Below are 121,896 nucleotides of genomic sequence, written 5' to 3' on the forward strand. Positions count from 1 at the left end.
GGAGCCTTTAGAAGTCCATTTCAAGTCCTTGCTAAAACAAGTTTAGCAGTCTACAAACAAGAATGCTTTTAACGTTGCAGCACCCACAGCCATTTTATAGGTCTTGTGGCTTGGATCTCATTCTTGGTGGGGGTTGCTCTTTATTTCTTATCCAGAGTGTTTACATCTTTGTGGTGTCGGCAATACAGACCCATCTTTATAAGAGCAGCAAGGAAAAAAACAGCAATAAATCTCTGCAATGTGTTTTCAGTATGTCTATAAATCTGAAATATTTAAATGTAAAACAGTCCCTTTCTTTGAAAACTGTGGATTGAAACTCAGAAAAGGATTGATTACAATATTTTTATTCAAGATGATGTGAACAAAGATGAGGCTAATATCTTTCTTTGAATGTACTCTTTAAATTAAGAGGCACTGAGAAAAAAAACTCACAGTATTTTATTAAAGGTATTGTTGGTGGTTTGTCACAATGGGAGTGAAGCCAAAACTGTTCTTACAGAAAGAAATACAGTTCACTGACAAAATTGTATAACCTGTGTGTTAAAAAGAGACGGTAAAAAGTTCAGCTGTTTAGGTGAAAAAGCAAAACAGGCACTGATAGATTTCTCTTCTATGTCTATATTAATAATTTTAAATGTAGTGTTATTCAGACAGGTGAATACAGATTCCCATAAGTAATCTCTAAGTAGCTGGGGAGATTTTGTATACCCAGACATCTGTGCTGGTTTTTTTGATGAAATAGAAGTTTCAATCTCCTCTTTTGACAAATGATAATATTTTCATAACAATGTGATCCCCAAAGGATCAAAGATTCACTTTGTTAAGTGCCTTTAGAGTATTCAGCATTTTCTAGAGTCAAAAATAGTTTCTGCCCAACAGAGACTCGATGCCTGGGACCTGAGACAGAGTGATAAATAGATAACTGAGGTTTGAAAGGCAGAAGAGAGACAGACCCAGACAAAGAAAACTACACAGCGAGGTATATTTGAATAAATCAACAGGTTCTGTCTTCAACAATGTCCAGTGACCAGAGAAGAGGTAGGATTACATGGCTTGTCATTCTCTTATCAACAAAGTGCTGAACCTCACAAAGCTGAAAGAGACTTAATAAGGAGATTGGAGGAAATAAAAGAGATTTTGATAAAAACAGAGTCCTTCAAAAGACTCAAGGTCAAAATGTGTGTTTGGGGAGACTCACCCCACAGTAAAGCCATTCTAACACAGCTCTGCTTCATATCATCCTTTCAGGAATGAGAAATACATTACCTCAGCCCTTCCCCAAGGCATATAGCTTAGTGTGTGTACCCACCTTCCAAGGGATAGTTATATGCCAAGATTCTAGTAAAAAACCACTCTGTATTCAGCTATCTCCTCTGAACACCAGCGTATTTTTACCTCAGCTGCTTCACACAGTCACTGTTCTGCCAACACACAGTCCTTGGCCCTGCTCCTGAGAGCACCTGGTGGGGTTTTGGCAAGAAAAGAGGGCACGGAGCACTGAACCTGGGGCAGGCACATCACAGGCAGGAGCTGGGGCTGCAGCATGTCCATAGGCTGCCCACGGGGATAATGCACAGGCATTTCTGAGGTCAAGTCAGCCCACTGAAGCTCTGGATTACGGCCACCTTTGGTGTTCCAGTTTTCAAGAATTTTTACAGCAACAGCTTCAAAATATCAGTGCAGAATTTATAAGCTGCACATAGACAGATTCCACAAATAGTCACACAAGGCCAACCCACACACCCAAATGGATATTTCCCAGCTGCTGGAGCCAGTGGGGTTCCCTGCTGCGATCTCTGTCCATCTTAGCATCTGGGAAGGAGCTTCCTGCTGCTGCAGGGGCACGTGGTCCTTTTTTCCACTTCTAGAATGGAAAGAATGGAGAACTCCTAGAGCAATCCCTGTATCTGGGAAGAATCCTTCACCACCAAAACTGCAAGAAGGGAGTGGGTCTTGCTTATGGGTGAAAAACCATCAATGACTTTGTGTTACATTGTGCTGCTTTGATTTGATTTAATGGGGATGAGAAAAGAAAGAAGGGAAAAAGAATTCATATTAAGCATAAGAACTGATGGTACAGAAGAGGAGCTAGCATCGAAATTCAAGCATCCTAATAAATGGAGTGAGTTGAATAAACAATTTTAGCGACTATCATGGGTCAAATCCTGGAAAAACATTAGCAGATATGTTTATGCCAGCATAAACATTTAAGTAAATCACTGTGTGTTATTACAATAACATTGTATTTGAACTGAAGTTGTTAGAAATCCCCTTTCAGAAATTAACCCAGTTGTTCTTAATAGCAATTATGGCTTTTTACTACCACATTTGCATTCATCATCGGAAGAAACTGAAATATGTCTAATTAGCAAAATGGCAATAAAATGAAAAGAGTTTGTGTATTAGGTTAATGGCTGAAAGAGTGTTTTTCTCTCAGCTCTGAGCTGTGTTGCTCCATTAGCTTTCAGAATGATTGCACATAGAAGTTTGCCAGGAGATTTGCTCTATGTAAAGTTGTACAAGTGCTTCTGTACTCTAGAAAACAAGAAATGACAGGAATATGTTGTAAAAATGTATCCTCTCTGTTGGGAGGTTTTTTATTACACATGCATTTAGTCCAAATAATTTTAAACTTACATTTCCACCAAGGCTCATCTTTGCTTTAACAAGTGTTTTTTATTAACTGGAATGATGGGTTTTTCATTTTGAACCGAAATCTCCTTTTTGTGTTTTCAGAAGGGCATATATCTGAAGGCTTATTTTTAAAGCTGAAATGCAATATGTTGAAAAAGCATTTGTGAACTCTTTTTCTGTAATTGAAAAAAGACATGAGTTAGACTTTAAAGTGTGAAGAATGATACAGCTACTATCTGTGCTGACTCAGGCCAACTTGCTTCCATGCTGGTATGACCTTCAAAAGGAGTTAGAAAAATCACTTGAGGAGAAGAGAATTTCTGTCTAAAAATGTGAATCAAAATTTTTCATCGCTGCATGCAAAATATCAAGTGTAATGCATGTTATAATTTTGATCCTAACATAGCTTTTTTCATTGTATTGGCAATATGGTCTGGCTAGATTGAGATCCTAAAAGAACACTGTTATTTTATAGTTGGAAATGTTGCAGTAATAAATTTTGTTTCTCAAAAATGTAATGAGAAGCAAGTGTCATCGCAGCCATGTTTCTGTAACACTGCATTTTTTATTGTATCTGGCTTGATGTTATTAATACCCAGATCCAAATGTTTTAGTTTGATTTGGTTTTTTTTTTCCCCATAGATTCTCTAAATAGTACTTAGAGATCAGAAAGGCCATAATAATCTGAATGATCATAAGAATAAGTAAAACATTTTTCTTGGTCAGGTAAGAACTTTGCTCAGTTTTTAAAGGTTCATAATCCACACTGATTATGTTCAAAGAATTAATATGGCTTTATGTTCCCAGAACTGTCCCTGCAGGTCCCCATATCAGCCAAGAATAATATCTAGACAGATTTACCAGCCTGAAAAGTTTTTAAGTGAACTTCATACCCATGCTCAATGTAGCTTGATTTAACTTGGTCAAAGTCAACCCTTTCACTAATGTGCAGTTTGCAGAAGGAATGTGAACCACAGCATGGAGGGATTTTCTGCTCCCCATCCACCTCCCCCATGAGGAGGCTGGGGATGCATTAGAAGTTGGAAGGAGACAGAACCAGGCCAGGTGACCTTTACTGACCAAATGTTATACATGGTTTCACATTTCACCTAAGGTTTAAAGTGATTATTATTTTTCACTGAGCACTCTTCATGTATTTCCTTGCACCACTGGCCTCAAGTGCTACCACCTGATTAATACAATTTACCTCTGCCATGCCTGTGTGTACCTGTTTTTTCTTTAGGGAGTCAAGAAAGCCCCAGAAGGTCTGGAACAGGGACTGCAATTATCCCACTTGCCGTTTGCACTCTCCTAGTTTTCATTATTATTATTTTACACAGATGTCTTATATTTATGTGCTGGGAAAAGGAGTTATGGAAATTCTTTCCTGGGCACTTCAGTACCAGTGTCCATTGTTGAACCTTACCAGTTCCAAAGAAGGAAAACCAAAAAGGGTAACATTGCATGTGTAGCCCAGAAACCACAGCAACTTAGACATTTCTGTGACCAGCACCCCAGCCTGTTCCTCAAGTAAGAATTATATCAATACCATCATCATCATCATCATCACCATCATCATCATCATCACCATCATCATCATCATCATCATGCTGTAGCCAAGTCCACTCAGTTGTTTCCTCAGAATCACACACCATAATCTAATGCTCAAAATCAATGTACATTAGGATTTTGCTGTAGTGGCAGCACACCTGAAGGGGTGGCAGAATGCATCCCTACCAAACTCCTTTCCTGAAGTCAAACATTTTGTTTTGTAGCACTTTTTATTATTTTGACTGCTGTTTTCTGATCATAATAGAGAATTGACAAAGTAGTGCTGTTGTGTTTTGTAACTGGAGTTCTGCAAGCAGTAAACACTTAATTTTGTGAAAAGGAGCAAAAATCTTTTTTTTTCCACAGTCCATTCCTATTGAAATGTTCCTGCAACTGTCTTATATCTACCCAATTGTTTCAGCCTGGCCCCTCTCATATCTCACACTGGGCAACTTCCTTCCTTGGGCTTCTTCTTCCCCATGGGAGGAACATTACAAAAACTGCCTAGGGCAGGCTGGGAGCAGAGTCCTTCATAACCTCATGATGTGGGATCTCCATGATTACCTGGTGCTGCTGCTCAGTGACCAGCGCAGCCCTCTGTAGGAGGTGGGGGTGCAGCTCCCACGCTGAAGCACTCTATTGTTCCAATGTTGTTGCTCCATGGGAGTCAGAGGCGCAGAGGATGTTGAGACCTGCCGTGGTTGTGCCTTGCAACCTCCCAGGACACCCTGGGATTTAAGCCAGTGAGGAGCTCAGCACACTTGATCAAAAAGAATAGCAACTCTTGAACATTCTCTTTTTGACCTAACCATCCTTATCCATAATTTGGGCTGGGAGCACTGGTTGGCAGTAATCTGTGCAGAGCATACAGGTGTCTTTTCTTTCCTCAGCTCAGATGAACAATCTAAAACTGCCTGAGGTTGGTAGCACAGAAGCCACAGCGCAAACTTTGGGGTTGCACACGACTCTGATGGCTGCTTACATAAACAGAGAGTGTCTCCAGGATCTGTGTAGTTTCAGATCAGAACTAGTTTTATTAGTAAATGCTGGCTTGCCAGACAAGAAGAGGTGATTCACTTGGATGGGGGGAGAACTGCAGTTCATCTGTAATGAATTCATTATTAACACAGTGAGAGACAGAACCAGGCAGTTTCAAATTCACAAATCATCTGTCTTTTTACTAATATCTGTGTTTTTTGGCACCCCAAGAGCAGTCTCTGTTCCCCTGGAGAGGCTCTTTCATAATGCTCAACAATGTATCTGTTATTATGAGAAGGATGTTGAGAGTTTAGAACACAGCAGCTCAGCTGAAGCAGCTGTTGCTTCAGAGACAGCAAAAGCAGAAAAAAAGACATTTAAAATTTTTAAATGTATGCTCCCATGTGGTCTATTTCTCAGCCCAAAAAGGGGCCTTTGCATTGCAGCTGCCACCTGTCTGCAAAGGGGGAAGCTTTAGAAAGGATTTTCCTGGAGCTGCTCTTGGCGGCCCATTCCAGGCCCCAGCCAAAGCCAACTTTTAAGAACCATTGTAAAGAGTGAATTCAGCTATTCCTCTCTGCTTAGATTTCTCATGACCCTGATCTTCCACAGGGGCCTGCAGTTGTGGAGAGTGACATGGTAATTCTTGGCCAATGAGCAGCCCAGCAATCTCCAGAAATTAATATCATTACCTGGCTGGTTCGGATCCTGTAGGTGATCCAAAGTGCCACAGGAAGCAGCAATTACAATTTCCCAGGAAAATGGAGTGTTGGTAGGCACAGCAGAGGCCTGTGCATCAGCCAGGCAGAGACCCTTGGAGCAGAGAGCTGCTGTGGGCATCCCTCAGGGCTCTGACCAGCACAGCCTAGGGAACAACTTCCTTGAGAGGATGCCAGGAGCAAATCCCATGGATAAGCTGTGCATGCCTTCTGAAGGCTGTACCTTATTGTGTACAAGCAAGCTGCCCCACTGTGTGCCTTCCACAGCTTTTCTTTCCTGAATGGCAGAGATTTGCTGTGGTTGAGATTCTGCCTCGCCCTTGGAGCCACTTTCTCCTGTGGAGTAACCCCACACTCCTTGGTGAATACAGCTCGCTCAGCTGTGACTGCTAAAGAGCAGGGAAAATCAGCCCTGTAGCAAGCTTTGTTTTTAAAGCTGTTTCATATAAGATTTTATATCTACCTTATTTAAGTGTGGAGTGGAAAAACTGAACTGTAATTCATGCAGTAGTTCCCTTTCTCTGTGTTTTGAAAGTGTTAAATCAAAAGTAAGATTTATACAAATAAAATCCAGCAAGCGCCCGTTAACGCGCAGAGTGTTGGAATTCTGGATTTGCCACACTGATGTGTAGAGACCAATGGGAGTCATATATATTTTAATGCATTTCTAGTCATTTCTAAAATTCAAGAAGTATCCTGTCCCTATTGCATATTGTTTTGTTTATCTTCCTTGACTTTGCCAATTAACACGCATGGCCATGCTTGAAGTTATGGGTTTTACAGACCCTTGTGGCTTTATGCTGACACAAATTGCTGCTCAAAAGAAAAGTAAGGCAAAGAAAAATTTATAGTTCAGCCCAACACTGTATGCCAAAATCTAAAAATGGTTTAAGACAGCTTCTTAAATAATCACACTTCAAACAGCATGCTCAAGCTCTTAGGCCAGAAATGTCAGGCATTTTTGTACTTCCCCAAATTCTGTGGAAATAAATTCGTTGGTTTTTTTTTTTTTTTTTAATTATACAATTATTGAAGGAAGTGCTGGACAATTTTCATCCAGACTCAGAGCTGCCAGTTCTCACAAAACTGGGATTTTAAAAAATAATTCCAGTTCCTATACCATGAATTACAATAGTTTTCTAGTTCTTGTTTTATTTTTTAAAGGTACCTTCCTTGTTTTACTAACCGTGGAAAGAAAAACACAACTGTCAACCCTTAAGGCTAAAGCAAATTTCATAGTGCTATTCTAAAATTATGATGGACAGTGTTCATTTTGGAGACCTAACTGATGATATTACAGCTGTGCCAATACTTCTAATTTAAGATAATAGGTACTCTTCTGGCATCAACACAGCTAAACTGCATACTGTAAGGTTCATGTTTTATACAAAAATAATGCCCAAACTTAAGTGTTTTTACTGCAGATTCTAATGGCATGTATGAGCAGAAAACTGCACATGTATAATTCCTTATGGCCTACATAAAATGTCCTGTGATTGCCTCAAAATACTATTTTAAAAAATCCTCTAAACAGCTCAGATAATTATTGTTCCAGAAGATACTGGGGGGGAAGAAAGAAAATTGATGATGATTTGAGCCCTTGTGCCCATTGAAAGTGCTGGAATTGGATTTCTGACCTAGCCTGCTGTGCAGTAGAGACAAACACACAGTGTTAAAGGACGTGGTCAGTCTGTGGCTCAGGTGAGCTGTAAACTACAATTATAGTAGCAGGAGGAACTCATCTAAGGACCTGCTGTAGATTATTTCACTGCCATTACTAGTTTAGATTAGCTAAGCAAATTTTCAGCACTATTAACTATGGAAGAAATGTATTAGCTGTGAAGGAGATGTATATTTGGAATTTCTCTGGAGTCAGCAGAGTTGCCCGGGCTGTGTTCCAGGCACATTGGTAGCTTCCAGAACAAAGTGATCTCTGAAAGGTCACCTAGACACCAAGGACATAATTTGGTCACACCTATGCTTAGGTATGGCACAACCACAGTGACATGGACAGAGCTTATTTTAACAGTGCAAACCAACAATGAAGCATATGGAACCATTAGAATATCCTACAAAAATGAAATACGGACTGATGGTGACTGATGGCGATATTTGGGCATTAATTTCTTCATATATTATTATATTACATTACATGACATTAATAATAATCTAGCTAGTATGCAAATGATTATAAAGAATTATAAATTATATAAACGATTATATTTATTATACATTATAAACATATTAAATTATAACATATTATATTATATATTTACATCATTGACACAGAGAAGAGAGTGGGGCTGAGTAATATCCCATAATTGCTGGGGAAGTATTCAAATTTTTAGCTATTTATTCATCATTGCTAATCTCAAATCTTTCATGATAATGCTCTGTTTCTTTTTCTTCCTAATCCCTTCTAAAATTAATCTATGTTAATACCCTGCATTTATGTGTTTGAAGCATGGATTCTAGGGTGTTGTACAGCTATGGCTCTCCACTTACTCTGCTTCTTATTACATTTATTTTTATATATGTGTATGTAAACATGTATATACACACAGATATACATCTAAATATTTATGATGCATAAATATGTATAAATATGTGTGTATTTGGCATTTAATTTCTGTGTGACTAAGTCAGAAGTACGTGGATACATACCTATATAGTTTTTGCCTTTTGCATATACATTTTTCCTTAAAAAGGTATTATGTTATGACAGATGTTGCTGCATGCAGAAACACCAAGAGTTGCACAAAATCGAGCAGCATCAGTTTAAAAATAAAGTGTAGATCAGTGCTGTCCTAAATATTTTTGGGTAAAGTATAAATACATTTGTGCAAAAAACTATTGTTCCATTGCTGTAGAGATTTATGCAGGGGCTTAAGTCAATAAACTGTGGATAATCTCATTATGATCAGTGGATTGCTACCAGGGTTTAGTTAAATATGAACATAAGTCTTTCTAGAATTATAAATATATAAATTAAATTATAAAGAGCAGACATTTATATGGATGGTTGCACGTCATGCTGAGAACATTTGATCACACTGTAGCAAATGTTGATCCTTTTTCTTGGTGGCATTTAAATCCATTGGAAAACTGCCTTATAGTTGAAACCCTGATGTAACTCTGATATGTTGTTAAAACTGAGGGTTGGGAGGGTTGTTTTGTTTTGCTTTTTGCCCTAAGGATTGTCAGGGCCTTAATCAGACTTGCTAGTTTATTTCCATATCAAAGTTAAGTAGGAAATATTTTATTAACAGATGTCTACATCAAAACCTTCCATTTGGATGTGAGCCCTCAGTACCAGGACTGACTGCAGGATCAAACAGTTCCTGCTCTGCAATTAGAGTTGTCATTGTTCTCAGACAGGAACCCACCAGTGCCCCACTAATGAATGTCTTTACATATTTCCTCTAAGGAATAATTGCAAAAAAATCAGAGCACATCTAGATGGGGCTAAGAGCTGAAAACTTAAAAATTACTTTAATGAACATTTTCCATCAGTGTAATTATTTCACAGGGATCCTAAGTTGTAATCATCCCTAAGCGGAACTGATACTCAAAATTATGGAAAAGAAACAAGCACTTTCAGATGAGTTGATTAAATGTGCTGAAGGAGAATATACCAAAGATAATCCCTCACATATTGCAGAATAGGATTTTACAAACCCACATGTGGAAGAGCTGTTTATGTTTCAGAGAAATCTGAAACTGAGGTAGAAGTTCAGTTACATGTTACTAATAAACTTGGTTTTATAGTGGTCATTTTGGTAGGGAGTACAGGGCCCAGCAGACCTGTGACACTCTGGGATAGTTTCTTTTACTGATTTTTCAGCCTTACTGCACCACAGCATGCATGTACACTGGAGTACAGCAGTGATTTGGGGACTGTCTAAATTGAGATTGCAGATTCATTCCTTTTTGAAAGTGTTTTTTCTCTCTCAAAACAAATGTATAGAGTGAAGCAGCATCCCCATAAGAGAAGAAAACCCATGGAGTCCCCTCAGTTAGAGACTGCAATGGCCAGTTAAGTAATTTATTGCATGCTCCTGAATAGAAGCTGATTCCATTCTCTGTGAATGGAGATTGACTCAATATAATTATCCTCTCTAGAGCTTTAAACACACCAGCTTTAAATATTTTAAGTGATGTGGCTTTTATCACTTCCTTTGGACAATATTTTCATTGTCTAATAGATCTCACTTTGAATTTTCTTCTGATATCCTGCCTAAATAGCTTAACCACATGTCATTATCTCTTATTCTACTTAGCTAAAATTCCTTACAACAAGCCCTGTCAATTACTGTTCCCAGGAGCTGCTGCTTCAAATGCTTTAGTAGTGATCATATAGCTAAAATCCTTCATCAAAGAAGGCATTCTCGTTGGTATTAAAACATTTGGCATTAAAAACTATGTATATTACCTAGATCACTTCAGTTTCAAAGCCTATAAAATAATCTTTAAGTTCAGTTATGGGAACCCTATCCTTTACAATTCATGCAGAGTTGAAGATTGATCAAATGCTAAGGAAGATATTCCCCTCTGGGAGCCCTGTGGGTTGGGATGGGCAGTGGGAAATCCTGCTGCCAGTATTGAAGCACTTGGCACAAGGCGCCCTGGTTTGTCTACAAACACTGCCCACCTCCTGCAGCTGTGGGCACGAGCAGGCTCCCTCTGCTCTGGAGAGCACCAAGGGTCAGGGCTGCTCTGTCTGAAGGCTGTGGGATGTTGGAAAAGCAATCCTGCTGCCCTGGTGGCAGGGGCAAAGAAGCCAGGCAGCCTGGCTGTGGGGAAGGGAGGGAGCTGGGCAAGGGCAGGGCTGGGCTCAGGCAGGAGGGGCTGGGTCTTGTCTGTATTGGCCAAGTTAGATGCAAAGGGGATGCTGATGAGAGCTCAGTGGCAGTGGCTACAGAGCTTTTCCAGGGCAGTTTTGATATCCAGGGCTGCTGATTAACTCAGGGCAGCCTGGCCAAAGCCATGGCTGTGATGGGCACATCCCCCCTGACAGCCTCTGGTTACAGGGGCTCTCCTGAGACACACCACAGCCTGAGCCCCCTGAACCTCAGCAACCACAGAATCTGCATTTTTGTCAAGTTCAATTGACAGTAAATGTTGGCATCAGCTCACTGTCTCCAGTCTTCATCCAGTGGGTCCCACCATGTGTAAGGCATCAGCCCAGTGCTTGGCTTCTGCTCTCAGCAGAAGATGCTGTGCGGGCCCAAGCTGGTGCCAGGCACAAAGCTGCTTCACACCCAGCAACCAGGTGTTGGGCACTTACATTAGACCTTCAAATTCAACTCCCTGCAAATTTTGGCTGCCCCTTGGCTTACAGGACATGCTCTGGGAAATCCTGCATGCAAAGCAATCTGCTGCCAGGTACAGATGCAGTGGTTGCAGTAAATGCTGGGCAATGTGCCAGGAGCTTTTTGATGCTGCATGTTTGGCACAACTAATGGCTGCAGTGTACCCTCAAGCTGTTGGTGAGACATGCATTTAGAAGTTTGTACCATATTCATATGAGATGGGAAAAGAATTCCTGACATATTTTCCTTCTCATGGGATGGCAACATCTGCAGTAGAAGTTTTCAAGTGAGTTTCACTCATGATTTATACAAATTCTTCCTTTATGGAAAAAAAATAATTGTCCAAAATGTGAGATGATTTTTATTTATTTCTCTCCTCTCTCAAGCCAGTAGGATATTTGTAAAGAAGAAATGGAAATTACCTGAGATAAAGACCAGTTTGAAGACAAAAATCTTATCAGATCTGTCCTGCCATGTGCTGAAGTGATGAAAAGGGAAGATAGCAGAACCATGAGTGTGGTCTGGGAAAAGGATCTAATTTGAGATATTCTCTATGCATACAGAATAGACTGAACTGAATCACTCAGCCACACATATATGAGCAAACTTGCATCTCTTCCTTTTATTCAGCTCTGATAACTCCTGCAATGCCTTGTTGCTGAACACTTCCTTATGAACACTTTACTGTTAAACTAAATCAGTTGCCTGTTCAAGATATTATCTATGTTATCTTGAGGATATGTGACTAAAATGGTTAAATTGATTACTGTAAGAAATGATGGATTTTCCAAGGACTGAACAGTCCATAGAGTTGGAGGGTAGGAGCCATATGGCTGAGGAGATCTGTGTGAGAAAATACACCTCTAGGACAGGATTTAAGGAGCCATGACATAGAAGCAGCCCCTTCATTTCTGGGCAGTTTCACCAACTCACTTAAAGGGAATGAGTTAAGGTCAATCCTTTTTTAATCTATTAAGCATAATAGATATAATAATGTAAATATCCTCAGTTAACAGACAATAAAAAAGTAATATTTTGAAGATATTTGTTAGCTACTGAGAAAATAAGAGACCACACTAATAGTTTAAGGCTTAGTTTCCTAATTTAATAAAACAATCTATCTGTAATATGTACCACTGCGGCAATTCATATGATTTGTCACATGTTCCTTGAAACTCAAGGTCCTTCAGCTTTAAAGCTTCACATCTATTTCTAGGTCTTACTGTATTTTAACTAAACCTCAGAATCTGTGTTTGCCTTGGGGAAAGCTTTCTGATGATGTGAGTGAAGAATCTCCAATATGCCTGAAAAGAATAGCAGAGTGTAAGTGATTTGTATTTCTACCTTCCATAGCTGGAGATCAGAAGTCAGAGGACAGAGAGAGCTCCATGTATCATCTCTAAAAGCCCAGTCTGATGGTCCTGGGCTTGGCTCAGGCTGGCTTTGGCAGCTGAGGTTGGCAGAGATATCAGCATGGGCACTGTGCCCTCCAGTGCCAGCTCCTCTTGACATCTCCTGGCTGGGCAGCTGCTCCTGTGACTGCTTCAACCACTGCAGGCACACGAGGAAGGCTCACTGCAGGACACTGTGAGGTGTAAAACCAGGTCCAGATACTCCCATTTTATATATTCCCAGGGGAGAGCATAAACAAATGAACATTTTGTGTTCTAGAACAGCCAAGGAGAGGAGAGGGGCAGCCTGAGCTCATGCTGTGCTGCGGTCCCAACCAACAGGCAAGTCAGCTGGGGCAGGGCACACACAAAGCCTTTCTTCAGTTGTTTGGGGGCTTTCTCATTGTAATACACCCCACAATCTGTCCCAGACCTTGTGCTCCTGTCCAATGAATAGACTAACTCTATATTAGCAATTTAAACCAGATAGGCACAGCAAGCAGTTTAGAATAGATAAAAGACTGCTGAAAGAAATGTCAAAATGATACAGTCCTCATGCAAAAACCACCGACTTTGTGGGCCAGGTCTAACATCCTTTAACAATAAATAGAATAAACAACAGAATTGTAAATAACTGCCTGAAAGGACAAAGCTGACTGCACATAAAGTTACGGGAATAAAAGGGAGACTACAATAATTCTTCCTCCTGACTGTTTTTAACCCACTGTGCCTCATGGAAGGGGAATTAATGTATACTCACCCTCCACATTGCTCCAGCACTGCACTTCCATACACAAAGCAGCTGAAAAGCAGGTTGTATATATTTTGTTTCTGCTGGCAGCTCCTCCCATCCCCTCAAAAGCTAATAAGGCATTTTGGATGCTTCATCTCATTTGTTATCTTCCTGATGGCATTATCATTCCAGTCAGAAAGGCACTGAGATTTCCATCCCTTATGGCCATGCCAGCAGGGAAAGCACATCCAGAATTACAATCCCCTGCAAGTTCTTCCTCCTGTTACTGTCACCACAGACATGCACACCCTCAGAGACTGTGTCCCCCATGTTTTTAATGAAAAAGTCCACAAGAACTGACAGGGCAGCTCTTTTTCCTGCCCAGCCCTTGCTGTAGGGGCCTTAGCACACTGCAGAGCACTCACTGGGTTATTTACATGCTGCACACACACCCTGTTAGGTTGGCTTCAGCTGGCAGCATGAAAACACTTGGATTTGCACATTGCTAATGCTCCACTACAGTACATGAGCCTCCTCCTCTGGTAACTTCTGCACAGAGTGCCCTGGAAGGGAAGAGCACACTGTGACCACTCACAGCTGAAGCTGCCCACTGGAGATTGGCCATGCCAAGATTCAGGCTGTTCTTTGGCAGCACTGGCATCCAGCCTAACTGCACAGCAGGCTTCAAATTGGTGTAGAAGCCAGTACCAGTCTTCCTAAGATGCCATAACCCTGAGATTATTTATTGAAAGATTTATATCTTATTAATAATGATCTCAGAACCACCCACGGGTGTTTTGCTGTAAAATCTGTTTTTGTAAATTGATGATTAAGAAGTAACACCCAAGGGATTTGTTCCAGTGGAGCAGTATTTTCTCCTTAATTAAGACAGGAATTTCAGGGGAAGACATTCTTATCTCTGTCTCCTTAAAGGGAGAGGGAAACTTCATCCCAGCATCACTAAAGCCTAAAACACAAGCACTGCTTTACATGCAGGTGGGTAGTCTCAAGTAGTTGGTCACTGGGATATTTGCTCCTTGTCCTCAAAGGAGGCAGTGAGCTTCACAGATTTGGATGAAATAGAGCTCGAGGGCCAAAAAAAAGAAGTCTGAGCAAAGGAAAATAAAAAGTTTGTGAGAGTGAGACTCTCTAGTGGACCAGCTCAGTGCAACGCTGCTTTTATGGGAATGCTCCTTGTTGGACAGGGAACTGTCAATTATGTCTCAAGGCTGATTAGGGAACAACAGGAGGAGATCATTGCTCAGTGGATCTTTCTGGAAGATAAGGACATGATCATTAAGCATCATTCACATCCTGAAACAAGAGCATGGCAGGGAGGAAAATGCAGGTCACAGGAGTCAACTGTACTAGAAAAATCCTAGATCAATGGTGATTTAGGAAAGATCAGCCTCTGGTTAGCAAAGGGAACTGCTATGCATTTTTTCTTGTAGATATTTGTGAGCAATTAATTTAATTGGGTACTGCAGTGAATTTTATTTCTGAGGCTGTACATAGACCCTGCCACAGGTATGTGACATAACATGCTCTGGTCATGATTTTCCAAACTATTTGGATGAGGAACCTGGCAGGATCACACAGGGACTCCTTTTAAAGACCTTGAGCAAGACAGAAATGTGTGCCAAATTCTCCTCCCAGATAGAAATCTATTGAAAAATCTATTGGGAACAATTATCTCCAGGTGCTTAGTTTACATGGGCTAAAATAAGCTTTAGTCCTGAGGAGAAGTTGTTAAATAAGTGCCAGATCAAAGTGATCTCTGAAGAGATGTGCTGAGGCTGCAGTAAAGGGACAGAGGATTCAAGTATTGAGACAAATCAGGGTTTGTGCAGTGAAATCCATGTCTGAATGATGCCTTTGGCAACACTTCTGTGCAGCCAGTAAAGGAAGAGATTGAAACCAAGGGTTTGGAGGTGGTAATGCTGTGTTCCTCATTTTCTGGGGATCCAACTTGAGACATCTAAGCTGATGTTTCTGGTTAGCAGATGTGGCAGGACCTCTGTGGCACTGACATCTGTTCTGAGTGGAAATGTGCTCTGCATTGGAATTGCTTCACAAAGTCAAGCCCGTGCTTCTCAACACAGTGACCGAAATACGACGGCACATTTGGCAATGGTGGGAGCCTCACCTGCCTGAGGAGGGGCAGCAGGGAATGCAGGGAACAAAATAAGTTCCTCCCTGGTGGTAGTGAGCACTGCCTGTTTCTGTACAGAGAATTTGGCTGTGTAATGAGAGCCTATAGGCAGGCATGTCCCCCCTGCAGCAATTGAGGAGGAAACCTTTATTCTGGTACCTTACTTCACAAACCCTTACTTCACAAGCTTAATGTCCTTTTGTAAATAGGGTTTGGTGAGACTTGATGTCATTAATTTGCACTACAGAACTCCCCAAAGGTAGGAGTCGTTGCATTAGGCATTGTTCAAACCTTTTAAAAGGGTTTGGTCCTAAACCAAAGGGCTTCTAATTTACATTTAGCAAAATACTTTATAGGTGGGTATAAAAGGCATGTAAGACGTACTGAAAGAAAAGTTTGTCTCAGATATATTTCAGTGATCTCTCCAGTCCCAGATCAAACCTAAAGAGCAGCAGTTAATTCATAGTGGTAGCAGATGTTCATATATTGCTGAGCCCAGTTTTGTACTGACACTGAACAAGTTAAAGACCCTTTAATCATCATAAGACATCATCCTTTTTGACAGTCCTATTTTCTTTAATAAAAAACTATTTGTATCACATTAAAGAATCAAATCACCTCCTACTAGTTCACTGGAAACAGGCAATAATGTACCATAGGGTGCCTACTACAGGAGGGCTCTGAGCCTGGAGCCACCCAAAAATTCAATAGAACTGTCCCAGTAATAGCTTTGAAACCAAAGATTCTTGAGACCTTCTTAAGTTTCCTTATGAAATCCTGTCGTGCTTTTCCTGACCAACCAAAACAACAAAGTACAAGTCCACACAAGTCAAAGAGCTGCAGGAAAACCTGGTGCAAGCTGAAAAACAGAAATTCCAATGTTGGTGGGCTTCAGGGCTGGAGGACTGTGAACTCTGTGAAAATCTAACAAAGCAACCCCCTAATGTTCACGTAGAGATGTAAACAGAGAGCCACGTCTGCAGCACTTGGACTGGGTTTTTTCTCTGGGGCTGTTACTGCTTTAACCAGACCACATGCACAACAAAATAAAATACATCTTGGTCTTTCCTTGGCCTTACTTCTTTCAGAATTAAGTGTACCATGAACAGCTTTGGGGAGGTGATGGGCAGAAATACACTCAGGCTCCTTTTTTCTATGTACTCACCTTTGTTAGCAACAGAAGAAATAAAAATTAATAGTGCTATTACTCCTTTCCCCTAATCCTTCTCACCCCAGCTTTATGTCTCTTCAGCAAAAGGTCAGTCTTTTCAAGCATGATTTAAAATGTGCGCTCATGAAAAGAAAAGAGCCAAACCACACAAATCCTGGATGTTAAAAATATACTCCTCTGTAAAGTGTGCATTCCTCTTGTGTCAAATACACACTCCCTTCTGAGGTCTGGCTGTTTTGTGGTGCTGTGAGATATGTTTGCATGGAAAGAGCTGATACAAGTGATATCAGAGGAGCCAATGAAGGAACTGAGATTCTGGTCATGCTCTTCTCTGAGACAACTCAGTAAAATGGAGCCTCAATAAAGATCCTTAGAAGAGGAGCCACACTCAAAGAGCATGACTTGGGAGGGGACAGGTTGAATATCTGCAGCTCACATGGATTTTCTAGGAAAGATCCACAGGTTTTGCTGCTGCTTCCCTGATAGTACAGAGTTACTGAGGCCTCATGCAATGTTCTCCTGCTGCTCTCCAAAGCCCACCTTTAGGATTGCACAGCCTGGTGCCATTTCAATAAACCTGGTGTGTCACAGCAGCATCTCCCAGTGACCCATGGGGGCTCAGAGCTGCCAGGAAGCACAGGGCAGACACTGGGTTACCCTGCAGGAGGAAACAGCTGGCAAAGGTGGGGGTGTCTTGGTTTAGGGCAAATTTGGGACAAAACCTCCAAAAGGAGTCCCCTCCAGAAAGCAAACCCACACAGCCCGTCCCCTCAGCCAGGTCGGGAAGGATTCCTTGGAGAGAAGTAGAAAGAACCTGTTTATTTAACAGGCAAAGAACCCCCAGCACACAAAATGAACAATACCAGGTAACACCACTCTTTCACTGCTCTGAAAAAGATGACAAATTCAGAAAGTCTCTCTGGGGTTGATCGCTCTGTTCTCAGTCCCTCCGGCGCTGGGGCAGCTGCTGCCCACAGTAGGCCCCACTAGGCCACAGGGTGCAAATTCCCGGTGTTCCCAGGTCCCAGTCTGGAGCGGGTTTGAATGGTTCCAAAAAAGGGAAAGGAAGAACAGTCCAGGGAAAATTTGGACTGCTTAGCTAAACTAACTAATGAGTAGAAGCAAAAAAGCAAGAGCAAAGCAGGAGCAATGCAGAAGCAAGAACAAGAGCAAAGCAAAAAGCAAAAGCAGCACCGTGTACTGCCCCATCTCTGTGTACCACCAGTTGTGGGGGAGCAGCTGATAACAAAACCAAACCAAAACAAAACATTTGCCTTTCAGAGGCAGTCTTGAATGCACAGAACATGATATCCAGCATAAACGGAACACACAAATGGGGATACAAGCATCATGGTGTCACCCTAGGACAGGGGCAAAGCACCACACTGGTGCCAAAGGTTCTGCAGGCTCTGGAGATGGATATGGGGTGTGGGGATTTGGGGATGTGGGGATGTGGGGATGTGGGGATGTGAGGATGTGGGGATGTGGGGATGGAGGGGTGTGGGGATTTGGGGATGTGGGGATGTGGGGATTTGGGAATATGGGGATGTGGGGATGTGGGGATTTGGGAATATGGGGATGTGGGGATGTGGGGATATGGGGTGTGGGGATGTGGGGGTTTGGGAATATGGGGATGTGGGGATATGGGGTGTGGGGATGTGGGGATGTGGGGGTGTGGGGATGTGGGGATGTGGGGATATGGGGGTGTGGGGATGTGGGGATATGGGGGTGTGGGGATGTGGGAAGCCAACCTGCCCTGCAGCTCTGGCTGGCAGGAAAGGATCTGAGCCCTGTGCTTGGGCTGGAGTTCAGGTTTACTGGCAGTGTGTAATCTACTTAGTGTGGCAGTAAAACACTCTGGTTTTCCAACGTTGCATCCACCGAGGCTTTTAAAAATCCTTTGAATTTATCTCCAGTCATTTGCAGAGACATTTTAATGGAGAAAGAGACATCATTATAGATTTCTTTACCTCAAACAACAGGGAAGCAGGGTACCCACTGGCAAAAAACAGAGCCAGAAACAAGAAAATAAATCTCTAGGGGACCAGGAAAATACAGTTCTGCCTAGAGATAGCATTTTTTATTTAAAGCTTTTATTGTCTAGATTTTCCAACTGTGGCTTCTGCTGTGTGAGAATGGGCTGTGCATTGTGTGTGTTTGGGTTTTTGCTGTTGTTTTCCCAGGGATGTTTGGCGTCCTGAAGGAATCTGTGAACTACAGATGGTGCCCAAAGCAAGGAAATGTGGAATGTGGAGTGGAACACAAATGGAGCATCTGAAAGGCTCCTTGTCTGCTCCTGCAGGCCAGGGGAGCAATGCAGAGGAGATTCTTTGCTCCTTTTCTGTTATATCAAAGTGATGGCTCCAGGACTGTTCATTTTCCTTTTCTTTCTCTCCGTCATCTGCCCCCAAAACCTAAACACTTAAAAGCCCAGTTTGAGCAGTGGAATGTGTGGCACATTCTTGCTCTGTCTGATGGGACAATGTCTGTGCCATGGGGGGTTGCTGAGGTAATTCTTTATTGAGCATTAGTAATTCTGGGAGTGCATTGTATGAAATTCCAATGAACTGTATTGTGTCAAAACCATGCTTAATTTAATATCTAATTTAATTAACTTTTGTATTCCCTGTGCTGAAGAATGCTGATATGGAAAGATATCTCCCAGGTATTGCCAGGGCATTTCATGGGTTACATGAGCTGCTCTTCAATGATTATTTTGGGTTTGGATTTAAGAGTTTTTACATACAAATAAAGGTCACTTTTAAGCAGCAAAAGCAAATTTAAAACCCCAGTGGTTTCTTATATTGCTAAAGAAAATTAAGAGTTACTGTATCATCTTGTGGATTTATTTATCTTTTACTTTTGCGTTAAGTTGTCAAAAAAATTGTTTTGTCTAAGGGAAGACATAATTATGGTAAATAAAGGGGCTGGCTCCTCTGTCTGCAATCCCAGAGTGAGGCGTCTGCCCTCTCTTCTGGGCTAAGTTCAGTGACACCAAGGCTGTGCCAAGCCAACCAAACACAGCTGATTGGAACAGAAATGCCTCATCTTCTAAAAACTATCGAGATTGCTTCGGAAAGAAAAATTGTGCCTCAAGATATAATCACAGGCTGTTAAATATTTTGAAGGCTCTAAATTCTGAAAAAGTTTTTCCAAAATTTGAAATAAAATCAAATCTTTCTTAGGTGAGGCATATCTAGATGGAACATTCAGCCACTTTCAATGGTATCTATTTCATTAAAGAGTTTGTTGGAAAGGACAAAATAATCACCTGGGTATCACCAAAACCCCCTTCAGAACCATTCTCCCCCAACACTCTCCAGCCTGGACATCACCATGCAAGATGCCAGATTATTTATCCTTCATCAGCTGCAGGGGCAGCAGTTGTGGCTAGTAAAAAGTCAAACAAGTCATGTGGTGTGGTCCGAGCAGAAATATTTTTTTTTAAATTTGTGTATTCAGAGAAAGTTGAGGCTGTACAGTGCTGCTTGTGACTGATTTAACCCCTCTGTGGTAGCAATCCACTGGAAGAGGAATGGAGTGATTTAAGTGCAGGCAGAACATGAGGTTGCTGATGTAGCAATGGCATTCACATATCTTGAAGATGTACAACTTCTGGAATACAAGTAATCAAATTTACTAGATAATTTAATTCAGATGTTTTGTGGTCACTGGAAAACAAAGACCACAAACTGAGAGAGAGGCCTAAATATCCACTAATGATTTATTAGGAAGACTTTCAGCCTACATAAGTGTTCCTATAAAATTGACTTAATAACTGAGATACAGAGCACAGTAAGACCAGACATTTTTGTCTTACAATTCAGTGTAACCATATCCTACAGCAACATTCTGAAAACTCAAGCAGATGTTGTTTAAATAAATTGTTTCATGAAAAGTGCTGCTCTTTTCTTATGAACAAATGTCCTTTTGGCCGGGCTTTAATGGAGATGCTTTACTGATACTTTACTGACTTCAGAGGACAGCAGAGAGAAAACTATAACCATATTGATTAAAGTAGACATTTTTGTTCAAATAATAATAAAAGAATTGAAGACCTTAGTGAAAGGAAAATTCACTCCTTGGTAAATCTCCATAGCTCTGACTGCAGGCATGGTAAAGTGCCCTGATCCCAAACCCCAGTGCAGGGTAAGTGTTCCCAGTGCTCATCCTGCTGCTCTTACAGAGGGGATTTGCTGGCAGAGAGCTCAGGAGAATTCTCTTGGTAGCCCACAGGCAAAGAGATGCTTTAGGGAATACCAGCACACCCTGTTCCAGCACAGGAATACAGAAAATCCTCCCCTAACAAGAGTGAGAGGGAGTGGAAAAGATGTCTCTGCTCAGTTTCTAAAACATCAATGACCTTTAAACCTACAGGAGACTGTAGCTAGGGTGAAGGGAATAATGCAGAGAGCCTTTTTATCCACATCCATTAAGGACACCTCAATTTACAGTGAGGACTTCAAGAAGAGCCTGTTGAAATACTTCATATGCTTGTAGGTTGCAGCAATAGATCCACTCAACAGCATCTCTTGCTTCCAGTGTGTTTTGAAAATCTTTTGTGGGTAGATGCTTTTCAGGCTGTGTCAGTCAACTGGGTAGGAAGTCAATTTTCAAAAGCCTTTTCTATTTATTTACTCAAAAATGAAATTGTCAAAGGCTTTATGCAAAACTCAAGGCTGCAAAGTAGCCTGGGCAAAGCTTCTGGATTTTGTTTTAAGAATCAGCTCTTCAGATCCTGAAAGATTTTACCATGCTGACATGAACAGCTATTTAGGCAATCCACCTTCTCTCAATTGATTTGTTTGCTACCGTCATCTTCAGCTCTTGAGAATGAATTTTCTGTGACAAGTCCTTTGGGAATGGACTGTTCCTGGATCCTTCAGAGCACGTGCAGTATTGTGATCAGACAGAGCAATAGATGGCAATATTAATATCAGTAAAGGATCTTCTGCTAGGCAGGAAATAGGAGGAATACTCAACTTACAAGATGACATTTGTGATTATTATCAAGCAGACCATAAATATGAATTATTCAGTGTCATGTTCTCTGTAAAACACAGGTGATATTTATCACTAAGAAAACTCACTGTGTTGATGTATATCTGGAAGTGACAGATAAGAGCTATGGTATCAGAAATGGGCTTTCCCTGCAGAGAAACAATAACTTAATCAGTGTTTCAAACATTCAGGACATCTCTCATCTCCCAGTATGTGCTGCTGTTTATTATGGCTAAGTGCACATGCCCTCAGATAAACTTCTATATCCTCCTCATGTCTGAGTCCTCTCAGCTGACAGTTCCTGCTGAAAATCTCCTTTGACCTTTGGACTGGTTTTTGTCTCTAAGTGTCCAGATTTCCATTTGATTTGAGATGTTGAAAAAGCACAAATGTGTTCAGATCTCTGACCTGTTTCCATAGAGGCTGGTATCAAATAAAGCAATAGAAAAATATTCTGCATTTCTCTGACTGAAGTGCAGTAGCTGCAGTGGCAGAGCAGCAGCCGCAGCACATGGAAATTATTTTGCCATTGCCAGTTTCCAAAGCAGGTGAAGCCCACTGTGATACAGAAGGCCATGAAACTCCTGTTCCTCTGCATGAAGCAGCTCTGGGTGGAGAGGATGGTCAGCTGCTCAGTGGGTTGTTCTAGTGTGGCACGGTAAAGCATCAGCAGTGTGGCTGAACCTGACGGGAGACCACATGCAGGGGTGTGAGAACACAGATTGGTGAAAACACAGATTAATTGGCCTTAAAATAGTGTGCAAGTGTCAAAAATAGGCTGGGTTACCATTCCCAGAGTGGTGGCACACACAAAGTCTCCCAGTGTCTCTTTCAATGTACAACCTCCAGTTTTCTATGCTTGATATATCAGTATAATATAGCTTCCCTCTGTATCCCTCTGCATGGGTGAAAACAGCTAAAACCTTTTGCCATTTAGCAAAATAACAGTGATTTTTGTTCTCTTCATAATTATTAACATTTATTGCTGCATCAGGGAAATTTTATATTTGGCAACTGAGAGATCTGATGTTCAGCTCTAGGAATCCTGCTCAGCAGCATTGCCACAGGCTTGGGATGCAGGGGCATAAACGTGGCATGAGCATGAAAACAGAGAATTGCACTGGAAACAACTGGTACTGTAGGTGTAAATGATGTCAGTAAATTGCCATCGGACACTAAGGCTGCAGGCTGCTGGAAATATGGCAAGAAAGGAGCATCTATCCAGCTCTGAATCCCAACAATGAAGGTGCTTCCTAACAGCGTTGGTATTTCCTTTGCACTTGAGAGATGAATGGAAATGACTTGCTTGAGTTCATCAGGAATGCATGTTATAAATGATGCACCAAGCACCTGCATCTGTGCTCAGTTTTGTATTCATAGATATTTTAGTGGAGCTATTCATAAATGGGGCCTTTTCTAGAAGATAAAAATTCCACAGAGGCCTTTCTTTTTTGTTAAGTAAATGCAGAAATTCAAGTGAAGAGAATTTCAAAGACACATGCAATTCTTATACCTACTATGATTGATAAATGGTAAATTTGTATTTGTTCTTTTCAAAAAATCTTACAAGAAAGAGTTCAGAAAGCTCAAAAGCCCCTAAAATTCTTTGCTCTAGAAAAAAAAAAATCAGACTGTTTGGAGGAGTTGTTTTTTTAGTCATCAGCATTAGACAACTTTTTCATGTGTTTGGCAAATTGTTACTTTTTATTTTCTTTCATTTTGATTTGATTAATTAGATCACATTGAAGACATTGGAATAAAATGGACTGGTTACTTCTTTCTTTGTTTGAAAAATAAACATTGGGTTTGAGATCACATTTTTCCACTCTTGTGCATGAGAATATTCTTTCAGGGGGCTTGATTTTTGAAGATATATTTGAAAAATATCAAATGTTTCTGTTTAGCTTGCTTTAATTGTAGTTGCAATTTTTTTTATTCATTAATATTATTTGAATCATGTTCACGTTCTTTGGAAAACACAGAGCAAATTTCAGCTACTGGAATGCTCTGGTAAAAAGATGATGAGAAAATTTTCAAATTCATGAGGAAAAAAGAAAGAAAAAGCTTACCATTTTTCCCCCAGCAGTTTTAAATCTTTCCACCTCATGATACACAACTTGTACAATCATTAAAGAGTTCTGTGACATAACCACATGAAATTATGAAAATATATGGGGTGAGAGTATTACAAAGTGACAACAGCTGAATCCTAATTTCATCATCCATTATAATTCTTGTCTTTCTGAGCAGCTTGAGATAAGATGATTTTTGTGGTTGTTGTATTCATATGTTGCTATGTTCCCTGAGACATGTGTACTCTGCAAAATATGTTAACCAGTGAAAGAGCCTGTCTGAACTAAGTAAAATAAGGATAATTTAGGACATGCTGAACCCATGTAGAATTGTTCCTGCATAAGAAATGAGCCATGAGTCAGACCAGGAAAACAAGTTTGACAGTGCTTCATTTGCAGGCCCATGGAATAACATGGAGAAAGATGGGGTGAAATAAGGAAAAAATCCAGCTGCAGACAAAAGTGTAGATTGTTTACCTATTTGTCTGTGAGTCAGACTAATTTAACGTTATGAATTAAAGAGCCAGAGAGGAAGAAAAGAAAAAGCCTCACCAGCATGCCCTGACATGGTATTTTCAGTCCTCAGTTCAGTAGCTTCTATATTTGCTGAGAGTCAAAGTAAGGTGGCTCTCCAAAGCCTCATTTCAAAGTGCTATCTGCTTGCTACATTACAGCTAATTATTGAATGATAACCCAAATACTGAAATAACAGGTGAGAGTGGGCCTGAAGTAATTTCTCCACTGTTAGCACGTTCTTCTATTTTAAGATTTTTTTAATGCATTTTATGGTATGCAGCAAGTGCCGCCACATTAACATTTAAATACTTAACTTTCTATCTCTGTACTTTAATCTTATTCTTACATCCGTCAGCCTTTCATTACATTACCATTATCTGATAAATGCACAGTTCTCTGTGTCCTTTGAAGTAGTGAATTATTATACAGTATGGACTAGATTATCCATAGATTATTTTCCATGCAGCACAGTCAGGAGATTCTCAAGAGCTGGGGCAAACACTCTGCATCAAGCTGCAAGGTCTGGCTTTGTACTTGCTCCAGGATTAGGGAACTGAATTTTCCTTGTCTGACTTTAAGGAACAGCTGCAGCCACAGGCACCTGAAGACAGTGTGTCAGCTAAAATCTTCACAACAAACAGCACTTAATTTATTTTCTCTGAAGTGTGATTTCCTAATCTAAAAGCAAAAATTTTCCCTGCTCTAAGCATAGTCATTTAGTACTAGAAGGAAGTTCCATATTCCAAAATTCTGATTTTTCAGTTCACAGTTTGATGCTTATTTTCAATTTTAATGATGGTATTAAGGAAGAGGTAAATGTCCCAACATCCTTGAAATCATCATCCTTTAACGTTTAATCTAAGAAAAGAAGTTTTCATCTTGTAGTTGTAAAAAAGAGTAAAGTCTACAGAAAACTAAAGCAAATAACCAGAGAAGTATTGATTTCTGCTGCATAAATCCTCCTGCAAACAGCAGTATGTGATAATTTAATGACTTGTACATTCCCCTCGTGATTCTTAAGACAGCTCTGATGCATCTGGTTTGACATGAAAAGCCAGAGTTGGGACTGGAATGGTGCCTTGGTCTCTGCACTCTGGTGACATGGACGTCTGGGCAGTGAGATGTGCTCTAAATCTCTGCCTGAGTAGCCCCAGGATCACACACAAGTGAAATTTCCTTGCTTTTGTGCTCAAGACTACAAAATCCAAACAATGTGAAAATTGTTGCCTATAACATCTCAGATCCAAATTTTCTAAAATAAAGGAACAAGAAGACAGAAGATATTTTGTCAGCCTAAATGAAGAAAGGTATCTGAAGCCTCATGAGGTCTGTATTTCTGTTTGTGGCTCCCATTACACTTCTTTGCTCAGAGGGCATTACAAACTCTGTGCAATTCACAGGAGTTGCAGTGAAAGTAGTTCAGAATCAAATGGCAATACATGCACTGCACTCCTCAGTTTCTGTTTGGAGAAAATATTCATCTGCACATAATTGTTTAGTAGAAGTGGATAACTCCAGAGACTGACTGAGCCATTCTTTGTGCTGGACAATTGTTTAGAAGCTTATGGTCCATGCCCAGTTCCTAATAACTTTTTCCACTCCACAGAAAGTCAAGTGGTGCCCTTAGGAAATGTGTGATTCAGTATTCCAATTCTCTTTTAATTATTAATTTCTAGTCTTCATTAATATTTCATTGTACTGCAGAAAATCTCCACTCACCACAGTGCAACTTGCATTTCTTAACAGCCTGAAGTATTTATTAAACTCATTAAGCTCTAGTCTTGGTAGCTAATTACAACAAACTTATGTTTGTGGAAGGAAATCTAGCTGTGAAGATTAAATTTAAATGAGTGCCAAAAGCTCCTTGCCTTTGGAGATTTTTGTTTTTCCTCTTTTTAATTTGTCATGCTGATTTGTAAAGCTTCCTAGTTATTCTGGTAACACTAGCACTGCTGATAACAACAGACACTGTTTGTCTTGGAGAAGTGCCAGTATTCTAAGTACATGTCTAATTTGTCCAGACAGTTTTAAAGTCTCTTGAATTAAAATTATAAGTTTATTCTGAAGAGTTACAACAGACAATTACAGATGGAAATCTGAAATGAGAAATTTTAAAATAAAATGAACTACCAGAATTCTTTGTGGTTAAAGGCACTGAAAAAGTTCAACCCCTTTAGTACAATGAATGTCACCGACCCATATATTCGAGCAGGGCTCTCAGAGGGTTCAGCATGTGGATTTGATGCTATTTAAAGGTTTCAACAGACCTTGTCTAGCTGATTTTGAGGTCACTGCTGGATTTAAACCTCTGTGTGTTCATTTACTGGGACAGACAAAGACGGTTTTTGGCTTCTTCTGAAATGTTGTTCAAGTTAAAGCTCCTTTGAAGCGCCCCTGGAGGACCATCTTCCTCTCCAGAATTGTGGATGGCTACTGGGATGAGGACTTCAGGCTTTGATAGGAGGCATTCCAGAGCAGTCTTCAATTTAGGGGGCATTCCAGAGTAGTCCTCCATCTAGAAGTCTTCCACAACAAAATCATGGAACGCTAAGGGTTGGACGGGACATTAAAGACCATCTAGTCCCAATGAACCCCATTATTTTTTCAGCAGTGTCTTCCCATGAAGTTAGAAAAGTGAGTTTAGGCAGCTGCAGCAGATGTTGTAGGTTCTTGGATATGAACTCTGACTGACTAAGAGTAATTGCCTTCACTTCTATTTGTGAGCCTTTCTGGAAACTTTCCCCAAAAGCATCACTGTGCTTTTGTACCACAGTGACTCCCCAGGAGCCACTGGAATCATCCTGTGAGCATCAGGTGTCCAAAGCTTTCTGTGAGAGCACTCTCCTCTGTCCAACAGAAGGGGAGCAAGCTGAATTTGTAATTTTTAAATAGCATCTTTCAATTTGAGAGGAGCAAGCTGAAATGGTAGTTTTTAAATAGTGTCTTTCAGTTTGAGAGTCAACAGGTGAAAGACGGAGATTTTTAAAAAGGCAAAAGGCCTCTCACACAATGACTTCTGCAAAGGAACTATTCACTCATCTTTTTAATACACAAATGTATTTCCTTCTTGATTCATATGTCAATGACTTTGTCTTCACTTTTTTTTTGTATAAATTGAAGTCAGTAAATGCCTTGGAAGGAACAACAGCAAAGTGTGTAACCTGAGGATGGGTGTGCGACTCTTGCTGCTGACATCTGCTGAGGGGAATTTCAGGTTTACTGGCAAAGGTAATTTTGTCTTGACTTGCTCCTTGGCTGCAGTGGAGTCAGAATGTAAAATGTGATGGTGGTGCAGAACAGAGACATTCCTTAATGCACACAGTAGGTGTAGCATAACCTTGGGATGCGCTGGGTCCCACCATTCCCACACCGACTGCTGTTCAGGCTGGAGCACGCACAGGGACTGCGTGGAAAAGTGCTCCTGGCTTTGTCATTGCCTGCTTCTTACCCTATGGATTTGGAAAAAAATGCTTAGCACTATTTGCACACTGTTTAAAGGAATACTTGTGGGTATGCTTTGAGTTAGGTTATTTAGACAGGCTTCAAGTTGAACAGGATGTGTTCCTCTGACAGTGTATGCTGTAACGAGGTAGACTTTTAGATAAAGTTGCCCTTTTTTTAATCCAAAGAAATAGGAGTCAGATAAGATACTGTAACTTCGTGGCCATCAGTGCACATTGGAAATTGAAATCAGATTATGTCTTAGAGTGCTTCTGTAGCTGCCAGTTGCTCAATACGTGCAGAACTTGGGTCCTGGCCCAAGAAAGAGGTGACAGAATGTGTCTGCTTGGGTTGTGCTCAGCCACCCTGGAGCTTGCTGCACAGCTGCTCCTCATCCTCTTCTTGCCTTTCCTCTACTGAAATACTAATGATACATTGCTGAGGATATAATTACTTCTTCATTCAACTTCCCAGTTTTGTGGTCCAAGACAGGGAATGTGGGGATATGCAGCAAGTGCACATTGTGGAGCTCCAAAAACTTCTGAATATGAAGGACTGTCTCTACCTGAGGACTGCAGAGCCTCTTCAAAATACAAATACTTCAAAGTGCATTTCCAAAAAGCACTGAAGTCCTTAAAATCTACAATGAAGATCAGGATTTTAGTGTATATTAACAATACATGCATATTAGGCTGGAAGGAAAATGGCTTATTAGACTTTTAATGTTTCAAGGAGGATCCCTCTGTCTTGAACAGCAGCACTTATTTCTGTCCCATTGTAAACAAGAGTTGACAATGACATATTTTTCTCATCTCACTCTGTGGACACTCAGAACAATAAAATTTCCAGTATCTGTGAATACCATTCTTTTTACAAAAATTCTGATACTAATGATATCCTCAAATGTTTCTCTAAAGATACCATTTAGCACATTAAATCAAACTTCTACCTATGCAGTTTAGCTAGGACTGCATCTGACTTTTTCCAGGAACGTTGTCCTTTTCTGCCTAGGTATTTTGTCTAGGAAAAGCCAAGGTTTAGTCACCTGATGAGCAGACCAAGGCCATTTGCAGACACCTCCATTGCACAGGGTCAGATCTGTCCTGTGGCATGTGGACAATGGATCTCCTGCATTTGGGATGCAATGGGATCTAACGTGTGTGCACTGAGTAGGTGATCTGTGTGAGTACAGTAAATCCAATTCACCCTGAGCTTACTGTATGGGTATAAATCAAGGATGCATCCCAGACACATTAGTCTCACTGCATTTCATTTTGTCTGGGAAAACCTGGACAGAAATATGGTAGCCCTAAGCTTCCCACATTCCACACTCCACACACACACATAATAGGTTCATGTCTTGAACCCTTGGTCTCTCTCGGGCTTTCCATTATTGTTGATACAACACATAAATCTCAGGTTAAGTGTTCTCCTGACTTTGCAGTTATTTTCCTTTTTCCTATAGGCCCAACAGTCTTTAAATCCTTCTGAGTTGCTTATTAAAGTTTTAGGTGGGACATAACAGACGACCCTTGGTTCAGCTCTCAGGCTGATTCAGAAGAAATCTCTTCTCTGTGTGATGCCCTGGTCTCTAACAAACCACTCCCAGTGATTTTTGCAGACATGGGCATTGTGCTCTTTGTTTCATGTTCTCTGTTGTTTTCTTAGCCAAGTTGCTTTGGTATTTATTAATTGAGAGTTGTAAGTAATTCACTTAATCTAGCACTTGATCAGCAATTTCAAATCAAGATTTGAGAGGGAACATACCCTCAGGCAGTTGTTATTTATTCTGGTCAGGTAATTCCTTTCTGGGCTGTTTAAACAGCAACATGTTTTTTGTTACAGGGAAACTGCCTAACTTAGGAAAAGAGCTTGCAAAAGTCTGCTTTTCTGTTTCTTTCAAAGTTTAACTAAGTAGACTGCTCAGTGTGATAATGATAACCAAGTACTGAGGTGGGCAGATAGTAGCATAATTAAGAATATGCAACACTGCAGTGTAAAGTCCAGGCATCTGGTAAGGATTAGATTTGCTGGTTATACAAAATCATGAAGACACAAACCATTCTGACAGATCTGATAGAAAGAAAAAAGATGAACACATTACCATCTAAGCTGCCCTTATAGCACTGAGAAATCCTGTAGTGCTGTCCACTTAAAATATTTCAACATCATAAGCTAAACATTTGACTCTCAGGGAGAAGTTGTATCACCCATTGCTAAATTTTCCCTTAAGTATTTTAAGCATTTTATTCCTCTGTGGAGGAAATATTGACTATACAACTCACATTTGGGTTTTAGGAGATTTTTCTTCTCCTTTTGGAGTTTTGGAGTATGAGTAAGCCTGACTTAGTATTCCAGAGAAGTCCAATAGTTATGAAGCTCCACAGCAGAGTTCCTTCAGGCAGCCCATAAGGAAGAAGTCAGAAGAATCTCACTGAAATGTGGAAGACTGATCTTTAATAAGAGCAATGTGATAATTCAGGGGTTAGCATCTACAAACCATATTAGTAGTTACAAGCCGTCAAGCTTTAATCATTGCAAGGAGATGGATCCCTTTAAATCTATTAAAAAGTGCTTTAAAAGTTGCACAGGCACTCAGTGACAACTTTGGCCTTACAAAAGCTATCCCTTGTCATAGTTATCAACAAGGTAAAGGCATAACTCAAGCCTCCATTCCCCCTTTCCTTCCTCCTCCCAAAAAACAACAACCAGCAGCTTCCAAAGCATTAAGTTCTATTTAGGGAATCCTTAGAGCAGGTTTGTCCTGGACCCAATAAGGCAAGTGTCTGCAGCTCCAGAATAAAGTGGGGAAACTGAAGAAAGCTTTGAATTTCAAACATCTTTCAGTGAGGAATTAGTTTTAAAAGACATACAACAATAAGCCATGAAATAAGTCCAGACACCATAATTCAGGGATAGAATATGCTATGAAACTGGCAGGCATCCAGGCCAGAGCCAGGTGCCTGTTTTGGATTAGATTCAAGTGGCCTTAGGCCACCTACAGAGCTTTCAGGTAGAATCTGGAATCCGCTCACCTCAATGTGCCCTACCTTGCTTCTATTTCAGGTACTTGTGAAGGATTCCCAGATGGCTGGCACTCATCCAGACCCATCTGCTTTCACCTCTCCTTGTCTCCATACTGTCATGAGACAGGCTGCAGAAAAAAATGTCTCTGGAAAACAGAGACTTAATAATTAACTGCCCATTTTCCTCAGTTTGCAGTGAGAAAATTTGACTCATGAGAGCTGCATTTATTTTTTGACACCCTGAGTGTGGGATTACAGATGAACAAGGCACAAGTGTGTATATATATAATCAAGGGGAAACAAAAGATACTGAAAAAAAAATAAATCTTGAACCTTAGATTCTTATAGGCCATAAAAAATAAAACTGCTTTGTCAATCTAATGAATATTTTACCTGTCACATTCTTCTGTTTACTTTTAATTCTATTTTATACTGGGCTATGAAAATAGGCCAAGATAACTCAAGTCCTGAACATGAGTTGTGGAATTCTGACTGTAAATGGTTTTTGCCTTGATGTGCTGCCTTCCATGTTTCTCTGGAAGATCCTGTGCATGTCCTGCCATGGGACTCCAGTTTCATTCCATGAGGGTGGCTGGCTGGAAGGGCAGAGCTGGAGCCAGCAAGGTTCTTTCTCTAGATTCAGTACAATTATCCTGGAAGCATGGGGGAAAACTGATCAAGCTACCCTCAAACAGACTAATCAGTCTGAGTTTCTGTTATGAAGCTCTAGCACAATGTTGCTGTGTCTGCCCTGCCAAGGAGATTTAAATCTCATTTAAATTCAAGCTAAAATACTCCTGCTCTCATTAAAAGTAAAATGACTGAAATGGCCATGAAATCACTTTTATTAATGTTACAGTCTTAAAGAGTTCACCATGGAGCAAAACAACAGCACTGTCACAGTATCTGCTATTCCTTAAAGGGGAGGAAGGGAAGGATTTTGATTATCAGGCACCTCTCAGCAAACACAAACATACCTGGAATTAGACTTGTACATAAGGGTTTGCCAAGGAGAGCCTCAACCTTCAGGACTCCAATTTACATAAATATTCTATTCCATATTTCTCTTATTGTAATAGGACTAGAAATCACCCTCACAGCTGCCTTTCATCCATGCTCCACTGCAGCACTTTTCCTAAAATGCTACTATAAAGGCCCAACTCTTGCCTTACTAAATTCAGTTTAATAAGAGCTGCTGATTTCAGTGTTACAGGCATACAACATAAAATGATCTAATTCTTTTTTTTCCCCAACATCCTGCTCTATTGAAAGCAGACAAAAATCAAACACTTTCCACTCAGTACGCACACACACACACAGAGTAAGATATTATTAAAAGTTGTCACAGCAACTGGTGCAACACTGAGTTTGTAAAACAGCTGTTTGATTCCTCAGCATGCTGAAATCACTTTGGAAATCAACACCACAGTCGGGGAATAGTTTTGTTTGCAAATTAGGAATGCAAAGAAGGCTGTGGTAAATTAAAAACAGTAAGCTGAGCTCTTGGGATAGGGACCAGTTTTCTGTTCTGCATGTGTTCGGCACCTAGCTCAAGGAATCCTCTACAGCTACTGCTACCATATTCTTCATCTGTTCTCATCATCCTTTGGCATAAAAATCAGTGGTAAAAAATAAATCTCTTTGCAGAAGAATAAAAGGTAGGTCACAAAGGCCTTGTTTTCCTGATGAAAGAGCATAAAGCAATTGGAAGGGAATTAATGTCGTTATCCAAAGCTGTGATTGCTCACTGCCATTGTGGTGCAGTGCAGTCCTCAAGTAATGAGCCCTGGTCCTCAAAAGACACCACGTTCCAGTGTCTGACACAAATCCCACCCTTGTTATGGAACAAGAGTTTATAGAGTCTTTCAGTGCACAGCAGAGTATCTGTGCAGATCTTTTAGACAACACCTTCTTTGTACAGTATTGCATGGTGCTGCAAGCCTTTCTTATAGAAGCAAATATGGAACAGCTCCATAATTCTGTGGGAGACCTTTTCCTGTTTGTTTGCCAAGCCGTAGTTAAAATTCTCCCAGGGAAGTCCAGTTCAGGTAAGAAGGACATGAAGGTGGTGGGTCTGGGCAGACACCTACCAAGGGAAGATGAACACACACTGTACCAGAAGTAAAACCACCTAATTTTCATAGGAAATGGGCTGAGACTTAATTGAGAATGGTAAAACAAAGGATTTGTGAGTACGCCCCAACTGTTCCACAGAAGGGACTGAAAAGCCTCCTGAGCTCCTTTGCAATCTGTGTTCCCAGCAAGAAGGCTGGAGAAACAAAGGCTCATTGATGTGAGAAGGGAGGGAAGTTTTTAATAGAGGAATCCCAGGAGCCAGCCAAAGAAGCATTATCTTGTATTAAAAAAATCTGCAAATAATGAAATTCAGAGAAAAGAGAAGCCCATTTTCTTTGCCTGGCTCATGAAATGAGCAGCAAATAAAAGAAACACGTTTACAAAGGACTGGAGACTAAATCTTCCCAGCAACATTCTTCTTGGGGTATGTTGCTCAAAAGCATACAGGGATCCATGTTCAGAAATGCTCAGGAGGTTCAGTTCCTCTTGAGGCCAACTGGAGCTGTGAATTCTTGTTACGGTGGAAAATTAAGTCCCAAAATTTTCATCCCAGAACTCAGACTCCCAACCTGAAACTAACTGGGTACAAGCAGGAGAATTGTAATCAGAGATGTTATCTTCAAACTGATGCCAGGACTTGTGGGAACTAGTCACATCAGCAGAAGTTACCTTTCCAGTCCAGTAATAAAATGAAAAAGCAAGATAATATTTCAGGCTTGGATGTGATGAAGCAACACTACCAGGAATGGGGGAGAAAAGCACAACTTTTAGTCTCTGCTGGATGAAACAAATATATGTTGTTTACAGACATGAAAAGAAGAACCAATAAGAAATGAATGAGGAACCATTTCATCCCAATACCATTTGTTTTGGGGGTGGAATAATCTCATACATTCCTAACATGGAAGACAGAGGTGGAAACTTCCATATGGATTTTGTTTCTTGGCCTGGTTTATCCTTTTCTGGGGTGCAGATGCTGGCTGACTGTAACAGGGACTGAGCTTTCCTTCCTGCACGTGATGCCAGAGTACGTCTGAAACCAATCCTAGCGTCTTAGAAGTAATTTGCAGGGGTTTTAACTGTGTCTTTGTGACTCTGAAGGCTACCCAGCCTTCTGAGTAGAGTGCAAATCGCTATTTATAAAAAGCATTTTCAAAGTGGATGTTTGAACCTGCTGGACTGCGCAGTTTCTCCCGTGCCATTTTTGATCCATTGTATAAATACAAATTTTGGCACGTGCACAACATTATAAACTGCATAATTGTTTTTATTAGAGTTCTGTGAGTTTGGAGGTACCTGTGCTTTAATTACCCTTGGCATGCTTCCAGGAAAACTCTTCTAAAATGTAGTGCTTGCAAAGCCTTCGTGGGGCCACCCACAATGACAGCTTTTATTTTTCCTCTATTAGTGATGGACATTTTCATTTAATTTCGGTCTGGGTGTGTGACAGAGCCCCCGTGCACTGAGCTGCAGCTTCCCCCTGTTCACTTTCCAGCCACAGAATGGTCGGGACACCGTGGCAGCCACTTGTGACGTCTGGACCCGAGCCAAGCAAATGCTGTTTGCAAAGTTTTTAGGTTGTCTGTCTTGCTTCCTTGGTCTCCCCTCCCCCTTCCAAAAATTGCTGGTGACACTAGAAATGCAAGTCAGTTAATCTGTTCTAAAATCTAAGCAGCAGCCTACAGCAGAGACGGCTGGAGAAATGCAGAACATTGCTTGGGAGGTGGGTTTAGTTCCGCTCCTGAGCCCAAATCTCCTGTGTCGCAGGACAGAGCAAGGACAATGGCAACAAGTCAGCAGGATAGCTGGAACTCCATACTACATGCCAGAAAATGGGATGTCCAACTAGCACAAATAAATGTGTAGAACTAATCAAATTAGGATGGACATGCTGTGCAATACAGAGAAATGCATGTAAGCAGAAAATTGTGTTTAATATTTGTAATCAAAAGCATTTATTTGGGCCTATAACAGCCCAGTGCTACGTGCAAATTGGGTGAGGAAAAAATGTAAACATTGGTTTTTTGATTTCACGGAGTTAGGGTGCAACAGGAATGCTGGATGGAGCTCCTTTTCCAGGGGCTGTGACTAAAAAGCTATAGGGGCTTATTGCCAGAAAATATTACTGTAAATGGTGGTGGAAACCTATTCCTCAATGATTACTCCTTATTGCAAGGTATTTGCCAGACTTTATAGGATGCAAACTGAAAACTGTGGGTTTAGGGACAAGCTGAGGTTATGACTTCCATCCTAACACCATGTTTTAAGGCAGCTGCAGAGAGCAGAATTTAATAGAGAAACTGGTGAGACAGTGGAATTTTATTCTGTGAACTTTCAGGTCCTTAAGGATCAGGAATTAATGGAGGAACTACACTAAGTTAACCAGTATGTGTTTTTGTTACTTATGAGTTTTCATGTCAGCTGAAATATAGTTACCCATAAACAGAATAACCAGTGGCATGGTATAGCCTGTGCCACGTGTCACTGAAAAATGCAATTAACCATCAGGCAAAAGCAACGCTACTCCAGTAGCTCATATGGTAAACTGAAAACTGGTTAGAAATGCAGAAACATGCTTTTGGGAACATGCTAAACTAGCATTTTCCATTCCTCAGAACACTGTAGTCAGCTTCAGATTTTGTGGAAGTAGACAAAGGAGTCCTCGGAGTTTCTATTTATGAGAGTAGGCTTTTAAAATTTGGGGTGGAGGGGGGAAGAGGACGGTGCAGGAGTGGATCTGCTGTCAGCTGCCATTCCAGTGCTCTGTGGTACTTTACAACCCTGCTCTGGGGAAGTCAGAGCAGTGCAGGAGGTGCTGCAGCTGTGGGGAAACTGAGCTGTGTCCTCAGATCATCAGTGCATCGGGATGTGCCCTCACCCCAAACCTGAGGGGCACCAACTCTCTCTGTTCACAGCCTCCTCTCTGCACGAAGGATCTTTCTGGCAGTGAGGACACAAAGATTATCTTCTCAGGTTCTCTAACCCACCCAGAGAAAGGAGCTGTGGTCAGTCATGCCAGCTGGCTAATTTGGCCTCAAATTGTACAGCATTGCATGGGTTTAGATAATGTACAGATAGACCAATGGGATTTTATACCAGCTGAGCATATCCCTGCAATTCCACTGAATCTACAGGAATCCTTCCCCAAGGTCTTTTTTAAGTTGCTCATATTTTGCTCAACCAGCCGACTCATCCTGCTACAACTGAGTAACAGCTGCTGAACTCTTTGGACAAATTATATAAATTCACAAAATGCCTTGAGGTTATTGAATGAAAAACATAATGAGAAAGAAAAGCCTCCTTAGCTGTTGTGTTGAGTGTGGAGCACAACCAACTTTGGAGCATAATTTCACTACGGGGCCTCTTCAACTTGTGACAAAGATGAAACTGATGGGTTTTAAACACTACCAGCTCATTCTAAAGAGGGTCATTTGTAAGGGGAATTCTAAGAAGACTTCTATGCAAAGAGTTTCACCCAGCATGTGGTTAATCGTCCCTCACTGGAATTGAAGGCAAAAGGCTTCTGTGCCTCACAAGAGGGAAACTTCATCGTGAGGATAAACATAGAGAGGGTAAAGATGGAGCTGGAAGAATCCTATGGAGTGCTTATATGTATCCTGAGTAACCCAACAAGTATGTAATTTGGCAAGAAATGGTCCCAGAAATGGTCAAGCAGGAATGGACAGTTGCAGAAACTGAATACTCAGTTAGCAAAAGAATATTCTGCTCTGATTCTACTTTGCATATTCACTGAATATCCAATAAAATGAGCCCTCCCTGCACCACTTCCCATCAGAAGTACTCTGCCTCCAGTCATCCAGCCATATGTGGTATAAATTATACAAATTAATTTTAAACACAAATAAATCTGGAAGATAATCTAGATTGACAGCTCTCTGTCTTCTGTGAATTGTTCACTCAGGTCAGTGCTCACAAGTGTCCCACATGATGAAGAGCTGCTCTAACCAAGATGGCAAAACAAACATGGTGGTGTTTTAGCCCAGGGCTTGTTTCTCCTGCATGCCTGTCCGTCATGTTAGCAGTAAGCACAGATCATAGAACCATGGGATGGTTTGGGTGGGAAGGGACCTCTCCTTCCAACACCCCTGCCATGGGCAGGGACACCTTCCTTCAGACAGGGTTGATTCAAGCCCCATCCAACCTGGCCTTGGGTGATTCCAGAGATGGGACAGCCACAGCTGTGTGAGATCTGTGTGCAGTTTGACTCTATCATGATGGTCATGACAGCATCATTCTTGGGGGAAAAAAATCTAGGAAAGTTTATTGGAAAAGAAGGATTCAGGATTAGAAAGAATAGACTCATGAAAAATAGTAATCAGTTTTCTATGATTTGCTCACAGGTCAAAACAAGAACATCTAACATCTTTGCATGCAGACATCAGGACAGTGGACAGACACTTAGCTTGCAGGTGTGGTCTGTCTGGACAGGGGCTGAGAACATCCTGGTGAAACTTGGGCTCTGCTCTTGGACCTCGGTGTGGGGAAAGTGAAGCAGGAACTCACTGCTGCTGTGGAGCAGCAAACTGCTCCTCTGCCTTGCAGCTCTGGGAGAAATCCTGGCCTCCCCATTGGGGCTTTGTAGCTGATCTCTTCAGGCTGGAGATCCCTCCCCAAGAAGGTTATTGCTACCTGCAGGGCAAAGCTGCTCCAGAGTGACAACCTTTGCTGGCTCTGCAGTCCCTTGCATTCCTAGGGAATAAAGGAGTTTCTCACACGGGTGAAATTAGAATTAGAATAGGTGGATGCAAACTCTTCAGGTAAAATAATGAACTTTTAAGAACCTGATAAAACTGATCAGCATAAAAAATTGGTGGGAGCATCCATCCTGGGAGTTTAGGCAGGATAGAGCCCAATGAGACTGCAGTGTGGTAATGGCTGTCTCTGAGGAAACCTGTGTGGTCATCTGAGGTGGGGCTTGCTAGGGAGAGGGGGGAGGAAAGCCCCCCTCTGACTGCATTGTTTACTCCACTGCTGGCTGAGCAGCTTTAGCTTTCTCTGATGTTTTGCATGGTGTGTTTGCACATGGAACGAGCTGCCTTGCAGGATTCTCTGATGTTTATGACCATCACGGCTGGGATCTTGATTGACTTGGGGAGCAAAGGATGATGTTGTCTGAGCATGTTAACTGATCAATGTTGCTGCCTACAGGCCAGGAAAGGTTGGGGTCCCCTGCCTAATGCCAACTCAAATTTAGATGCATGTCATTTATAGTCATGCAAAGCAGTGTCACATTTTTTCTTCTTCTTTGATCGTACCCAGAAACTATAAATCCCCAGGGTGAAATCTTAGCTCTACAGAAACCCAGAGCTAACCTCCTTTCACTGATGCACAGTTCATGGTGGAAGTTGTTTTTATTTCTTAAATGATTCTTGTAATTGCTGGAGAATTGTATTTACATCTCTCCCCTCACAGCAAATGAAATGTCAAATTGCATTGTCAAGTAGCCTACTGAAACCAGTCAGGTCTGTCTGCTCAGAGTGCGGAGGGCTGATAATAAAATTACAGCCCAGTAATTTTATATTTTTCTCCTATTATCTGCCATGCACAGCATTTTTATGTGTTCTACTCCACTGGTACCATTGTAAACCTGTGACTAGCTCTTTCATTTGAATATACTCAGTGGGAGGAGGCAGGTGCACTGTTACAAAAAGATTTTGAAACTTTATCACAATATATTCAGAAGGTGATAATGTAAAAGCTGCTGGAAAATGGAGGGAGATGAAGGAAAAATTCCACGCCTGGGAATTTATTTAATTTTTAAAGACAGGAAATGCTTTAAAAGCAAAAATATCTCAGATCTGTCTAATCCACTGCCCCAGACTAGTCATCACGATACCCCTGGTGAAGGGGGCAGGCAGAGTAGATGACCTCTGTCTCACCTCAACTTCCATAGGTGCTCTCCAGCTCCTGTGCCAACTGGGGCAAAGAGGCACCTTAAGCTGACACAATTACTGTTTATTTTCTCTGTGTGACTGTGGGACAAAGGAGATTTTGAGTGAGATTAGACTGAGACACATACTGGAAAATCTCTGGCACAAAGGAGAGATCATGAGGTGAGGGACACTTCTCCCAAGTGCCAAAATCATCAGAAACAAGCTCTGTGTTGATTTCCTGGACCAGTCCCATCCACTTCAATACTTGTTTGCTATTAGATTATTTGGATCTTTGATCCTTTCCTGAAGTCTTCTGCAGAAAGGAGAGTGCAATAGCACAACTACATTGGTTGGGACCAGAATGTGGGGCTGTGTTTGGCTCAGTTTGTGTGAACCACTGTGTGAAAATCAGCTCCTTGATGGACATCAATGTCCAGTACTGTCAACAGCTGTGTTCACTTCCCAGGCAACTTCATCTTCATGTGATTTGTTTCTTTGTTTTCAAATGATGCAGCTTTTAAAAATAATAGAAAATAACAGCACATTTGTCTCCAAGTGAGTATTGGAAGCTGCACGGCTTGTCCTGGACTGTGCTTCCTCAGCATTCTCACAGAACTCTCTTAGTAAAGAGAGGGAATCTTTGCGAAGGGCGGGGACCGCATCAATGTATGAAGACATAGTGCCAAGCACCTGAAGTGTCTGAAGGAGGAGTGACAAAGGGAAGGAGCCAGGTGGCAACTGGAGGTGCCCAGCAATGGGACAAGAGGCCCTGAGCAAAAACTGATGCCTAGGAAGTTCCACCTGGACATGAAGAAGGAATTCTTCCTTGTGCAGCGGCTGAACACTGGAAGAGATTGTCCAGAGAGGATGTGGAGTCTCCATCACTGGGGACATTCCAAAACTGCCTGGAGACAACCCTGTGCCTGGTGCTTGGGATGACTGTGATGGACCAGCTGATCCACAGCGATCCCTTCCAGCCTGACCATCCTGTGCCCGGTGCTTGGGATGACCATGGCTGGATCCACCACGATCCCATCCAGCCTGACCATCCTGTGCCTGATGCTAGGGGTGACCATGGCTGGATCCACCGTGATCCCTTCCAGCCTGACCACCCTGTGCCTGGTGCTTGGGGATGACCGTGATGGACCAGCGGATCCGCCGCGATCCCTTCCAGCCTGACCATCCTGCGCCTGGCTCTTGGGTGGACTGTGGCTGGATCCACCGTGATCCCTTCCAGCCTGACCATCCTGCGCCTGGCTCTTGGGTGGACTGTGGCTGGATCCACCGTGATCCCTTCCAGCCCGACCATCCTGTGCCCACCCCCAGCGGTCCGGCCCCCATTGTGCCCCGCTCCGCAGGTCCCCCGCTGTCTGCACATCCCCTCAGGTGCGCCCTGCCGTGCCGTGCCGTGCCGTGTGCGGCTCCCCCCGCCCGCCGCTCCGCTCCGCTCCGCCGTGCCCGGCCCCAGGTGCCTCCCGCCCGCTGTCCCGCCCGGCCCGGCCCCGCTCCGCCCCGCGGGTCCCGCCCGCCCCGCTCGCCCCCCGGGTGCGGCCGCTCCAGACGCGGCGCCGGAGGCAGCGCTGCCCCGCGGCGGCGGCGGCGGCGGCGGCGGCGGGGCTTAAAGCGCTCGGGCGGCCGGGGCCGCGCTCACCTGGGCGCCGCTCCCCGCGCTCCGCCGGCCGCCGCAGCGGCTGCGGGGCAGCGCCCAGGTGACCATGCGGGGCAGGCGGCCGCACGGCCCGGGCAGCAGGTAGCGCTCGCCAGGTGCGCGGCGGAACATGGACTGTCTCCTGCTGGCCGTCTGGACTTTACCTGCTGCGATCCTCGGCGGCAGCTCCATGCAATTCCAGACTCTCCCGTGGCTCGGAAGCGCTGTAAAGGCAGGTCGAGAGCGCTTTCTTTTGCAGTCGCCTAGTGTACTTTTATACCAGGTTACTGCGGTTTCTGGTGCCTTGTCTTTCTGCCTTGCCTTGTCAAGGAAACTTCACCCAATGCTCCTTTTCTCTCTCTCTCTTTTATTTTTTCTTTCTCTTGCAGACCCTTCAGCTGTGTTGCCTCTGTTGCATGTCTCATGCGGCAACTTTAACCAGTGACAGCATCAGTGAATTGACTCATGGTTTGTATAGCTCTTTCTGTGTCTGTATGTGAACATTTGCATGGAATTTTTTTTCTTTTTTTTCGTGGAGTGAATATTTAGAGGGGAGAAGTCAGAGTGTTTAGGGAGCATAAAGTGCAAGCAGGCTGGCTACTGCGGGATGGTGAACCATGGGCAGGGATTAACTTGTTAAGCCCTGTGTGCTAAAGCTGAAAGGAACAATATGTAGCAGCAAAGCAAATGAATGAGATGGTAAATACATCCACGTTTCCATGTGCGATTAGAAAGATGAATGTGTGTGTGTGTGTAGCCACAACAGCAAAACCTCACGTCTCTGTTGTGGAAGCAGTGAGAAAAAAGTAATGAAAAGATTTGTGTGGGGGAGCAGGAGGAGCTGTGCAATGCAGGCTAAGGGGGGAAAAGCCTGGAGCGAAAGGGCTTGTGTGAGTGGGAGCTCAGGAGCCATTTGTTCCCAGGCTGGAGTGACTAGCACGTAGATGCTGATGGCTTTGGGACTTTTGAAGTGCAGTATATGCTTTGTGTTGTGTGTGAGCAGAAACAAAGTGCGACAGAGAGCCACACCAGGGTGCAGAAAGGAAACCCCTCCTGCACCCTGTGCTCTGCTCGCTGGGGGATTCCCTCTCTCCAGCAGCTGCTTGCATTTTTTGGCCACCAGCCTGCTTAGCGCCCTCAGCTTCTGCCGTTGATTAACACCACTCGAGGAAAGTGAAAGCTCTTGATGTATTGCTTCCACTGTCTAAGGAAAGGCAACCTGTCAGTGGTTGCGTTTTCAGCCTAATGTGTGTCCAATAAAGTCTATTCAGGCGAAGAGATAGATTGGGAGATTTTGCAACATCTGTTACAACACAAAAAGGAAGGGGTTTTCTTCTTTTTTGATGGTGCTATTTCAATTTAGGAAGAGAAATTAATTGCTTGTCAAGTGCATGGACAACTCTAAGTGTCCACAGAGAAACACAGCTCACAAATTAAATTAAATGGGGTTGGGAAACAGTTTTTTCAGCATAATTTCTTAGGCTACCAGGAATGGGTGCAAATATCCTAGTTCAGGAAGCAGCTGAAACTCAGACCCTGGTTCCAGGACACAGGTAATCCCTGCATGGCTAGGTCAACACCAATGGTAATGTACTGCAAGTGAGGCACCTGCTTGTACAGCCAGCTGTATTATGGCCTCTTTCACCCTCTATTTTTTTGGGTGGTTCTGAGTAGATCAGAGTGTTCTCAAAAACAGTTTTGTAATTTTTTGCATATTTTATCCAAAACAATAAACTTCTTTGACATGCAATTAGCAATGGCTGACGAAAGGTTATTAGGTAGGATGTAATCTCTTTCTGCTGGAGGTCAGTTACAATTTGAAACCCAGTCTAATCAAGTCACTACAATGAGATGAGGTCCCACTCAGTTAAGGCATTAATAAATTAATCCTTTAATCCATTTGAAAAAGTGGTACAGTTCTGCAAGGTCTCAGTCATGGCTACCCCTACAGTGATACAACATTTGCTGCATTCTTAGGGAAGGGAAAAGCCTCTCAAACCAGAGTGGCCTTCACATTTGACAACAATTAATACAGGGGGAGGGGAAAGCCTACAGATCTGCTGGTGATGACAAATGTCTTCAGAGGAGCAGTTGTGGGAATGTTCACAGCTATGCTAGTTAGTCTGTGCCTCTCAGTGGGGCACAAAGGAAACAAACACAGGCTGAGAGCCTTTGTGACTTACGGGGGTGAATTTATGCAGGCGAGACAGCACACACAGAGCCTGCAGGCCAGCCCCAAAGTGAGGGAATGCTCCATGCCATAGGAAGTGCCTGATACTGTGTCAGAGTGCCTTGTTTGTGGGATGCCAGAGCTGATAGCCAACTCTTTATCATTACAGATTATGTGTTTGTGACACCTGTCAGAGTGGATGCCAGCGGATCGTACGTTTCACATGATGTTTTGCACAGTACGAGGAGAAAAAGATCAACTCAGAGCTCAAAGAGTTCCTTGCACTACAAATTTTCAGCATTTGGACAGGAACTTCACTTAGAGCTTAAACCTTCGACCATTTTAAGCAACAGTTTTATTGTCCAGGTACTCGGGAAAGATGGAGTGTCAAATTCTCAGAACCATGAAATTGAGCAGTGTTTCTACCAGGGATTTATAAGGAATGATAGCACCTCTTCAGTAGCAATATCTACGTGTGTAGGCTTGGTAAGTGTCTATTTCAAACAAATCAGCATTAAAAGTGTTTTTGTATGTGCAATAGTAGCTGAAAGTATGTAGTTCATATAATAGTCAAGACACCATAAACCCTTTTGTGATTTTTCTAGTTCACTTGTTGCTATTGTATTTAACAGAAGAGACCTCTTTATAGCCAATGAACAGCATCAAACCTTTGTAATTTTTGATGACAGTCTTTCAGGGAAAAAAAAAACAAGACTAGCTGGTAGTCCTAGTAATTATCCCATAGCAGTTTGTTACAGTTTGTGATAGTTTATACATTTCTGCTCACTCTTAAGTAAAAGTTCTTCTTGCCTTTGTGAACTGTGGTGAATAAAGGAAAAAGCCAGTCCAGAAGCTTGTGTAAAAACAATATTATATCTAAGTTTGTCAACTAATTTAAGGAAGGGTGAGTTTCCTAGTTTGGCAGGACTTATGAACAAATTTCCCTTTGTTTCCTTTGATAATTCAAGCATTATTTGGGTTTACAGGTCTTCATGAGTTGATCTCTTATGAGTGTGTTAAATATTATCATTGTGTATTTTCCATTTATGGCTGTCAGCCAAGTCCATGAAAAATCATTATTCACATGTGATTTTTTCAAAATACATTTGACAGTGCTCATTGCCTGCAGAGAAGGCTTTACTGATGTAATTTAGGAGAATTGTCTACAGAATTAATAGCTAAGGATGTTTTTTAAGGCTTAATCGCTTGCACTTGCAAAGCAGTCTGCTGTGGCTGCAGAGGAAGGCAGTGACATTGAGTGGGAAGTCTATGAAGTCATCTGTGTGCTTTGTGGTTGACTAAAGGTCCAGAGGATATGTTGGGTCACCCTCTAGAAATCTGTTTTGCAAAGGTACTTGTCTCTGAGGGCCATTAAACTGTGTGACGGGACCAAAGAAGGAGCACTTGAGACAGCCAGTGTTTCCTTTGAAACTGGAATCAGTGACTTGAGAAGCCTGTTCATTAGGAAGGGATGTTGATAACTGGTTGAAGTGGTCTGGGTTATATTTTGAATGCTGTGCTCTTTTTTTTTGTTTTTTTGTTTTCCCTCCCATCAAGTTAGAGGAATCTTAACAGTTCATTTGAACAGTTGCAAATGTGAGTTTGGAGCAGGTGCCAGGAACTGGGCTGAGGCTTTCTTTTGCCTTTAAAGCTGTGTTTGTGATGCTGAACTGTTAATACCAAATGTGCTCAGTTGTTTTCATGGAAGCCTTATGTTCACAACTGCCACCTTTTATCAGATTTACTCAGAAATATACCTTGTTTTCACTCATTGCAGTATTTTGTCTTTTTGCTACGGGAAGTGCTCTACCTACACACAGCAGGTACAGTTTGGGAGATCTCCCCTGTTTGCCCACGTTTTTATTTTTAACATGCTTTCTGAGCTAAGTGAAGTTGGACTTGTCGAGTCTTGTCTGGAGAAGGAAGGTTCAAGCCTGCCTCAGGTCACAGAGGAACAGAATGTGGTGATCTTAACTGAGAATGAAATGGATCTTTTACCACTGTCTCGACACAGAGGTTGTTATGACTGGTAAGCTTCACTTAGAAAAGATCCAGAAACTGATCAAAAGAGAATAAATATTGTGGTATGAACAAACTTATTATGGAAGTACCTAAATTATCAACAAATAGAATCTCTGTTTAAAATTAATTTCAAGGTTCAATAGATTTTGCCTTCAATTGTTGTTTTAAACTGGCAAATGAAGTAAACCTTTACTTACAATAATCTCCTGTAGGGTAGGTATCCCAAAGTATAATTGTTCCTTTCTCTCCCTATCCATCTATTAATTTCAGTGCACCTAATGAATCCCAGGCAAATTACCAACAGGATTCTGAGTCTTTCAGTTGACAAGGCTGTCCTCCTAAAGATGTCGTCAGCTGTCTGTAATGACACCCACGTCACTTTTCCCTGGGATCCCAATTCAGTAATCATATGTTAAGTCTGGACGCTGTGCTCTGATCAAGAGAACCTTGTGAATAGCTTCTATATCCTTTTGCCCCAACTACTTTTGTCACTTGGTTGCCCTTCTTTCCTATTTGCTTTGTTCACTGCAATTAAACCGAAAGTGGTGTTTCTTCTATATGGTTGGTAGCACTAATCTTTCCATTGTTCCTTTCATTAGCAATAGCTTCTCTACAATAAAGCTGCAGTGACCCATTCTTTCAAGCCTGGAACACCACAATGTGATTTGGAAGCAATTGCATTTCAATAGACTACGGGGACTCTTTGATCTAATTTTTTGGATGACCTAGAGTATTCAGTCATTCAGCTGTCTGTTATCTGCCAGTGCCTGCAGAGGAGACTTTGGGGAGAGGCTGTATGAAATGTCTTGTTAGGCAGGATGACCTTAACTTAACACTGGAAAGGAGCAAGAATTTGTTGCTTTGGTCTAGATCTGTTAAGAGATGTGTGTATATTACATTTTAATGGCTTAGTTGACAGGAAGGCCCCACGTTTTTATGCTGATTTGTTGATTTGAGACCAAATGTTTCCATCAGTCAACACAATTTTCTTGGTGTGTCAGAAGGCAGAACCGGATCTTTATCTGAACAAGTCTCTAATAGAGTAAGCGAGCATTTCAGGAGAATGTGCACAAGTTTACTGTGAGTACTGCCTCTTTTCATCATCAAAGTGCTTCAACTTTCAAATAGAAACTTGCTTTTTTCTGTCTTCTGCCCTTTTTCTGCTTCAGTCAGCATCCTCTGCTTGCTGGAGCATTGTTATACTGCAAAAACCCAGTGATTTTACTTGCTTTGTAAATGAAAACTCTGTTCTGAACCTTCTGTGGAGAACATGTTATATTCCTTCCACAGAAGTTATAATTTTTTTTCACATATTTTTTAATGCATTCTCACTCCCTGGGATAATTTTATCATTCTTGCAACTTTGGGACAATGAGTTTGTTTATGTTAGTAAATGCAAAGCTAGTTTCTCTCTTTAGCATCATCTTAATGTGTCCCGAATAAAAAGCAATTCAAATTTTTTTACTTTTCTTCACTGATTTTTCATGATTCATTTAATAAACCTCTTGTTTTATTCCTGCATGACTTTTTGGAGTTTCCTTCAGTGCCTTGTGCTCTCCCAGTTGGTATATCCAGGCTGCTGGTTTGTCTTGCTGTTTCATCCCGTTTTCATTCTCCAATTCAAACTGTTTGTTCTTTCCACATTCAACCTTTTTTCCCAAAATCCTGATTTGAGCTAATTCCTACTTACTGTAATTGTATTTTTGTTACTATTATTATATAGCAATTTATTATTACTTAAAATTGCCTGTAGGTGGCTCGTGGAGAGGCAGGCTATACCAAATCCACAGACTACTGTGGTTTTTCTGAAAGAGATTATGCTGGCCAGTCTTTGAATAAGAAATTGTTTTTTTAGGACCTACTCAGTATGGTTGTGTATATTCCAACTTCTTTCCCCCTTTCCCATTCTCATCCACTTTGTGCTATTTAATCTGCATTAAAAAGATCTGTTGTATGTTCACCATCTTTAACTCCACTTCCATGATGGCATCTAAAAGATTTACTGCTGCCTTCCTAGCCTGTATCACAGTGTGTTGTTTGCCTCTCTTTATAGGCCAGTTTTTGTCTCCTTACCTTAGGTTTATGCGGACAGAATCTCCTGTATAAAGTGAGTTGTTTGCAGTCACACAGTAAATCAGGGCAGAACACAAGGGAACCTCAGAGGTCTCCAGTTGTATTGTAGAGACATTCTCAAAAGTAATTTATAACCCTGGTTTTGGGAGCAGAAGTCGCGTTCCCCTTGTGAACATGAACTCTGGCAAAGTCAAACAAGTTTATAATCCAATATACAACCTAGGAATTGGTGGCCCTAATGAATGAGGGGTTTGTTATGCAGCATTTGTGGGCTGCAGGACACAGGGGAAGGGTCTAGAGCAAGTACAAAATGCGTGCCCAGAGGAAAGACCTGTTTGTCCAACATAAGGAACTGTCCTGCCATTCCATCACAGGGAAGATGTGTGTGCATTTTGGGTCAGGAAAAGGAAGTACAGTTCCTTTAAAACGGTATGACACACAGTGTTATCATCCAGGACAAATTTACCACTGCCATGGAGGCCTGAGAGGCTGCACCTGCTCACACCAGAGGTGGGTTTGGGCTGCTCTCTCCCTTTGGTTCGTGTACCTCAGTCAGAAGTAGTTGGTGCCCTCCTCTGGTTTTGGCAAGATGTGTTGGAATCTGTCATTATAAAGAGCCTCTTGTCTCAAGCTGTGTTATGTTTATTAGTGTCTAGTCAAAGGAGGAGAATGAGTGCAACATGATTCATCCCTCCCTCCTCTTTGAGCTGTCAGAGGATTCTAGACAAGGGTTATAGGCTGAGAGATAAACAGGAGATGTATTAATTCAATGGAGGGAGGTGTGTGTGTGTGTCTGAGGGCAGGGCTTTGCTCAAAGTATCAAAGAAGCCACAAAAATAAAGCTTCTTGATGCAGTCTGACCACCTAAGAGGCAAGCAGGCCAGGCAGCTCATGTACCCACTCTTTGCAGTCATTTAATTGCACCTGGTATTAGCATTATTTAAGTTGATGCTAACAGCAGCCTCCTATTCCTAGAGCTCACACTTTAAGTCCAATTAAATATGTTGAGACAAATCCCAGGGTTCTTATGCAGACAAGCTGCCGTTAAACTTATTGAGCCAGACTGCTGGTGAATGTACAGAATAATTGCTGCTTGCAATGAGAGTCCTCTAGAAATTGACAGCTGTAAAAATACAACAAAATTTGGTCCAGTGGGACCTTGAGGAGAAGATAAGTACAGAGCTGGTGGTTTTTTTCATTCTTAAAGGTGTTTTTAGTCCACCCAGGAGCCAATACACAAATCCTATATTTTCTACCATTGTACCAGCACAACAAGAACAGCTTCTTTCATGGGAGGCCTATGATTTTCTTTGCATTCACACACTATTGCATCTCCATCCTTTCTAAAACACAAACTGTGTTTTACAGGATCCTAATTTTGTCCACTATTTTGGTGAAGGTTTTTCAACTATTGTTCCATTACTCCATATTATGGTAAATATGAAAAAAAGAAAAATCTCTACAGGAAAATGAGATGACAATGGGAAAAAGTCATATTCTTAAGGATATTTTAGGTAATGTAGAAAAATAGAAGGCAGTGTTTCTGGTCTCAGCATTGACCTGACTAGTGATGAATTGTGTGATTAGGTTATTGATCAACCTTCTCCATATCTGTCTGATAAGCTTTCTGTTTAACCCTGCCTTTAGCTCTGCAAGACAAAGGCTGTGTTATCCCAGGTGCTTTGGCACTACTGATTCCTGATAGGTAAGAAGTGGAATTAAACAGGATTAATGATGAGAAAGAATCTGCTTCTGCTTGGCAGAAAACACAATAGAAGTTGTATTTCTTCCTGTTTTATGTTAAAAAACCTGGAATGTACATAGAGGAAACTGAACACAGTAGGCTGTGGTTGCCCAGCTGCTCTTGAGTGTCCACAGGAGCTGGTCCTCTGTCACTTGTGCCTGCTCTGTCATTGCTCAGCTGGCAGCAGTGTGAAAATAAATGCTTCATTGGTGTATTTCCAACCAAACTTCAGCCTTCTGTGGGCACCATTGCTTGAACTCTTTGAGTGGTTTTCCAGAAACAGAGAGCATCCATTTGTACAGAGATAGAGCCAGGATGAGCTTCTTGTTAAGGAGCAGTCTTATCATCACTTCCAAAGGAATCAGTGGTTGCTATCTATGCTTGAAACATCAGTGTTTTTCTTGCTGCAGCAAAGCCTTTCCACTAAACCCCGTTCCCACACTTTGCCAAGCCCATTACAGACAAATGTCCTTGTGAGGGTCAGGAGTGGATGACCTGCCTGCACAGATGTGACCCCTTCATAACAGGATGTCTTTGATGTCATGAGGATTTTTATTTTCAGCACCACTATTTTCATGTGGGCCAAACCATCTCTGCTACTGAGGGGCAATGTATTCTCTTCTGCACAGCTGGGAACTGCTAGAAATCACAAATAGTTCTCTTTTTGGAGGCAGATTTTAATAACTAATAGAAGCTTCTAGTCACTAATTAACCTAAACTGGGGTTTATTTCTGTCTTTCCCCTTTTCTTCCTCTGCTTTAGAAATGTATCAGGAGGATACCAGGTTGGCAGATGGGGTGTGTAAAGGCTTTGGTTTACCCAAAACACAATGACACTCTGTGAAACTGCAGCTCAAGTCCAGCTCAAGCAGCTCACTCCTGGAGATCTGTACCTGACACAAGGCACAGGAGTGGGAAGCACAGAGGTGTCTTGGTTGTGCCCTGACCCGACACAATTCACTTAATTTGAACAAATCCTGCCATCAAAGCTCTTCTTAAAAGAGTGCTGTTTTCCCAAGCTTATTTTCTGCTCACCCCTTGCAGAAGCATGGCCCTGACCATGATGACAGCTCCGTGACACACTTGCACTCCCTTGGGAGTTGACTTCAAGTCACTGCAGGCTGCTCAGCTGTAACTGCTCTGGATGCTCACTGGGGGTTCTGTCAGCAGCTCCAGAAGCCCCTCCTGTGTTTTGGCTCCTCAGATTTTTGTTTGTTACAATATTGTGCTTAGGTCCACAAGATATTTGTGATAATGTTTTCTAATTTGCAGCTTCTTAGGGAGGGGTTTGTCTTCCTGAGGTACAGCAGGTTCTTTGCTCTTTGAAAGAGAGGATCACTGGGACTGCTGTCCAGTACTGCAACAGGAGGGAAGATTGGAGGTCTAAGACCTGTGCTTTGGAAATGTGCAGCACATGGATCAAAATAAAAGCTGGAACTATGCTAAATAAAGGCATCCACGGTGGTGATGCCCATGATGTATCAGTCAGTTCCTCAAGGTCATGTTAGAGCTCTTTGCATCTGATTTGATTCCCTCCTGAGCATTTGCACAGTTGTTGACTTACAGAGATAGAGCGTGCTTGGGATTTTCTAGAAAATATCTGCTTTCCAGGATCTCTGTGTGCCTCACTTTGTCATGGTCTTCTCCCAGTGAGCTGGCAGGGGAGGGGTTAAACTTAATTATCTCTGCAATAAGAGCTGGCAGTGGACCTACAGTGAGTTTTAGCAGCTGAAACCCAGACTTGAAATTTTTTTTCCCCAAAAAACACTTATTTTGTCTTTGAAAGGCTCTGACTAGCCCTTAAGTGGTATCTGAATTGAATTTTAACAGATAATTCCATTGCAAACAAGTTTTTCTTCTGTCTTTTTGATCATGTCACTAGGAGCAGAAATGTTGGTTCTTTCTTGCCTTTTCTTATCCCATTTTAATCCCAATTCTGTTGCTGCAGGTCTACCATAAATTACTGTATGCTAAAGGAATTTCCTATTGATTTGTTCTGACAGTGATTTGACCAGCTATGTGAATAGCTGATGGAAGCAGAACTTATCTTGGATTCAGACAGTGGAGCAGTGACTAAAGCTCTGAGGTAAACATTTACAGAAGAAACCTGAAATTATAAAGCCTTGCAGCTCAGCACAATTTACAAACATGTATTAATTAAGCTTCAGTGCTGGCTCTGCTCTGTGTTTGATGAGAACAACATCCTGGCACACAATGGGTTGACATCAGTAACCTTTTATTGTTTATCGTGCTCGGAAGTCACCAAGAATGAGGGTGAAGAAATGTCAAATAATCAGGGCAGATGGGAGGGAATGAGTCTTGATGGTTGAAGCTTGGTACCGTGGGAACCATTATTGTCCAGAGTGATTTCTGGAACATGCAAGTTAATTTCTTTTTTTACAATGTTAGTTCATAAGCTGGGGAAATCTGCAAACAACTTCTACAGCCAGATGAAAACCCTTCTCCTGAATCTCATATGTGGCTGCCCAGCTAGTGACTGCCAAAACATGGTAAAAGACAAAAGTTGGATGACAAACATAATAGGTTTTGAAGTTATTCCTACTGCAATTACAAGGCCCAGAACAAACCTGCTTAAGAGAAGAGGAAGCTGAGGCAATAAAGTGATATTTGCTTGCAGAGACAATGGGGTGTTGCCTTTTCACTCCCCTGGGCATTTGCATTTCAGGCTGCCCCACTCTGTACACAGCACACTTGGGGCTTTATTCTTTGAGGGCTGGATTCTTGCTGTTCACAGTGGGATCACTTGAATGCTTGTGCCTGCCTGCCTGCCTAATATATGTTAATTGAAGGACTTTTGTGTCTCAACATCTCTATTAATATTAATGGAATGAGATTTTTAATGGACTTATACAAAATATGCTTGACCTAGCTTGAGCCCTCACTTTTGTTTTTATATTCTGCAGCACAGTGTGGCTTCTGACTAATTTCAGAACGTAATATTATATTCTGTGGCAGAGTACACAAACTAATGAAACATGGAGTACTCTTCAGACTTACATTTTCTTTGCCATAAGATATAGAATTTATATAACCCCAGATTGTAATCAGTTCTAAGTCATGAATTTAAAAAGAGGTTTTCTTTTTCTTTGTATGATTTTAAAAAGATTTTTAAAATAATTCTTTCTTGACCAGATCTGTCTTATCCTATGCACTCTTGTTTTTGGTTTTTTTAGGAAGAAGTTATCAAACTAGTAGGCCTTAAAATCAGGCTAGACTAAACCTCAATAAATATTTCAAATTAATATTGCTGTTACAGTACAAGCTGGTCATGGTGAGGGATAGCTATAAATGCTGTAATGCAGATCAGACAGGAAAGTTTGAACTTCTCTAATAAAGTAGCTACCCAGTGCCATTTCTTGTTAACACTTGACAGAAACCTATGTTACTTGTTTTGTTAGATGCAAATATAAATTAAATGTTAAAATAACAGTCTTGGACTAGGGCAGAGATTATTTTTGTTTTGCAGTCTGCTGTGGATGATTATGACATATACAAGAAAAATGCTTCTGTCACGTTTTCACTTTTTTGTTACATTTTCTGATAAAGAATAATTCCTTCTAGGCTGCTCTACATTTCATTGTTTGTAATAAACATCTCTGCAAGCTCTGTGGAGACCAGTCTGCCACAACAGGAGCTCTGGGCTTGCTCTGTCAGCTGGTTCTCTCCATGCTGGAGCCCATATGGATATTTGGAGCCCACACGATATCACATACTGCTGGTTGGATTGTTATCCTACCCCAAGCAGCAAAAGCTTGAGCAAAGGGGCAGGAAAAAAGAGTTTCCAAGCTGAGACAGCAGCGAGCTGCTGATGTCTGCTGATTCCTGCAGCCCTGTCCCTCTCATTGACAGGTGCTTGCTGGCTGATGGGCTTCATCTAAAGCTTCTTGTGGGGAGTAAAAAGTTTTCTGCTGACTGCTTTGGATCTGAACCTGGCCTTGGGAAGGGTCTTTTATTCCTTCCTACATCATCTTGGCCCTTGAGTCAGTAGGCACACCAGTTTTTTGGGATGCACTGCTGCATTTGCTGTTTGGTTTAGCAAGATATTTTGGAAAGGGGAGGCACCACTGGCTCATCAGGGAAGTGAAACGTGTCTGTTGCTCCTGGCGGACCCCGAAATGCTGGTTGGACATGCTCCAGGGTGGTGCTGTATAATCAGATTTCACAGAATCAGAAGTTAGATGGAGGCAAACAGCATGCTGGAGGGCAAACCCCGTCTGCAGGCTGAGCCTTGCTGCTCTCATGGGCTGCTCACACCAGAGCAGCCAGCAGTGAGACGTGGCAGGAGCACTTTCCAGAGATTGAGCTGCTGCTACTGCTGCTAGAAAGTGCACCCAAGCGCTGGGCATGCAGTGCCTGCAGCTGCCAGATAGGTTTCAGGGCCCTGGTGCCAAGTGCTGTCATTCCACTCTGCTGCCAGAGCATCCCCACCATGAGGAGCAAAGGAAATGCAATGGGCACCAGAAAATGCAAAGCCACAAGAAATGTAAAGCGTTTATTTGGCCTAACCCAGATCCTGTCCTGATAAAGTCAAGTCTGGTGATGGGAATAAAAGAGGATGGTGCCTTTTGAGGCCTGTTGTCCTTGTTAAGCAGGAGATGGACTTGGCAGGTTTTGAGCTGTGAAATTGTGAGGGAGTATTATCAGATGTCATCACAGAACACCTGTAGGGGACAAGACCTCATTCATCTCCTGCTCATGGTAAGAGAGCTGAGTAATTGCAGACAGGGAAGCATGTTACAGAAATAGTTAATTGGTTCCTGTGTTTACCAGAGAGAGCTGGGTGGTCATTTGAGCTGCCTGAGGCACAGAGCCCTGCAGGTCTGGGTAATGGAGACCATGCCTGATGCCAGGGACAGAACAGGGTGCATGTGGTGCCATGGCTGTGAGCATCAGAATAATGCTGTGGTGACAAAGGTTTGTGTTTTCCATCAGTGGGATAGATGAAATCCCAAGGAAAGGACAATTTGGGCCAGCAGCTGAATCAGAGAGGGCTGATACATCACCATATATTACCAGTTAAAGCTATGAACAAAAATGTGCCAGACTGTGCTCATGGCCTCTGGGTACTGCACTGATTCTGTTTACAGGTCCCCAGCTTTTAGGTTATAGTGCCATCAGAAGTTTATTTTTGTTTTAATTTTCCAAGCATTTCTTGAAAATTAGCTTTCTGGTGCTCAGAACAGCACCACAACCCTAAATTAGTTGCAAATAGCTCGAGGGCTGAGAGAATGGTATATTTTTTTTGTTGTGGCTGTTCACATGATTTATTTAGTCATTTGAAAGACTACAGTTTGGGAAAGTCAGGAACCCACTCTAATGTGAGAAACAAAACAGAAGGAAATGTTATTCATACAGAATGAAGGTCTGTCTTCTGCAAGCCAGCAAAGCCAAGGTCCTTCTGCCTCCACAGCCCTACTCCTGTGTTAGGATTAGCAGAAGATGGGGAGGATTTCCCATTGGCAATGTTCCCTGCCCACCATCACCCTGCTCAGAATGGTGCCCATATGCTCCAAAATATCTCCATGGATATTCCTCATCCTTTAATGACAGCTTAGCCTTTGGATCTAACTGACAATAAATAGGAAGAAGAATTTATACTGATTCATTCTTTTCCATACCAATGCACTGAATTGGTGCCTTTTCTTTATTAAATCTTCATCTTACAACAGTCAGTGCAATTCAGTGTCCCCTGCATCTGAAATATGAATATATTGTTTTTCTATAAAGGTGCACATGACAATGCTGTTTATGGCTGTAGTCTTTTCTGCTGTTCAATAACTTGTTCAATCATTATTATTATGATTTAAAGCAACACTGTTGTGCTTCTTGCAGGAAAGGAATTGCATTTTAAAGGGAAGGTTGTTGTAGTTTTCCTTTATTTTTTGTAGTAAATGGAGGGTATAGGTTTATTACAAAAGTTTATAATGTGGAGGATGTATGTGAATGAGTTTCACTGATGACTTCCTTTATTATTTGTTAAAAATATGTTAAGGAGTAAGTCACTGGAAATCTGTAAAGTATTTTATAAAATTAATTTGCTCTTGAAAACAAAACCAATTTTATTTCAGATTGGTGAATCTTGTAAGAATTAGTATAAATAATCTGAAAAATTATGATCACTATCCTATTTTAGTCTTTTTGAGGGGCTCAGTGGAGGTGCATAAAGAGAAGCCCTGAAGAGGGGTGATCAAATGTGAAATCTTGGGCTGAAACTATTCTGACAGGATGGGCAGTGTGGCTCAAACCCTCTCTTATCTTGCCAGTGCTCTTGTTTGTGCTCCCTCTCCCCAGCAAGATGCCTGACTGATTCACAGCAACTGATGGGCAGTTTAAAATTACAAAGCTTTCGGTTTCCTTGTTCCTAACAGATAAAGAGGGTGGGCATTTCCTGATTGTATGGTATACACTCCAAATATTTGAGTTCCCCATAGTGCTATTTGTGCCTAATTTACTTCTCTAGCACATTAACACTGCTGGTTTTCTGCAGAGGGAGGTGTAACATGCTGTGAAGAGAGGAAATGTTTCACAAGAGCTCCTTCTGGCTTTTCCTCTGTTTGCCTTACCACCTGGAAAGAAGAAAAGGTGGAGGGGCTGACTGATGATGCAGATGGATTGCAGGAGCAGTCAGGTCTGTGGTCAGATGTGTTAAGCCGGGCAAATCCTCACTGGGAAATGGCAGGATTGCACTTCAGCTCCTAAAACACAGGGATCTTCCAGCAGGGAAGTGTGCAGGCATGAGGAGGGCTGAGCTGCCAGTAACCCTGGGGCAGGTGTGCCCCTTCAGAGGCCACTGAGCAGCCTGATTGTCTTGGGGAGAAGTTGGGGATACACCACTGTGAGGGGTGGTGCTGCAGCAGAGCAGACTCCATCTGAGTGTAATAAATCAGGGGCTGTGCAGGTCACACGGAGCTTCAGAGAGACTTGGAGTGGGAGGACCACATTCATCACTCTTCATGTTCACTTTTCTAGTTCTTGCCTATGAAAGCAGACAAATTATCTCCTGGTTATGGGAGTTGGGTGCTTTGATGTACTAATTATTCCACTCATGTGGTACCTCTCAGCAGAGCAAGCGTGTCCTGATTCCTGTTAAGGGCTCAGATGCAGGAGCAGCTGGGCTGAGCAGCACCTCTGTCACTGCAGGCTGGGCTGTGCAGCACCTCTGTCACTGCTGTGCAGCACCTCTGTCACTGCTGTGCAGCACCTCTGTCACTGTTGTGCTGCACCTCTGTCACTGCAGGCTGGGCTGTGCAGCACCTCTGTCACTGCTGGATGAGCTGTGCAGCACCTCTGTCACTGCTGTGCTGCACCTCTGTCACTGCAGGCTGGGCTGAGCAGCACCTCTGTCACTGCTGTGCAGCACCTCTGTCACTGCTGCGCTGCCAGGATGGAGCAGGGAGCCCTGCCAGGCCCTGGGAGCAGGAGCTGCATGCAGACTGGAGTGTCTGTGGCTCTCGCTCACTCCCTGATGTCCCAGAGCCTCCGTGACCCCAGCAGCACATTCCTCTTCTCGGAGCTTTTTTCTTAACCTGTGCTTAACCTGACCTTTGCTTAACCTGCTGTTCAGTAGATTCATTGCAGAAACAAGGTCAGGCTGCTTAGGAAATTTTGCCTCCTAAATCTTCTGCTGATATAATTTTTTCAACCATCCCTTTGTAACTCTGCAGCATTCTGAGCTGTCAACAAATTTCTCCCTTGTCTTCACTGTATCTTTATTTCAGTCAGAAGGCCTGTGGTGTTTAACATAGTGGCAACATCTGTTCAATAGATATTTTGTTATCTTGGACCAATTTCATACAAAGACTATCACATAGAATACAAAGTTGCTTTCAGGCACTACCTTCCCTTTTGCCACTTGCATTTTCCCCTTTCCTGAGATCTCAGAGAATATCACAGGGCTACCTTGAGCTTTGATCCAGAGACTACTTTGAGAGCCTCATATGTAAGGTATTGTGCTGAAAACACTCTACTGAACAGATGCTTTTGTGAAGAAATTCTGTTCACTTGCATGAAAACCCTGGCAAATGGTGCTTTGCTGACATAACACATAATTGAATGGATTTCTTCAGTGGAAAGACACAACTAAATGCTCCCACGCTGTCTTTTTTCCCACTGTTTTCTTAACACTCATCTCTGCTAAACAGTTCTATAATTCAGATGCTTGTACTAAAGTCTGATGATGGCAAAATCAGTGTAACCTTTCATGGGCAGTTTAGTTCTGCAGACCCAGTTCAGGGGCTCCAAGTCAAACATGAGGCTGAATACTGGAAGTCATTGTTTAACACCCAAATGCTGCTTTGGATCTGTGTGGTGGGCTCTGACCTTGGCACAGACAGCAGGCCAGGAGGTGTAGATTGATGCATTGGGTTAAAAAATGGATTTACCTCACCTTACCACAACCTGGGCCAGTATTAAGTAGTATTCTGTGTCCACTTTAAGACAGTTGTGGCATTATGTTTTATTTTATACCAAACCAGGACCTTGTTGTGGTGGATTTTGCATGTCATCAGAGTTATTTCTACTACAGAGATTTAGAAAATAATACTGAAAATTATTTTTCATCAAACTTTCATTTATAATATTATTAAAAGCAGGAAATCTGGCTGGATTTGTCACAGACTAGCAAAGTTTTTCACTTACTCCAGCAGAGCAGTTATAGCATGTTCACCCTTGGGCGTCATTCCCTTAAAATAGAAGCTGAGGCTAATTTGTGGGAGAGGAGTGAACGAGTGCACAGCTTTCAAGCTGGCCCAAGGTGGGTGTAGAATGGCTGAGCAGTGCAGATTGGTGGCATTTGGCTGCAAGGAGGGGAACAGAGACTCTCTGGACTCAGGGTACACCTGGCAGTGTAATATGGTGAAGGCAGGTTTTGTGACTGCAGCAGGGCCTGCAAATATGAGGCTTTTCCATGCCATGGAATGTAGATGTATCTTATTACATTTATCTTAGTAAATAACTATTTAAATGCCCATGTAAAGTAAGCCCTGAATGCTGAAGGTGTTTGTATGGTCATGGAAATGGAGTTGCCATTGTGCAGGTTTTTAATGTTATGGGAAACTGAGAAAAGGATGAGGTCTTATTTCAAGGTGGTGGATTTCTGGGAGGCTCCTGCCTTGTCTGTTGGGTTTAATTGTGTGAATTACATTCAGTGTGTTACTGTTGTACCTTTTTGTGGTGGCAAGAAGAGATGCAGACACACCCAGGCTGCTGTTCTGCTCCAGAGAGATCACTGCAGCAAAAGGGCAGGGGATGGCATTGATGGTGCCCTGCTCTGCCTCTCACAACGGTGCCAGCCTGGTGCAGAGGCTGTGTGGTGTTCCATCCCCAGCTGGGTGTGACACCGAGTGCCACCCTTTCTCTAAGGGCATGTGGCAGTAGGAAACCCCATGGCACAGGAATTCCCAGTGCTGGAATTCCCAGGAATGCTCCAGAGCTGGCTGTGCTGAGTGTTTCTGCCTCAGGGCTGCGGCACGAGCCTGTCCAGGATGTGCGTGGGGACAGATCTGTGTTTGGGGACGGTGTCTGTGAGCAGGGCAGTGCCAGCTGGGATCTCTGGCACACCCCTGGCTGTGCTCTGGCTCTCTGTGCTCCTGGATCCCAGCCCTGGCTGGGGGTGGCATCCTGAAGGCTGGGGCTGCAGCTTAGAGTAGAGAGGGTGGAAGAACTTCAACAGAACAACCCAGCCAGGGTCAAATGTGAGCCCTCACGAGTCCCTCATGAGCATTTTCTACATTGATTACAGAATCCTACCTATTAAACTGATAAATAAGGAACAGAGAAGCTGAAATGCTGAAGAGCAGGGAGTGTAATCCAGATAACTCAGGCGCCAGCCTGACATTCTCACTCTTGGGCCATCTTTGCTTCTTGTTTTCCATCCCTTAATGTCCTAAGCTCTTTTGTTCCACTCCCTTTCTCCTTCCCACGTAGATATTTCAACATATGGATATATCTGTGTATGTGGAATATCAGCAAAGCTGATACTTTGCTCCCTACAGAGTTCCTTGTGACCACTCTCTCATGTAACTAATCCATAGCAATGTATACTCCAACAAGGAAAATTAAAAGGTTGGGAAGCACTGACCTAACTTCTTAGTAAGCAATACAGCTGGCAATCAGATGTAACCCGAGCTCCTCGTTATTGGAGCTGCCTGAGCTATTCATAGCAAAGCAAAATTGCTATGGGAATTGAGCTGGATTTATTTTGTTTGAATGCAAATTATCCCAGGTCAGACAGGCTCAGATCTTCTGCCCCCTCAAATTCATTTGCATCAGCTCTGGCTGGGCAGAGCTGGTGTCTGGAGGATCTGCACTGGGGAAATGTGGGTATGGGTAGGGAGCCACCAGATGTGGAGAGGATTTGCTTGGGGCTTTGATGCAGTTGGGTGTAACTCATTGCAGGCCAGAGTCCCACCCAGAGGGAAGGTTCTGCCATCAGGTAGCTCCAAGTGGTGTCTCAGTGCCTGGGAAAGTGTCTTCTCTCTCTATTGTCTGCAACCTCAACATGTAAGGGAGAGGGAATATTAAACCTTGCCTAATTCTCACTTACAAAATGAAATGTTCTGAAGGGTCCAGCTGCCAAAGTCCCATCATCACAGGAAAAGCTGTTTTTTTTTCACAAAAAAAAAAAAACAACCCCACTCAACTTTGATTCTAGTATACATGATTAGAAGGGATAAAAAAAGCTTTTAAAAACTCAGCTGAAAATGGTTCAAGAAATCAGAAAGAAAATAAAACACTGAAGCCCTTTGGCATTATTTTAAAAAATCTCGTAATTTATAGTTGTGTTTCCTACAAGGCCTGATTCATGACTTTTAAAGTTTGGAGTTGCCTGTCTGATAGGGAGGAATGTTGCTGATCAGAAACACTCAAACAAGCATCTGTTAATGCTAAGTACCTATGGAAAAGGAATTTCCAAGTACTGATTTTAGTTATATATCATCAGTTGTTTGGGTTTTTTTGGTTTTTTGGGGTTTTTTTTAAGCTGTTCATTTTCTGTGTCACTCTGCCCTAATCTTATTGGTTTTGCCTTTATTACCACTCCAGGAGCAGCAGCTTCATTAAGAAGGCATGCACTTTCTCTAGAATATTGATCCATCTGAACTACAGCCCTGTAAAACTGATTAGCTGTACACAAAGAGGGAGGAGAATCTTGCCAGAACATTTTCATTTCACCTAATCCTTTGTGCAGCATACATAATTCATAGCAAACCCACCTCAGGGTGAAATGCTGCCCTGTCTGAAGGTCTGGGCATCTCAAAGGCACATTTCAGATGTTTAAGAGGGATGTAAATGGTGCTTTTGTTTTGTGCTGTTACAGAGAATGACAGGACAGAGAGAGCTGCATTTCCTGTGCTTTTGGAGGTTTCTAAAGGTAATCCTGCTCTCACCTGGAGTGTTCTCTGAAGCTGTGCACCTAGTTACAGGGGATGTTAGCTCAGGGGACACACTGAGCTGCCCTCTCAAGTCAGTTTTTCTGTTATTCTTGAGGTGCCCTAAGTAACTAATCAACTGTCAGCACACGACAAATAGTGGGCTGCCTCTTTTTAGGGAGAGTGAAGCATAAATGCACTCATTAAATAATCCTGCTGTTTCCTGTGTGCTTTGTGATGGATTTCAGAACTGTCATAACTAATAAAAGCTCTAGATTTTATCTTACAGTTGCAGGGATTTGCTTAAACAGGCCATACCCAAGTGCCTGTACAGCTACCAAGGCCAAATTTGAGCTGTTGGTTTTAGCTAATTGCCTTCCAAAACCTTTCTAGGGAGCCAAAGAGCCCCACTGATGGAATTGTAAATGAAGTGATCCTGACCATAACTTGGTAAACCTCTGGCACTTCACTTTAATGTTATTGGTGTATAGTTAGTGTGGTTATGCTGTAGTTTGAATTAGTAGTTTTCTTCTATTCATTTATCATGCCTGCTCCTGGGGTGGTTTCTTTTTGGTTTTTGGCTTTTTTAAAACCCAAAACATGAGAAATGAGTGAGCTCACGTACTGACAAGCAAGTATTTAATCTGTGGCAAAGCAATCAACTTTGTGTTAGTTCTAGAATATCTCATTACCCTGCAATAAATACCAATTTAATACATTTAAATACCAATGTGACTGGTTCAATTACCATAAGTGGAGGAACAAATAAGAATATTTCCTTATTTGCCATATGCTGACAGGGGGTTGCATGAAGACATTTGAAACAAGCTCAGTCAACTGCAGAAAATACAAAGGCACTATTCAGAGATAACTCTGGCTTTGTTCATATAGGAATAATTAAAGACATGCATTTTTGTTACCTTGTTTTAATTGCTGACTGTTCTGCATAGCACTTCTTTTGAGCAACCAAACAGAGTAGTCTTTCATGGCTAACTCAGGCTGGCAATTTAAACCTTGTACTCTCCTCCTGTCAGATCATCAGGTAATAAAATACTATATTGTTAAGAACCCTTAACATTTTACATTGGCAAGAAATCTATATGATGTTAGAAAACAGAATAATTGAGTTATTTTTCTGAGTCTGATTCTAAAGGAAAATGCCATCTGCTGACAATTCTCAAGTCAGAAAAGGCAACCAATCATTCTAATGCTTCTTTCATGATAAAAAATATTTTACTGTGTATAAGGGCCATTAACTTAACCTAAACATTTGGTGTGGTACAGAGCCAGGTATTCCAGTCTGGTGAAAATCAGTAAAGGTCTGCTGAGGTTATTCTCATCAGCCAAGGACCCAGTCCCATAAAACATCACTTTGTACTTCCCTGACTCTGGGGCCAGCATCAGGAACTGCCCATTTACAGGCTTGATACTTTTCTGGAGGATGGGTGAATTTTTTTGGCAAACATAAAAGCTAGGGAAAAGTTTAGTTAACTGAAATTCTCTCTTCCCTTCAGTGTGTTCACATGCCTTTGTGCTGCCTGGTTTGGGATAGGATCAAAAATGAACATGCTCTGAATTTTACTCGTGGGATTTCTGACTTCAATAATACATGTGTATTATTGGAAACCTCATGAGAGTCCATTCTCACTAGTTTCCCAGAACATTTTCTTTCCCAAATTGGTATAAAAGCACTCTGGAAATGCTTGCACAGACAATGTTCAGCTCAATGGGAGCTCCTGGGTGCTTAACACTCTGTAAAAGTCTGTCATTAATTTAACAATCTGTGTATGGATTTAGGGTCCAGGCTTTTCACGTTTTGTTGGTGGATCAGGGGTTGTGTCTCTGTCACGGTGTCTCAGAAGCTTGTTCCATTGACCCAGTGCATTCTCTAAGTGCCCTTCTCAGGGGGACAAAATGAGGCAGAAATGCCCCTCAGCCTCGTGGCTGCTGCTGTCCCCTCTGCAGCTCCCTCCCAGAAAAGGGGCTGTGGGTCAGAGTGGAGAGGGGAGGAACTCCCTTAATTGCCCTGATTTACTGCCATTGGCTTGGCTGCTTGCTCCTGATGCTTCCCAAGGGTAAAAATATCTTTCACCTCAGCAACACTTTCTGCAATTCAGCCCCTTTCTCCTTTCCAGATATGCTGCTTGTCATCTTTTTTTCCTACCTAATTTCACATCTTAATTTGCTCATTTTGATTATATTTTCCAGAGCATTGACATTGTGACCCTAACTTGAGAGGGGCTCAATAAGCCATCTCTCAAAAAGTCAGAGAGTGCTATCGGGTATCTGCAGTTCCAGGTCAGGCTGTACTATCCTGCTGGCTAGAATTCTTGGAAGTAGTTTTGCTTATGACTGTAGTAAGGTTATAGGCCCACATATTTTTCAGACTACCAACTTAACCCATCCCAAGAGGTGAGTCTACTTCATTACACATTCCCCAAAGAAACAAGCATTTATTATTTAAACTGCTTACATGATGCAGAGTTCTCTGAGCAGCCTCGAGATGGTATTGGTTGAACACCCTTGCTTAGGAGGAAAGAGGAATTCATAAGATGAATGTTGGCAAACTTAACAGGACTTTTTTCTTCCTGGGATTCTTTGGCATAAGTAAAAAAATGATACATTCACCACATTTTCAAGGCTTAACCCAGAACTTTGAAAGGAAAGGTAACTGGCACTTTCCTTGCTGTCTTGGCAGGGTTTTGTCTCTGCTGGTGCACAGGGACTGCCACCTCTTCACGGGTTTCTCCCTGGGGACATTTGAAGTGTTTCTGAAATCCCTGCTGCCCTGAACTCGCTGTTTTGAAATGCTCAGCCCAGCGTGGAAGTTGTGCTGCGTCCAGCGTGGATGTTGTGCTGTGTCCAGTGTGGATGTTGTGCTGTGTCCAGTGTGGGTTTGTGCTGTGTCCAGCATGGATGTTGTGCTGTGTCCAGCATGGATGTTGTGCTGCGTCCAGCGTGGATGTTGTGCTGTGTCCAATATGGATGTTGTTCTGTGTCCAGTGTGGATGTTGTGCTGTGTCCAACATGGATGTTGTGCTGTGTCCAGCATGGATGTTGTGCTGTGTCCAACATGGAAGTTGTGCTGTGTCCAGCATGGATGTTGTGCTGTGCTTCTCTCAAAGCCAGGCTCTGAGCAGACCCGTGGCTCCTGGACTGGGCTGCCTTGCTCTGGCAAGTGTGTGTTCCAGGCAGGAGCAGAGGGATGGTGGCAAACACCAGGGTGGTTTCTGTGCTTGGTGAGGGCGTTGCCATGATGTGCTCATGAAAGCCAAGGGAAAGGCCTCCCTCACCTCCCCTGGGTCTGAGGTGGAGTGTGAGCAGAGTATGGGACTTAAAGGGAGACCTCTGTCCCCTTCAAGCACATGCTGCTGTATGTTGGTGTTCAAAAATGGACATCTGCCCCATTCCAGAGACCAGTCTTGGCCAAAAGGCAGCTTCTGGCTGTTGTCAGGGAGCTCTAAGCTGTGTGAACATCTTTGTGTTCTCTGGGTCTCTGCCATACCCTCTTGGGGCTTGCAAGCTGCCCTTGGTTCCATGTGTGAGATGGTCTGGCAGGCAGAACCCTGGGTGGGACAGCTGAGAGGGGGCAGTCTCTCCTCCAGCAATGGAAAGCTCTGGTGACAGAGCTGGGCCTTTTGTGCTTCCTTTGTGGTGCCAAAGCCCTGAAGAAAGGTAAGGTGATTTCATGAGTTTTCTCTCTGCAAATTGAATGAGAAAAGACTCCAGGATGCTGTAACATGAGATGGCCCCAACCACACTGTGATGTGCATATTAGATTTCTAGGAATCTTTGGCCTCAGATGGTTTTAAATAACCAGCAACCATAGTTCATAGGTCATCTGCTCTCCTTAGTCTTTGTTTTTCAGGGAAGTTCTTAGTTTACATTTTTATGTGTTTTAAGTAGATCTTAGACTGTACTTTATGTCTGTGTACTTCACGTTCTGTAATTTTTTTTGGGATGTGTTTGAATCAATGATTTGGGTTTTTTTAGGAGCTGGACAGTTGGGAAATAACAGAAGTCTTGGATCAATGTCCACTGAAGTCTGTGGAAAGCTTTATGCCAATTTCAGTTGGCCTTCTGTCAAGTCTTTTAAAACTTTTCATGAATATTTGGAACTATTTTAATGGGTGTGAAATGATATTTAACTCTTCCCTTTTAGTGATTTTTCATCTTGAGCACACTCACATCCACATAATGGTATAGATTTCATGGATTTCTTTGGCCATTGTTTTAGTTAAGAACACAGTGGGTTTTTTAACACCTTATTTTATGTATATGCTCCTAACACTGAATAAGGCATTCTGGCTATGAGCAGTATTCCTTAGGAAATATGTGCATGCTTTTTCATACCTCATTTAGTTGAGATACTCTTGTTCTTGTGCAAACTGTAATTTAACTTCACATCAGTCAATATTGAGTAGTTACGTTTAGGAGAGACACTGAAGTTCAATTATTCATCTGTTTTAATTCTCAGTTTCATTTTGTTAGGCTTTTATCTCATTATTTGCATCTGGTTTCTGAAACTCCTCTAACTTTAATATGCATAAAGCTGTTGCCATCAGTTTAACTAGCATGTAATCAAAGTGCCTTGTATGAAAACAGAGAACCCTCAGACACAAGGTCTTTCCAGTCTGGAGTGAGGATTTGTCAGCTCTCAGCTTTGTTAAATTATGGGAGAGAAGTAGGAGTTCTGCAAATCCTTCACTCCCTGTCATTGATCTGCTTTTTATGGAGGGTCTGTGTGTTCTGGAGATGCTGAAACCCCAAAGTGAATTAGGTTTACAGGCTGGTAAGCTGCCAAAGGCTCCACTCCCAGTCTAAGAACACAGGGGAGCAAATGGGAGCAGCCTCTGCTGCTGCCATGAGATGTGTTAGGGACAGATATGTTAGTGACTCTGAAAATTCTTCCTTGTGGATTGAAAATCAGTGGAAAATCTACCTGATTTTGTATAGTTGAGATGATCTTTTTCAGTGGTTTAAACAAATTCTCCTTATTTTTCAATTTATGATCTATGTTCAATTAAAAAATCCTTGAAGCAGACACCATGTTGTCATTGCCCTTGTACAAATCTCATTTTGAAATTCTTCTTCCGTTTGAAACACACCAAGAAAACAGAACAAGTTCCTTACCTTGGTGATTACAGCCAGATACTGAGGAATTTCACAGAGGTGTATTGGATCTGAAAATTCCTTCAGCCCAGAGCTAAGCAGACATTTCATAACAAATAATGAGAGGAGGAGGAATGTTGCCTTTTTATCTCTTCTCAACTTTTCCACAAACAAACTACAAGTTCCTCTAAATTATTGATTCAAAATTATTTGCTAACCACACAGGTCAACTTGTGTCTTTCCATTTTCTTTCCAATGGCATGGAATATCCCTTCCAGAAGAATAGCAAATATGTGTTGTGAGGGAAGAAGAAAACAGCAAATTCCAACTGAGCAATCTCTTGGGTGTTCCTTCCCACCATATTCTCACAATTATTGCTATTATTAGTGATAGCCACAGTGGGATACAGAGGGAATAGACAGGAGTCCCTGGCCTTTTTCATGCTGTGTTGTCTAGACTTACAAGAATGTTAGATTTTGTCATCCTGCTTCCTCTCATGTTGTTATAATTGCAGAGAATCTGAAATAAAAATGGAATTTTGACCTATCTGACCCTCTCCTCATTGTGTCCTAAACCCATCGAGGTTAATGGAAAGTCATCCTTGATTCAGGGAAAATCACATGTAATGCATAAAGCTAAAGCAGAAAATCCAATGCAAAAATTTCCACAACAGTTTTCACAATATTTGTTCTGAAGTCTTTGAGCAGGATGAATGCATTTAATCTAATTCACAATTATGGAGATGTTTCATGCATTTGTAGAAAAAATTCCCGGCATACCCAGGAGTACGCAGTAACCAAAATCTGGCCTCCAAAAACTGGAATTCCTTCTTGGTGTAAAGCTAGAAAAGATGAATCTGTGCCTCTGAATGAAGATGGAAAAGAGTGAAAAGATGAATCTCCTGCCTCTGTGCCATGGCATTTCTCAGCTGGCATGTGTGCCAGCCAGCACAGTGGAGCCATTGGCCGACTTTCCTTCACCCAACACTACAATTTCAGAACCTGCAGGAAAAGTACCTGGCAGCTGTTTCCCCACTGCCCGCTTTGCAGTGCTCCAGAGGACTGCAGCTCTGTCTGAAGCCAGGTCAGCATTCTCTGCATTGCTTTGGAATTCCCAAAGTGATTAATTCAATGTGAATGCTTGAAGCCGTCCCATGCCTGGGAAAAATGGCAAATGGTGTGTGATTGAATGAGTGTCCAGACTGCTCTGTGGCACTTCTCCTTTCTTCTTGACAACTTCACAACTTCATAAAACTGGATGTTATCAAAAAGAAGGTATCTTTCATTCACACAGCATTTTTCAACTTGGAGGATGAGTTTGATGTAAAACCCAAAGGAAAAATGTCTTGTTGGAGATTTAAGGTAATTTCTGTTGGAAAAAAGTGACTACATTTGTAAGGCACTCAGTCAGCTATTGCCTCTGTAAAGGTGCAGCAAAATCCAAGCAGGGCCCAGAATTCAGTCACTTCTTCCTCCACAACCATGAATTCTCAATCCACCCTTATAATGTTAAATATAGAAATGATGTTCGGGGCTGAGACTTCGTGTGCATCAGGGGCAGTTTCTTACAGGAAAATGTAGAACCCCCTTTTTTTTCCATATGGTTCAAATCATTCACAAAATGAATCCTACAGGAATAATTTCAGATGTGGAAGCCTTTAAAATGGGGAAATAAGAACCAGATTCACTACATTTCTCTTTTCCAGCTTGAAAAAAAAAAATCTCTTAGCAGTGCCCAATTATCAGTGCATTGGAGATAAAGATTGCCTCTCAGAACCACTTGTAAATTGTGTGATGACACACATCATAAGGATTAAAATATTGGTCATCTTCCCTACAGGAAAGTACTTTGTCATGACCAAATGTGATCTGACATTTGAAATATGCCAACTTATTGCAGTGAGCAGGCGAGTTAAATTCCTGTCAATTATTTAAAACCTGTCTTTTATTGATGGAGGCAACTTTAACCTTCTTTTAGAATGTTAAGTAGATACAGGCTGAGATCCATAATTATGAATTCATGTTGAAGAGAGGAGAATGGGAAAATTGTGTATCAGAATATAATTTGTGTGGGGAGGATTATTATTATTATTATTATTGTTGTTGTTGTTGTTGTTGCTGTTGTTGTTGTATTTCAGAGGGCAATTAGACCCTCTCAGTTCATAGTGTGGAATCTCTTCTATTGCCAAAACTGAGATCACAGTGGGACATTGTGAGCTCTGTTGTTGGGTCCCTGTGAAAGGTGCTTATTTTGGGGAGTACTGCAAAGCTGCCTTTGATTTGGATCAGCAGAAAATAATTTCTGTGAAAAGAGTGGAGTAGATGACTGTAGTCTGTTGAGGACCTGTAGATTTTTGATAAATCTTTCCCCTTGGAACAGACTTAAAATCAGTTTCTGCATTGGTTTAGTTAATGATTAAAGCTGTGAAGATTCATATGTAACTTTCAATTTTCACTTGCTTTTCACTGTGTTGAGTTTTCCTCTTGGGACACAGTTCTTAAAGCACAGAAAATTCCACAAATCCTTAAAAACTGCAGGGCTTACATTAGGCATCCAAGCTGCTCTCCTTGTCATACCCATGGCATTCAGGCCCTGGGAGGTTGCTCTGAAGAAGAACATTCATTTTGGAAGGGAAGAGGCGAAACATGTGACATGTCTGCATTTTCAAAGATATTTTTGAGGAAGGAGGTTGGAATCATGGTCTTGGAGGACTCAAGATGTGGGGCAAGATGGTTTGCAATTGACATTTGTTTGTCTGCACATATTTTTCTGAAGCCTAAGAGATGTGTAGTCCTCGTGGGATGTCAGTTTTGGCAGGAGGGTGTTGGCACATGGTAGAGCCTCACTGATCCAAACCAAAAATCTGTATCTAGTATTACGTATATAATGTAATAGAATTACCTGATGAAACTTCTTTTTGGTTTTTGACTTGGTAAAAAAAGGTGTTTATTACAACATGTTTTACAAAACCAAGAAATGAAATAAAATCATAACTGATTAATGAGCTGCATGGAAATACTTCCTCAGTGCCACCCACATTTCCCTGGCCCTGATCCTGGAAACACTTCATCACATGTGCAGTTTTATGCACAGATCCTATGTGAAAACTACAGTGTAGTTTTCCCATACTTGTGTCTTTCAGAGATCCAAGAAGGAAAACAATCAGATGCTTGCCTTTACTGATTAGCTTTCCCTTGTAGGAGGGTATGCATTTTACATTGTGTTTAAATTATGATTAAATTGCAGGGAGTTGATTACTGAATGATAGTCCTTAGATGTTCAGATGCTTCAGCTTTGTGCTGCTGACCTCTAATGTCATTTTCTACCTGGAATGCCCTCAAGTCTGGGACTCCTGTTTGGTAATACCTTGTTGTGAAAAAGCTAAGCTGTGAAGCTTAATTCAAATATTTTCTTCTATGATATGTGCACCTATGAGAAGTTGTGTTTTCCAGAAGCGCTTCCTTTTTATGTATATCCTGTACACAAACAAACCTGTACTGTGAAGAATGGGTTAATATTGCACATGAAACTATGCTTGCTATTGTGTGAAGGTCCTGTGATGCAAATCTGTCATGGTTTTAATCACGACACCATCCCGCAATCTCTCTGGTTTGTGTTTTTCCAAATGAGAAACCTGGTCATCTCCAAAAGGAAATGATGTATATTTAAATGGGAAGAATATCCAGATCATAACTTGAATAATCTGTAACAAACAAACCTGTATTGTGAAGAATGGGTTAATATTGCACATGAAATTATCCATGCTATTGTGTGAAGGTGCTGTGCTGCACATCCGTCATGGTTTTAATCACTACGCCACACCACAGTCTCTCTGGTTTGTGTTTTTCCAAATGGGAAACCTGGTCCCCTCCAAAAGGAAACGATGCATATTTAAATGGGAAGAACATCCAGATCATAACTTGAATAACCTGTAACTTGAGTAGCTAGCCGGTGTTTTGGTGCAGGTTGTGGTCAGCGTGGGCTCTGCAGGAGGGTCGGTGGCTGTGAGCTGGCAGCCCGCTCTCTAACGGTGCTGCCGTGTCTCTCTGCAGTCGGGATTGATACGCACGCGGCAGATGGAGTTCCTGATCTCCCCGTTACCTCAGCGCCTGGCCCGGGAGCACAACTACACGTCCCCCGCCGGGCACCACCCGCACGTGCTGTACAAGAGGACGGCAGAGGGGCAGGTGCACGGGCCCCCAGCCCGGCCCCATCCCAAATCCATCCCCCGGGGCCGGCGCAGGACGCGCGCCCACCCCAGCGCGTACCGCCACGGACGGTTCCAAAAGCAGCACTTTTGTGGACGGCGCAAGAAATGTATGTAAGGAAACTTTCTCTCCTTTCTTGAGGTAGTGGCTGTTTCAGGCTGGGTCCTGTGGTGGTCCCAAGGGGTTCTTCACATCTCTTCACATCCCTTTGGGATGGAGGAGTAATAACTTTAAGTTATATATTTCTAACGTGAAACACATATGAGAAACTTGAGTTTTGCTCTAAGTTCATAGAACCACCTCTTTTATTAAGCCATCAGAATCACTGTTTAGATTTTTGTGTGCTTTGCCTAGATTGAAAGATCCCAGTGGTGATTTTTTCTTACATTGACATACTTTTCAGTAAGCAATTCTGCACAGTGATGAATGCCAAGTCCCTGAACTTCTCTCTGTTAGACTGAGGATAAAAAATTAATTAGGCTTGAAGATAGAGAAAAAAAGCTTCAAAATCATTAATTTCTGAGAGGATAGAGAAAAAGTCTTTCAGAACTCACCATTTGATAATGAAATTTTCAGCAACTGAGATCTTCAAAAAGAACCACCCATGTAAATTGTTTAAATAAGATTTTGAAGCCATGTCTTAAAAAATATATTGAAATATATTATCCTGCCAAGATCCATTCTGAGTCCGTCATTAGGCCCTCAAATTGCAGAACATTTTAGAGCCCCCTTGGACCTTATATCTGTATTTTTAGCATTCAGCTGAGTCTTTTTGAAAGCTGATCAGCTTCTGAGCTGAGTTTCTTAATGAGGGTTTCCAGGACTGCAAACAGTACTGAAAACAGTGCCTGAGTCCACTTATATTCTTCCAACTTCCTACAGAAGTTCTGAGAAAATGAGCAGCTTCCTTTTCCAAAGGTGTGTAAGGAAGAAGGAGAAAATAAATAGAAGGGAAGGAATGGGAAAGGAGTTAGTGGGAAGGTGGCTGGCTGAGACTAAGGACTGAAAACAAATGGCTTGTTAAAATTTCAGAGGTCCTCCCCCCCAGGTTTAAAACCAACCCTCAATTGCCAAATGCACAAGCCTGTGATTCAACCTGTAAATATTTGCCTTCTACTGCAATCCCAAACCGCCTCATTACATCCTCCCTTTCCCTCCTGTCTGGTTTTCCTGCTGCAGAGCAGGGCTGATGGTGCTCTACACTGGCCTATTTTATTTGGATTGTCCACTGTGAGTGTGTGCTTTGTTTACTCTTCCTCCTGTGACTGCTTGTCCAGAATGAAAATTATCCATGTCCTCTTGAGCTTTTACACAGTGCTTATCCCTCTAATAGAGAGCATTTTGAACACTGTATTTGTATGACCTCCTGGGATGTCAGAAGATATTATTGTTATTCTTGTCTTATAAATGGGTCAGAGACACAGGAGAGGTCAGAAGTAACCAGTGATTCTGGGAACCTAATTGAGAAACTGAATTTTCTTTAAAGTACTTTGTGCTTTTGTAAGTCTATGTGTATATCTATTTATTCAATAATTTCACTTACAGCTATGAGCTCTTAGCTGCATATTCAAGCAGGTTTTATGTTAAATGAAGAACGTGCAGTTAGCATCCAACTGTGATGAATTTAGTAAAAGTGATTTACACATCACTGTTTAGGAACTTGATGTCAGACACACTCTTAGGATCTGATTCAGCAAGATGGCATTTAAGTACCTTACCCACAAAACTCTTTCTTTTCACACCCTGTGGTCTTTCACTTTGTGCAGTTCATACCTGTAACCTTTTTAGAGTAAGAAAGGAGTTCTAAAAAATAACAACTTATTTCCAGCCCAGTCATGGTTAATTTATAGAACAAATCAATCTCGTGTTCACTGAATGAAATACAAATAAAATCACATGCCATTGTTTAATTTAGTAGAGGAAAACACAGGATGCAGAAGAAATTACCCTAGTAAAGGGAGCCTTTTTTCTATGAGTAGTTGGTACATTTTTTCTTCTTGCCTTTTTTTTTTTCTTTCCTCTTTTTAAGTCTTTACATTGTTTTCCTGGTCTTATTCTGAGATCTGGAGTCACATAAATTTGAAATTTTCAGTGAAATCCAATCTGGTCACCTGGAATAAAGTTTCAGCTCAAATGAGCAAAGGGATGGAGAATTCAGGCTGACAAAAGGGGCTCCTCTGATATTAACCCTGCCTAGTCAGGGTTAATTTATCCCAACCTAAGAATGAAATCAAACTTGCTGAGCAATAAGAGGAAAGAGCACATTGCCACTTGGGTGTCATAAAAATAACTTATCCCATCAACTTGTACATATCATCTTTTAAAATTTCATGTGCAGAGACTTTGTAAGCACTAGAAAAGCCAGTTAATCATCTTCCAAGCTCTTTGTCACAACCTAAATTCTTTTTGATCATGAGAGTTAACTGGAATGTAGTTAGTAAAACATGCATGAAACTGCTGCTGCTTAGGTTTTCTGAGTAGCAGTGAGGGTAAATTCTAGAGCAAGGCTCCTCTGCTCCTGCATATATATTCAAGAGCAAAACGTCTCTGCTCATGGATATGTGTGTCCAAAGCACTGGAGCTGCATTGCCTTCAAAGCAGTACCTGGGCACTGATGTGCCTTGAGCTGAGCCCTTCCCTCTAGGGTGAGATCTGTCCTTGTGTCTTGATGTGCTTCCAGAATGGACAAGTTCTTTGAGTTTGTAAGGGATGGTTGTGTATAATAAGTGATACACTTGAAAATCACCCTAACCTGGTCCTTTGTATGTTAAATGCACATCAGGATGCTGAGTTCTTGAAAGCAGACCACTGTTGTGCATTCTGTGGTGTTCTTGATTCCCCGGTTTGGCAGGGTAGAAAGCAGGGTCTGCTTTAGCTCTCTGGAATAAATTTCTGATGAGGAACAGGCAGGGTTCTTTTCATTACCTGAGGCTCCCTCATTTGTCTTGTTACATCCTGTATCAAAAAAACCCAAAAAAACCCATTATTATACAAAGAGTTTGTTATAGTGGCCTTTCAGTTAATTCTTGATGCAAAGGCAGTGTAGGTTGATGCAGAAGAACCTGTGGATGCATAGCAGGAGCACTGTAGGATGTGGGAAATGGATTTCTCTTCCTGATTTCTGGTTCCCTGAAGAACTGGAGCAGAAACCAGCTGTGCTACTGCCTGTGCTGCACCTGCACAGAGGGAGAAAATTCTCCCTTGAGCTGGGATGGGCACTGCCTGTTGTCACACCATCCTTGGTGTTGCCTGACTCTATAAATACATTCCCAGCAGGAATAATCTCCTGGCAGTTTGTCATGGAAGGCCAGTGTCAGTCCCAATATCAGGCTGGCAGGAATTTACTTGTGGTGTGTATCTGATTTCTGTACTGTCCGTGGACATCTGTTGTGGAAAGAACTTTTTTGCCAACTGCTATGTAAGTAGCACATGCCAAACACCTCAGGAAGTTATCAAAAGGACAGGAAAAATGCAGATACTCTGTTAAAAATTCTGTTGTATGTTTTTGCACAGATGCTACCATTTTTTTAGATTAATTCCTTGTTTTAAACTGCTCATTGAATACGAATGTGGTTCTCCCATTTCCTTCTCTCCCTGTAGCAGTCCTTCCCTCAGGAATGAATCAGGTCTTTTTTAATAAATATGGAAGAACTCAGCCAGAAGTATTAAATCACATGCTATAAAAATAATCTAAGGCTTTAAACCTGTGATACTTCATTTTCTGATGAAACTGTTCATGGGTGATCTGAACTCTTTCCAAAACAGTTTTATTTCCTTTTAGATGCCCCCAAGCCACCCACAGAAGAGACCTACATTCGCTCAGATGAGTACGGGACTTCTGCGAGGTTCAAAAGATCATCTGCTAAAATTCAGAAAAATGGAAGTCTGAATGTTGAAACCCTTGTTGTGGCAGATAAAAAGATGGTGGAGAAACATGGCAAGGAAAATGTAACAACATATATCCTAACAGTCATGAACATGGTAAGGTGGGGTGTCACTGAGGCGTCTTTCCTCTGGGGAATATTGGTGTGTCAGAGTGGGATCTTTCATTAGACAAATACTGATGACAACAAGAGCAGAGACACCTCATGCAAGCCTTTCTTCAAGCCTCATCTAATGTAGTACTTTATCAAAATCCTTTAAATACACATCTTTAGAACATCACAGATCTGGCAACAGTACTGTAAAGAAAAATAATTAGAAATTATTTAAAATGTTAAATTTTAAAATGCTTCCTGTATAGTAGAAAAAAGACGGATGCTCCGAAATTGATGCTTTCATTTAATATCATGAAGCTTTATCTTTTTCATCTCACGTCTCCTAGAAACACTTATTTGAGAAAGCACAAATATATTTCTATAAAATTGATATCATTTGACTAGAAATATGTTTTCCTGCATGGCCTTGCTGTTTACTTTTGTACGGCAAAACTTGAGCTTGAACTTTGGCCTTAATTACACTTGATCCAGGAGAGCAAGAACAGATCAAAGCCCATTGGAGTCAATAGAAGGTTTTTGACTAAGTATAGTTTGGGACATAATTGCTTCTGGTTTGAGCTCTTTTGGGTTAATCCTACAAGGTGTCTAACTCCATAAGTTAGTACTGAAAATTGAAGTCCAAGATAATAACTCAGTACATATGTTTAATCTATTAAAAAAGGATTATGCATGTAGGTGATATTTCCTCTCCCATAATCATTGCAGGTCTCTAGTCTGTTTAAGGATGGAACAATTGGAAGTGATATAAACATTATTGTTGTGAGCCTGCTTCTTTTGGAACATGAGCCTGTAAGTTGTGTCAGAATTTTTGTCTGAGTTACTTCATTTGCTGCTGTTCATTGGGAGCATTGGGTGCTCCCATGTTGTGTGCAGGGAGGTTTCTTAAGGCATAGAGTGTGAGAACAAGATTAAAACTGCCAAAATCTCCAAAATGACACTTTCTGCTTTTCACTGCTTCTTGGGTTTTGATTCTAAATTCTTCATTTAATATAAATATTCTTTAGAAACATTGAAATGCTTCCAGTAAGATAAAACCTAACATTTTCGAGCGTTTCCTTGAGGAGAAATGGCTGGAATGAGAAATCTATTTAATGAGTATTTAAATAAATGGAATAATTTTGAACTGGTCTTTCCAAGGCGTGGTGATCAGAAATGGCAAGGAGTCAGAAGTCCCAAACTGAAGAAAACATGTAACAAAAGTTGGGAGCAGAGCCAATTCTTGTGTCAAGGGTGCTGAGACAAAAAAAGACAAAAATCACTTTTGCTGAAAAGAAACTTATGAAGGGTTGAGCTACTTGGATAATACTCTTCTTCCCCAGCAATTACAATACATTATCATCACAATATTGAATATGGCTTGGTGTTCAGCATTCTCAGAAATCAAATATATTTGTACACTAATTCCAGCCACCAGCTTTGGAAATATCTATGTTTCTGGGGAGAGGCCCAGTTTTGTTTTACAGTTGTAAGAAATTCCCTCATCAGCTGACTCAGCCATCACAGACAGTTAACATGGGAACACATAAGCTGATGTGGAACAAATATGAAATATTAACTCCCCTTTCCCTAAGCAGCTGTTACTCTTTCAATCTTTCTCACGCGCTGCTGGAAACACCTTGTCTGTGTGTCTGTGTGTCCATCCCTCCCTGCAGGGCGGGCTGCTGATCAACCACCACGCTGACCAGTCCCTGAACAGCTTCTGCCAGTGGCAGTCTGCCCTGGTTGGGAAGAACGGGAAGCGCCACGACCACGCCATCCTCCTGACGGGCTTTGACATCTGCTCCTGGAAGAACGAGCCCTGTGACACTCTAGGTGTGACACCAAACCATGGGTGGGACACCTGGGGCTGCCCACAGCACGAGCTGAGCTGGTTTCAAATATAAACGTGCCCTGTGACACTCTAGGTGTGACACCAAACCATGGGTGGGACACCTGGGGCTGCCCACAGCAGGAGCTGAGCTGGTTTCAAATACAGAGTCCATTTTTGCACATTGTGTGTCTTGATGTTGGTCTTCTTGAAGAGGACAGGACAGTATTATTTTTGGATTGTCACCTCTTCAAGGAATATTTTTTTATTTTGAGAATATTTCTCAATTTTTGTTTCTCTATTATTATTATTTATTTCTCTATTTATTATTATTTCTCTATTTATTATTATTTATTTCTCTACTTTTATTTCTCTATTTATATTTCTCTATTTTTATTTTCTTTCTGTGACTGCTTGCAGGTTTTTTTTTTTGCATGGGATTCCTCCCTAATTGGAGAGCAGTAAAGGCATGGTGGGGTGGGTTGGGGGGAGAATAATTTTTACAAATAAAGTGTAGTTGGAGAGGTTAGATTTGATTTATACTTTTTATATAGGAATTCCTTAATTGTCAAATAAAAGTCTGCTGTAATTCCTCCATGATAAACCTGATGGAGTAGACAAGTGTCTCTGTGTGCCAAAATAAACTGGCTTATTAGGACCAGTGCAGATGATATGTGAATTTGGAATTCTGTAGAGGAACAAGCTATTTTACTGCTTCCTTCCTTCCATTCCTCCAGGATTTGCACCCATCAGTGGCATGTGCAGCAAATACCGCAGCTGCACCATTAATGAGGACACAGGCCTTGGACTGGCTTTTACAATTGCTCATGAATCTGGACACAAGTAAGTTTCTTCTTCTGTAAACAAATATGTAAGTGAATTGAAACATTGCCTATTTAATATAAATCAGTTAAATACAGATCATTTGGATTGGCACATTCTAAATATAAATCATTTGGAAGCCCAGGGAGTGGTCATGAACAGGGTTCCATCCAGCTGGGGGCTGGTCACCAGTGGTGTTCTGCTGGGCTCAGAACAAGCCAGGCCTCTTTAATACTTTGAGATTCCCACACTGCTCCCATATTCTGGTAGACAAATCCATTCTGGTATCCCTCTGGTTGCTCCAAAAAGAGAGGGGTTGCTGCAGGTTACTGCAGCTTCACTGGAGAGGGGTGATCTCTCTGAGTCTCTTGGAGGTCTCCTTTTCCCAGAAAATCCAGTTTTTCATAAAGAACTTTGAACCTGTCTTTTGTTCTCTCTACCTGTTTAATGACTGATTTGCTTAAAACCCACCTTTGTACGGTTTCTGCCTTTTTGTATTTATGTCCATTGGATTTCCATTTGTTTTCTACTGTAGAAAGACTGTAATTTTCTTAGAACCTGGTGTCTCTCATACAAAACCAGTAATAATCTTTCGTGGAGCTTCAGCTATTCTTCAGATTGTTGAATTAAATCTAAACAAGGGGATCAGGTTTTGTTCTGCTGTTTTTTCTCCCAATAATTTTGAGTTACCTTTCCACAACTTTGTGCATGGTTTTGACTTCCAGTTTAGCACAGTTCAAGCTGGAGCCTGTCTCCCCACTGGCAGTAGAGAAGCAGACTTTCTCTGTGTGGGACAAACCTAACATCAAGGCTTAGTTAAAAGGTCTTTATTTTTCAGCAACATAAATGCACAGAAAACCTTTGGAAAGCAGTGGTGCTGCATTCTGCTGATTGGTCAAGGCATGAAGCCTTCCCATTCTGCCTGACTGCTTCAGCACTATTCAGTTTTCATTGCCCTGATGTGCTCTGCAGCGCACACTATGACCTAATGTCTACACGAGTGACCCTTTCACAGGTTTGTGTGCATCTGAAGGGAAGCAAGGAATTAAAGAGTAATCCAGCTGCCACTGAGGCCTGTGGGAATTGTGCCAAAGCATTCAAAGAACCAGATATGCAATGTGAATATTGTGTGATCCTCCTGTCAAGCTAATGCAGTTTCACTGACCTCAGTACATTTTTAATGCCCTTCCATCAGTATTAGGGGAGAATGAGGCCCATAGCTTATTTTTCAAGAATTATCCCATTTAGTCTCTTGATGTTCTCTTCCCTTTTTATTTCTTCTTATTTGCTTTGAGAGAGTCAAACTGGAATTTTATTTTTTTTTTTTCTTTTTTCACCACTGCCTTTGATTCACATATTATTCCACCTTTCCTTGGTATACTTTCATGCTCCTAATAAAATGCATCTTATCTCTTGGGAAAAGCCTGTGCCAGACACAAAATGTCTTTATGATCATTTGTCATGTTCATGGTCCTGAGACTACCTGAAATGTGATGTGAGACAACAGAAGTTTGTTTCTGTGATGCAGAGATTCTTGGAAGGAAAAAATCTGTGACAGCTTTGGGGGTGCTGAGGTGCACTGTGAATGTATTAACCAAAGGTTTCACAGGGGGTAATATCACACTCTGTGATCCACTGAAAGCTTCAGTGGTTAAACATTTTTCTGTTTTGTTAGACATTTTAATGATTTTCTAAAGTTTGTGTTTTTACCTGAAACCTTAATGGCTCCTCTGGGTGTTCAAAGCCCATTGTGTCAGTGGGATATAAACTGGGGGTTCTCTGGCTGCAGAGCAGGGGAGCACAGTGTTTTATGAAGGACTCTAAAACACTGCCTCAATTGGTACTTTTTTTGTCCCTTTATAGGAAGAGCCATATATTTTAGGAAGTTTGGAGCCTCAGCTGGTGGCAACACATGCAGTAACTCTGATGAGCCTGTAATGATTTATAGCAGGAGAGGCTTGAGTCCAGTAAATGAGATATTCCCTGCACATGCACAGATTACATTTATAAAGTCGCCAGTGTTCTACAATATTGAAGTAACAGATGATGAAATTTCTATCCCAAACACATTGAAATTCACAGATGTCCCATACAGTCAGTAAAATCAGAACAGGGAAAGGAAAACCTCTAAAAATTATCTTTATTACATCAATAAAATCCCTATAATTTGTAATTATAATGTGATTTTTTTATTATTGCTTATTATTTTTTTATATCATCCTAACCTCTCCTAGTGAAAGCAGGACCTCCTGATGCTCAGACTGAGCAAAACACCCCATAAGAGGCAGTTTTCCTAGTAAGAGGCACTATTCCCATTAAACAGTTCCAGTCTAGACAAAATGACACTGTATAACAAAGGTGAGGAAACCAATGTGATTTGCCTGAGATAATATAGCAAGTTAGTGGCTAAAATTAGAAAAAATAATATTTTTGTATTCATACTTCTGTATTCTAGTCATTCACACCCATTTCCTTTGCTACAGCTGGAGCTCTGTAGCTCTTCCCCCTGCTCAGGAAGGCAGTTTTGGTGTGTAAAGCACATTCCTGTGGGTGGTGTTTCCCTGGATTGTGATCTCCACAGCGTTCATGTCAGCAGGCATTGTCCCTGCAGGGACAGGCTCACTCTGCTGTGCAGGTTGTAAGCTGGCAGATCCCTAGGAAAGGACAAGTGTGGCTGAACACAGGATCTGTGGTGTCCATGGGACTGTCCTGCTTTGGGAAATGGGTACACTGGGAAACCCTGGCACAGGCTGCAGCTCCTCTGTGCAGGGCCCTGTCACTGCCTCCCTGTGCTGCACCAGTGTGGCTCTTCCTTGGAGCCTGACCATCCTTTCCCATCAGTGTGGGGTGACAAAAATTGCTGCTAATTAAAACTTATACCAATGCTAATTTGAATGGTGCATAAGTTTTCATCTCTTTGGAATGACTGGGATGAACTCCACCTTCCCTGTGATGTTCAAGCATAGAGCTTTTACCCAAAAAGTGTTTCTTTTCCCCCATATCTTTTCTTGCTTCTGTTTAATCTAGACTTTCTCTCTCCCACCTGGTTCTCTTTCCAGCTTTGGGATGATTCATGATGGAGAAGGAAATGCTTGTAGAAAAGCTGAGGGAAATATTATGTCTCCCACACTCACTGGAAACAATGGAGTGTTTTCTTGGTCTGTGTGCAGCAGGCAGTATCTCAACAAATTTCTCAGGTAGGTCAGATGTAAATCTGGGCCAGTGCCAGGGAATGCAGCTTTAGAAATTGGGCTTGAATTCTTGAACAGCATAAAAATTACTGAAGTGTGAAATTCTCCTGCTTTAAAATGTGCTCAAACCCTTGCAGTGTGTGAGCCCACAGGCTCGGGCTGCTGCAGCAGTGAGGTGGTGGGGCCTGGAAGGACTTTTTTGTCCTGCCTTGTTTCAAATGCAGGAGCTTCACCCTCCAGGAATACCCTGCAGTAATGACTGGCATGTCATTCTTTCCCAGGCATTCCTGTCAGCAGCTGGGTTTATTAGAGAATGAGTAGGAAGCGTACACAAAAGAGGGCAGACTCAGTGGTACCAAAGTCATTACAAAATGTAAATTAACATCAGTGGCCTTTCTCACTGGAGTTTCTCTCCTGATCTAGCTCATGTCACCAGTAAAGGCCATTTTACATTTTTCACATCCTGTTTCTGGGAGAAACAAAAAAGGAGAAAGGGAAGGTTGTCAGGTTTTTTCCCAGTGTATTGTCATTACTCAGCGATGCCTTTAGAGGAACTGTTCTTCAATCACTCTTTAATTCATGATTACATTAAACTTTCCCTTATTTTATTTTGTTATTCATGGGTAGAATATATAGAAATACTAAAAATTTTGTAGGAAGTATTTTGAGCAAGAGCAACACAGGCATTTTAGATATTAATTCCTTAGAGTGAGAAGCAGGCACCTTGGTAGTTATGTGGATCTGGTCCTTGAATTCCCAGTCAATATCTTTGAGTAGCAGCCAGAAAAGGTAAAAATGGAGTTCTGGGGCTTTTTTCATGCTGCAGTGATGAAATATATTTTTTGTACAGAAGTGAATTGCAAGTTAAAAAGTCATTTGAGCCCTCCATGCTGCCATATGGTCCCAGAGACTGACACTTGGAGGCAAATCCAGCATGGAGTGACCTTCTGTGCACAGGGGCTGCCAGGCAGAGAGGAAGGGGAGGAGGTGGAGCTGGGAGCTGTGCTCTGCACAAACCAGAGCACACACCCTGCTGCAGCCTCCTGGAGCTCCACACAGGGCAGATGCTGCAATGGGACGCTGTGCCTGCTGCTTCTGCTGGCTCCTCGTTTGGGGAATCCAATGATGAGAAAGAGGCAGAGGAGGGCAGCTTGCTCTTGGTTATCCAGGAATACAGGGAGGCAAGGAATTTGGCATCACTCCTTCTTGTTGTCACAACAGCCCCAGAGCCTGGGAATTGCTGCTTCCTTAAAACTTTGCAGGTCAGGCTACCAACAAGATGTCAAGAACTTTTGGCTCCTACACATAGATATTCTTGTTTCAGAGCATACCTCTAAAACGAGTTAAAGGCACTGTATGCCATATGTATTTGTGCTGGTCTGTAGCAAATTAAAATATTTTGATGTCAAGATCATAGTCCTGATTAATTTACCTTCTCATTATAGTACAGCTCAAGCTGCCTGCCTGATTGATGAACCCAAGCAAACAGGACAGTATAAATACCCTGACAAACTGCCAGGGCAGATCTATGATGCTGATACCCAGTGCAAATGGCAATTTGGAATGAAAGCAAAACTGTGCAACCTCAGCTTTGTAAAGGTACCTATCCATGCACTTTTGGGAATTTACAATGGCATGAGAGAACTGCAGTACACTGAAAAAGTACAAGTACAGGTCTCTTCTGAGGCCTGGGCTATTTCTCTGCCTTATCTGGCTTGGCAATTTGCTTTGAAGGTACTGGCCTCTTTTGAGGAATATCCCAGCCCCAGGGGAGTTTCAGAAGGAAATGTGTTCCTTCCAGGAGTCATAAGGGGGGCACTTGAATCCACACGAGCCATGAACCCTTGCCTGCTGTGCTAAGGGAAATTAGCAGGCAGTGGAGTTTTGATCAAAGCTTGTGTGGGGTAAGAAGGACTCAGTTTCTTGTGTTTTACTTTGATGACAGCAAAAAGTCTGGGGGAGATCTATGGGGTTATTTTAGAGCAATGAAATGTAACTTATACTCTTGACTTCATGATGGATGATTAATTTAGATTAACCTATTGTTTTAATGACTGTTACACTCCTTACTGGTCTCTTCAGAGAGGGCATTTTTAAAAATAAGCTGGAGTGCTCATTCTGAAAAAAGATATGGTAATTTCTTTTACTCCTGTTATTATCCTGGAGTATTTTGATTTATTATATACTAACTACATTATTCAAGGGCCGGCAGCTGTGTTTCTTCCACAGCTAATAGACAAGGAAGAGGGAGTGAACAGCACAGTGCACAGAATGCCTTTCCAGATATCTTCTGTGGTTTAGAAAAATCTTGTCTCTTCACAGTGTTATAGTCCCTGCAGACACAATGAAATTTTAGCCATGAACATTTTAACACTGTTTGTATTCTATTATAATCTCACACTCAATATAATTTTAAGAAATATATAGTGAAATAGTGCATAAACAAGAAGGCACATCTGTGCTAGGAAACTTTAACCCAGGCTTTTCCAAATTCAGACAAGTTTATTTATATGTCTTTTAAGGTAGCCAAAGCATGTTTCATTGGGTACTCTTTTTAAATACCAGGAAATAATGGAAATTATGAGCACTATAGTGAGTACTGTTTCCTTTTCAGGATATCTGCAAATCCCTTTGGTGTCACAAAGTGGGTCACAGGTGTGAGACAAAGTTCATGCCCGCAGCAGAAGGAACAGCTTGTGGCATAAGTATGGTAAGTTGCTTTATAAATAAAATATTGTCATCCTAACTTGAGTTTAGACTGTGTTTGGTCAAATACAAGGTCCCATCAAGACCAGATTTAGCTAGATCCCTCCAGATTTACCATCCTGGACTTTGAGATTGCTTTGTAAATGATTCCACTGTGATGCATACTCAGGATTTGGCCTCCCAGTGGTACCTGGCTGATGGCAGGGCCTGGTGCCTCTCCCAAGGAGCTGTGGGATCAGATATCTCTGGTAAATATAAATCAGTAAGAAAATACATGAATTATAACAAGAGTTAGATCAATGTTTCCAATTCCACTCTGATATGAGCATAGCTGAAGCCATACTGTTTGCTGTACAGACTAAGACCATATTTTCATCAGAGATAACCACTAAAAGAGCTTATTTGTTAGAGTCAAACCTCCTAATTTAAACCTCCACTCATCTTATTTGTTTGTATTTACCCTCATTTTTTTGCATTTATTTGAGTTGAACCTTCTAATTTATTCTCATTTATAGTTATGTAAAATATTTTCTTTACCTGACAGATTTCTTCCAGCAGAACATTGCTTTGATTTTGAAGTTACTGACAAATATTCTATTTTGCTTTTTCTCTTTGTGCAATATTTCCAAATTGAATCATGAAAAGAGCAGAATTCTGGGAGGCTCTGTGTAAATTAGATGGGAAGTGTTGAGGCTCTGCAGCTCAGGGTCATAAAGTAACATGGGTTTTTGGGGGAAGAGTAAGGTGAAAGAGCACTCTTCAAGAGCACGGTTTTGAAAATTTGCTACCCCAGGGATCTTCAACTCAAAACTTGGACTGATATTAGAACATTAGTAATGTGTGCCACTGTACGGATCAATGTCCCGCTGCAGAGTCCTTGTCCTGCTGCGCGCCATTCATTGAGTTCAGTGGGCAACCGCGTTAGGATCAAGCATTAGAGCTTTTAAATGTGGGGTGATTTTTTCCCTTTTGTGCCTGTCCCAGGGCGTGCTGACTGTGTTTGTGTGCCTGTCTCGCAGTGGTGTCGCAGAGGACAGTGTGTGCAGTACGGGGAGCACGGGCCCAAGCCCGTCCATGGCCAGTGGTCCGCCTGGTCCCAGTGGTCCGAGTGCTCGCGCACCTGCGGAGGGGGCGTCACCTACCAGGAAAGACACTGCAATAATCCAAAGTAAGGCACAGATATGGAAAGGTCGTGTTTGTGCTCCATTCATGTTCCTAGGGCAGGGAACGAGCACAGTCCCCATTTCTGCAGGGGATGTTTGTAATGCTTTCTCCCGTGTCCAGCACGAGCAGCCATAGGGGGCAGACACTTCTGTGCCCGGGCACCAGAAAGCAGAGCCTGGCTGCAGACTGCGGCAGCTCGTCAACATCCCCACTTGCTTCCTTTATTTTGGGATGCTACAGTTTATCAAATACCTGCAGATCTAAGGAAACACTGTATAGACACTTTTACATTGTACACTTTTACATTTTACATTTAAGGAAGCACCATACGGACATTTTTTACCGCTAACAGCCCAAGATCAAGAGAAAAAGATCTTAAAAACCATTAAGACTTCTCCTGAGATCACATTATCCAGGATGATAAGGACAGATGTCTTTGCATTCTATCTTTGCATGTTCTTTGCATTCTTTTATATTTCATGAGTCAAATGAAAGTTGCTGAACTCTGGAATGGTGTGCTAACTCATGAAACATTTCTTTATTTGCCTCTAGTTATTATCTTATCTCTGTAAATACTATTCATTATAATAAGCATTTCAAAGTAAATTAAAAGTGTTAGCTGACCAGCATCTTTCCCAAGTACTCAACTCACTACAAGCTTACAAGAAAAGAAAGATTTCCCTGTTCTATTTCATACACAAATTCAGCAGACATAGACACATGTATTCCTCATTGCACACAGTAAAAGCAGCATTTAAACTGCAGTAATAAAAAACAGAGAAAATATGACACAGTTTATATGAGGCTGTAAAGAAGCCTCTCATCTACTATACAGAGCTGCAGTATAATATCCATGCTTCATATACTGTGTTATAGGAGAATGTGAGTTAGTTAAAATAGTCTTTATTACCCTCAGTCAAGCCAATTTTTACAGATCCGTAGCAGAGTGTTTTGTCAAACTTTTTTGCTGTTTCTCAGTTCATTTTCATAAATAAAATTACTTGGATATTTTCCTTTGTTAAGCAGTTTAGCACAAGAATGCAGGGTCTCAGAGGCCATATGTATATATTTTGGTTTTCCTGCTTTGGTCCCTGCTTTTCTTGCTGAATGGGTATGGCTGCACATTGTTCTCTGCATTTCTGCATAAACTCCCCCTTGCTCTCGTTGTGTGACAGGAGAATGTCCAGTAGTGGAAATGGTTCAGTTTGGTGCATGGTGTGATTTATAAAGATTTCTGGGAGCTTCAAACAGAATCTCCTCACCATGAAGTGTGGCATCTGCTGTAGCATTTAGAACTTTCCTTCAGAGTGAACTGTCTGTTCTAATGAAGTAAGAACTGATGTCACCAAATCATACTTGCTACCAGAGCTGGATCATGTTTTCACTAGATTTAATTCCATTATATTAGTGATAATCCAGTTAGGGCAAAGAGAAAATGGTATAATTCTCTCCCAGAGTTACATTGATGGAATGACAGGAGTATAAATAAGGCACACAACAGTGCACAAATGTCCAGGTAGCTGTGTTTGACATCACAGCATTTTGTATGAATGTGGAATCAGAAGAAAAATAATATCATCTGTTTTCAATGCCACACAGAATGATTTAAGGACTAGTCCCTGTTCATTGTTAACCTCTAAAAAGTCAAAATAATGATTCCTTTCTTTCTGAATTTCTGAAATGTATTTCAGATGTTTATATATTTTGATACATATATGTATGTTATTTTATATGTTATATATTTATGTCACTTTTCCTAATCCAGATTTGTGTAGGAGCTGATGTTTGTTTTGTTCAAAAGCTTGATAGATGATTTTGGAGAGCGAAATTTTGAAAATGACCAAGAATGTCATTTCTGAAAATTAGATTAGAACAAGGGTGTGGGTCTGTGAAGAACTGACTGGACTCTAAAATGTAATCACAATGATTGACATCTTATGAACATTGATGGAAATATCTCAGTTTCTGGTGATTTAAAAGTGACCCACGTTACCAGAAATTTAAGGGCAAGTGAGGAAGACAGCATGAGGCTGCTGTGAGTGAAAATCTTGGTACCTGTGGGAGTTTGTGAAATCCTCTTGCAAATAATATCCAACCAATTCAATTCCCGTCCTCCTGCCAATTTTCAGGCAGCCCTTGTGACCACGCCCCAGCAGCTCTGGGTATGGCTTTGGAATTCCCACTGGAGCTGAGCACAAATTCTCACTGACAAACACCCAGGGGATCACCTGCCGTCCACAGAGCTGGGCAGATTTGCTAAAATCATTATGTTCCTGTAAATTGTCACAGTGTAATTTCATGGATCTGGTTTTCATACACCACAGCACTGTACAGTTGAGGTACTTTTCCAAGATAGAAATTGATTGCATAATTTAATAGTTTGGCTGGGAAAGAACCCGAAGAGTGCCCGAGAGATTTAAATGAGTACCTGAATCATATCTGTGGGACTGCATCCTACACCTCACAATAGTGCATTGTTCAGCAGAGCACAATGGAGTTGTAGGCATGTGTGCAGTCAAAAGACTGAACCAAAACTGCTTGAACACACTTTAGAAAATCTTTTGTATATAACATCTGTAATGGTGTTAACAGAAAATGTGAGATGTAAACTGATGCAACTTAATGATGACATTTAAAATACTTCTAAAAAACAAATACTGTGAAAGGCATTGTAGACCTTTCAGATTCATGCAGATTAATAGAGCTTTGTGATACTATCATAATATTGGCACAAGATCAGCAGAAGGGTTCTTACATGAAATTAAATGATTACAAAAAGTGAAAATGAGGAGTCTGGAATTTCACAGCCTTAATTCATTTGGTATTGCATGAAATACTTTCTTTGATCGCATGAATTTCAGGATTTCTCACTCTGTGTTGTGTTGCAGTGAATGCCATGGTTTAGGAATTCTACCCCTAAAAGGGTACCCTAGAATTAATTTAAGCTACTCTTGTAGCATTTTAGTGTTTGAGTCTTATATGGAGTGGAGTACTTACCATTTTGCACTCAGACTCCTTTTCCAAATCTATATTTGGAGACTTTTCTTGTTGGATTTCTCACCAAATTTCTCCCTTTTCCAATTATCCTCAGCCAGACCTGATGCAGGCCACCCTGTTTGTGCCAGTTCTGGAGGGGGTCACAGAGGGGTGAAAGCTTTAGGCTGTGTCTGTACTGGGGGAACTGTACCACTACAGAAATACTGGAATGTCCTTTGTGCAGGGCATCCCACTCTAAGTGTGGATGCACCAACAGCTTTCAGTCCCAAAACCTACTGGTGTTTCAAACATCCTGAAGAAAAGCATGATTTCCTCAGTGTGGATAACAGTATTTCCACAGGAATTTGTATTTGTAGATCTCCATCTCTTTTCCTGTGAATTACTTAACTCCTACTGACATCTTGTTGGTAAAAATGAAGGTGGAGAAGTTTCCATGGTTCTCAAGCCAACAGCTTCAGTAATGGGAATGTACTGTAATATTAAAATGCTGTAATGGAGCTGGGAAACAGAATGCCTCTTTCAGAGCTTTCTTAGTTTGGAGGAATTTTGTCCCATCCTTAAATGCAAGAGTGCGGCTGGAAATCACGATCTAGCCATAAATAATTCTATTATATTGCTTATTTGGTGGCATTTACTTGGAAAGAGATTGTTTCTTTTCCTTACACTAAAGCAGATTTGTTCTCTGGGGTTGAAGGAGGTCAAAAACCCTCCATGTGCTGAAGCTGTATAGAAAGTCTGTAGGGAATGGAGTCAGCACCCAACAGCTTGGCTGCCCTAACTCAAAGCTCTCACCAATTGCACAAAGTCAGCATAAACACTCCCTGATTTCACTGATGTTCCATATCCTCCCTGCCCTTCTCAGGCTGGATTGCCACCAGCTAGGACAGAAAATTTGGCTTTAAGGCCTTCACCGTCATATCCAGTATCAGTGTAGCTGGCAGGTGACCTCAGGAAAAGTCAGTGGAAGTTGTTGTGGTTTTTTCCACAGCACTGGTGATTTAACACAGTTTTAAACACAGTAACAGGTGGGTTTCCATCTCTTTCTCTGAAAGACTGTTTTGCAGCCCAGAATTCTGGAAAAGGCAGATATTGTGTAAGTAAAACATAAAAAAGGCAAGTCCCAGCTTGGTTAGAGGGTTAGACATATGGGAGTTAAAGCTGATTCCACAGCAAACAGAAGAAGCACCTGGATTTTCTCCTGCATGTTGCACAGAGCTGTCTCCCCGCTACTCCAGGCATGAGCAAGTCAGGAATTGCATGGGATCCTTGGATGTGGGGAATAGTTACAGCATAGTGTTCAGGGATCTCAACAAACAATATGTTTCAATTGCACATTCTATACTCTCAGAATTTTAAATCTTTGCTTTTAGTTAATATATCACTGTTATTCAGTATGTTTTATATTATTCTGGGTTTTTTCCTTAGTGTGTGTATAATATGGGCAAAGCTGTCCACTCAAAGTTTATATCTTGTCCTTCAAGTATGTAAGTTCCCAAATTTTTTAAAAAGTCATTATATAAATAAGTGCAAGCATAGCATTGGTACATTTCTTTTCACTTGATGCCAGGCATGTATAATACAACAAAGGATTCTTAGAATTTGTTATTTTGAAGACTTGGCTCAGTGCTTGCAGATGTGTATCTGAGCATTGTAAAACTGCACAAATGACATCAGTGAATTGCTAAGTTCAAAAAAGAGCAACTCTTGCATTTTACATTGTTTTACAATATCTGAGCACAAAGCAAATGGTTAAAAAAAATAATATTCTGATAATGTGAGGTATGAGCAAAGGAATAGGATATGGTCTTTCCATTCTGGCCAAGATGAAGAAAAATGCCCAGGTGAGGTTTGCTGAAGTGGATGTGACATGTTTAAAATTACCACAGAATTCCAGCACTTTCCTAAAGCAGGACAACTATGCACAGTCCTTGTTTCCTCTGACTATTTAAAAGCACATTTTTTCAAAATTATTTACAAAATAAATGAACAAGCAAATGTAGTCATTCATTCTCTTTTTGTTTGATCAGTGTTATGTTATCCTTTATTAACTCTAATTGTGATAGGTAATTCTTTGCACATGTTCATTCCTTGGTTACAGCAGAGTAAAAATAGCTGTATAACAAGGTTGAACCCGGCCAGTACCAAATAGCCCTATAAATTTAAATTAGTGCAAGCATGACTCACCTCTAGATGGTTGCATCTTTGCTGAGTCTGCACTGATCCAAGTAGATAATTCATGTGAACTGCTTTGCTTGGTTTTAGGAACCATGAAAATTAATGGCCCATATAAGAGGTACTGATCTCCCAGGGCAGAATGTCCTCTCCTGTTCCCTGTATCCTCACACACGTGTAACATGCCAATCACACAAAATGGAGGCTTTGCAAAATGACCTTTTTCTCTTTCCCTTGCAGGCCGCAGTACGGCGGGAAGTTCTGCCAGGGCTCGGGCCGTGTGTATCAGCTCTGCAATAAGCAGCCTTGCCCAGCAGGCAGCCTGGACTTCCGAGCCCTGCAGTGTGCAGAGTACAACAGCAAACCCTTCCGGGGCTGGTTCTACAAGTGGAAACCCTACACCAAAGTGGAAGGTGAGGCTGGCACTGCTCTCAGGGACAGGGAGCTCTGAGCGCCCATTGCCCCATGTGCAGTGGGTGAGCATCACCCCCTGTGAGCATCACCCCTGTGAGCATCACCCTGTGAGCATCAATCCCTGTGAGCATCACCCCTGTGAGCATCACCCCTGTGAGCATCAATCCCTGTGAGCATCACACCTTGTAAGCATCAACCCCTTTGAGCATCACCCCTGTGAGCATCACGCCCTGTGAGCATCACCCCTGTGAGCATCACCCCTTGAGCATCACCCCTGTGAGCATCACCCCTGTGAGCATCAATCCCTGTGAGCATCACCCCCTGTGAGCATCCCCCATTGGGAGCATCAACCCCTGTGAGCATCACCCCTGTGAGCATCACCCCTCTGTGAGCATCACCCCTGTGAGCATCACCCCTGTGAGCATCACCCCTGTGAGCATCACCCCTCTGTGAGCATCCCCCCTGTGAGCATCCCCCCTGTGAGCATAACCCCTGTGAGCATCACCCCCTGTGAGCATCACCCCTGTGAGCATCAACCCCTTTGAGCGTCACCCCTGTGAGCATCACCCCTGTGAGCATCACCCCCTGTGAGCATCACCCCCTGTGAGCATCACCCTCTGTGAGCATCACCCCTTTGAGCATCACCCTCTGTGAGCATCACCCCCTGTGAGCATCAATCCCTGTGAGCATCACCCCTGTGAGCATCACCCCTGTGAGCATCACCCTCTGTGAGCATCACCCCTTTGAGCATCACCCTCTGTGAGCATCCCCCCTGTAAGCATCACTCCCTGTGAACAATCCCCTGTGAGCATCCCCCACTGTGAGCATCAACCCCTTTGAGCGTCACCCCTGTGAGCATCACCCCCTGTGAGCATCACCCCTGTGAGCATCACCCCCTGTGAGCATCACCCCCTGTGAGCATCAATCCCTGTGAGCATCACCCCTGTGAGCATCACCCCTGTGAGCATCACCCTCTGTGAGCATCACCCCTGTGAGCATCACCCCTGTGAGCATCACCCCTGTGAGCATCAATCCCTGTGAGCATCACCCCCTGTGAGCATCAATCCCTGTGAGCATCAATCCCTGTGAGCATCACCCCTGTGAACATCACCCCCTTTGAGCATCACCCCTGTGAGCATCACCCCTGTGAGCATCACACCTGTGAGCATCACCCTGTGAGCATCACCCTCTGTGAGCATCACCCCCTGTGAGCATCACCCCTTGTAAGCATCAATCCCTGTGAGCATCACCCCTGTGAGCATCACCCCTGTGAGCATCACCCCTGTGAGCATCCCCCACTGTGAGCATCACCCCTGTGAGCATCACCCCTGTGAGCATCCCCCACTGTGAGCATCATCCACTGTGAACATCACCCCTGTGAGCATCCCCCACTGTGAGCATCATCCACTGTGAACATCACCCCTGTGAGCATCACCCCTGTGAGCATCACCCCTGTGAGCATCACCCCCCGTGAGCATCACCCCTGTGAGCATCACCCCTGTGAGCATCACCTTCTGTGAGCATCACCCCTGTGAGCATCACCCCTGTGAGCATCACCTTCTGTGAGCATCACCCCTGTGAGCATCACCCCTGTGAGCATCACCTTCTGTGAGCATCACCCCCGTTTGCATCACCCCCTGTGAACAATCCCCTGTGAGCATCACCCCTGTGAGCATCACCTTCTGTGAGCATCACCCCCGTTTGCATCACCCCTGTGAACAATCCCCTGTGAGCATCACCCCTGTGAGCATCACCTTCTGTGAGCATCACCCCCGTTTGCATCACCCCTGTGAGCATCACCCCCGTTTGCATCACCCCCTGTGAGCATCACCCCCGTTTGCATCACCCCCTGTGAGCATCACCCCTGTGAGCATCACCCTGTGGGCAGACACAGGCTCCTCCTGGGGCTGGGTGAGATGTGTTTGCTGTCTGGCAGAGCTGGAGCCAGGCTGCTGTGGGATCCTGCCTGCAGGGACATGCAGGATTGATTTGGGCTGGGAATTGGAGTCCTTGTCCTCCCCGTGACTCCCCGGCTGCTGCCGCCCCTCTCTCTCTCATTTTATATTCCTTATTGCTTAGTCTGAAACCCAAGCAAAACAATTTCCACGGAATTTCCAGCATGGGAAATGTAAGCTTCCACAATAACACTACCAGAATCTTCCTTCTTCTGGAATGTTCTCAGATTTCAAAATGTAACAGTAAATCAACCTTTTGACTTTACTGCTGGTATGGTCCCATGAGAAGGGGAAATGCAAACAATGTACTGGCATACATTTTTTAAAGTCATCTTTTACTAAGAGATCTTTATCAAGTTCAGGTCTCAATAACTATTTCTGTTATTTTGCACAAGCGAGTTTATTTTTACTTTATGCATCTTAATTTTGCAAATATTTTGAATCAGTATTCACTTTTATCAGCTAAAACAAATATTTTCTCCAGTTTGAAAGCACTACTTGAATAAAAGTGTCTGAATTTTCTCACATCATAGCTGCTTTGTTCAGCACATGAACAAATTTGCTTTTGATGATAATGTCTGTAAGTATATACATGCACATTCATTCATAGCATGAATATATTTTCTTCAAAAGTCTTTGTGGACATTTTCACAGGTATTTAAAAATATCCTAACAAGCCAATGAACAGAGGAAAGAAGTTTCACAGCATGTAGCAGTGGATGTTGTACAATAGAGCAAAAAATACATCTTGTTTAATAGAAATTAGGGTGGCCTACATTGGTTTTAAAGGGAGGAGTAAAAATGTTTAGTGTTTAGTAAAAAAGTCCTAAAATTAGGGACAAGGGGCGTAACTGTCAAAAGCAAGATGTCCCCAAGCGATTCTGAAGTTGAAAATGCCCATCCTTCCTCTCAGCTGCTTTGTAAAAGCTCCTCCAAGATCCACATTTGTCGTCCTGGAAACATGATCTGGTTTTCAAAATTGCCACAGATTCTTTGCCTCTGTCGAAGGGACTACTGGAAATCCAGCTACTGATTTTACAATAAAAGGATTCTCTTTTGAATCCAATTTCATGTTCTTAAAAACGGTTTTATTTGTTGCACTTCAATTTGTATAAAAACTCTGCATTTCAGCAGCTGTGATAATATTTATAATTTCATTACTGTTTTTGTCTGTGCAGAATTCATTAGCCCTTTATAAGCATAGCACACTACCCTTGTGTAAGGACAAATTTGACAATGGTTGGGATTTGTTGGAGGAAAAATACTTTTGTTAGGTGGAAGTCTGGCTGCAGTTCTAAGTTTCAGCTGAACTGGTCATTTGTGCCATGTTATCTCTCTCCCAAATTTTAAATAAACTTCAGATAAAATTATTGCAGTCTCCCATTTATCTTAATAAAAATGAAATTTGAGCCTGTGAGGCAGTGGAACTGAAAGCAGGGTGCAGCAGCAGGGCTAAGGCAATGCTTTTACACTGAGTTTGAATTCTTAATTCTTTGTGTGGACAAGCAAACTCACGTGTGCTTTTAATAAAGCATAATATAAAGTACTTTATTTAGCTATATTTCTATTTAGCTACATTCTGGTTTCCTAAGTTGTCTTCATGCACAGTTCATCCTTGTAGCTTATCTTCTAGAATACAGGAAGAAACAACAACCAAGATGGTTTTTATCTCTTTAAAAGTGCAGATCTGCTAATGCTTCCTTGTCTTTGTTTGTTTGTTTGTTTTCTCCCCAGAGCAAGACAAATGTAAATTGTATTGCACAGCTGAAGACTTTGACTTTTTCTTTGCAATGTCCAGCAAAGTGAAGGATGGAACTCTGTGTTCTCCAAATAACTATGATGTTTGTATTGATGGAATATGTGAAGTAAGATAAAATTAAGTTTCTTACAATCCTAATGCCTATCTTTTTTTTATTAGTGGGCAATTGAGTCCTTTAGGGAAAATGCAGCTGTTTCTTCAAATTCCCTTTTGTCTGAGTCCTTCATTTGTGCCTTTTGGTTGCAGCAAGTAGGGTGTGATCATGGACTTGGTTCCAAAGCTGTGTTGGATGCTTGTGGAGTTTGTAAAGGAGATAATTCAACGTGCAAGTTCTTTAAAGGCCAATACTTGACCCAGCACAAAGCTAATGGTAAGGAAAACTGTTCCCCATGACCATCAACTCACTGCTCTGCTGTGTCCCCATGCAATATATATGACTCCTTACTCATTCAGGCAGTGGCTGAGGGTCCAGATGTGAGCAGAAAATCACAGGGAGGGTGAGAGGAGAGTTCACATTTCTCCTGTTTCTTGGTAACAAGAAGGCTCTGAGCATAAGTCTTGGTCAGTTAAACAATTCTCTTGTTTCTTAAGCCACATTTTCCCTTTACACATGTGAATTTCCTCTGAAAAGAGATTTTAGGATTCAGGCGAGTGAAAAAATAGCTGTCAGCAGCTCTGACTGGGATGGGACTGTGGAACATATACAAAGTAATACACAGCATAATGCCAAACATGACAGTATTTCCATGTCCATTTTCAAATTAAGTAGTCTGGAAGCTGTTTCAGTGGAAGCTCCAGGCACTGGGAGGTGGACTTTTCCTTAGTGGGCTGTCACAGGCTTCTTGGGAAATAATCTCACCACACTGCAGTTTTTCAGGCATAAAACTCAGACAAGATTTCAGTACGCACAGGGGTATTTTGAGCTGAATCTCTTTGCTGTTGGTCGTAAGACATGTCCTTACTGCAGTAATATAGGCCAGGAAATTGTGCAGTATGTAGTGATGGAGCCCTGGCTGGCAGCAGGGAGATCCTCTGGTATCCAGGGCTTTGTGAAGACTCTGCATCCCATTCACGTCCTTGTGCTTGTACCTTCCAACTACTGCAGGGTACTACAGCAAAAGCTACAGTGGAGCCACCATTTTTTAGTGTGTTCTGAATTTTTCTAAGGTGAACTTGCTTTTTCTTGCCTTTAATCACAACGAAAAATTTCAGGAATTGAAATACCTCCGAGTCACTCTGATTACAGGCTGCATGGGGCGGGGTGGGGTGGGATGTTACAATCAGAACTGCTTATTCTTGGTGAAAATGGGCTAACTTGGTGGGTCAGCTGTGCGTCTTCTGAAGTGTGCTGACTTTCCAAGGGGCTCAGGGGGATGAGCCGGCTCTGTGCGTGCCAGCTGCCAACTCGTTGCTGCCTCCTCTCCTCGCAGACTACTACGCGGTGGTGACGGTGCCGGCGGGTGCGCGCAGCATCCAGCTGCAGGAGCTGCACGTCTCGCCCAGCTACCTGGCCGTGCGCAGCCTGGCCAGCAGGTACTACCTGACAGGAGACTGGACCATCGACTGGCCTGGGAAGTTCCCCTTTGCCGGGACGGTTTTTGATTACCAGCGCTCCTTTAACCAGCCCGAGAGTCTCTACGCGGCAGGACCCACTAATGAGACGCTGGTCTTTGAAGTAAGCCTGGCTTCTGTTTGTTCCTGCCCTGATGTCCATTACAGAATTGGTGACGACAGCTTCAGCTCTGCACTGGGGCTCTCAGAGAGAGTAAAGGATAGTGTTGAGTCATGATAGCATTCAGACTTAATTGTGTGGTCAATCATGCTGGATTGAAAGGCCTTTCACTGCTTTACCGAGGTATGAGGCTTACTAAACTGTCACAAATTCAGTGAGAAGGAAGGTGCATCAAACACCCTATAGCAGAATTTCTGAGTTGCACGGTGGTGATGGAGATTATGAATGTGTCTCATACATGGTGTGCAGTAAAATCCAATTGTCACAGTGGTCACGAGGCTTGCAGGATGAAGAGAGACATGAAAATGTTGACCTCATGTTCAGAAGGCCTGATTCACTATTTTATGATATATATTACATTATGACTATACTAAAAGAAATAGAAGGAAAAGTTCTCAGAAGGCTAGCTGAGCTAAGAATAGAAAAGAATCAATAACAAAGTCTGTGTTCCAGCAGAGAGTGAGACCCAGCTCTGCCGTGAGTGGTCAGTAAATCCAAACATCCACAGGAGACCAATCACGGATCCACCTGTTGCATTCCACAGCAGCAGATAGCCATTGTTTACATTCTGTTCCTGAGGCCACAGCTTCTCATAAGGGAGAAAAATCCTAAAGAAAGGATTTTTCACAAAAGATGTCTGTGACATCCAATAATGTAAAAATTAAAGGTACCATTATGTCAATGCTCAATGGTTACAGGTTCAAATAATGCTTCTGAAACTGCAGGTGAGTGGAGCCATTTTCACATCCACCTTGGAATGCAGTCAAAATACCACACACAGGTTCCTGTAGAATGAATTTCTGTTGGTTCAGTTATTCTATTATATCTGTTTATCTCACAATCAAATTTGTGTCACCTGCTTTGTTTGCCAGATGTCCTGTGTTGAAACTATTGTAAGCAGAAAGGAAACTTGGTAATTACATGGTTAGTTCAAGTTTTACAATTTCGAAATTGGCATTTGCTACTGCTATTCTGAGAAAAACCTCTTTCTGCATTATGTTGCTTAGCTAGATTTTCTTCTAAAATTCATTGGAATATCTGAGGGGCCATTTCTGGCTGAATCATCCAGGGCTTTACTTCCTGTTAGCTCCATTAGTTTGCCCTTTTCAGCTCTTGCAGCTCTTTGGCTTTGTAACTCAGCTGTTGGGTCTGTTTTGGTGAATCCTTCCTTCCCTGTGAGAAGGAAGGATCCCTCCCCAGCAGGGATTCAGTTCCTTCCCACACCTTTCAGCAGCACTCTGAAACATGCAGTGCCACTGGGGAGCTTGGCAGTGGGTGCTGTGCCCATTGGCCATGGCAGCATCCTGCTGTCCTTGCCCCCACCCCATATCCCAGTGCCCCCTGGCCATGGCAGCATCCTGCTGTCCTTGCCCCCATCCCATATCCCAGCTGTGCTGTGCCCCCTGGCCATGGCAGCGTCCTTGCCCCTTGTCCTTGTCTTTGTCCCTGTCCCATAACCCAGGCTCTGGGATCCCCTCCCTTGCCCAGCTTGAGCCTATTAAACCAAGAAAGAGCAAGCACAGACTGGGACATGAACTATACTCTTCAAGGGTTACTAAAGCTTTCACAAGTGTCCAGAGGAGTGTGTGTTTGGAATACTGAAGAGCTTTGCTGCTCTTCCTGCTGGCTGAGTAATTGACTGAAACATGTCCTTGGGAAATACTGAAGGCCCTGGAGCATGGGCAGGTTAGACCTCTGTAGAGTGAACACAAGTTTTAGAACAGGCAGTTTGACATGGGCTAAGGGTTTGTCTCTCCACAAATTGCCATCATAATTCACAATGGCTTTTGCACCATTTTTCTTCATTGAAGAATTTTCATTTTGGGTGTGTGTGCTCACAGGGATCTTCCTTTAGTCCAATCAGTTTGGTCTCCAAAGCTCCAGACATGCTTCCCTCCCTGCAAACCATCTGCCTTACACCCAAACCACCACACTTACAAATACTATGAAATGTTAAGCTGAACTCCCAGGAATCTTATTTGTCATAACCCAAAGTAGACTTGAGCTCTATTACTATTATTATAGAGCTGAAGTATGAATAATAAATTGCCTGCAGGAAGACTTGGCTGCATATCAGGCACATACTTTGCAGAATAAAGATTAAAGAAAAGAAATTAATGCCAAATAACACTTCTATTTTCATCCTTTCCAATTATGCTAAACAGTTTTATTAAGATGTAACATTTAACTGGAGGCTGTTGCTCCTTTCAGAGCTTATTTAAGCTTCCCTTGTATTTTATTGAAATACCTACACCACTGGTGGCTGGGGATTCTAATGACTCAAAATGTTACGTGTTCCCCAATTACACACATCTATGAACTGGATTTAAAATGTTTTTTTCCTCATTTAATAATTTCGGAAAATTCAGCAAGCTCAATTTTGAAAAAAAAAAAAAAAAAAACAACAGAATTTTCTGTTCAGAGATCTGCATTATTTATAACTTACCAGTAACTCTAAGAAGCAAAAATGACAGAAAACAGAAATATGTTTTGAGAAACAAAATTGCTGAATGTGTGCTTGCAGCCATAATACTGAAACAAATCCTGCTTCAGCTCTAAATACCAGAAACTGATAGTAGGCTGAAAAAAGGGAATGTTTAAGCACACTACAGTGTAGCTTTGTTTTCATTTTTATCTCACCTACAATTTTCAAAGAAGCGCACAAAACTGTTCTGCTGCAATTTTTTGTTCAACTAAATTAGTTTTATGTAAGATAAGGTTTTCCAGGGTTTGGACCTCAACTTCTTCCTGTAATCTTTAGATTTTTCTTTTAATTAGGCTGTATTCAAAAGATATTTAATACTTTTTTTTTTTCTAGATAAGGGCTGTTGTTTTTCTTCCAAAATAATCCAGTGTGAGCCCTAGTAAAATGGTGCACTGCAGGTATTGAGGACGTGGATAAATTGTATGTACAATACAGGAGCTTTTATTATTCAGGTGGGCTGAAAATGGAAGGTTTTGCAGCTGTATTTATTGCCATCCTCCTATGACTGAATGCCAGATGAACACAGCTCGTGCCCATTTCATTCTGCAGTTAAGATTTTGGTGGAGATTTGTGTGGTGGCTGAAATGGTCCAGGTTTTTGCCTTTGTTTCTGCCTGCAGAGCGGGCTGCAGGTATCCAGGAAGCTCAGGCTGTGCACGTTCTCTGAGCAGCATTCCCAGGAGAGGATGGGACCAGACAGGTCTGGCAAGTCTGTGCTCAAGGCAATCACTTCCTTTGAAATGCAGTCATCCTCCAAAATATTTTCTGGAAAGAGACAACTGAAGCATGTCTTGAGAGAGCAGAAGGAGATGCAAATAAGAAAAAAAAAAATCTTTACATTTCCCATTGCCTTGCACACCACAAGTTCAGCCTTGCAGTTCTATGAGATGTGGTGTATTTATATTTTACTGTACAGTGTGTTCCTATGCATCTGCTTTTCTGCCAGGCTTCTCAATAGTTCAGATGAGCACGTTTCATTTCATCAGACATTGCAGTCCTCAACACTATTCAAAAATGGGTGAGAGACCACAAAAAGATATAGAGTGCTCTTCTTATTTACCCTAGAATTTCACCAAACCCTCCCCTCCATATCTTTAGTTCTATAGAATATAGATATGTAATTATGGGAATGAATCATACTAAAAAAGACAAAGAGTAGTGACTCTGTAATTTAACTGGGCTGTGGGAGAAAAAGTACAAACTGTAATGGCCAGATATTTCCTGGAGAGGAGAACATTGTGAGATGAATGTGGAATTAATATGCATGACTAGTATTTCCTGAGCACAACTGCTGGAAGGGTGAATGCATGATGAGGTTTTGGGATTCATCAGGATCCCTTCTGGATTGTTCAGGAATTGATTTCACAGACAGGGGGAAGGGAAAACCCAGAAAACGGATGTCCTTCAGAATTTGTGTATCAATGTCCTTCTGAAGTTAACATTACTGATATTTTCAGTGATTATGGGTTTTCAAAAGCCAGTAAAAGCTGAAATGAAAAATGTTCATGGATTTAGAAGACAGTCGCTGAAATGGCCCAATTTAGATGACATGAAATAATGGTCACTGGTCAGAGGGGTAGAAATATGGTAGAAGCTAATCTGGGATGAGAAATTGATACCAGTTTTTAAAAATATAGTTTTTGTAGCATATTTGTCTCACCTTAAACAGATTTTTAATTTTCAATTTCTTTTTTTTAATTTTTAATGCAGCTGAATATCTTCAGCTCATTTATCTGTTATTTAGACCTAGGTAATCCAAGGTCAGTTCCTCCTGTTTAAAGACCCTTTCAGTGTTTTTATGCTAACTGAAAGATATTTAACTTGAGGAGAAACAGTCAGTATATTTGTCATTAATTATCTAGCTTTGCAAACAAGGGCTGCCAGTGGGCACCACCAGCTGCTGCAAATCCTTTGGAGAAGGAGAGTTCCCACAGGGCTCTGTCACCTCTGGGGCTCACTGGGGACACCCATTTGGGGGAATATTCTGTCACTCTCCATGACTCACTCAAATGCTGAGAAAGATTCTGAAAGAAAACAAAAACTTTATGTGGGTATGAAAAAGACTGCATGGCCAGGGATTGAGGAACTAATTTAAAAACATGAGAGTTTTATAATTTTTGTGTTCCATTCTGTCAATAAGCGGATGAAGGAAGAATTGACTGTTTTGAGAAGTGAAATACAATTGGAGAAAGCAAAGTTTTCCAGGATGAGACAGGACGAGAATCCTCCCTGAAGTTTACCTCAAACTTGGTGAAACGTTAAATCAAGAAATTGTGACATCTTTGTGAAATAAAGAGAGTTTATTTTAACATCAATAAGTAACAGATGGAAAGGATGCTTTGTAAAGAGGCAGACATCCACAGGAAGAGAAGGTGAATGGAGCTTCAAGGCAGGAATACATCTAATTAAATCCAGTAAATCACTTCCTCTTCATCAATAGGGGAAAACAGGAGAAGGGAGGCCAGGTGGAATGGCTTTGCTGATGATGTAGCTGCCACTGGGAGAAAGCCAAGTTGCAGTTATAAAGGATTACATTTATTATTAGCTACTAGATGATAAATTTGTACTGATTTCCCCTGAAGAGAAAGTAGGCTAAAGGGACCTAAGATGTACTTATAAGATACAGATGTTGACTCAATACAATGGATAAAAGGGTTCTCCTGTAGTGAGGAGAGATTAGCTGGACAGCATCCCTGAAGGTTGTACATTTAGCATGTGAACAGTGAAAAAATGGAGCATAATAACAATGGAAGATAAATTTGAAACAGCTGAAGTAGAAATGAGATCATATAGGACCCTTTCAAGGATACTTATTTTCTTTTTTTTTTCCTTTTAATGACCTTAGTGGACTTGAAAAACAGTAGTTTGTCATAAGCTTTTAGTTAGGACTGTATTTAAAGTTATTTTAGAAGTACTGAAGAGATAAAACCCCTTTTGTTTTAAGGTTTGGCTTAAGTACCCAGTGGGTAATTCTTCCTTTACTGCTTTCCAAACAGGTGTTCTTCCACTTTCCTTTGAAGCCTTGGTTCTGCCACTGTCAAGGATCCCATCCAGTAACTGCCCATTGAGGACAACAGACTAGTTTTAAAACTTGCTTTAAACACTTTTCCACCAGAACCATATGCTGCATGCTTAAATATACCAGAATAAATTCATATAAATCCATGGAATTAACCCTGATTGAACAGAGAAATCAGAATGTGGCTTAGGATATTGGATGTTACAATATTTATTAAGCAGCATGGAGATCCCCAGTGGATGAGAGCTGCAGGTCTCAAGCAGAGCACAGCCAGGCACGTGTTCTCACAGAGACTTCTCTGTCTGCCCTCCCTGCAGGCTGGTACATCCCCCTAAAGAAATTATCCAAGGCCTCCAAAGCCTTGGGATAAATGGGAATGAGCCAGGAAGTGTAGATAATGTTTGCAATGTAGATGCAGCTTGAGGATGCAGATCAAAGACACTGTGGATGCTGCATTCAGAGTTTGGGCTCTTGCCCACTTTGTGAATTGGGCACATGCAGATGAAAATAGTCCTTTTTACCTGGATTTTTTCCTCTGTGCTCAGCTTCTCCCTGTAAGTAATCTGTAAATGTCTATTAGTCCTCCGTAGAGATAAGAGAGATTTTTTTCAGCATGTTACAAGCCAGGCATTAGTATTCTTTCTATACATGGAACAAAACATGGTGAAAGGAATAGGAACTTTGCTTGTATCAATTAATCTCTCTTAATTCAGTGTGCTGCAAGTAACTTCACATGCACATCTTACAATAAAAAACTACTGGAAAGCACCAAGTCAATCATTGCAAAGCAATGTTAGTAGACTCTTTAAAAATCTGACCTGCAAAATAGACTATTATATTGGAAACTTAGGATGGCCACGAGAAAAAAAAAAATCTCAAACAAAGGAGCAGATGCACAGCTAATGTAGAGAATTTATTCAAAATTAGCAGCGAAAGGAAAAGGTTCTTTTCTCAGGAGAGTTCAATTTATCCATTGTTTTAACATTTAGTGCCGTAAGCTAAAGGCACAGCTCCTTTCCTTCAGAAGGGATCCAGCAGATTCCAGCCACAGAGCTGTGGTTTTCCAGCTCAAGAAGCTGTAAATTTTATAACTCTGCGCCCTGCGGTCAGAGCTGCTGAGTGCTGTGTCTGAAGTCAGGTGGTTGGTGTGTTAAAGGTAGACATTAAACAGTTCTGTTGAGGAACTGGAAATGTTTAAGGAGGTTGTTTGCCAGCTGTAAATTTGGGAGCAAATGCCAGTTGGCTGAAAAGATGCTGGAATGAGTCCAGTTAAGTAGACTAGCACTGGAGGTCTTTCCAAATTTGTAGGTCTGATAACTTGGCTGAATATGCAGACTTCAGTTATTGGGTTGTTAAGAAGGGGCTTTATAATGAATGTTTGAAAATACGACAGAAAACTTTTTATATGCTCGTTACTTTGGCAAAATTGCGACTTTGCAATAGTATTGCATTCCTGATGAAAACTCAGTCAGACATTATACACCATGTACTACTTTTCAGCTGAGCACCAGGGACATCAGAGCATATGGTTTTTTGTGCCCTGCAATATTTGTGTCTCCAATACTGCTCCATAGTTTGATTTTGCCCTTTGCCTGCATGGCTGGGATGATAAAGGAGGAGAGACAGGGATGCTGCTCTGCTTGGTAAACATTGTCTCTCGTTGCCTGCTGGGTGGGAAGGGGCTCTGGCTTTGGCTTCTGGCCAGGAAATGGAGAGGAAGTTCCCTTCTCCAGCCTGTTAGGATTGTGGCAACTTCCCAGTGTGCAAGGAGGGGCTGTAGCCCGAGGTATTGGAATGTGTATGGCCCAGCTTGCCTGGTGTGCAGGATTTACCCCAGGCACCCACCCAGCTGTGAGCTCCCTGCGCCATTGCCTGCTCTCTGAAGGGAAGGATTCTCACAGGGCTTGTTCCCACTTGTCCCAGACCATCCCCTTCACTCTGCCAAAGCACCAGCACAGAATTGCTCTAACAGGAGTAAAACTGCCACTCTTACCTTCTCATCCTCCCCCCTTCCTGCCCTGAACTCTGTGTTCAGAATGCATTCCATCTGTTCCTTGCCTCCAGTGTCACAAAGAGCACTTTCAGAAGACAAATGTTCGGTCTAATACTTCAAGATATTTTTATTAGAAAAGTTTTAAACTTTGCTGCTTTTTGGCCACTGGCACAGCACAGTTTTATGACAGTTGTCAGAGTCAAATGAGATGAGGACTAACTCGTACACAAGGTTTTGTGGTATGGACAAAACCTCCTCCTTCTTTGACAAAACTTATTAAAAGGCCAGACAGAATTTCAGCCTCTGCTCTTGAAGGAACACAGAGCACCCACTGAAATGGGAGAAAGTGTTTCTGGCTGCCTAAGATGCTGAGATCTGTGCTAATGCCTTAGACTTGGAGGATGAGTAAATGTAAATTAAAATATTTTGAGGTCTGGTCTGTAAGAAGAAGCAAGGAAGGAATTGTTTTAAATGAAGAAAAGTGTTAGAGGGCTCAGTTCTTACTACAGTTAACACACTGCATTTTTTCTGAAGCACATGTTCTGAAGCTTTATGCTTCAGATATTTGTCTCAATTTGTCCTTGAGTGGAGTGAGCACATTGTTGCAACCTGTTTTATCTGTAATGCCAGTGGACTTGGAGTTCAATATTCAAACTCTAAAGCAGCTGTTTTAACAGCTGGACTTTTTGCTGTCAGCAGGCTGATAGATTTGTGAAAATAAAAACATTACTTTGGCAAAATTGCAGCTTTGCAATAGTATTGTGTTCCTGATGAAAGCTCAGTCGAACATTACACATCCTATAGTATTTTTCAGAGGAGATGTTTCCCTCCATCTGAAGGGGCTGTTAATCTTATCACATTTACATCAGATAATGATGACTAACCAAGGGAAAAAGAAAAGTCCCCCCAAAAGTGACACAGGGAATGGTTTGAGTGGAGCACAGCAGCTGGGGTGCAGGAGCACACCCTGAGGAAGGAGCCTGGAGTGAAATACAGAGGCTTTGGGAGATGCTCATTAGTGAGCCCCATGTGCTGGGAGCACTGGGCACTGGGGAGGTGTCCTGGGGAGCCACTAAGAGATCCTGAGGTGTGGGGAGCATCTGTGCAGGGCACAGAGGGGTTGCACAGCAGCCTCAGTTCTCTGTTTCCTAATTCCAGAGTATTCCATTTGAATTCTCTTCTTGTAAAATAGTTGTGATATATACTTGCATCTATAACTCATCCCTAAAGCAGATCTGGTATTCCTATTTCTACCAAAAATTTTCATTCAAAAGAGAGGTCAGTAGTCACTCTCAGATCTATTTCTTCCATAACCTCACTGTTATTCTAAGGTGCTCATGAATTAAGCTTGGATGGCTGAAAAAATTCACATGAAATACTGGATTTACCTGTGCTTGAAGGAGTTTCTAATATGAATCCTCCCAGAGGAAGGCACATACTCTTCCATTCACGTGGAAGCATTTGCCTTTTGCAGCCCTAATTGCTGTTTTCTCAGTTTGGATCATTATTGAGGTTCCCTGGCTGAAATAAAATCTTTGGCTACTAAGAATAGAAATTATAGCATTCATTTTTTCTTTCTTCTAGAAAAGTAAATACTGTGCAGTCCAGATCCTTCATGTGTTCAACATTATTGAGCTGCAGGTCATGTAAATTTGGTCTGAATTTTCACCGTCATGGGCAATTTCTGTGTTCCAATAGGTACATTTGCAGAATACCTTAAAACCCTTGGCTACACTTCAAAATGTTATTAGATTTCTCAGTCTTAACATAAATGCAAGTTTGTTGCTATTTTATGAAACCAGTCTCTACAGAGATCAGTTCCACTTGTATGGATTGCTTAAGTTCTCAGGTCAGATATTATGTAAACTTCACTGATAAGTTATTAATATTTTGAATGACAATTATTAAACATAGACTTGAATTGTACTTGAAATGCTAATGCTTATCAAAAACACAATTTAGGAACAGAGGTTAACTGCACCTGCTCTTTATCTTACTGTGACAGGATCCATATTGGTGGAGAGTTAAAAGTCATTAGAGCTCTGTAACTGTAAACTCCCACATTGATTCTACTAAGTGTGGATATGAATGCCCTTTGCTGCCAAAAGTTTCTAAAATAAATTTTGTTAAGTAGAAATTTCTCCCCAAATTTAGGTATGTGTCAGATGTTCATGCATCTTGCAGTGATTATAATTCAATCTTGAAATTAATACAGTGAATGAAACCTGCAATATAATTCACCACTAAAATAGTACACCCTTGAGAGCTGGGCTCCCTGAGTTAGATGACAGAGATTGTTATTATAGTCAGTAATCACACTTTCTATAAATTTCCCAACACATTATGCTGAAATAGTGAATAAAATATTCACTATTGGAAAACAGGATTTTTCCAACCCTTTTTTGCTCTGTAGACACCCAAGGACAGGTTCTCTCCTGCACTGAAATTTTATCAGCTTCAATCACCATGAGAAAAACTCCAGCTGAGGGTCTTACAAACAAAATTTATCCCCAGTCTGCATAGAAAGAGCTTTTTTACAAGAAAGTGGGTTGTGTTTGATACCCTTAGCCCCAAGAACTGAGGAAGCCATCTCCAGCCCCACAGATGCTGCTTTGCTCAAGCTCCTGCCAGGAAAGCATCTGAGTCCTGCTTGGTGGGCAAAGGCTTCCTCCTTGCTAGATGTTGCATCCAGGGATAAAATAAAGGGATAAAAGGGAAGGCCTTGTAAACCATGGCTCAGGCCAGCTAAGTAGAAAAGGACTGTGGGAAAGAGACTCAGCTGAACTAGGGGTAGAAAAACAAGTTATATAACCATTATGTGTTCACATCATGGTGTATGGTGGCTGGTTGAATTATGTATGTTATGATTTCAAGCTGTGTAACTGAGAAAGGTCTGGTTTTTGCAATAAAGCAGCTCTTCTTTGCCTGCCTGGGGACTCTGTGTCACCAGGGACCCTCACCCACAGCCAGAAGGATCAGCCAGGGCTTTGCTCACTGAAGAGAGGAGATGTCTCCCATGCCCAGATGCCAAACCCCTGTGCTGCAGTGCCCCAGGCAGAGTCCAGCCCTGCTCAGAGGGGGATGCTCTGGGGGTGATGTTCCCCCTCTGCTGCCCTGACCCAGCCAGGTGCCCCCAATTGTCAGGAGGGGATTCTGCTTCTGCACCCTCTCTTTCAGACCTGCAGGTGTTTTTCCAGGCAATGATTTGCTGTTTAGGAATTGCTTTGATGGTCTTTCCTTTGGGTCTCCTGAAAATCCTCTCACAAGCATGCTTTGTGCCTGTATATTTTGTGTGGATCTTGTTTAGTTCATCTTCCTTCAGACTGACAGAATCCTTTCTTTTACCTCCTCCCCACCTTTTTTTAAAAACAACCCCCAAATATCCCTCTACAGATCCTGTTACAAGGCAAAAACCCTGGGATTTCTTGGGAATACACATTTGCCAAAAGTAGCATTGAGAACAAGACATCTGTCAGGAAGCACAGCTACTCTTGGGTGACAGTGCAGTCTGAGTGCTCAGCGACCTGTGGTGGTGGTAGGTGACTTTCCCATTGCCAAACCTCTTCTTTTTCGTTCTTTTTAAAGCATCTCAAAGCTTTTCAGCTGCCTTTGATTTTGCAAATATATATTGATACATACAGGGGTTTACACTGAACACCTGGTCCTTATTTTTTTTATCTGATAACTTAGAACACAGAGGAAATAATTTGGTATGGCTTTAGAGTAAAAAATAGTCATGCTAGTGAGTCAGTCTTTTTTGTTTAGGTCAACCCATATGCATATCATATCTTCCTGTTGAAGTAATGTGGAAATTAATTATGCTTTGATTTCCTCTTTTCTTGCACAGACACCTATTTGTTTTTATAAACCCTGCATGTTTTGTCAGTGAAAGTAAATCTGATGTAATGAAAGCAAAAAGCTGGCATGTGGGAAGTCTGTAATACCAAAGGATATGACTGGGCACTGAAGGAAATGCTCCTGTATTGGCAAAAAGTTCAGGTGAAATTCAGGAATACCTTGCTGGTGCAGTGTCAGAACTTCACAGCATCTCAGTAAATGGTTTATGGAAGAAAGATCCACCAGGAGCCCTGCAGCTATAAAATATGACAGCTGTATTTTCTTCCCTCTCTTTAAAAGGCTGCAGCATGCATATAAAAATGATGAAAACAGTCTTGTTTCCAAATTTGATTCACTGTGCCCAATGAACCATGTGTGAGGTGAATGATAGATCTCAGTTAAAAGATAAATCTATAAAATCACTTAAGGCATTTCTGTAATTGTCCTGCTGCTGACACTTGATTGAGTCTAAGGTACAGGTACCTGCAGAACTCTGGAGTCTGTAGAGATTCACTGTAAAAAGAATGTTTATTTATTATGTACTGAATGTTTATTTGTAGTTTTTAAGTGAGTGAGAAGGGCTTTAAGCAAGCACAGCTAGTGTCTGCAGGGAATTACAACTTGAATAATTACTAATTTTTGCTGGGGGAACAATCTTCAAATCTTTTGTTCATAGCTAAAATGTTTTATCTGACTTCAGTAGTATCTGTGCTACAGAGAGGGAAATCAATGCTAAAAACATGTTGTCACATAAACCCATATTTTATTTAGTTCAAGTCAGTGGATTTGTAGCAACGATGAGTTTAGACTTGTTTAGTTAAAATTGTTCCCTACTACTTTTTTCTTTGACATTTCAAATACAGGTTTGTTATAGTGTTTTCTTTTCTGACACTTGCACAGGACACATTACAGCAAAAGCAATTTGTTTGGAAGATCATCGTGCTCGAGTCAACGCCTCCTTCTGTGGCCCAAGGACAAAGCCTTTGACTGAAACCAAGCTGTGCAACACAAACCCCTGCCCAGCCTAGTGAGTTCTCTGGGGTTTTGTGCCTGCTGGCTGTGCCGTGGAGGGAATCCCCCTTCCACCAGGGGAATTGTTTGCCTGCTGGATGGGGAATTGTTTGCCTGGTGCTCTAGGAACCGGGAATTGTTGAGGATGTTCTGCCCAAGTGGGGTTTTGGGTCTGGTGCCTAAAGCAAAGGCTCCTGAGGGCTCTGTCCCTGTGCTGGGGTGACAAGGGCACATCCAGCTTTCTCAGGGCTCCTTCTGCCACCTTTCCTCATCTTGAATCACTAAGCCCATTTTCTGAGTACAGTGCTACTCCCTGTGTGGAAGCTCGGCCCCATGACTCGCATTCCACATATTAGATTAGGTTAAAAGAGTCTTGTGCAGTGTAACTAGTGATTTTTTGGACAAAATGTCCCACAGAGTATTGTCATGCCACAAAGAGGACGATCTGAACCAAATGAGATGTCAGCAGAGCTTCTGGTGCCCACAAAAATATATATGAAGGCATTGCCTTTGTGAACAATCTTATTTTCTAAAAGAGGTAAGAAAGGCGAGATGCAAAGGGAGACATTGACATATAGATAAGCACTTAGAACCCAGCTGGTCTAAATCAATTTAAAAAGCAAGGGAGTTAACACTGATTTATAGTAGCCGATGTAGGGGTCCTTTGGAAAAAAAAAAGTTCTGTGCTTACATAATTAAACACAGTGTTGTGTGGCTTAGGATAAAAATGGATAGATTAAAGGACATTGTGGCCATCTTTCTTCCACTGGTTATTTCACTTTTGAATTCCTGAGTTTGCAACCTCAACATTATTTTAATTTTATATTAAAGATCAGAAGAGCTGCATTATGTTGGATTTGCTATTTCAGCCTCCAAAACAAGAGATTTTCTAAAGGAATATGTTGACAAAATTAAGAGTGTTTCAGTCTCAGTGGGAAGTGAATACACTTGAAGGTGCATTGAAGCAGAAGAAACGGAGGAAGGGTCCAGACCTGGCATCATCTGCTGGTTTTACTCTGGGGTGATAAAAGTAACAGTAAAAGCAGTTGGCTAAGCCTGCTCCCATAAAATATCCCATTTAATGATGTTTAATAGGAAGCATTCCTCATCCCTCCCAGTCTAGGAGAGCATGGTGGGTCAAAGCAAAAAGATGCATATGTTCTGTAGAGGCTTTGGTTTTACTTAAAAATCCATACTTTGCAATACGTTGAACATACTGAAAAATAGTTCAGTAATAGTTTGGAATTTCCTGCAAATTTAAAGAGTACAGCAGAGTACACCAAACCCAAATGCCAAATTACACACTATGACCACAAAAGGATAGAGATAAGGTTTAAATAATGATACCTTGTGACATGAGAGCCCCATGTTACTGCTTCAGCAGTTTCTTTAGACTGCGTTTAGCCACATGATTTTCTCAATACCAATTTTAAGTAATCTTTGTAGCCAAACACAATGTTTTCATGTGCAACTTATCTTCTGCCAGGACTATTTTTATCCAATGAACAGAGAATTGTATTGTCTGTGATGTCTGCAGGACTCTGTCTAAGCTCCTTCTGCTTACCTTTGTTTTGATGTGGCATCTTATACTATAAAGCTCCACCCAAATCAGATTCACTTATATCGACCACACACAAAATTTCTATTTCTGATAACCCGAGATCCTGATGTCTTTTGAACATCCTCTGATATATATTTACCATGAAAATGCTGAATTTTCATTTTGACACACAGTGCAATGTTTTTGTACTGAAATCACAGCTATTCTATGATTTACTACTTTAAAACAAAATTAATGAGTTGAACTATAAAATGAGTACAAAAAAAAAAAACATGTAAAAGCCCCAAGCACCTCTAGGGAAAAATAGTTCAACTCACTAATTAATTATTCTTAAAATCCTTAGGATAGATTAATGCATGGAGAATCTACATGTAGGACCATGCCTTAAATTAACAGGTTGCCATTCAGCTGAGTGAAACTGTGCCAGGATATCTCTGCTGAGGAATCTGCCCAGAAACTCACAGCATGTAATATTTCCCATAAACCCAAAACTGCCAACAGAAAAAAAAAAAATAGGATTAATAGGATTAATAAATGCCATGGAGGAAACAAAATAATGCTTAACAGCCAGCAAATAAAGCAAACCCAAATACACCAGGCAGAAGAGGCAGGGGAAGGAGGTGACAGATGAGATACAAGTGTGTCAGTTTGGGGACATAAAAGAGGCTCCAGACTTGTGAAGGTCAGTGAGGAATAATTGCTGCATAAGAACAAAGGCTGATTAGTCTGAGTGGGCACAAACTACTGTCCCACACAGAAAGGCACCAGCACTGCACACTGCTGTTGTTGGATTCCAGAGCTGCCAAATCTGGTCATAATAATTTAGTTATTCGAACTAATGAAAGATACTCTTGGATCACAGCCCAGACAATCTTGGAAAATGGAAGTTTACTAGAGGACATTAAAGTAGGTTTACTGCCCTCTGCTCTGTGAAGAGGGGAACTTTCTGGGCAGTTATGGTGAATAAACTCTTCAAATGAACACTTTTGGTCACTCCACCAATGGCCATTGTCAGGAACATCAAGGCAAACTACTTAGAAGTTGTAAAATGGATTAAAACTCTTTTCTCAGAAGTTTGTAGTTCAACGGCCCAAATATTTATAAATCAGACAAAAAGGAAACTTTTGACATGTTCTGGAATTACATAACGACTGACTTTTCACATTAATATTTCTTTGTCCTTAAATTAGTGCCTTTTACATTTCTCACTACTTTTGGCAGTTTCTGAAGTTGCTAGATTCTGAGAGCTGGGATTTCTTCTATTCCCAAAGACATTTCTCAAAAATAGGCGTTTTATAAATTCTTTATAATTAAAATTAGCTTTGTTTTCAAGCAGCTGTGAATAGACAGGCAAATGGGACCCTGTGCATCTTTCACACAGGATGAAGAAAGCTTTCTTGTCACTAAAGCTTTATGTAAGCAGCTATTCCAGTGGTCACAGGATTGATGCTGTGAGAAACTGTGGAAGCAGGATTGCCCAAGTGGTCAGATGTGAGACAAGAACCTTTTCCATGACATAAATTACTAAAAATTCGTCAAACTGTTTAAAAATCTTCAGTTTAATTTCAGTGCTAGGTCTTTAAATAAGAGTTCTCAGTGAGTAATCATTTAGTCATTCATAATTTCTTCTGCTTTTTCACTTCTGTTTTCCTATCTGGCTGTGGTTATGGTCTTACAATGGAAGCCTTCAAGACAAAGACACTTGGTTGCATATTTGCAAAGTGTCCCACAACGCCTGGGGACTCTCAGAGCTTCAAGAATAGAAATAGTGAGCAGCTCCTGGCATTTCAAAACTGAACTTAGCCCAAGCAGTTGGCAATAACTGCTCAGACTTTGTGTCACTTGAGGGACATGGCGTGTAAACTGCAGTGTCCCCGTGCCTGAGCACACATTGCCCAACAGCTTGTGCTGGTTAAATTGCCTCTGTTTTATTTAGATTCTGCATCAACTGTCTGCCAGATTTATTAGTCTAAGGATTTGTAAATCATTGAGTTAGAGAATCATAAAGTCACAGCGTGCTTTGGGTCAGAAGGGACCTTAAAGCCCATCCAGTGCCACCCCTGCCATGGCAGGGACACCTCCCACTGTCCCAGGCTGCTCCAGCCCCAGTGTCCAGCCTGGCCTTGGGCACTGCCAGGGATCCAGGGGCAGCCCCAGCTGCTCTGGGCACCCTGTGCCTCCCCCACCCTCACAGGGAACAATTCCTTTCCTTATGTCCAATCTAAACCTGCCCTCCTTCAGCTTAAAGCCATTTCCCCTTTCCCTTGTGCAGTCCCTTGTGAAAAGTGCCTCTCCAGCTCTCTTCCAGGCTTCCCTCAGGAAGGGATGCACTTAGGTCACCCTGGAGCCTCTGTTTTTCCAGGCTGAACAGCCCCAGCTCTCTCAGCCTTTCAGAGCCTTTTCATTTCCTCAGGATATCAGGGACAGCACTGCTGCTTTTAGCAAGCAAGTTCTTTTGGATTAATACCTGTAGGGCCAGTAGATCTTGACAGAAATGCCAACATTTGTCCCCCTGTGTGAGTGGAGTGTATCTCAGCACAAACACAGTCGTACATACTCAACTAAATTCTATCTTATCTAATTCTATCTTATCTAATTCTATCTTCTAAGTACTCCACCTGCCTCAATAGCAGCATCTCTTTCAGTCCCTGTGGAACTCAGGATTCCAGGTCAGATTCATAGGCAAGCTCGTTCTAGTGGGTAAAAGCTATAAATAAACAATACTTGTTTTTCTAGTTGAGTGACTTGTATTTCATCCCTAGCAGAAAGTTCCATGCTTTGAAAATAGATCATGTAACTGCAGCTTTTTGATTGCTTGAACAGATACCAGTACACCAGGAGATAGGCTGAGCAGGATCCCTGGATAATTCACATTTGATAGGTGGCTGTTTTCATTTATTTTCTACAGCTAATTGCACTCCTGTGTTTCTAACACGTTTCCTCCTTTAAGCTGGTCAGCAGGTGAATGGAGCACATGCAGCAAGTCTTGTGGAGGGGGACAGCAAAGCCGCCTCATTCAGTGTGTCCAGAAAAGGGCTTTCCAAAGAGAGGAGGTGGTGGCCCATTCCCTGTGTCCTGTCAGCACCCCAGCACAGGTGCAAGTGTGCAGTGCTCAGGACTGCCCACCCGAATGGAGCCCTGGCCCATGGTCTCAGGTAATTCGGAGAAAAACTTACATTTTTGTCTGCTGGCATAATGAAAATACTGCAAAAAATTCTCTCCCAAAACAACAGAGCAAATTTTGTGGAGATCAGTGCTTTGCATGTGGTTTTTTTACTTGAAGATAATATGTAAACCATGTTTGTATAAACATGTAAACTAAATGTGCATTGTAACCAGCCTTCAGAGGAGCTGGCACATGAGGGCTTGCCAGAAGTGGGCACGTGGTGTTCTTTTAGGTGCATACAAACAGATGGAAAATTCTTTCTGGGTTCATAGTTTAGGGCTCTGTGACCAGCAACCGTCTATGAGATTACTTCCCAAGCAGTATTGCCTTCTCTTAGAGATGGCAGGCAGTCAAGGAATGAAGAAATATTTGGGGTTAAAGTTGCATATTAATGCACATGTGTATATGGATTGTGGATTGATAAATTTGTGAATTATACATTGATTAGTCACTTTTGTGCCTATGCCTTTGTTAGAGTAGCTCTCCTGCAAGCAGAGCTGCTCAGCTATTGCCATGAGGGCAAATTCCTTTGTGCATACCCTGCTTCACACACCTGGCACCGAAACACCTGAGCTAAAAACACACAAAACTCAGCTCTGCTCCATCCTTCACTGCTGTTGATGCTGTTCATGTAAGGATAAATGAAATTATCCTTCAAATAAATCACACATCTGGGTTTTAAGAGAGAGCTGACAGTACCCTTATAAAAGGATCTACATTGATTTTATTTTTCTGTCTTCATTTAGTGATATTCAAGTAATACATTTTTCAGCTAATTGAAATCCACTAAATTGAATTCGGTGGATTTCAATTAGCTAAAAAATGTATTACTTATGTGTTTTGTTCTTGGTGCTGTCACTCTTCAGGTGTTAAAGAACATCTTGACCTCAGCACCCCCAGCTGAGCACAAAGTGCCCTGTAATGTTCTATAACAGATGAGTAACTATTCAGTAGTCCAGCACAACTCTCAAAAAAGGACTTTTTCTTCCAGCGTGTCTGAAGAAAACCTGAGTGTAGCAGAAGATTTTATAAAACAGGTCTTCAAATACATTCACACTTACAAACTTCCTTTCTTCTAAGGCAAATAAATAAATAAACAAACAAATAAATAAGACCATTACAAAAAAATCTGTTTTCCTTCTCTTTAAGAGGTATAAAATTCAAGTTGCAATTCTCAAATAAGGCCATAAAAATTAAGTTCACCAGTCCTGCTGAATATAGTGAACAGGCCTATTGCACAAGTTAGTAAAGGTTTTAATATTCATCTGAAAACTGTAATATTACAGACTTAAATGTGGTAAGAAGAAAAAAAATGTAAAATCATAGAATCATGTAAAAAAAAATGTAAAATCATAAAATCATAGAATCAGAATGGTTTAGGCTGGAAGGGGCCTTAAAGCCCATCCAGTGCCACCCCAGCCATGTCAGGGACAGCTTCCCCTGTCCCAGGTGCTCCAGCCCCAGTGTCCAGCCTGGCCTTGGGCACTGCCAGGGATCCAGGGGCAGCCCCAGCTGCTCTGGGCACCCTGTGCCAGGGCCTGCCCACTCTCAGAGGAGGAATTTATTCCTAACATCTAATCCAAACCCAGGCTCTCTGCAGAAATTAGTGTCGTTTTAAATGAAAAGATCATTTGTTTGGGGAAGGATTAAACCCAAAGATTTTCAGCATGCAGATATTTGTTACACCCTCAGCACAACGGTGCTTTCATGAAATCTTTTAAAGACATTTGTAATTTGATACACTGAGTGGTTCTGCCTTGGAACATGCCCCATAATTATTGGTAGAAAGGACAGCTAGAAGAGGATGCAAGAAGGTAAGAAGCTGGCAGCATTATTTCAGGGCTCTTTGCTTCATTTCCTCACAAATGGCTCATTCAGGCATTTTGTTGTATGAAAGGCAGTGCAAACCACAGCATGTCTGTTCCATGAACCACGGCTCACTGCTGAACCAATGCATATTTATCCTGGTGACTCGTCCTACGCTGCAGTTGGCAACTAAAGTATCTCCTTAAGCATTGTCTGTATCAGATTCTGTCTCCTTTGTGGAGTTATGTATCAATTCCCTGGGCAGTTTCCTCTGCCTCGGTCTCATCCCTCTAGGCCAAGGTGAGGACAAAATGACAAATAGCCGAGAGCATCTTGCCATGGAAGATTCTGTGGAGGGAGCTTAGGACCAGCTTTCAACTATGCTGAGCAGGGAAAAAGCATTTTGCTCACAAAAGCATTTTGCTCACAAGTCCAACTTACCTCATCTATGGAAAAGAGATTACTTGTCTGTTCTACATGGGGGCTGAGAGAGTTCACAGCTTACATTTAAGAAAGCACTTAGGACAATGTTTTAGAAGTGACACACAGATGTTGCTGTTACTTATTTACCAATAGAATTTCAGGTTTACTTATATCATGATGGCAGCTGTGATGCACAGCACATTAGCCATGTTTCCTGTGCTCTGCTGGAAAATGCAAATGATGCCAGTAGTCATTTCCTCCAGTTCAAAGTGTTTCTTTCCATCACAGTGCTCCAAGACTTGTGGGAGAGGTATTAAGAAACGGGATGTCTGCTGCAAGAGTCCTGGTTCTCCCAAGGTGAAAATCTTGCCTGAAAGCAGGTGCAGCACAGAGCCTAAGCCTGAGTCCCAGCAGACCTGTGTGCTCGGCCGCTGTCCCAAAAATGACCGGCTCCAGTGGGTGATTTCTTCCTGGAGTGAGGTAAAGTGCTGCAGTTTCATGGCTCACTGCCTGCCCTGGCTGCTCTTGGCAATGCTGGCTCAGGGACAAGCAAACCATGGGGAGGAAGAACAGCTGAGCTGTGGTTTGAAAATCAGGTATTCTAGGTGAGGAGCTGTAAACCCCAGATGCAGATGAAGGGACCCCAATGTCTTTGTTAATCACTGTCTGGGGTTCATATTTCAGTTTACCCTTTATGGAGCATTGGCTTTGTGGGATTAGTTCTGTGATGCTTTTACAATGCACAATTTCGGGTGTCTGACCCACCCCAAGTTCCCCTTTATCTGCCTGTGTTTGTGAGGCTGTAGAAGCTGTGCTTTGCCTCTGCAGTGCTCAGCCTCCTGCGGGCCCGGCCTGCGGCAGCGAGAACTCAAATGCGGCGAGAAGAGCATCCACGGGAAATTGGTCACCTTCCCCCAGAGGAGATGCAGGAACATCAAGAAACCAAACGCCAGCCTGGAGGAAGCTTGTAACAAGGGAGCCTGTCCATCACAGACGTTGTATAACATGGTGTCTGGCTGGTATTCCTCGCCCTGGCAGCAGGTAGGCATGTCAGGGCACAGAGGAGCTGCCTCCAGTGCTCACAGGCCCCAGGTGCCTCCTGCACGGGGCCACACCACTCAGCCCCTGAGATGGGATGCAGCTGCTCCACATCCATCATGTGCTTTGGTGCAGCTCAGTGCTTTGTCCTGAAACTGAAGAATGTCACTTAAAAATGTTATTCATGCTTGAGAGGCACTACATTCCACACCCATTTTCCAACACTTTCTTCTCAGTCTTCTTCAAAGTGCACTGTGCTTGAACTACTGCATATCTCTATGCACAGTGTATTTGAGCATCTGCACAGATTGCCTGGAATTCCCTAAATACTATGATTAATTGTGGGATCAGTCTGTATTTGTTTCTACATTCTTGCAAACAAGCTTCTGTATTTCTGGAACTTATCTACTTTATGAGTCATATATCAATGAGACACGCACCCATTTAATAATATTTACATGAAACAATGTATGCCTGACAATTGCAATCAGATGAAAATGATCACATTTATCTTAAAGACAACTTTTCATGAAACACATACAAGTAAAAGGCTTATTAATTTTAAAACACTTCATAGCTCTTCCTGCAAACCCATAGTGGTTTTCCCCAGAAACTGCCATAATTATGGTTCTGATGGGATTTTTATCTGTGTTCAGGCAGCAGGGTTGGGCCCAGAGGCTTAGAGATCAAAAGAAATCCATGCAAACAATCAGGAACAGGTTTCTAAAATGTTCACTTTCTGTCTTGATGTCTAAGTAAGGAACCAGATTTTCAGCTGAGTCCTTAAATAACCACAAGACACACACGCCTTTGAAAAGTTGGTCCTGATGGGGCTTGGTGGACAGCAGCACACCTGGTCCTGACCTCTCTTGCTTTGAAAGTCTCATATGAGGCCCTTGAAGGCTCTCCCTTTGGCTTTCAGGGCTCTCAGAGTCTCTGCAATGCAGCCAAGGTTTTGTTTTCCCTCTGCCCAGTGCACGGTGACCTGCGGCGGGGGAGTGCAGACGCGGAGCGTGCAGTGCCTGCGCCAGGGCAGGCCGGCTGCTGGCTGCCTGCCCCAGCAGAAACCAGCTGTCCTGAGAGCCTGCAACACCAACTTCTGCCCAGTCCCCGTGAAAAGAGGTAAAACTCAGCTCAAGATGCTGCAGCAGGCTTGTTGCTTAGAGTTCTATACCCAGCAAACATCACCTTTTCGCTGCACCACTGATCTGGCCTGTTCCTTCATAGTTGTTTTTTTCCTAGACTTCCACATTTACAGTAGCTCTCTGATATTAACAGCATCTCTTCTTCACCAAGTGAGCCCTCTTAAAGCAGACTTGGGAGTACAACTGGTACTGGAGATTTTTTTAAAAAGCATATGTTAAAAGAAGTATGTGAAAAAGTCATGCTTTTTGGTTCTGAACTGCACCTTTATTACTCTCTTGTTGAAAAACACAAGCATTCCATGCTGGTACTGCTTTTGATGAATAATAGCCACTTTGGAACTAAACAATAAGAATTTGCCATATTTTTTTAGTCTTCCAGACCTCACCCAGCTCCTGGGATTCCAAAATTGCTTTACCTAGAATGTGCATCTTACTGCTTCTGAGCAGTGCATGACAGGCAGTCAGGGAACATGAAATTAGGGTCTCTCTCCACTTTGATGTCCACTCTATCTCTCCACCTCTTCAGTGTGAGAAGGGAGGGGGGAGCAAGGGGTTTTGTGCCACATGGAATGAGGGAAGGAGAATTCTCTCAGCACCACCACAGACAAAGAGTGGTGTTCCAGAGATTTGCTTACAGGGTGGTTACTGTTTGTGACTCTTTCCTAACTGCATGAAAAATGCTCATGGAGGTCCATGTTTGTCCCACATAATCTGGTTATGCTAAAGCACTTTCAATTGTGACTTTCAAAATCCTGCACATTAATTGACCTTTTTAAAACTGGGAGCTGAAAGCAACCTCTATAAAATCTAGGCTGGACTGCGTGAGGAAGGTGGTAATGGAGCTGGGAGCAGAGGTCAAGCTCTGGCCCTGCATCTTGCAAACTGACATTAGCCAACCACCCCCATGTCTGCCCAATTCCTGGCATTCCCTGTGCACAAAACCCCCTGTGAAACCCAGTGAGATCCTAACAAACCTTTCTGCTGCATCAGCCTGAGACATGCAGGCTATCACACTCATCTATCAGGGGACCTGAATCCAAACAAGGATATGGAGATGAAATGGTCCTAAAAGGGATAAGTAAATAGCTCTGCTGTTTTTATCAGTAAATGTTCCTAACACTTCAAATTAACATTCCTAAAAGGTTCTGCTGTACTTCAGAGTTTCTGTATAGCTTCCTTTTCTGTTAGGATATAGCAAGGACTTTTCTTTCACCTCTGTTTTCCCCTGCTGTATTTCATGTCTGAAGTACTGTCTGTTATTAATTTTGGCCTTGGCCTGCTTCTCTCTCTCCTCACATCTGCAGGAGCCCTTTCCCCTTTATTATACCTGGGTCGTCAGGCTCTAGAGATCAATTATCTCCTCGCTGCTCTCTAACTTTCTGTCTAAAGCAGCAAAAAGAGAGGAAACCAGCTGGGCTGTAATCACATTGAAGCAAATCAGTCTCTATTATCAGCCATGCAGCTCCAGCTCAGTGATCACAGGCAAGAAATTAATGTTTCAGGGATAGTTTGCACACTTTCCTAGACAAACTGGGTCATTTCCATCCCTCTCTAGAGGCAGTTACGGTCACCGTAACTCGAAGTAAATCCAGCTGCTTCAAATGAATGAAAATCTAAACAACTGATAAATACTTGGGTAAATAGAAATAAGGACCTGACTGCCTGATCCTCACCCACTGAATTTTGTGGGACTCTTTGTGTTCCTTCCAACAGTCCTTGGATTAGGTCCCAACTTCAGCCATACCTCTGCAATATTAGCATTGCCCTCTGATCTTCAAAGGGGACATAAAGATTAATTTACGTGGCTTCCTTAGTGCTTATACTTTTTTTTTAAACAGTAATTTCTAATTTTTTTTTTTTTTAATTCACCCTTTCATGGCAGGAGAGCTCCTTCCTCTCTTCATCAGAACAGCTTTCCTTCCTTGGTGTGGTGTGTGCTTTTCATCTCTTGTTTGCTTTGGGCCCTCCCAAATTCTGTCTGGTGGCAGCAGTTGAAGGAATGGGGAGTCTGGTGCTGAACTTCCAGCTGGATCCCTCCTGACACTCCATGCAGAACAGAAAGGCAGTGCAGTGGAGTGGGAAGGCTGCAGTTCAGTCCTGAGCTCCCCAGTTCCTGTTCAAGAACAGAATTTTCTTTCCCTACCATTAGAGTTTAAAGGCTAGCTAATGTTTTTAAAACCTGAGGAAAACTGGCATTTTAAAAGAATTATTATTAGTAAATTATTTTCTTTTTCACTCAAATAAATTTTAGGGTGATAAAGGTATAAAATATCACCTTTGCCATTATATAAAAGGAAATACAAAAAAAGCAGTGGTGATTAAACCAAAGAAGTTGCTATAGAGAGGTGGAGATGCCTCCTGGCCCATGGAACATGCAGAAGTTGTCTGTGCTCTGTGAGGGAGCATTTATCTACTGTGACTCAGTAACTGATCTAAGAATTCAGACAGTGGTGGGTAGATTTTTGTTCAGTCTCCTTGTAAATTCCTTTTATTGGCCATGTAAACAGTAGTTCTGAGAGCTGAACAAAATCTTTACCCATGCTTGCAGATTTCAGTTTAGCTATAAATTTTGCTAAACCCCATTGAGTCTTACTGCTCTCTCAGACATGGTGAATTTGTTTATAAATCACCCATATGAATCATCACTCTCCTCTTTTAAAGAAACATAAAGCATCCACTGCAAAACGAGAGAGAAGCAGCTACAATGTGTTTTTAAAGCCATGGAGCTGTGTGTATAAATGATATCTGCACATAAATTGAAGAGTAACAAGATTTTAATTGAAAAATATAATTTGGCTGTATTTTTAATGAAAAGCTGGGCTTTTGAGAACTAACCGTGGTTAACAAGTCTCTTCTCCCATTGCAGTTAATTAAGATTTTGCCAACATGGCATAGTCAAGACCCCAAAAGCTAAATCATGACACCTAACTGAAGTGTCTGAGCAAATAGATTTCTGAGGTTCCCTGCAGAGTAAAAGGGAGAGAAAGAAGTGTCTCCAGAAAGTGCAGGAATACAAGCACAGAGCAGAGCACTTTGTGCAGGGGCCAGGCATTCTGAGTTCCATGAGGTCTGTGTGCAGGTGAACTCCACATGATGATGATGATGATGGCAGCCAGCAACTGGTACCAAATATGGAGTAGGCTCATTTGTATGAGTACCTGGGTTTGGAGCAACTGTAATCAGAGATGTAAACACAGATGGCTTTTTTTATCCTCTAATGTGGAACTGCCTCCTGTCTTCCTGAGCTACAAAGTGTGATCCCATTTTTTTAATTCCTTCAGCTCTTGACCCCCCTATAATATTAGTTCTATCTTGATCAAGTTAACAAATCTCTTGGCAAAATTTAATGGCTCTTAAAATCAAACAAGAAACTAGTATTTTTGAGATGAAAGCTCATTCATGTTTCTTCTCCTTTGAATCAAGTTGCCCATCATGTTTTTAATATTACCAAAGGCATACAAGGGTGTGGGACTATTGCCTGACTTGCAGACTTGCTAAAACACAGCCTTACCACATTACTTGTGTTTCTCTCCTTCAGATGATCCTTCTTGTGTGGATTTCTTCACTTGGTGTCATCTGGTGCCCCAGCATGGTGTCTGTAACCACAAATTTTATGGCAAGCAATGTTGTAAATCATGTACGAAGAAGAACTGATAGCAGCGTGTTATCTGAACCCTTCAGTGACAGGATTCTCTTCTTCAATTTATGTTGGATTTATCTCTGCTTTGAGGCAAGACATGGTGCCACATAAACCACTGATGGGAGAGACATTTTTTCTAAGGGAATGTCTGAGGTACAGTAATTGTTGGATTTATGTTGAAAAAGGAATGTTTCTTTCTTATTTTTTCTCAATTTGCTGACCTCACTAAAGCACAGGGTACTATGGATCACTTGAACACTGAGACTCAAGGGGAAGTTCTTCTTTCTTTAAAAAAAGAAGTGTCATTTTTAAAAGTGTCATTTTGCACTGTCACATGTTACGAGGAAGAAATTAAGGCAAGGGAGCCCTTTCTGGCTGATTTACCAGAATGCAAAGCAGGAGAGCTTGGCAGCTGGAGGAGGAGGCAGCAGGACAGAGCACACCATCAGAAGTGTGTCCTTTGCTATTTTTTGTGACTGTTGTCCCAGGGTGAGGAAGCTGTTTGCTGCCCTGGAGGGACATCCATGGCTGAGGGCTGGAGAAGGCAGTGTCACACGTGTGGCCACCAGAAGTAAATAGTGCACTACAAAGATATTATGGTGCTTCTCTACCAGACTTGCTGCTGGAAAAGCAAGTTGTGCATCATGCTAATGTTTTTATAATTTTTGAAGAATTCATTTTCTGCTTTGTGTAGAAACTCAGAGGTGGTTAACTAGTAACTTGAAATGTATTCCTAGAAATGTGCAGCAGTAGAATATTTGGACTTTTAATATTGCTGTGTTACAAGTAAAATAGAATTGCATATTTCAACTAACTCAAGGAACTCAGATTGATTGAGCTCAATGGTTATGTTTTCAACTTTCTAAGCTCATTAGATATGTAATTTTAAATTTAAACTTGATATTTTAAAGTAGTTTTGTTTCAGAAGCTAGATTGTTTGAATGCCAAGATACTGAAGAATGTCTTCCTTCTAATATCAAATCTCTCTGCAAATTTTGATTCATCCATTACCCAAAGCAAATAACAAGAATACTGCAGTCCATTAATTCATGCTGAACTTCTCTAAAAAGTTATTTATTCACATTACACAAAAAAAAAAGCATTAAAAGATAAGTGGATTATTCACTCTTACCAAATAAAAGTCAATTCTATTTTTATACACCCTCCTAATACTTGTATTTAGTTCAGAATCTACCAGCCAACTAAAGAATTGTAAAAATGCTGATATTTGTGGCCGTTCAGTATTGAGATGTTTGATGGCACCATGTATCAAATGGTGCCATTCAGAACATTTCTGCCTTGAAAAAACCCCAACCTATTTGCCAAACCCATTCCGAGACAGAGCTGTGTCCTACTGTAATTTTCTGGGGAGTGCCTATGAGGGACATATTTATCTAATTCCACCCAATCCCACAACTTTTTTTGATGAATGTAGTTCAGTTTGAGTGTTTTTTTAAAGTATGGTTTCAGTGTAGGATTAGCCAGCTCAGCACTAATGCCAGACAGTGGTCACTTAAAATTAGCAGTTCCTTCTGAAACAATTTAAATTAAAAACATGTATTCTGTGTTACTTTAGGAAATGATTGGAAACATATCTCAACCTACACTGCTCTGTCTTGATATTGGACATTGTGTAATTATAACCTTTTTTCTAGGAAAATTAAAAGGTTGTTTTTGTTTTGTTTTTATAATTGTGTCCTTTTTATTATTTGATGTAAAATAATTAATTTATTAATGCATAGCTTTTCCTTTATATTTCTTTGCTCACTTCCCTAAGTGAGAACTGAGGAAAGAAAAATGGTAGTGTCACAAAGTATGAATTATGGTGTAAAAAAGCAAAAACTATAAGTGTAATATTTAATTATTTTATAAGCTTTGTAATAAAATACTCTAACTGTTTCATTATATTTGGAATTGTAAAATTCATGAATAAAATATGGAGGTTATAAGTAAATATCAAGTGTTACAAGTGCTGTGTGCATTCCCTTGCATCTTTGTTGGTTGTGCCATAAGTAGAAGGTTATACTGTTTTTCTGCTGCTGTGTGATGGGGAAATTGGGCCCAAAAAGGCAAAAACGGAGCAAAACTTCATGGTTTTATTTGTATGACAACACAAAAGCTAAAATACACAACAATACATGTGCAAGACAAACCTGAGCTGTCGATCCTCTCAGCAAAGACAGTGGGAATTTTTGTATCCCAGAACCAGCAGGATTCTTCCCTGTCTTTATCTGCAAGGTAGTATTCAAGATAAGGAGCCTCACTCAGCACAGCAGGAGGTTTTACAGCCTCTCCCATCTGCCTGGGGATACTTGATTTTTCTAAAACTGGCTAAGAACCTTCCAAGCCAATCCCTAGGAGGGAGGGTTTAATTTCACTGATCATTTCAGATATATTCTCCAGCATATATTGGTGCTTTTCCCTTCATTCACAATCACTTAGTGCTCTCACAAGAGCCAGATATCCAGAGGGCTGTTGATAGAAATACTGAGATGCCTCTGACACACAGTACAATCCAGTAAGCAATAATAGATCAGTCTGCTCCTGAAGGACTCCCAGCAAGAGCTCTTTGGGATGGGATTTGGACTAGTGATTTAAGTAATTAATATGCCCACACAGGAATTCAGACTATAAACTGCTTAGTGTTTGGGGCTAGAATTTCGGAATCCAAATGAACCGATGGTTGTCAGTGAATTACAGCATTGGAGTGGGATGTTGAAAGAGGAAATATTGCATAAAGATGTGCTATTGTGTGCTTGGATCCCCACCAAGTCCACAACTGCTTTATTGCTGAGACCTTACAACAGTATTTGGTACACAAAACTTGGCAGTTTTCTGGAAGTGTATTGCTGCAAGGCTCACTTTATAAAGCAGAATGGGGTCTTTTCACAAAGGAATAGCTCAATTTCCTGTGGTCAGATTTCATCACTCAGGTAAAGGATGCATCTGCCCAAAACTCAAACAGATATTTAATGAATAGCTTGATTGTGTAAATCAAACTCAACTCTCTCAGATGCCCAGAAGAC

General features: G+C 41.8%; 1 protein-coding gene across 4 annotated transcripts; it reads left to right on the top strand.

The window, feature by feature from the left end:
• The first annotated feature begins 40,415 nt into the window (after positions 1-40,415).
• On the top strand, positions 40,416-120,763 carry ADAMTS18 (ADAM metallopeptidase with thrombospondin type 1 motif 18). Of its 4 annotated transcripts, none has more exons than XM_063167671.1 (23): positions 40,416-40,551; positions 40,705-40,783; positions 42,655-42,971; positions 68,875-69,139; positions 72,812-73,011; positions 73,734-73,817; positions 74,681-74,840; positions 75,573-75,678; positions 78,717-78,854; positions 80,294-80,447; positions 81,463-81,558; positions 82,574-82,722; positions 88,128-88,300; positions 91,991-92,121; positions 92,262-92,385; positions 93,446-93,690; positions 104,637-104,778; positions 105,981-106,107; positions 110,603-110,807; positions 113,336-113,527; positions 113,876-114,088; positions 115,060-115,207; positions 118,769-120,763. In XM_063167671.1, exons 2-23 carry the CDS (start codon positions 40,732-40,734, stop codon positions 118,882-118,884), a joined length of 3,537 nt encoding a protein of 1,178 aa, XP_063023741.1. In that variant the 5' UTR covers positions 40,416-40,551; positions 40,705-40,731; the 3' UTR covers positions 118,885-120,763. The 4 variants fall into 4 exon arrangements, with proteins under 4 accessions (XP_063023741.1, XP_063023738.1, XP_063023739.1 ...); XM_063167668.1 differs by having other exon boundaries at positions 40,418-40,598; XM_063167669.1 differs by having other exon boundaries at positions 40,418-40,547.
• Positions 120,764-121,896: the final 1,133 nt, after the last annotated feature.

This window comes from Melospiza melodia, chromosome 13 (genome assembly GCF_035770615.1).
Source record: "Melospiza melodia melodia isolate bMelMel2 chromosome 13, bMelMel2.pri, whole genome shotgun sequence".
Lineage (NCBI taxonomy): Eukaryota > Metazoa > Chordata > Aves > Passeriformes > Passerellidae > Melospiza > Melospiza melodia.

Bases quoted from the DNA above. Each gene is read 5' to 3' on its own strand.
- ADAMTS18 (XM_063167668.1), top strand. From the start codon at position 40,446: ATGGACTGTCTCCTGCTGGCCGTCTGGACTTTACCTGCTGCGATCCTC. The intron at 40,784-42,654 runs GTTTGTATAGCT...TTATCATTACAG, and splicing joins CATCAGTGAATTGACTCATG to ATTATGTGTTTGTGACACCT. The intron at 42,972-68,874 runs GTAAGTGTCTAT...GTCTCTCTGCAG, and splicing joins TATCTACGTGTGTAGGCTTG to TCGGGATTGATACGCACGCG.